The sequence below is a fragment of the Prunus mume genome, linkage group LG8 (genome assembly GCF_029339155.1).
Source record: "Prunus mume cultivar Tortuosa linkage group LG8, ASM2933915v1, whole genome shotgun sequence".
Classification (NCBI taxonomy): domain Eukaryota; kingdom Viridiplantae; phylum Streptophyta; class Magnoliopsida; order Rosales; family Rosaceae; genus Prunus; species Prunus mume.
Genome location: NC_142705.1, coordinates 15,297,758 through 15,418,172, shown reverse-complemented (window position 1 = coordinate 15,418,172; position 120,415 = coordinate 15,297,758). Strand labels below are relative to the sequence as shown.

At 36.5% G+C, this 120,415-nt stretch overlaps 12 protein-coding genes, 1 long non-coding RNA gene and 1 pseudogene across 16 annotated transcripts; 9 read left to right on the top strand and 5 right to left on the bottom strand.

Moving 5' to 3' along the window:
* The first annotated feature begins 8,679 nt into the window (after positions 1-8,679).
* On the top strand, positions 8,680-14,462 carry LOC103339256 (glycosyltransferase-like At2g41451). Its single transcript, XM_008242531.2, has 11 exons — positions 8,680-9,310; positions 9,671-9,820; positions 9,959-10,011; positions 10,942-11,050; positions 11,142-11,276; positions 11,857-11,901; positions 12,280-12,467; positions 12,737-12,878; positions 13,194-13,240; positions 13,534-13,621; positions 13,746-14,462. The coding sequence occupies exons 1-11, from the start codon at positions 8,933-8,935 to the stop codon at positions 14,046-14,048; spliced, it is 1,638 nt and encodes a 545-aa protein (XP_008240753.1). The 5' UTR covers positions 8,680-8,932; the 3' UTR covers positions 14,049-14,462.
* A 2,908-nt stretch (positions 14,463-17,370) lies between these two features.
* LOC107881744 (protein FAR1-RELATED SEQUENCE 5-like) lies at positions 17,371-19,599 on the top strand. Its single transcript, XM_089043312.1, has 3 exons — positions 17,371-17,479; positions 17,618-17,729; positions 18,403-19,599. The coding sequence occupies exon 3, from the start codon at positions 18,439-18,441 to the stop codon at positions 19,597-19,599; it is 1,161 nt and encodes a 386-aa protein (XP_088899438.1). The 5' UTR covers positions 17,371-17,479; positions 17,618-17,729; positions 18,403-18,438.
* LOC148914823 (protein FAR-RED IMPAIRED RESPONSE 1-like) lies at positions 19,534-21,114 on the top strand. Of its 2 annotated transcripts, XR_016122476.1 has the most exons (3): positions 19,534-20,581; positions 20,665-20,808; positions 21,097-21,114. XR_016122476.1 is itself a non-coding variant. In XM_089042217.1 (2 exons), the coding sequence occupies exons 1-2, from the start codon at positions 19,623-19,625 to the stop codon at positions 20,756-20,758; spliced, it is 1,053 nt and encodes a 350-aa protein (XP_088898343.1). In that variant the 5' UTR covers positions 19,534-19,622; the 3' UTR covers positions 20,759-20,916. The 2 variants fall into 2 exon arrangements, 1 of the variants encoding a protein (XP_088898343.1); XM_089042217.1 differs by lacking the exon at positions 21,097-21,114 and having other exon boundaries at positions 20,665-20,916.
* A 6,847-nt stretch (positions 21,115-27,961) lies between these two features.
* On the bottom strand, positions 27,962-29,894 carry LOC148914822 (uncharacterized). The gene is made up of 4 exons (XM_089043311.1): positions 29,193-29,894; positions 29,024-29,108; positions 28,857-28,952; positions 27,962-28,372 (listed from the first exon to the last, which is right to left on the bottom strand). The coding sequence occupies exons 1-4, from the start codon at positions 29,519-29,521 to the stop codon at positions 27,962-27,964; spliced, it is 921 nt and encodes a 306-aa protein (XP_088899437.1). The 5' UTR covers positions 29,522-29,894.
* A 6,417-nt stretch (positions 29,895-36,311) lies between these two features.
* On the top strand, positions 36,312-41,572 carry ARP (apurinic endonuclease-redox protein). The gene is given in 13 exon segments (XM_089042155.1): positions 36,312-36,443; positions 36,577-36,769; positions 36,889-36,989; positions 37,182-37,261; positions 37,403-37,651; positions 37,761-38,068; positions 38,607-38,717; positions 38,902-39,039; positions 39,120-39,167; positions 39,643-39,723; positions 40,756-40,873; positions 40,876-40,914; positions 41,212-41,572. Coding segments are annotated over 13 exon segments (1,617 nt in total). The 5' UTR covers positions 36,312-36,414; the 3' UTR covers positions 41,334-41,572.
* Positions 41,573-42,640: 1,068 nt separating this feature from the next.
* LOC148914821 (uncharacterized) lies at positions 42,641-44,562 on the bottom strand. The gene is made up of 2 exons (XR_016122771.1): positions 42,958-44,562; positions 42,641-42,797 (listed from the first exon to the last, which is right to left on the bottom strand). It is a non-coding gene; the product is annotated as an uncharacterized LOC148914821 (long non-coding RNA).
* Positions 44,563-46,940: 2,378 nt separating this feature from the next.
* LOC103339258 (uncharacterized) lies at positions 46,941-52,905 on the top strand. Its single transcript, XM_008242533.3, has 11 exons — positions 46,941-47,399; positions 48,162-48,249; positions 49,548-49,639; positions 49,754-49,872; positions 49,952-50,067; positions 50,141-50,268; positions 50,363-50,449; positions 51,307-51,367; positions 51,480-51,520; positions 51,611-51,731; positions 52,422-52,905. The coding sequence occupies exons 1-11, from the start codon at positions 47,041-47,043 to the stop codon at positions 52,479-52,481; spliced, it is 1,272 nt and encodes a 423-aa protein (XP_008240755.2). The 5' UTR covers positions 46,941-47,040; the 3' UTR covers positions 52,482-52,905.
* A 1,732-nt stretch (positions 52,906-54,637) lies between these two features.
* On the bottom strand, positions 54,638-58,375 carry LIS (WD-40 repeat family protein / small nuclear ribonucleoprotein Prp4p-like protein). Its single transcript, XM_089042154.1, has 5 exons — positions 57,383-58,375; positions 56,620-57,073; positions 56,324-56,521; positions 56,126-56,207; positions 54,638-55,086 (listed from the first exon to the last, which is right to left on the bottom strand). The coding sequence occupies exons 1-5, from the start codon at positions 58,141-58,143 to the stop codon at positions 54,992-54,994; spliced, it is 1,590 nt and encodes a 529-aa protein (XP_088898280.1). The 5' UTR covers positions 58,144-58,375; the 3' UTR covers positions 54,638-54,991.
* A 1,233-nt stretch (positions 58,376-59,608) lies between these two features.
* Positions 59,609-62,866, bottom strand: LOC103339260 (FK506-binding-like protein). The gene is made up of 2 exons (XM_008242534.3): positions 62,429-62,866; positions 59,609-60,772 (listed from the first exon to the last, which is right to left on the bottom strand). Exons 1-2 carry the CDS (start codon positions 62,514-62,516, stop codon positions 60,003-60,005), a joined length of 858 nt encoding a protein of 285 aa, XP_008240756.2. The 5' UTR covers positions 62,517-62,866; the 3' UTR covers positions 59,609-60,002.
* Positions 62,867-79,705: 16,839 nt separating this feature from the next.
* PAP16 (purple acid phosphatase 16) lies at positions 79,706-84,441 on the top strand. Of its 2 annotated transcripts, XM_008242535.2 has the most exons (5): positions 79,706-80,072; positions 80,754-80,978; positions 81,596-81,872; positions 82,138-82,306; positions 84,126-84,441. In XM_008242535.2, exons 1-5 carry the CDS (start codon positions 79,835-79,837, stop codon positions 84,360-84,362), a joined length of 1,146 nt encoding a protein of 381 aa, XP_008240757.2. In that variant the 5' UTR covers positions 79,706-79,834; the 3' UTR covers positions 84,363-84,441. The 2 variants fall into 2 exon arrangements, with proteins under 2 accessions (XP_008240757.2, XP_088899710.1); XM_089043584.1 differs by lacking the exon at positions 82,138-82,306 and having other exon boundaries at positions 84,126-84,280.
* A 2,172-nt stretch (positions 84,442-86,613) lies between these two features.
* Positions 86,614-89,652, top strand: IQD12 (IQ-domain 12). The gene is made up of 6 exons (XM_008242536.3): positions 86,614-86,761; positions 86,932-87,072; positions 87,172-87,459; positions 88,165-88,395; positions 88,704-88,835; positions 89,018-89,652. Exons 2-6 carry the CDS (start codon positions 86,998-87,000, stop codon positions 89,501-89,503), a joined length of 1,212 nt encoding a protein of 403 aa, XP_008240758.2. The 5' UTR covers positions 86,614-86,761; positions 86,932-86,997; the 3' UTR covers positions 89,504-89,652.
* Positions 89,653-94,613: 4,961 nt separating this feature from the next.
* LOC103339268 (glucan endo-1,3-beta-glucosidase-like) lies at positions 94,614-95,803 on the top strand. Its single transcript, XM_008242541.3, is given in 3 exon segments — positions 94,614-94,725; positions 94,906-95,318; positions 95,321-95,803. Coding segments are annotated over 3 exon segments (744 nt in total). The 5' UTR covers positions 94,614-94,667; the 3' UTR covers positions 95,594-95,803.
* Positions 95,804-102,851: 7,048 nt separating this feature from the next.
* LOC103339265 (glucan endo-1,3-beta-glucosidase-like) lies at positions 102,852-104,850 on the top strand. 2 transcript variants are annotated; one of them, XM_089042378.1, is made up of 3 exons: positions 102,852-102,967; positions 103,572-103,722; positions 103,903-104,850. In XM_089042378.1, exons 2-3 carry the CDS (start codon positions 103,665-103,667, stop codon positions 104,634-104,636), a joined length of 792 nt encoding a protein of 263 aa, XP_088898504.1. In that variant the 5' UTR covers positions 102,852-102,967; positions 103,572-103,664; the 3' UTR covers positions 104,637-104,850. The 2 variants fall into 2 exon arrangements, with proteins under 2 accessions (XP_088898504.1, XP_008240761.2); XM_008242539.3 differs by lacking the exon at positions 102,852-102,967 and having other exon boundaries at positions 103,391-103,722.
* A 7,200-nt stretch (positions 104,851-112,050) lies between these two features.
* Positions 112,051-113,599, bottom strand: LOC148914820 (uncharacterized; annotated as a pseudogene).
* Positions 113,600-120,415: the final 6,816 nt, after the last annotated feature.

Here is a 120,415-nt window from a genome sequence, read left to right as displayed (position 1 = left end):
TCTTTTATAGGCCTTTAATTTTGAGGAGTTTGAGATTAAATGAATAATCACTCCTTGGCTTCAGTGTTTGACACAAACACTTTAACTGAAATATCCTGTAGGCAAAAAAATGTAATTCCATTTGAACACATGCTCCATAGCTGGAATATTGGTGTTATCTTATTTTATAGGAATTTCCATGTGTGCAGCCATCTTCTCTTATTTAATGAAAATTATCATTTAAACAAGTAGTATGTTCAATTTTGTCAGAATGGATCTTGATAACTTATTTATGTTGTTCTTGGAGTTTGAGACTTGATTCAGTTTGATGAGTGATTTATGCATTGTAAGGGGTCTTGATGCCCATTGAAACTTTTGTTAATTGGTGTGGTTTATATATTGTGCTTGCTGAATGGTTGGGAGATTTAATTGTGTTTTCTTTACAGGTGTAAATTTTGGGTTTAGAGCAAATTTCAGGGGAGACTCTGCTAGTTTTTCGGTAGAAATCAAATTATAAGGTTGTTTTAGAATTAGAGCAAGGATATTTTAGTAATTTGGGCACGACACCTACTAGGTGTCGTGCATGTACACGGTTCGTTAAATCACGGATTCGAATGGGGGATTTGGGGCGGTTCCTGTCATTTATGGTGTACCACATTAGTAGTTTAGGGTTAAAATGTAGGATATGATTTAAAATGTTTGTTTGTACCTGTGTTTAGTACACAGGTGTCCAACCATGATTTCCCCAACCACCTGCTTTATTTTTCTACACAAGTGGTTGGCTAATTTCCCCTTCCCTGGTTGCCTTAAGATGTGTGCATGTACATGTGTTTAGTATACAGGCGTCTGCCCAGGATTTCTGCAACCACCTGCCCGATTTGTCTACCCAAGTGGTTGACCAATTTCATATTTTCCTGATTGCATTTAGATGTTTGCATGTACTTGTGTTTAGTATACATGTGTCCGGCTAGTAGAATTGCATGTACTTGCATCGAGAATATTTTGTAGGAGTTCGGCCATGAATGATTTGCATGTACCTGTCTTTAGTATACAAGTGCCTGGCCAAGATTCCCCCAGCCACCTACCTAATTTGTCTACACAGGTAGTTGGCTAGTTTCCCTCTTCACCGATTACCTTCAAATGTTTGCATATACCTGTGTTTAGTATACATGTGTCTGTTCAAGATTTCCCTAGCCACCTGTCTGATTTTTCTACATAGATGTTTACTTGTACTTGTGTTTAGTACACAGTTTTCCAACCAAGATTTCCTCAACAACTTGCCCTCGTTGTCTACACATGACCAAGTTTCTGTCCCATTGCCTTCGGATGTTTGCCTGCACTGTGTTTGGTATAGAGTTGTTCAACCAAGATTTTCCCAGTCACCTGCCTGATTTGTCTACACAGGTGGTTGGCGAGTTCCTCTTTCCCTAGTTGCCTTTGGATGTTTGTATGTATCTTTATTTAGTATACATGAGTTCGCCCCGAATTTCCCCATCCACCTGCTTGGTTTGTTTACACATGTGGTTAGCTAGTTTTCTTTTCCCCGGTTGCCTTTAGATGTTTGCATGTACCTGTGTTTATTATATAGGTGTCCGACCAGGAGAATTGCATGTACCTGCATCGATAAAACTTTGTAGGTGTCCAACCAAGAATGATGTCTTTCTTGGCAGGTGCTAGTGACATGGACCCCACTAAGTCAATGACCCATTGGATGATGGTCACGAGCTATTCTACAGATGGTACATTTCAGCAGGCATGCTAGGAACCGGCTTGTATTGTTGGCATCAATCGCATCTTTTGACGTACTTCGTGGAGTCGTGTCTCATGGTAGGCCAAAAGTATCCTATACTTAGAGCTTTTTAAGTGAGTGATCTGCCCCTAAAATGGTTGCTGCACTCGCTGTCATGGATTTTGCATAGCACTTTGAGAGTTTGCGAATACTTGATGCAGGTGAGATGAAGGCCGGAATATGACCTTCGAACAAGCTTGTTGTCTTTCATGTAGTATCTTGCAACTTTCTGCTTGATTTTTTTCGCTTCGTACTTTTCCCTCGATAAATTTTCGTTTACCAAGTAGTTGATGATGGCTTCTTTGATGCTTTGCTGATCAAGGTGCTCTACTGGAATTGAATGTTAGAACTAGATATCTAGCGCTGATCCTTGACTTGCCAGCGTATTTGCATGTGTGTTTTCTGCGCGGGGAATTTGTTGGGTAGTGAAGGTAGGGAATGTCTTCAAAAGCTCTTGGACTTTGTCTAGGTACTAGATCATCCTTGGGTGTTTTGCCATGTACTCCTTTGACGCTTGATTCGTGATCAGTTGGGAATTTGAGTAAATAGCTAACCTCTTGATAGACACCTCATTTGTCGTGAGCAGGCCAACGAGCAATGCCTTTTACTCTGCTTCGTTTTTGAAGGCTGGAAAGCCCAGTGTGATGGCTTGCTCCAACAATGTTCTATCCTAGGTGATTATAATGACTCCTGCTCTAGCTCTCTTGTGATTTGACGCTCTATCTACACATAACTGCCACATGTCTTTGGGCATGTCAGACCATGGAGAAGGTCTCGTCTGCTCTCAAACTAACCATATTCTTTTCTTTGGCTGATAGAGTGAACTTTGTAATGAAATTTACTAATTCCTAGGCTTTTATAGCAGTCTTTGGCCAGTAAAGGAGGTCGTATCGATTTAATTCAATAACTCACTTCTTGAGTCGTTGAGAAGTGTCATGAGTATGAAGTATTGATCTCAAAGGAAATTATGTCACGACAATGATTTGGTGAGCTTGGTAGTAGGGTCTTAACTTTCTTGCAGAAACTACAAGTGACAAGATAAGCCTATCCATTTTTGGATAACGAGTCTTTGCATCGAGGACAACTTTTGATGTGTAGAATACAGGATGTTGTGCCCCCATCTTTTCTCAGATGAGAGCTAAGTTGATTGCTGAGTTGGACACCGCCATGTAGATGAACATATCTTCACATGGAACTGGTTTTGAGAGTAAGAGAGGTGAAGTGATGTAGGTTTTCAAGTTTTTGAAAGCAAATTAGCACTTTTCATCCTACTTGTCTCTCTGTCCGTTCTTCAAGGCTTGGAAGAACGACCTGCACTTGTCGGTGGATCTTGAAAGGAATCGATTGAGAGTGGCTGCTCTACCCGTTAGACTTTGTATCTCCTTCATTATGGCAGATGACTTCATGTTAAGGATGCCTTGATTTGATTCAGATGTGCTTTGATGCCTCTTTGGGTGACTAAGTAATCTAAAAATTGGCCGGATGAGACGCCAATTGTGCACTTGCTCAGGTTCAACTTCATGTGGTATTTTTGGAGCAGGTTGAATGCTTTGGCAAGATTCTTGATGTGATCTGCTATTGGGGAGCTTTGACTAGCATTTTGTCTACGTAGACCTCCATAGTCTTGCCCATATGCTCCCTCAAAATCTTGTTCACGTGCCTTTGGTATGTTGCTCTGGCGTTCTTCAACCCAAAGGGCATGACTTTGTAACAGTATGCGCCTCTTTCAATTATGAAAGAAGTCTTTGCTTTATCGTTTTCAAGCATCATGATTTGATTGTAGCCGGAGTAAGCATCTATGAAGCTTAGCAGTTGATCGCCGGAAGTTGAATCTACGAGTTAATCAATTCTTGGCATGGGAAAGTTGTCTTTCGAACACACCTTGTTAAGGTCGATATAGTCTGTGCACACTCTCTACTTACCTTGGTCTTTCTTTGCCATTAGAATTACATTGGCCACTCACTCTAAGTAGGAGACTTCTTCAATGAAACCGGCAGCTAGGAGCTTATCAGTATTGATTTCGATGATGGCAACTTCGCTCGGGTGAAGTTGCGTGCATTACTGCGATCTTGGTGCCGAGTTGACATGAAGGCACTGACAAATGATCTGTGAATTGATCCATGACATGTCATATAGTGACAATGCGAACAAATCTTTGTTTTGGAGGAAAGCTGAAAGCTCCGCATTCTCTTCTAGGCTTAGGCGCGAGCCGATCCATGCTTTTCTCTCGGCTTATCAGGATCAAGGGGTACTATTTTGACATCTTCTTTGGGTTTTCATCCTTCTTCGGGGGTGACCTCCGCGCGGATTTCCTCATCTTGGTCCTAACTCTATAATTGCTATTGGGGAATGACTATTCTATTTCCCTTCTAGTCTGCTTGACTGTAGGAGCGGGATTAGCTTCCTTCGCTGCTTGTTCTACTCCCTTAAGATTTGCTTGATTTATAAGGACGAACTACACTTGCTTGCTTTTCTTCAGCCCTTGAGCTGAGCACTTTCTCACCAATTCTTGATTGCTGTTGATCTGGCTGACATCGCCCATAGGGATTGGATAATGGATTTTCTAGTGCTTGGTGGATGTAACGGTGTTGATCATGCCAATCCATGGTCTGCCCATGAGTTCCATGGAAGGCATAGTACTTGTTGGTACTTGTTTTGTTGGGATGTCCCTTCAAAGGTAGTGGTCTTCTCAGCCAGGGCTTATCCTTCACTTGGGTCAAGATTTGATGTATAAGAATAGTGAACTTTGTATAGCTTTCATCTGCTGATACGCCACATTGGGATGATGTCTTGGGCTTTCCTCCATAGTTCTTACTACTGGGCTTATCACCTATCTGACCTGCCTCCTTAGGTGATGGGTCGGCTTGCTTAGTAGACTTCTTTGTGGCGATTTAATTGTCATCCCAGAGTTTAGCTAGGAGCGATAGTTAGCTGGTGATATAGGCCGTGCTCAGCTGGTAGATCATTCTTAAAGGCAGAGGATGTGATTCGGTCATCACATCCCATAATGTTTTCCTTTTCTGTCTTGAATCTCTTGATGTAGTCTCGGAAGGACTCGTCTTGCTTCTCACGCATGTTGAACATAGACTTGTTCCTTGATCTTCTGGTAGGAAGTGGACTCCTTAGTGAAGATGAAAGCTAGCGCCTTGAAGCTGCTAATCGACTTGGATGACAGGGTATGGAACCAATCCTGGATTGCTCCTCATAAGGTCATTGCAAACACCTTGCACATCAGGGCATCTTTGGCCTTGTAGATAATCATAATACTTTTGAAGTGCTTCATATGGCTCTCAGGGTCGAAATCCCCTTTGAAGTGTGAAAGAAGGCGTTGAGAATCTTTTTGGTGGAGCCGCCTGCTTAATCTCGGTGGTGAATGGTATGGAGTTCAATTGGTCTACCTCCTTGAGCAGAGCATCTTCGAAATCTCCTTTGATCTTTAAGTCTCGAAGTCGGTTATTCACGAGCTTCTCGATATCTTCTACTCGCATGGCCTGCGGTTCACGTCAATGTCCTCCATGATTCGGGCACCATTGGTTTACCTTTTCGTTGTCTTTAAGGAGCAAATCTCCTATACTGTCTTGCCTGTGAGGCGTGTTGGTATACTGAGCTTGTCTTCGTGAGTTGGCTCATTGGGACCGAGCAGGTGGACGTCTTTCTTCCCGTACTTCATAGGGTTGATCGTGAGGTTGATCTTCTTGGGGGCCTAGTCTCACGTGAACGTTTCTCTGCGGGCATGAACATTGAATCGTGAGCCCAACCTCTCGTGCACGTTGACCCTCAGACTTAATCTTTATCGGAGACTCGATCTACTTTGAGCGAGGCTCGCGGATGCTTGTGAAATGTTGACATGCTGAGCAGCATGCTCTTGTCTTTCTCCTTGCTCATGTTGAACCTACATGGGACCTCTCGAATTGCCTGGGGGTACGTTCATCCATCATTCTCTCTTCTCCTTATGGTCCAAGATTAGTTGAGGAGATGCCCAACCAAGTTGTTTTGGTTGTCTACTCTTTGAGTTAGCTGGTCAATTCTAAGACTAAGGTTTACTTGACTTCGTGGATCAAGATGAGAGAATTGTGTGGAGCCCAATCGCACACAGGCTAGGGTTTCGTTGGAGGTGTACACGAGAGCGTATGCTGAGCGTGAAGGCAAATGATGGAATGGTTGTACTTGCTCCAAAATCGAACCTTGACTTGCGTCGACAATGGCATCAAGATGGTGCGCCTCAAATCCGGCCATGAAGCCATATGGATGATGGCTAGATTCGGCCGCCTGGTCTGCTGCAAGCTAATCCCGACCAAGGAATTGTGAGGTAGGGCGATGTTCTGCCGTGGAGATGTGTGTGCAGCAAGGTGGCCCTGGTCACTGGGTCATGTAGAGGCACAATGGTTCCCGCAACAAAGCCTTGCGGCTGCTAAGAGTTTTTCGGTGACGCTTGTTTGGTTCCTGCTCTTGGTCGCGAGATCGAGTGGTGGAACGGCAGCGACATCTGGGGTTATAGTAGCAACCGTGGTGCCAGGCAACGGCCTCGACTGCGGCATCATGGAAGCTTGGATCTATCGTGGATTGAGTTGTCGTGGTGGTCTTACTCCTCGTTCACTTGTTTCGAACCATGATTGTTACGAATGGCTTCGGTTGAGCGATGAAAAGAAGGAAACAGAGTCTTCGATTTAAGAGCACGCGTTGAGTATTACTCGCGCTTTCAATGAAAGCCCCAAAATATTTGTGCAAATTTCTCACGAGAGAATATTCGCGATATATGCTAAAGTTAGTTCAATTGGATCTTTGAGAAAAGATGCGGCAATAGGTAAATTGGAAGGAGTTTTCTCTCATGAGGAGAGCTGAGTGGCCGAAGCCGTGTGTGGTGGCATTTAGCTGTGTGAAGTGAGTGGGAGAGAAGGGCGGTGAGAGAGAGAGAGAGAGAGAGAGAGAGAGAGAGAGAGAGAGAGAGAGAGAGAGAAGGTGATTGCGTAGGATTTTTAGAACTAGGTTTAGAATTACCTCTTGTGTTGAACATGGCTATGTATTTATAAGTCTCTAGCCATCTAGGGTTTTTCAAATAATAATTCATATTTGGAAGTAATATATTATTTCCCTTAAATGGAGAGATTGAGCCAATTAGGGATTTCGATTGGAATTGAATCCCTAATTGATGATAATATCTCCAAAGTAAGATAATATCCCAAATTTGTGATATTATCTTTAATTGGTGATTATATTCCCAAATAAAGACAATATCCCGTATTTAAGATAATATCCTTCTTTTTGGTCTCAATTAATTGACCAAATAAATGGGCTCAATTAATGACCTAGGTGATATTCTTCTTTTCCTCGTGTCGTCTTCTTGGCTGATGAAATATATGTTCCCACATGTTGAAAGTACTTATTTTAATGTGTATTTTTCTTGGTTGCCTGCAACTAAATTCATAAAGAATTGGATTTTTTTGGACTTTAATAAGTTAATATATATTGGGCTAATATTTTAAACAAGTTAAATATATATGTTTGATTTTTTTTCCGCTCAAAACCCTCACTGAGCTATAGTGGATGTAGCCCTTAGTGTGGTTCCGCCAGTGTATGGAGGGTTTGATCATCAACATATTGTGATTGGTTCATCAAATTCTCCATACATCTTTCATGAGTTTTATGTCATGAAGATGGACCTCCAACATGAGTGAAAAATACACAATTATTTTCTCCATTAATATTTCCAATTATTGCAAGGGCTTGTAGCTCAAGTGATTATAAGTAGTTACCTCTACATCACAGATCCTGTATTTGAATCCCCCTTTCCCCAATATCGCTTGTATAAATAAACAATTCTAATTAATTCTTTGACTAACCTATACCTTAAAAAAAAAAAGTGCTGCTATTTCCAATCCTCTATTCTATTACCCCATCCACCTTATCTTTCCACCCACCATGTAAATTTGAAAAAACATAATCATATCTTTCCACCCACCATTATTCCTAAAATACCTTTTAATTATTAATGGTTGGAAATTTGATCTTATGCTGGAAAGATGATTTGTTTTCTTAAAGCAGGATTTCGGTAGTATCAAGCTTGCACACCCTGAAAGATTGAAAATCCCAAATGGCCAAATATGAATTGGAATAAGGTGGCATTCACACTGTGACTGGCGAGCATGGGGGGTTCCAGTCGACAGGGTATTTTGATTTAAGTTTTATTATAATAGTATTTTAGGCAAATAATAGTGGCGGGAAGATAAGATGAGCAAGAGGTGAAAATTAGCAATCATGTTTAGTTTTGATTAATAAGGTATTCACACACATTACTAACGTGAGCTTTATAAGTTGATTAATAAGGTTGAATGGGAGCATCAAACTCTTTAGGTTCAACTATTTGATTGAGATATATGATGAGGTGAGTTAGTCGATAGTGCATTATTATCACTAATGTAACATTATAACCTTGCTAGATTCTGATGTGACTTTATAACTTAACAATACGACATACAAAAATAGCAATTTAATTTGTAAAGATAAATTATATATGTACAAGACATTTAAACAATTAGCATACTAAGAATAAATTCGTTCTAACCTTTGTAGTCTGAATCCTTTAAAAATTGCTTAACATGAGCAGAATAATGAAAAATTGCTAATATTTTCGTTTTTTTATTAACTATTTATACAGATATCTTTTGTCAAATAATAGTTTCTTAAATGAGTCTTGCAATTTCGAAATGAAAAATACTTTCGTCCTTATAATGTAAGTAGGAATTCTTACATTCACATGTTAATCGCATGTCACATATATGCATAAGTTTTTCTTTTTATGTTTTTAATGAATTAGTCTTGTATATAAGGTAAGCAGTATCTCCTTAACAAACAGTTTCCTTTCGAAATTCATGAATCATACTGATTAAAATAAAAATAAAAAAGGAAACTTTCTTCATGTAAAGTTCGAAATTCATGAATCATACTGATTGAAAAAAAAGAAAAAAAGGAAACTTTCTTCATGTAAGGGAAAAAACAGGGGGAAAAATCTGAGGACGGCAATAACACCACCAACGACAAAACGTCTCTCGCAGTCTCTCTCTCCTTCAGGTTTCCAACTCCCATTTCCTTCGGTTACAATTCAAAACTCTCTCTATATATGCAACGACCACTGTCTTCATTCTCTTTGTCTGTCATCAACCTCTCATGGCGGGTATCTACTCTTCTTCCAGACCCACCTCGGCTTCTTCTTCTTCTTCCTCGTCATCGTCGTCGTCGTCTGCATCATCTTCTTCCTTTCAGACCTTCGCTTCTCGCCTTCTCTTGCTCCTCACCGTCCTCCCTCTAACTCTCGCCGGCTTCGCCTTCGTTCTCCAATGGCGTGGCGGTCTCAATGACCCCATTACCCGATGGGCACCTGATCATCAAGAGTTCCCTGGGATGGTCGACTTGGGTGGGCCCCCAGTCCAGGCTTCACATTCTTCGGGTTCCGACTGCGTCGATCTTCTGGGTCGGAGCCACTCGCCCTCCTTCCCCTACTATAAGGACTGGAAGTTCGATTACATGTCCGATCTGAGGCCCAAGGTCAGTGTGCTTTCTATTGTGTTCAATTTTATTGAGTTTTTGTGGCTGTGATTTGTGGTCGATAGAGTTGGATTGATGGTTTTTGGGATTTGATTTGAGTTTCTTCTAGTCTTTGGGGGTTGATTATGTTTGGATCTTGGGATCTGGTATCTGGGTTGTGCTTATATAGGTCTCTTGTTGAGCTTGATTAGTGGTGATTGTGATATGAACTGGGGATCATTCATGGGGCATCATTAGATAATTGTTCTATTGTAGATTACTTTTTAGGTTTCTTTAGCATTTTTAAAGTCATTCTGATTAATAATGCATGTGACATCTTCTGAACATCTTATGAACCGTCTGTAATCTTTTACATGTCAGATATGCATTCAAACAAGCACTTCCGCTGGTTTAGAGCAAACGTTGCCATGGATCTTTTATCATAAGGTTATTGGAGTTTCAACCTTTTTCCTTTTTGTGGAAGGCAAGGCTGCATCCCCTAATGTATCTAAAGTCTTTGAAAGCATTCCGGTGAGTTCAAGTCGCATGCTTCACTTAAAATTTTTGCTAGTGAACAACTTTTCAAAATCAAATTATGTATATACAAGTTTAATGCCCTTCTAGTTCTGGCTATCCAAGTTCTTATGGGACACAAAATTCGTATTACAGGGAGTGAAGGTTATATACAGGACAAGGGAATTGGAGGAGCAGCAGGCTAAAAGGTTGGTACCCTTTCATTTTAAATAGGTTATTTTATTTTCTCCAACTCGCCTCTTAAATGGGTAAGTGTGAGATAAAGAAGTTTACTTTCGATGTTAGTGTGCCAAATGTATTGAATGGATCCTTTCCCCAATTATCTGATGAAAAACTAAAGGAGTTATGATTGGAGAACCTTTGAATGTTGTAGATTTTAAATGTGCAAAATACATTTAAGTTCGAGAGTGTTAACTTGAAGGAGATGAATGTTGTTAAAGGAGAAAATAAAAAGAGATAGAGACCTTGTTAAATAAAGTCATGAGATATTGTTAAATAAAGTCATGAGCATAAAAGAACGCTGTCCAGCAGTGGGCAAGAAGGCCACCTGCAAAACAAGACAAAAATAGAAGCTGTCCTGCCCTTTGGATACACTCAATTACACAACGAATCACCAACATATCTGTAAATGCAGTAGAGATTGAAGCCAACAGAGGCCAGAAACATTCTTTTCCACAACCAGTTTTTATTCAAAATTCTGGCATTTCATTCTAACCAAACCACCCAAAAAATAGGCAACATATAGGACTTCCACAAGAATTTTTCCTTTTATCCTTTACTGGGGGCACAATTTTTCTCAACAAATAACTGAACACAAGAACCCGGAATCACCCAATTCAACCTTGCCACAGCAAAGAACTTATTCTACAATGAAACTGCATTTGGGCAATTGAGGAACAGATGATCGATATTCCCTTCTTCCTTGTTGAAGTGCAATTCAATCCCAGGTGTAGGCAGACCTTTAACATGGAAAAATACTAATTGAGATTCTTCATTTGTTGAATATTTGTAATGGACAAAGACAGTTTTGTTGTTCTATCATTTTTCTTACTACTATTGATCTGATAGGTTATTCATACTTTTTGTTTTGTCTCTAAATTTATATGTGCGGTGCTCAGTCGGATTTGGAACGAGACATGGCTGTCAAGCTTCTTCTATAAACCGTGTAATTATGAGTTGTTTGTGAAGCAGTCCCTTAACATGGAGATGGCTATTGTCATGGCAAGGGTATGTAATTTATCTTGCATTGCATAATTCATCACAATTGCTTCTTTGGTCATCTGGATAAAGTTTGTAATAGTTTCTTCTGCCATTGTAGGAGGCTGGCATGGATTGGATCATCCATCTTGATACCGATGAGTTAATATATCCAGCAGGCACTCAGGAGTACTCTTTGAGACGATTGTTGTCCGATGTGCCTAGAAATGTTGATATGGTTGTCTTTCCAAATTATGTAAGTGATTGTTGAGATAGATTCTTTTCATGCATTAGATACCATGTGAGGCCATAGAATATACAGTGAAGAGTGGCTGTCTTCCATTATTTAAACTCCGGTAGCATAAAAGGAAATGGCTCGGCTAAGTGGGATAGCCAAGCCAGAAAGAAAAAAAAATGATTTAGAAGAATCTTCAGTACAGTATTTTATCTTAGTTCTCTAGAGGAATGCTAATTCTATAGTATTAGCTAGATTGCATAATTATAATCTACTTTAATCTAACGTAAACTACGGGAAGGGGGATTCGAACTTGGGTGCAAAGTGGGGAGCACATCTGCTCTAGCCAACTTGGCTAGGCCCATGCCTGCTAAGCTAGACTGCGTCATTGAATGTGGATTTTAGTCTTGTTAATAATGAGGCATTTATATTGTCGTATTAAAAAATAATGATGCATTTATTTTGTCTTATTAAGAAGAATAATGATGCATTTATATTGATGTCAAGAAATTACCCCCACTCATTGCATTTCAAATTTATCACTAATATTAATGTGAGAAAAAAGTTTCAGTTATGCTCACATATGCTTCTGTTTTCTCAGGAAAGTAGTGTAGAGCAAGATGATATCAAGGACCCTTTCAGTGAGGTATAATTTCTTCCAATGCTTTCTGTCTAAGTTTTGTAATACCAGGTAGAACTGATAGTTTGTGAAGGTCAGGAACATGGTCTCCATGGCTTTTTTTCTTCTCTCCTTTAAAATTTATATATATATATATATATATATATTTTTCATGCCCTGAAAAAAATTGATTTGTGTTTGGTCATAGATTATTTTTGGTAATTTTGGAGCAGCATGATTTCTCAAAAATGAAAGAACACAAATAAAAAATTTGCCAAATGCACAACCCGGGAAGCTGCTAAGTTTATTTTGTATGCTATTAAAATCATTACATTTCTTGCCTTTATTAAAACAACACAAAAAATTTCCATCCACTAATATCGTTTATTGTTTATGGTGTTGTAGGTGTCAATGTTCAAAAAGAACTATGACCATCTTCCAAAGGATGTATATTTTGGAAATTATAAAGAAGCAACCCGGGGTAATCCAAACTATTTTCTAACATATGGAAATGGGAAATCAGCTGCTCGAATTCAAGATCACCTCCGCCCTAACGGTGCACACAGATGGCACAATTATATGAAGACACCAAAGTATGGCCATTCTATCTAAATTTTTTTTATCAACTTTCTAAACATGTACCTATATAATAGTTCTGTCCATCTTTTTATAATTGACTAGTCATTGCAACCTTTTCTCAATTTAAAGGACAATGTCCTTTCTTTTAATATAATAGCTCTTTCCTCGTGTAGTTGATTACTGGTGTTCTGTTTATCTACAAAATGTTAAGGTTTCTAAATTATGGTCAAATATGGCAAGTTTATATAAACACTTACTTCTTTATCCTTGTAATGTTTTATAGTGAGATCAAATTGGATGAGGCTGCTGTTCTGCATTATACATATCCGAAATTTTCAGATTTGACCTCTAGACGTGATCGGTGTGGTTGCAAACCTACCAAGGAGGACGTTAAGAGATGCTTCATGTTGGAATTTGATAGAGCTGTGAGTTCTTATCCCTGTGTCATCATTTGTATTTTACTTTTAACCCCCCTTCATGTCAGTCTTATTTTCTTAGGCTCCTTATGTTTTATTCTGATTTGTTCCCTTGACATAATACCAGCTATTTTAGTCTTGATATATGTTTGTCATGTTTGTAAATTTGTTAGGATCATTAATTTTGTGGTATATTTTGAAGATTTGTTGGAGATGTCCCGGAACTGTTCTTTTCTGTATATAGGTTTTTCAGTGTCAATTTCTGTATGTGTTAGTGCAGTTGTCCCTGCTTGCTTACACTTCTTTCCCCTTTATCTTCGACAGGCATTCATAATTGCTTCAACTGCAACAGAGGAGGAAATGCTTAGCTGGTAATAGTTTATGAAAATTACCAAAAGATTTCACTATACTAGATCTTAATAGAGCTTGTGTGGCATCACTTGTCATGTGACAGTGCGGAAACATTTAGGCACTAAGTGACATGAATCATTTCATTGTGGGTTTTCTAGTTTTTTATTAGTAACAGTTGTCATTTAGCCTCCTACAAAGAAAAGTATTTCTTCAAACAAGAAATGGCCAAAACTCCTTGATAATCAGGTTTAAACAGGTCGCAAATTGAAATGTGTTAAGCTTTCTAATGTAGAATTCCCTTCTGTTGATTTAGGTACCGGGAACGCATTGTGTGGACTGACAAAGCGCTCAACTTAAAACTTTTGAGGAAGGGCATCTTGACTCGAATTTTTGCACCGATGGTTAGTTCCATAGCCTGCTTTGTTTTTCTTTCTTGGTTTAAATAATATGGTAACTAATTTTGTATGCCGGTATTATAGTTGTGAGCATATAATCCTCAAGCCTATTGATTTCTTTCTGGTGCAGGTCATCGTACAAGGTTTGAGGGAATCGGGTGTTTTCAGCTCCGTAATTGCATCAGCTGCACAAACAACTTTATCAAAAGATCAGTTCCTGTCATCTGTGGAAAGTAGCAACTCCTCTAGGGAATCCACATCAGGAGCAATTACTTCAAGAAAGATTGGTAAAATAATAGATTCTCAAGCAACTGCCAGAAGGGTCTTGGGATTCACAGACGATGCATCTCACCCCTCGGCAATTCCACCGTTATCTCCTCCTGGCTTGGATAATTTTCCAATTGAAACACAATTGTTTTCCGAATCACAATGACCCAGGCCTCGTTGAAATCCAGCTTCCTGTGTGAACAAGCGTTGAGAAATGAAATTTTTGTAGAAGAGAAAAGTTGAGGGAGTGAGAGAAACAGGTTTGGCTGTTGAGATGAGGTGTTTCAGTTTCTCAGTTTCGAGGGGTTCTTCCCGATCATTACCCAAGCGCTGATGTACATTACATTACAGGCTTAGATTAGAGATTTTGCAGAGTTTTGAAGTTAGAGGGGATTTCGATTGCAGGTTCTTAATTTTCTTACATGGTAGCTCTATGCGGAACCCGTCTGATTTTGCCTGCGGCTGTAATCCATTATTCTTGGCCCCTCATATTTATTTGTTCATACACATTGGATGGGGTTAACAATAGGCATAATAATACTCATAGTGTCATTTCCTATACGGAGATGTTTTATCTCAAGGTTACTTGCGGTTTTTGTACCCTGTGGTTACATCTTTAAGACATGTTAATCCTTACATTCTTAATTTTTACAATAACATACTCCGGTCTTTTTAATTTGTTACAACTTCGCTTTTTTAAATTTTAAATTGATTAAATTTTGAATAAAATATTAAAAACCCAACTACTAAATAAGAAAATAAATTTATAAAAATAAGGGTTAATTATTGTTTAGTATCTTATAGTTACACTCTTAAGACATGTTAGTCCTTATTTTTTCAATTTTTACAATAACATACTCTGGTCTTTTAAATTTGTTACAATGTGGTTTCATTGTTAGGACCTGCTTGATTCACTTGAATGGATTTGAGGGGAAATTATTTCTCATGTCATTTTCCAATGAATGGGAATGAAAGATTCATTTTCCATGTTTGGTAATGTTGAGAAAGTAACTGGATATTTCACTTTGTTTCCTTTCCCATGTTTGTTTTGAGTAGGAATGGAAAACAAAGTTTTTAAAATTTTTCAATTATACCCATATTAAATCAAATAAAAAAAGAATGCATTTAATGATACGTTGTAATTATAAATTGTTCATAGGGACAAAATAGTCATAAAATTGTGCATTGAATGTTGGCTCATTTTCCCAAACTTTCCTATGATAAGAGAAAACAAACCCAAGTTAAGAAGAGGCTTCACTTTCCTCTATTTTCCTAAGAAATTTTCCATGTCCTGACTTACCAAACATGGAAAGAATTGAATTCCCATTTCCAAGCCTCATTTCCCATAAACCAAACGGGGCCTTAGATTTCCATCAGGTTTCTCTCTTAATTGCCTACGTGGCACTATGGGCCCTACATGTGTTTTCTTTTTTTAAAATTTGAATATGAATAACATATTAAAAAACCGAAAATTAAAAATTAAAAATATATCTCTCTCTCTTGGCACCTCATTTCCGTTTGTTTCTTGGTACTCTTTGCATTTTTCTCAGTTTCTTCTGAAAATCCATGGACAAAAATCAGCCCAAAAAGTCCTCAGACCTTCAACAAAAGAACCTCCTTTTCATTCAAAAGTCCCCATGCACCATTAACAGCCCTGTCAACCCAACAGACCCAGCTTAGAAGCCATCTTCATAAACTCAACTCAAGTTATTTACAGAAAAACCAAGAGGAGTAGGATTCATGAGGAAATCTTTTTGGGGGGCGGGGTGGAAGAATCGGGATCGTGAGGAAGGAAGGGGAAGAAATCGGCTCCGGGGAGGGGGAATGAATCTGGGAAGTGAAGAAATCAGGGCTGGGTTTAGGTTCGTGGGGCTGTGGTTGGGGTTGGGGTGGAGGGTGGCTGTGGGATGGGTATGGGGTTGGAGCTTGTAGGTGGTGGTCATGGGGATGAAGAAATCTCGGAGAGAGAGAGAGAGAGAGATTTGTTTTTAAAAATATTTTTATTTATATTTTAATCAATTTAAAATTAAAAAATATGAGACTCTAGTCACATAAGAACTAACAAAGAGATCTAACGAAAACCTAATTATGGCACTACATCAGAATAAATTTAAAAGACCGAGGTAAATTGAAAAGATAGGGAACTAACATGTCTTAAGAGTGTAACCACAATACATCAAATTGCAATAAAACCCATCATCTTTCTCTTTCTCTCTCTTCCTCCTCTACACTCTCCCTCTCCTTTGGGTTCTGCAAGTTTTGGGGCGGGGAGAAGAAATCAGGGGAGAGGAAGGGAGGGGTCCGGTGGTTGTGGGTTGCTGGGCTGGAAAGGGGGGTGGGTGAAAAAACAAAGAGGGGGATGGGGAATGGGAGATGAAATCGAGAGGGTAGATCTGAATGTCAACTAAGAATGAAAATATTGGAAATACATATACTATTGAGCCTTCAATTTACGGATATTTTCGAGAATATATCAATGTCGTTTTAGGTATCAGTGAAAATCAACAAAAAAGACATATATTGTCTTAAATACAAGGAATTTTGAAGTGGAACTTTCATAGATATTAAGCACATTATCAATGAATGTATTGAACAAATAAAATTTAAAATATAATAAGTATAAGATATGCATATGATGAAATATACGTGTATATAATGCGCAATGAAAATCTTGAAAATAAATACAATTAGACTTAACACAACAAAGACAACATTATTCAAACATAACAAACTGAAGACAAATTTCTGGGTTATTTGTTTGGTATCGAAAAATATCGGTAAATATTGAGGATATCGGGGGTTATCGGGGATATATTGCCGATAAGGGGAAAGAAATAGGCTTACCTCCTGTATCTGTATCGACACAAAAAAAAAGGGGATATATCGACCGATATTTTCATCCTTGATGTCAACAAAACCATATTCATCATCATCATAATACTCAAAATTCAAACCAAAAAAAGGAGATATGGTCTTAGCTTTTCATATACCAGATTTGGTGCTATACTTCTCTCTCTCTTACCATAACTCCAACCTCCCTCAACCAACCAACAACTGTTGTCCAAACCCGATATTTGTTCAACCCACCCAACTTATCGATCTAGATACCACAAGCCTAAAACTCCAAATCCATCAACAACTGTTGTCCAAACCCGATATTTGTTCAACCCACCCAACTTATCTATCTAGATACGACAAGCCTAAAACTCCAAATCCATCGAGGAGTTCACAGCCCAACCACAATCAAAGATCCAACTACCACCGAAACCTAAGGTCATGTGGCACTCTTCGTCGAAAGTGCTTCTATAGTGAGTGGAAAGTTATAAGGGGTTTTTTTGAGGGGTATGTAAGAGCCGTTGGATTTCATCCAACGGTGAGTTTTAAAAGAGGGTGCATGTAGAACCGGGTTGAAATCTGACCCGTTTGAAACCCAACTTCAGTTGAAGATTTTTCCCTCTCTGTGAAAAACTCAAGAACACAATCCTCTCTTTTTAATGTAATGCAAATCCACAATTAGAAAGATCCAAAGCTCCCAAACTCTATAATCGCTCCATTGTCATCAGCTCCTTGGGAGGCCTGCGATCTATGGTATCCTCGGTATGATGATTAATGGCTTTTACCTAGCTATTGCCCTGTTTTGATTCTATGATTGAAGTGAAAACCCCTTCTCTTTTTCGTTCAGAGAAGAGATTCCAGATGAAAGCAAAGTAGCATATCTCTTTTCGTCTGCTGCAGTTGTTCCTGGATTTTGGTAGAGATGGAGTCTCCACTACGAAAGAATCCTCTCTAATGTCCACCACATTCTTTGAAGCTGACTGAGTTCGGAACTCCCGATTGACTTTGAGAGGTAAGTTCACTCTTGCTGGATTGATTTTGTTGGGTTTGATTTGTTTTTTGTGAGGGTGAGAAATTTGTCATTTGTGGCATCAATAATGCGTCATTTGCTCTGCTATCAATAATGCGTCATTTGCTATGCTATCAATAATGCGTCATTTGATTTTGAGAGGTAAGTTCACTCTTGCTGGATTGATTTTGCTGGGTTTGATTTGTTTTTTGTGAGGGTGAGAAATTTGTCATTTGTGGCATCAATAATGCGTCATTTGCTCTGCTATCAATAATGCGTCATTTCCTTATGAATATTCAATATACTTAGTTGATTATTTTTGTTTGGAGGGGGATTGGAAATTTATGAAATGTAGGTAAAAGATCCTAAACTTAGGCTTAATGGCATTAGAAGTAAGCATTTGGAGAGGATATTGGGTGAAGTTCTGTAATTGCTGGTTTGAATTACATTTGAGTTCTTAGTTGAACATGTTGGTTCTAATGTTATTTTTTCAGATTATTTCACAAGAGATGACGTAACTATTATTAAATTTTGCTTGTGTTTTGTGTAATCAGAATCCAACAAGCTAGGCTATGCGTGTATTGTGTCAATTTGGGCAATGTTTTGTGTAAGTGGAATGCATTGATAAGTTGTGATGCAGTAATGATTGATTAATGAATTAACATTTGCTATGCAGTAATATAGAAGTAGATCAATAATATACGTGGATAAAATGTCTGGGGGCTCAGAGAGTGATGACTCTGTAACAGCTAATGGGAGGGTTTACATTCCTGAAGTAAGAAATGAGGAAACACCAGCAGTTGGGATGAAGTTCGACTCGCTTGACCTCGTTTATAATTTCTATAATAGATATGCATTCTTGGCTGGCTTTGGTATTCGACTTCATTCCAGCTTTTGGGGGAAAAATAAGAAAGAGATTCTGAGAAAAGAATTTGTATGTTGCAAACAAGGTGCATACCGGAATGATGAAACTCGGGAGAGAAAAAGACAGCGGGGAATAAGTAGATGCAATTGCAAAGCTAAGATTGTGGTTGTGAAGACACATGGGAGCAAGAAGTATACCATCTCTCTTTTTGCAGAGGGACACAATCATAAGATGACACCCTCAGGAAGAATGCATTTACTGAGATCACACCGTCGTATTTCAGATTCTACAAAAGTACTTACAAAACAGTTGGGTTCGGTTAATATTCCCATTAATCAGAAGGTAAGTATTTTCGAGGTGCAATCCGGAGGAATGGATAAAATCGGTTTTATCAAAAAGGATATGTACAATCTTGAATGTAGTGTGAATGGGAAGCTGAGGAACCACGATGTTGAACTAGTGACCGAGTATTTTATGGCTGAACAGAAAAAAAATGAGGCTTTTTATTTCAAGATTGAGGGAGATGGCGATAATAGGTTTAGTCGATGTTTTTGGGCAGATGCAACTTCTAGACGGGCGTACGGGTTTTATGGAGATGTTGTATTCGATACCACATTCAACACGAATAGATACGACTTGACATTTGCACCAATGTTGGGAGTTAATAACCATGGTCAAACAATTGTCCTAGCATGCGCATTTTTGAGCAAGGAAACGACTGAGTCGTTTATTTGGATGTTTGAGGAGTTTAAGAAAGTCATGCCAGGTGGCGAACCTAAAACGATCATCACAGATCAAGATGCGGCAATGAGTAGAGCGATTTCAATAGCCTTCCCGACTACATTTCATCGACTTTGCATATGGCACATCACATCAAAGTTCTCTGTTAAGTTACCACATTCTGCTTATAAGGAGTATTGGGGTGAATTCCAGAAAGCCATATGGGATACGACAATAAGGATGAGTTTGATGCAAAATGGAATATTGTGGTTACAAAGGCTGGTTTGACTGACCATCCATGGCTAAGTTCAATGTTTGATTTAAGGGAATCTTGGGTTCCAGCCTACGCACGACACTTTTTTGCCGCTGGAATGTCAAGCAGCCAAAGAGCTGAATGTTCTCATGGTTTCTTCAAGCAATACATATCAAGGAAAAATTCGTTGATGGATTTCATAATAAGATTTGAGAGGGCACTTTCTCATCAACGTCAAAAAGAGTTAGTTGCTGATCACGTAGATGCATTTGAAGTGGCTCAATGTATTCTACCGATGCCAATGAACAAACAAATGGCTACCTTGTACACAAGGACAATGTTTCAAAAGTTTGAGCAAGAACTAATACAAAGTACAGCATGTTTCCTAGAGCTGAAAACAGAGGATGCTTCTAAAGTTGTCTTTAATGTGAGCGAAAGGAAAAATTGGGAAACAAGAGTGGCAGAAGTCGTATATGTCAAAGATTCTGACCACGCATCGTGTAGCTGCAAAAGATTTGAATTTGTTGGAATTATTTGCAAGCACATCCTAGCATTGTTCAGAAGGGACCAGATTGAATATATGCCCGATAAATACATTTTGAAGAGGTGGAAGAAAACTGCGAAATTTGGATTGGTGTCAGATGCAAATGGCAACGAAATTAAAGACTCTGCAGATCCTGGTCTTTTAATAAAGCGGAGTACAATGTCCCGACTTGCTTCAGATGTGGTTGAGGATGCATTAATGTGTGAAGAAGGATGTGAGCTACTGTCAGAGACTCTAAAAAGTTTGCAGGTGAAGTTGAAGTTGTTGAAGGATGGACCAAGTAATAACGAAGTTGGAGGGTCCAACTCTCAAACACAATATATGAAAGACCCTAAGAGAGTAAGGTGCAATGGAGGGTCGAAACGAGTAACGGGAGCAAAGGAAAAGGCAATGAAGCGAGGGATTAGACACTGTCGGGAGTGTGGACACATTGGTCATGATAGAAGACAATGCCCAAGAAATTTGAACACACCGTAAGATGTTAACACTATTTATAATAAGACCTAAAATTTGAATAGGTAAAGTTCTTATGTGCTTCTGTTTGATGTTTATGCAGGACATCACCGTCGAACAATGACGAATCAACTCCAATAGATCTTAGTGACCCATTATTTGACGAATTTTACAGGATGCACGGACCAACTCAATGATTTAGGTTTCTATTATACGAAGCCCGGTTATTATGAAGACTAATGATCAGGTGAAGTTTTCTAGATGCAGTTTTATTATTATTATTTTTTTGTTCATGTCCACCGATGAGCTCTGACTATGTCCATTGATAATTGAAATGAAAATTTGCTTGGTTTCATTCTTGCATGAAATTTGGACACATGTTAATTTTACGTCTTCTCCCTATTTAGAAATTTTCATAGACATTAGATAAAGCATCAAATTTTGATTTATGTGAAGAAGCAATGACTTTTACCTTGTAAAATGGGTAGTTTATGGTGAATTATGTTTGAATAGAGATTTATTGATTATATGACAGGCTAATGCAGCATTTCCAAGACCAGCTATTGTTTCCATTACGTAATGATTTCCAGACGCATCATTTGTAGCACACCCACTTTTTGCGAATGTTATGTTCTAGTGTTTTACTGGTGATTAAGATCTGAGCTGGACTGGTTATTAGGTGCACGATTTTGCAAACATTCGTAGCTGAAGGATACTTGAAGCACTTTGTTGGAACAGAAAGATTAGAAAGCAACGTGTAAAAAAGTACATTGCAGCTAATCACATTTCGAATGGTTGGGTAATATGAAAGGGTACACTAACATTTGAACTACTCATAATTCCACACACAAAAGAAAATTTGATTGCAAAGCATTTTATGTGCTCCCTCTTAGCAATACCACGATCTCCCCAATAAACTGAACAACGGTAGCCACAATCACTAGGTCGTATTGGTCAGCTTCTTCTTAGCAGGTCTCGCATGCTTATGGTCACTCATGTCCCCAGTGATTTAGACAAAATACATATTCAGCAATATTTGGAATTTTATTATATATACATAAACCATAAACCATTCACTACACAATGTATAGCACATGGCATTTTACTTATGACTCACGTGTCATGATAATGGGGCTTTACTGATTACCAACGTGCTGTGATATTGACTGCTTATTGAATAATATTTCCATAGTTGCAAAATATAATGTTAGACAGAAGGAACACATGATGACTTGCAAGACATAGTCCCAATAATTATATATGAAGCAAATGAAACTGATATTTGTATTATTTTATATTAGATAATGACATTAAGGGAATATAGTTCTAATTTGTGCAATACCACGATCACCCCCAACCAACAGAACAGCTGTAGCCGCAATCACTTAGTCGTATCGGTCGACTTCTTCCGAGCAGCTTTGACGTGCTTATGCTCATTCATGTCACCACCATCGTCTAGTATCTCTCTCACAGCATCAGGGGACACATAGTCCCAATTATAACTTGTATGAGTAGTTGCCGCGAATGCTCGGAATTTTTCGAATCCTTCGTTGAATGCCAACTCCAGTTCACTGTGGTGCTCTTCGCATCGCATATGGTTCATCAAACAACCTTTAATTTCATCATTCATTACTGCATCCAACTCCTCAGCTTTCAGCTTCCTTTTATGACTCAGCTTCAAGTACTTGTTCTTTTGGGAGAACGCTTTGTTCACTCTAATGTTAAGATCAGCCAAAATGGCCTCGTCTTCAACACATTTCTCGTGCCATGAATTGATCAGTCTGGAATTATAATCCAGCTTGGTACTGACTGCATCTATTGCCTCTAATGGATCATCGGAGTCCCCCTCACTCCCAAATGATGTTGAAAATGGAAGGGGTCGGCGAGTACAACGTGGAAACGGAACCTGCGACTCCAATTTTTCATCTTCGATTGTGTTGTTGGCGCCTGAAGAGGTTGACATACTTGAATAATCCTATTTGTTTTGGAGGATGAGGATTGCAGATGCAATTTCGTTTGAGAAATGGAACATAGCTTTATAGACCAACATACCAAAGCTTGCGTGTAGTCAACATATCTACTTTATTTCAATTTTAAAAAAAGAGGTGTCAGGTTTTGCTTTTCAAGCATGTCAACCTCACACTCTCCTTACACCACTGTTAGTGGTTGAAAGAAACTCAATGGAAGTGACATCTAGTTAGTGAACCCAACCAAACTAAACAAACTAGTTAGGATTAAACTTAGATTGTATGAGACCTTTTTTCATTTATACATTGTCAACCAAATGTTTTTTTTGGCGGGAACCCTTTTTTATTGGTATTACTATCACCCCCTTCATAAAAATTCTCCCTCCACAAAAAACTCACTCCTCCACCGAATCTGTCTCCATCTACTGACACTCTCTCCTCCACAGAAACTCTCTCCCCCCATTGAATGGATTTACTAACCAAGTTTGATGTGAGCGTAATAAACACCCCTCCAAACAAAGACCGCCTTCGAAACGCAAGTGAGTCACCAGACAAGCAATGTCACTTTCCTAGACAGAATGACCATTTTGTTGGAAGTTTTGAGTCTGAAAGAGTTCTTGCTTTCTGGAAGGAGAGGCATCTTCAACTTGGTGATGAAATCCAAAGGGCAAGGGTACGTTTGGAATTTGTTGAAGGCCAAATTGAAGATGACAAAAGGCAGGCCAATCTGGATAGGGCGAAGTTGCAGCGCATGAAGCGTGTGATGCAAGCGGATTCGACTACTTCGAGTCCTATGCAAAACTCGTCGTACCGGGTTTGATTGGTCATCTATTACCGTTTCCGACGTTAACAAATATACTCACAAGGGAAGTAACCATTTTGGTTATAATGTTTGAGTAGAGGCAAATCAGAGGAACTGAATTTTCGTTAAGCTCTGCTTCAAACCTATTTTGATGCTTACTACTATAGAAGATTTCAACCTTCATATTTTCATGTCTTTAATTACGATAACACGATGCAAAGTGCGCATCTACTTCAAATCATATGTTCCTGCCATGTCCATTTTTTGTGATCACGTATCAGATTTGGACATGGTTGCATCATATGCAATGTTGCCTTTATGTATTATATGTTAGGGTAAGGTTTATGGAAAAGCATGTGTGACTGGTTTTGTGACAAAGTTATGGCATTATTTTGTACCAGTTATATATTGTTTTTTGTACTGGTTCATCTCCTACTATTGCTTTATTTCTTTATATTATATGTTTATGCGATTGGACATGATAGAAAATATATTACTGATTCCCAATGCGGCGTCAGAAGGACAACTTATTGAATACCGCCGACGTGTTGAAAACTCTAGGTGCAGGTGCATATGGACAACTTATTGACTATCTCGACGTCTTCAAAGCTCTAGGCGCATGCGCAGATTCCAATTATGGCTTCGAAGTAGTGGTGCATTTATTATATATGTACATTATTATAACCAAAACAGATAATTTTACATCCTTATATATGAAAGGAAACTAATTCTTGTATTAGTACAAATTATATAACGAATATTAAGGAAATATACTTGTTAAAGTGAACAACATATATACTTAGGGTTAAGAGGAAAGTGAGTTATGTAAATCATTTTTGAATTTTTAATTGCGAAATGGATGATCTATGGGTTCCCCTCGTTTTATAACGTCACACGGAGGCGGAGTATTTTTCGGGGCATTTTTAGGATTTTTCTACTATTTATTGCATTTTTTCAAAGATTTTTGCACTAAAAAAGCCAAAATAATTGTCAAATGGACACTGGCGCGATCTCAGCCCCTCACCTTTCACCCCTTGACAAGTGTGCGTCAGTCAACATGGCCACATCCTTACCTTTTACCCTAAATTATTATTTTATGACTTTTCTTAGAAAATTCATAACTAAATACACAAAAATCACAATAATGTTCCGAAAAATGCTACGACCTCATTGAGACTTCATCTTCCTCCTGAATTCCCTGTTTCATGGTTACGCTACATTAGTATTTTATTATTATTTATCCAAAATTATTTTTATTATTATTGTTATATTACTTGTTAGCTTGTACGCTTTGTTAATTATATTTACTCCAAATTTTTATTTTTATTTTTATTTTCCGTGTGAATAGACCATTTCTGGTGCTAATCAGTTTCTCTCTTCTTCAATTTGTTAATGTTTTTCCTTTTTAGGTTTAAGGGATGTTTTCAAACATAAAATGGAAATATACAAGCCATCCATTCTACAACATCAGGAAATAATTATTCAAAGTCTTTCACTGTTCAAGTTTTGCTTAAGAAACGTGTAACCCAATCATTTGGGATATGCTAAGTGGGAAAATGTCATTCCCAATAACCGGTGAAAAGACACATACTCACTTCATGCATGCGTTTTCGTTTACCAAATATTAAGATTGCAGTTGTGCAAAATATCTGTGTCAGTAAAATGTCATTCTTAGCCGTCAATTATGTCAGTAATAATTCCACTATATAGCAAATATTATACATTTATATATAAAACGGGCTAGGATAGCACAAACACCAGACAAAATAGATTAAAATATGAAATAGAAAACAACATTTGTAGAACATAGACACGCATAAAAACCGTAGAAACATACTCCAACTAATTATAAGGGTATGGATTCCCTGGCACAACATAGACACGCATCACCTTGAACCAAAAAACACTCTCACGGTGCCATTTGCATCGATTGCAACAAGTCCAGAAGGCAGGATTGATCTTTTCTTCACTAGGCCAGCCTGGAATAACAAAACACCAGTCGTTGTTGTTACAAGCGCTGCACTGATTGAACTTAATCTTCCTATAGTGAAACATATCTACGATATGTCTTCCAACAAGAAAATTCCGCTTAATCGTCGTCTCAAAGCATCCCTGGTTCCTTTCATATCAATGTTGTTACGTTGATTCAAAGAACACAAGAATTCTAATGCATCCTCTTTTGACTGACCAATTCCGGACATGCCAAGTAGTCCAACTATATATGACGCTTCCATATGGCTGCCGTGGCTGCAACGCGCATCCCGACAATGCTTCCACATTACCTGCCGAAAAACATGTGAACGCTTCTCTAAATATCGCCTCAGGGTTCTGGCAAGCCCTGCATTGGTCCACGAAATGCCGGACTTGCGTTGCGGCATAGTACCAGTTAGGATGGTCTTGGTACTTTTCCATTGAAATTGTGTTCCACACTTGTGGAGTGTTTGCCAACGTATTGAACAATGGGCACACACATGCCATACGAAAGAGATCTTCCGAGGAGTTGGTTGCCACGTATAACATCACTTTAAACCAAGCTAATTCCGGGATGAAGGCTTGAGGCACATCCAGATGGAGATGCTTCCTTCTCTTTCCTCCGACTGTAGTGTAATGTTTGGAATTCATTGAAATATTTTTGGAATGGAACGATTTGAGGACTGCAAGAGGGGAGAAATGAGAATATACGGGGTTTTGGGTTTGTTTTAGCCTCTGGTTGCACTGTTCTTAAAAGGTGTTTCCTTGGGGTTTTACCAAGTTGACCCTTTTTAAAGAAACTGAACTCAACACCCAAAACATAAGACAGGCGAAGGGAAAACGTCATCAAAATGCAAAGGGAGTCAGACCGTCCAAAAGTCAATTAATAACCTATTTCCATAGCCATTGTTAGGCTTTTCCCGCCATTAAATTCATTGATACAAATGTGATGGATTACTGACTAGTGACAGAAGGTCCCATCAGATACTTTTTCATTTTCCCACACCACACTACCCCTATTAAATGACGGATTCTTATCCAACTAGTTGCCTTAATGAAATATAAAGAAAATAATATATTTAAAGCAGTGTCCCCTCAATTGTAAGATTAATTGGTAGTGAAATAGTATATAAACGCTTATCGGAGTAAAATGTGTCACAATTCGTGATACAGGTGTCCAGGATCGTGACCAACCCACCCACACACAGAAAAGAAGGATATAATTCGATTTGGGCAGAGAATGAGAGAGAGCTGAGTGAGAAGTTTAGGGTTATGACTTATGAGTGAAGGGGTATAACTGAGAAGGTATGAGTCCGAAGAGGTTTTAGTGAGAAGATCTGAGTGAGAAGAGGTACAAGTGATAAGATTCAACATGTCTTCGTCTTCATCTCCCGCTCAAACAAAGAGGTGTCAGTATTGTGGAGCTGCAATGGTGCTTCGGGTTTCAAAATCAGATAAAAATCGAGGGAAGCCATTTTGGAAGTGTCTAACCTCCTATGTAAGTTCTCATTTCCAGAATATGTATGTGGGTGAAAAAAAAATCCTAGGTCTAACTCTGACAGAATTATTTTGCATATATGATGCCTGCAATTAGGGAGCCACCAGTTGCAATGGATTGAATGGGTTGATGTAACCTCCATTTGAGCGGATCGACAAGCTGACACGTATGATGCTACAGTGCTTAATATGCTGAAGTCCATTAAGGACTTGGTATTAGTTTTATTAGTTGTATCAATTGTCATATTATTTGTTCTTTTAATGACCAATTAAGTGCACGGTTTCAAGGATTGTAAAAGTTCTCCCCAAAAACACATGTTGCACGCACCACCAATGACTTTTCAAACCCAATTTGTAATTTTTGTTATTGAAATAGGTGGATTAGCATTGAGTTTAAATTATTGTTTGAAACAAAAGCATTTACTTGTCAGAAACCCAGTAAAAACTTTCCTAGACTTACTTTACAAAAATAAAGTCATACGAAGACGATAAAATGACAATACAGGGCCAATACGATGCAATAATAAGACAATACCTTTTTTTTAAGATTGCATAATTATTCAGTGTATATAGATTGTTTATTGATTGTTTACTGCATGTAAATCGCATGATATTGACTGTTTATTGAAGGTTCATTAACTGCATGTATTTCGCATGTTATTACTCCGATATTGAGTGTTTATTGAAGGTTTATTGATTGTTTACATGTTTCGTGAAGGTTTCATGATTGTTAACTGCATGTATTTCACATGTTATTGAACCGATATTGAAGGTTTATTGAAAGTTGATTGAGTGTTTACTGCATGTATATCGCATGTTATTGCTCCAATATTGCATGTTTATTGGGGGCAAAAGTAGGACTCCAGTTAGATTTAAGGGGGGAAACGGTCCTTATTCTTTGTTTTCGTAGGAAGAACAACTTAAGTAGAATTTCCTATTCAATACGACTTCCTTATGGTTGATGTAATTGGGGACTGATGTATATTGCATGTCTATTGCGTGTATATTTCATATCTATTGCGTGTATATTGCTTGTCTGTTGCCTGTGTATTGTTATTTATTTCCGTCGTAAGCAATACAAATCAATACAGACGCAATAAATGTAAAGATATGCACGCAATAATTGACAAATTAAAGTAATAAAATTAAATAAAAAGTTGTGCTCACTCATTAGCCTGTTGTGGAACATCCACACGATGTATTGGCCATGGACACCACCAATCTCGGGTGCACTCGTTCGCGTAAACACCTTCTTCATAAAAGTCGAGGGTGTGCAGAAGATTTGGAATCGTAATTGACAGGGGGCCGAGTTCTTCCTTTAAGCTCTGATCTGGAATGAGTGAAACCATTGAATTGTAGACTTTGATTTCACACTGAATCAGATCAATCTCTAGAGCCACCCAATGCTTATATTTTTGCAACATACAAGGTACATATACCTTATACGTGTTCTGCCAATCCAATCCACAAGCCGGAACCTTGCCATTTACAACGTTCACTAAACTGGTTCTAATTTTCCACCCAACTTGCTCTTTTTTCCTTTTATTATCCGCAAAGCAAGTATGGATGTGATTCTGTGAAATAGAAAACAATCAATGGTTAAACAACTCCACAAAGCAAGTATGGATAATTTGTAATTATTAACTGCACTTGGTCAAGGCCTATGCCATACTGATGTAGCACAGCCCTGGGTGTGTTAGTTTAAACACTTAGAGCAATAAGACATAACAGATAAGAAAAGCTGAAGGGAAGAAAAGGTAGAAGGCAGGCAGAAATCAGAGAGTTTAAAGGAATGTTTAATCAATATTCAAATCTGAATTGTAAAGAACTACATAGGGGTATTTATAGCAAACTAAAACCTAGAGAGAATAGAATTAAAATCTCCCAGGTAAAACAGAAATCCTATTCCTAATAAAATAGGAAACTTAGAAATCCTAATAGGATTTGGAAAACTAACTTAGAAATCCTACTAGGATTTGGAAAACTAAAGAATATAGGAACTAACAAATCAATTAGGAAACTAAACAATTTAGGTCCTATGCATCCTGCATCACATACCATAAAAAATACATCGGTCGTTGTCCAATCCGATATTTCTACTTCCTCCAATTGTTGTTGTCGCTTCCGGATGAGATACAAGCCCAAATCAATGTGCTGCACATGTTTTCCTTGTCAATCTCATAATCTATGCACATTCAAACAAATGCATAATCAATTAAACTTACATCTCCTTTCAGCCAACCGTCAGCTTTGACGAGGGAAGCGAAGAATTCAATCTCAGCTTCCACGTTGCCAAATTGCATCACCAAACTATGAATATAAAAAAGTTTTAGAACACAACAATTAAAAAATATATACACTCATGCCTTCTATCTCAAAAAACAAAGGACTTACTTTGGGTTATGGCGCCATTCCGAACAAAGTTTCAGCAATTTCACCATATCATCATGCGGAATCGCCTTCATTGGGTCTAACGTCCGAAGTCCGGTTGTCTTTGGCAAATTTTTTTTAACCACTTCACTAGCTTCAACGATCTTCCACATAGGAATAATCCTCTTCCTCTTCCGTAATTGGACCCCTCGTTCCACACCTTGACCTTCATCATTCAACCAAACGTTCAACTGAGATAACACAGCTGTAGGTTGATCCAAATCAATGTCCCCGAGAGTAACCTCAACCTTTGTCCCCTCCGTGCTCTCGCCAATGTCATCGCCAACCAACATAACTTCATCATCCTCTTCCTCACATTGGTTTCTTTGCACTTCCTTTTCCTCACTTCTCTGTCTTTTCACTTCCTTGCCCTTCCTTTTTTTTTTGGATCCTCTCCCTCACTGCTTTTTCTTTGCAGTTCTTCCTCTCCCTCAATGCTCTTTCTTTGGGCTTCCTCTCCTTTGCTGCTTTTTATTTTCACTTGCTCTCCCTCACTTCTTTTCCTTTGAGCTTCCTCTACCTCCCTTGGTTTTCTTTGCACTTCACCTCCTTCAATCCCCTTCTCTTCCTTTTCCTCTCCCTCATTTCTCTTACTTGGCACTTCACCCCCTTCAATCCCCTCCTCTTCCTTTTCCTCTCCCTCATTTGTCTTACTTGCCCCTTCACCCCTTTCAATCCCTCCTCTTCCTTGTCCTCTCCCTCATTTCAAGTATTTGGCCCTTCACCCCTTCAATGTCCTCCTCTTCATTTTCCTCTCTTTCATTTCTATTACTTGGCCCTTCATCCCATTGCATGCCATCCACTTCCTCATATCCCTTAAATAGATGTAACACGACACAACGATTCGTCATCTCTTTCAGTAAAGCTATGTCCCTTCTCACTTCCTGCTCAAAATGAGGACCTAAACAGTGGCCCAAAATTTTTTCCATCCGTATGACCTTTAACTCAAGGATGTCCTTTTCCCGCTTTACTTGAAACAACTCGGACCTCAACAAGCTTACCGCCTTGTTCAACTCATCAAGGTCAGCACATGAAGAAGGAATTGACTCTGCCGAGACAACAGCAGGGCAACCTGTGGCCAACTCCAATATGGTTGTCTCATTTCCTCTTCACTTGGACATAGCGCCAAATGAACTGTTTCAGAAAACAGACAAGAGTCATATGCAATCATTCTACTTCATAATTTCATTGAATCTTATAAATAGTTCCAAGGGCTACAAACCAAACCTCTTTGCTCTGGAAAAAATAATTGTTCAACTTTCTCATCTCGGGAACAGACGTAGTAGTTCTCCATCGCAAAATACGCGGGAGAGCTGTCGGATCAACAACCTTGCAGTAATTCAGGTCCACCATTCTAGGAATTAATTCATATACCCAAATCTACACAATTCACAGGACACAAGTTATTATTTAAGTTTTAAAGTCAACAAAACATAACGACATGAACATTATTACCATGTACCTGGAAAGCATACATGAAACCTTTAAAACTCCAGCCACCCCTTTGCACTTCACCATGGTTATCCTTCTTGCCCTTCTCATTTCTCCGGCTTGTTCCGGTTACCTTACATTTCCCCTTCCCTCTTCCCTCTTCATTTTCAAAGCTTTTCACATACTTTGTTGGTGCAGAAAACAGACTGTCTTGGGTTTTGTCAAACGACACCAAACCCCATGGAAACCTGTTGAACGCATCCAAGTCCTCTACAAGGGTCAGGTAATTTAGATTGATGTTCAAATGTTTGTCCCTTCCCAAAACCACTAACTCAGCAAAGTAAACAAGAGCTAGCTTGTAGACGTCATCTTCCTCTGTGCACCTCACAAATGCTTCTTCTAAAGCATTACATGTAATTCCTTCGTCTATAAAATATCTTTTCTGAAGTCTAATTTCATCACTTTCTCCACTTTGGAAACTTGGCACTTCCCCAAAACGAAGCCACGAGATCAAACAGAAATCGACGAGTGAACCGAGCAGCCGCACCCTATTAAGAAACTCAGTCCATCCAAGTCTTTCACACCCTGCCCCGCTACTCTACGCAACACAACCCCATGCACAATCTGCCCGCTAAACTGAATCTTATCTATATTCAGAAGATGGCCAAAGCATGATGTCTTGAATTGTTCTAATTGTTCGGCACTCAACTTCGCTCGAATTACAGCTAGGGATGAATTTGCATGTGAGCAGTTGTTCACCCGTGAGGAATATGCCTCTGACTCTGGCCATACCAGCTCAACGTTGGATCCCATTTCCTGAAATACAAGATGAAATAACGTGAACACATATACTACCACGTATTTGCACAATCACATTGGTATTTACACAACTAGTCAACCAGCACATTACAAATTTTACAAAGTACATGCGCATAGGGATTACTGATCACAGGCTTTAACATCATCAAAGCAATATGACATATTTTGTGCAAATACCTGTTAATGCAATGATTCTGTGAATTACAAGCACTAGCATGTGTTTTATTTATGGATCCAAACTCCAATCAATGGTTGATGCATGAGTGAGTGTGAGTGCAATCTAGGCAAGTTCTGCACTTCACACACATGACAATTATTGTCATTTCATACACAACACAAAATAAATAAATAAATAAATGAGAAAGATGGTGGAAGGAAGCAAAGCAAAGCATCTGCTCTGCTATCTGCTCGCTAAGCCATTGCCACATCCTTCTTTCTTTCTAGCTTTTTCTTCAGTCAGCCATAATCGTCATAGATCAACCTTTTTTCAAATGCTTTGCACTTTTATTCATGAGTTTATTATTATATGTTCTCATTTTTAACAGGCAAATTTAGTAACAACGGAAATAATATTTATTTCAAAAATTATATATATTCTAGCTCCAGAGAGATAATCTGCACTCTGCACTGCTTCAAATGTGGAAGGTTTTGAGGGCCTCCTCCAATTCAACACCATTACCTTATTCATATCATTATTGACATGTTATTGACATGTTATTGACTTTATATTCATTCGTTTTTTAACATATACCCAAGCAAAAATTAACATGCAAGTGAAGCACAAAGAAGAGATGCCAAATCTAACAACATTCATGGTACAAATTGGGGAAAACGGTTACTCTAACCCTAAACTCAAATTCCATAAATTACTCACCAAATGCTGGTTATTGAACAATCGCAAGGTGTCTGTGTTGGGTCTTTGTGCGGCTTTGCTCCACAAATGGAACCTATCACTTCCAACGAATACGGCTTCTCTCCTTCCCCTTCCACTTTGCCGTCTTTTCTGCTTCGAATCCACGCCTTTGCTCCTTCCACTCAAAATAAATACTTTTCACGGTTTAGATAGTGGAGTTGCGTTCAACCGTCGTTAACCTTTGCCTTCAACCGTCGTTGCCCGTTGCCTTCAACCGTCGTTGCCCGTTGCCTTCAACCGTTTCTCAGAGCTTAGCGGTTTCTCTCAGCTATGAGTTTGAGATCAATGGGTTTTTTCTGTTCAAACTTCGAACTTGCCTCTTTTTTTTTTTTTTTGTTGGGACCAACTTCATTGCTGGATATTAAATTCGGGTTTGGGTTCCTCACCTACCCGATTGCACAACTTTATCCCAATTCTCCCCAGCCCTTGGATTGATCCAATGACTATAAAGTGAACCCCTTATAACTTACCCCTTATAACTTACCCCTCATTATAGTCTGGCCGCTCTTTGGTCGCCAAGTTCTTAGGCCGCTGCAATGCCAACACAATACCTCGTCAAGTCTAGATCCGAGAAAGAGAAAGATAGAGATATATTATGATAGAGGTGGCGATTGGATTCAACGAAGGAGGGGGGTTGGGCTTTTGGGGTGGGGCTGTCTTGATAAGTTTTGGAAATTTTTACAAATGCTTGTGTTTCTTTGGTTGAGTAAAAATGTTTGAAAAGAAAACATTTTCTGTTGGCAAATATTGTCAGATTGTTTGGAGCAAGGTCTAAAATATCAATGGTTTCAGAAATATAGGTAGTTTAAAAATACAGAAATTTAGATGGAAATATCCGGATATTATCAATATCGATAAAAATTGAATAAGAACCACATAAATTGTAAGAAAAACTTGAAATTTTTTCTAGAAACTTTGGAGGATGTTTATTTAGTCAATTATCTATTATTTTATCACAAAAAATTAGAAGGAAATGCATTGCATGATGAGTTTAACTGATTTAAGTTGATTATATAGTGAGCCGACAAATATTGCGAGTGTAGAAAATATGTAGGAATTAATGAAAGAAGATTAAACATATCATAATTATTTATTTATAATGATTTTCTACAATATTTAACAATTTATACATTACATGGTAAGATACATGAGTGACTTAGTTCCAAATAGAAAGGTTCAAATTTGAGTTATTTACACTACACCACCTCCTGAGGTTTTCGGTTTTTTCACAAAACTCTTTGAGATTTTAGAAATTACAAGAACACCCCTTGATGTTTTAAATTGTTTTCACAAAACTCTTTTATCCAAAGATTTATGATTTTATACAAAAAAAATTCTCCAAATGGCAAAGTTGGTTTTCAAGATTAGATTGCATATACTTCATTGAGTTAATTTTGTCATTTGTATAAGTTTTTTGTTTTTTTTGTTTTAAGATTCGATCAATTTACAGATTATGTTACTTTGAGATTTTAGTCTTCTGTTAAATGGATGACGTGGCAAATGAGGGACCAACTTTTGTGTTGATGTGTAAAAAAAAATTATAAAATAATCCTTAAAATAATAAAACACAAATTTTTTTAAAACATAACTAAAACCCATCCACAAAAAAAAACTCTTCTCTCCCCTAGCCACATTCTTCGACTCACCCTACAGATTCGCAGCTGACCCACCCCAACAGTCCCTTCCCGACCTTGACCCAAGCCCCATAGATACGCACTTCCCGACCTTGAAGTTAGCCTTTTTTTTTTTTCAATGTAATCATAAATTTTTGGACAAACAATCAACGAAAAGAAGTTTTGTGAAAACAAACTGAAACCTCAAGGAGGTGTTCGTGTAATTTTTGAGACTTGAGGAGGTTTTGTGAAAACACAAGAAACCTCAGGAGGTGATAGTGTAAATAACTCTTCAAAGTTTTCATTATCTTCATCATATCGATATAATAGCAATATTTTGGCCAAATATATTGCTAAAGTGTGAAAGAAATTATCGACATCAATATTTTTTGATATTATCAATATTTATACGATATGCGTATTGATACGTTCCAAAATATTATTGAATAAAAAAACGATAACATCCTCGATATTTCGTTGATATTATTGATATTTTAGACTACGGTTGAGAGAGAGAGAGAGAGAGAGAGAGAGAGAGAGAGAGAGAGAGTTGGCTAGAGCTTTGATGGGGGTTGGAGGTTGGGATGTGGGCGATGGACAATGGTCAGTGAGAAGAAATCGACCAGGGCGAAGGCGGGCGCTGGTTTGGATAAGTAGTTCCATGATTTTTTATTGATCTTTCTCTTCAATTTTTTTTATATGTTAATCAATATAAAATTAAAAAAAATGAAAATATGAGACCCATAGTGCCAAGTAGGCAATAAACGACGAGATCTAACGGAAACCCTAATAGTGGAACCACATTATAAAAAATTTAAAAGACCAGGGTATGTTATTATAAACATTGAGAAGGTAAGGATTAACATGTCTTAAAGGTATAACCATAGGGTACTAAACTATCATTAACCCTTATCTCAATGATGAAATTGACATTGTCATTGATGTTTTGCATTAGCCACATTAACTTTTATATTCACCAAAGGAAAACTTTGATGTCATTTAGGGTTCTTAACGTCTTACCTCATCTATGTAGAATTATACAAACCCTAGCTGTTAAGAGAGAGGGAAAGAAAAAGAGAGAGAAACCTTTAGATCCTGGGGTTTTCCCCTGGATCCTGTCAAATCTTCGGTGTTCTCCGGCTTTAGGTGGATCTATGTCTATCAACTCTTCTTCTGGCAGATCTATTGTCCCAAATACGAGTTGGTTTTGGTAGTGCCTCTTCTTGCGAGGCTCCTCTTTGAGGTGTTGCGGCTTGGTCATGGTAGATTCACTATGCATTAGTGCATTGATGCCCTCGAGTAATTAGATGACGCTCCCTTTGTCATGTTCCAAAGGAAGATCAGGCAGTGGGCTTTCCTTTTTTCGGTGTTGTTCTAGGTTTTATTTATTTATTTTAATTTAGTTTGTTAGAGTTTTCTATGTTTGTTTTATTTTATGATTCCAGAAACTTAATTGAGTTTGCTGGGTGTTCTTAGTCTATCTATGAGAGTCATGCCGGTTAGCGGCTAGTTTTGGTTCTTGATGTCATTGGACTAGATTAGGGGAAATTATGGTGGTTGAAAGGGGTTTTAGAAAAGTTAATTTCGAGAGTGATTCTCTCCAGATTGTGTTAGTCTTTCGGCTAGCTCAGGTCATTGGAGAAGTTTTACACATGACTGCCATATTGTTTAGGAATGCCTCCCTTTACAGTTTGTGTCCTTTGTACGCATTATTCATTTTGATCTAATAAAATTCTATCGCCTTCTGTCAAAAAAAAAAAAAAAGAAACTTCTTACCTCATCTTTCCCACTTCTAGTATAATGTCACACGAGTTTACTGCACTCCTTGATAATCCAAGAGGATTACCTAAAGTCTCTGTAGCTTAATGTGCCACATAAATTTTCCACTTTTGGTATAATGTCAAAAACCACCTCTTGATAATGTCCTCAAAATCATATAAAAGTTTGAGCGTCCATCTTCTGTACTGACATGGTTTCTTCCTTAAGTAATACATGAGTATTGAAATTATTCAAAATTTCTTGATATTTATAAACACATTCAGAATGAAAAACAATTCATAATGCAATACCTAAAACGTGAAAATTAATCTAGAATATCTCCCGTCCCTTTACACACGAGTTCAATCCCTTTTCCCGTACCTTGGAATAGTCTAGAATATCAAATTTTATTTTATTTTATAAATGAAAAGTAATTTGTAATGCAATACCTAAAACTTAAGAATCAGATTTGCCAGAGGGGTTTTTTGTTTTGTAATTTTGAACGGAGCCACAGAGGTTATACTCCTGATATCTTAACCGGCCGCACGTGTTTTCACCGCATTGGAGGGTCATATTATTCATCCTCGTACCCGAAAAATGAAAAGAAACAAAACCAAAAAGGTGCAGTGTTCCTCGTTCTTCGTAGTAGGCCATGAATCAAATTCAACCTCTGCAATTAGGGTTCAAAACATTTCTCAGTCTCACCCGGTTTTATATTTTAATTTGTTTTTTTAGGCTGTGTTTTACATACTTTCTGCGTTTCAATTTCTTAGTAATTTCAGCTACAGTTGAAATGACTGACCAACATCGGTAGCTTTGCAGTAGCTCCAAGGAATTTGAGAACTGGAGCATTGGCTTCTCTTACTAGATTACGAGCAACTCAAGGAGTGGCTAGAAGACCCGTTTCCGCTAAAACAACAAAGCCCATGTTTGAGGAAAATAAGAAGGATAAGACATTCAAAGAATCAATGGGTACAAACCCAAGCCCTCATAAACCTATTGTCAAGGTTATAGCTCATGCCTCTATACTGATTTTTGTATTTTTGTATTTTTTGTTTTGTTCTTGTTTTTATGTTGGGTATGGGTAGTTTGCATTAGTTTGATGTTGATTGATTAAATCTTTTAGGATGATGGTGCTGAAAGCAATGTGGTTGAGATTGAGAGTTTTAAGAATGAGCCTGCGAGAATCGAGGCAATGACAGTTCAACAACTCAGAACAACACTGAGGTAACATTCCAAGTGTTAATTCCTTCCTTGTGAGTCCAATAGGAATGTTCCCTCTATAAACATAGTAATTTCTTTTTCTTTCTATGGATAGTGGAATAAGTTAACGATTAGATGGTGTTGATCAATATGGTGTCCTTGAGTTGAACATGTTAAATGTTCTACAATGATTTGGAACTTTAAATTGCCTGTCAGAAATGCTGGGGTTTCTGCCAAAGGCCGTAAATTTGAACTTGTGGCTGCCTTGAAGTGCTTTTTGGAAAAGAAGAAAGATGGTAATATCTATTATTCTCATGTACTTCTCTGAAGATGTAGCAAAAGAAGAAACTTTTTTATAAAATAATGATTCCAAACTCTTTCTTCCGTTTGCCTTATTCTCTGGGCTTGAATGGTTAGGAGTTCCTTTTCATTTTCAGGTGAAGGTTCCCTGGTAATAGAAGAACAAGTAGCCTCCACTTGTGTTGAAAATGCATCAGAGAAAACTGAGGCTGAAACATCATCTGATGGAGACCAAGTTCAGAATGTCCCTGTTTCGGAGGTTGGTGAACTTCAACGTTACAAGAGAAGGTTAAACCATTCGTCAGTTAAGAGTGAAACTGTGATAGGCTATAGCAAGGTTGCAACGAAAAAGGAGAAGTTGTCAATTGAGTCAGAAGACCTTTCAGGTTCTGTAAAATGATTCCACGAATCTTCTTAATTGAGTTTATTTCATATGTTTATCTGGGTTCAGTTCACTTAATGAAGAGGACTGGTGTATCGTTGTTATCTATCCAGGTCACAAGCTCTCAAGGACAAGAAAGAAAACATCTTCAGAAACTATCAATTTTGATGTCAAAACTGATGATAAAGTAGCTGAGCCATGGACAGTTCTTGCGCATAAGAAACCTCAGAAAGATTGGATTCCTTATAATCCTAGAACCATGAAACTTCCACCGCTTGCTAAGGATACTAAATTTTTGAAGCTTATGTCTTGGAATGTCAATGGTTTAAGGGCATTATTGAAGTTAGAGGGATTCTCTGCTTTGCAGCTAGCCCAAAGGGAAGATTTTGATGTACTGTGTTTGCAGGAGACCAAACTGCAGGCAAGTATTTTAGTTCTTATCTTTGCTTCTTAAAGCTTAAACTCTTGTTTGATGATGCTGTTGACACATCATCGTTTTGCAGTTACATTTTTTTGTTTCAACATCATATATTGCTTTGTGATTGGTAAAGAATTGACTGACTCTTTGGCTTCTATACTAAGCCCTCTCACATGTTGAGCATTGGGCGACAATCCTGTTAAGAAATGTCATGAATTGCCTAATATTCTTTTTGTATTAACATTATGGGCCAATTAAGGCTCAAAATTCATTTTCAAGTAGGTTCTCCTGTGAATAGGATTGGATTCTTGTGACTAGTAAAGTTTCAAATATTTATTCCATTAAACCTTATGAGTTATAGTATTGTGCTTCGAGGACATTGTTGGTTAAAAAATCTGAATGGAGTCGGTCAGTTTTTCCTTCAATTATGTAAATGTGGTGTCCATCTTAATGTGCTAATTTCTAGTGTTCATTACAAATATAGCTTTCTTATAGCATTTTTTGTGTTATGTATAATCACATTTATTAAGTTTGGGAACAGGAGAAGGATGTTGAAGATGTGAAAAGGTCTCTGATAGATGGGTATGAGAATAGCTTCTGGACATGTAGTGTTTCCAAGCTTGGTTATTCAGGAACTGCAATTATTTCAAGGGTATACTGTATTCTTTCTTCATGATGACAGTCAATTTCATGTCTTTACAACATGCATTTGATAATACTATCCATTTATGCGTCTTGCTTGCATAGCGTCGTGGCTGTCAGCCTAACTTTTTTCTTCTTCTTTTATCTTGGTTATCTTATTAAACTGCTAGTGAATATTGGCTTTTGTCTGACAGATAAAGCCACTTTCAGTCAGATATGGCATTGGCATATCAGATCATGATAGTGAGGGGCGGATTATAACAGCAGAGTTTGATTCATTTTATCTGGTAACTGGATATGTTCCTAATTCTGGAGATGGTTTGAGAAGACTGGTATTGACCTCGAGTCCTTTGCAGCCTAATTACATGGGGTAGTATTCTGCTTGGCTAACAACTCCATTTTATTTTTTTAGTCATACAGGATTAATGAATGGGATCCATCTCTCAGCAATTACATGAAAGTAAGTGTGGTTTTATTTGTTCTTTCTCAGAAAATTTTCTGCTATCAGGTTTTTGTTTGTTTGTTGGACTTAATTCCTTTTTTCACAATGCCTTTATACTGGCAGAATTTATTGTTATTTATGTTGAATACATCTTACTTGAGTAGTGCGTGACCATCATATTAATATTAATATTCAGGTCAATACTCAGCACAACCAAATTCAATTTGAATATATTCAATTCTAAATTTAGAAAACTGATTTCTCTTCTGGCAGATTAGTGCATGCCTGTCATATCTCCTCAAATTTGAAGAATCCAAAATTGGTCTAGACAGCATGTCTCAGTGCTTATAACCTTAAATAGTTTAATTGGGCACAAATACTGTTTGGTCGAATATGCATTTTCTTAAAATTTTATCTGCTTTTGAAAAAGCATAGTTATGAAAATTTTGTGGTAATTTCTTGATGCTTATGGGTGCTTTCATTGTTGATTCAGGAGCTGGAAAAGTCAAAACCTGTCATTTTAACAGGTGATCTGAATTGTGCTCATCAAGAGATCGATATTTATAACCCAGCTGTAAGTTTTCCTGATTTGTTGTCAAAGAACTTTTATGATTCCCTGATTGATCACTCAACCTTGAAAAACTATATACTCTTTGTAATATATCAACTCACAAAAATCTTTTAAAAATAACATAATGTACGATAATGCCTATGTTTAATGATTCTAAACGTTTTAAATTTTGTAAGACAATGAAATGTTAAGATGAGTCAAGATCTTTGATATTAATAATGGAAAAAATGAAATCTTTAAAACCAACCTAATGAACCAAAATAAAGACTACCAAGCTTCACCCAACAAATTAATCACCAAAAAATGTTTATCTTAGAATTCCATTATGTCCATTGCCAAATTTCTGGTTTCAATCTGCAGTAGAGAAAGTGTATTATTGAACTTGGCCAGTTTAGGATGCCTTTAGGCTTTAGTTAGATAAGTATCTCTTGTTTAGCACCTCAGCTTGAAATGAATTAATAACTGGTAGCACTTGAGATGTTGTTCCCCTAATCCAACTTAAAAGAAAACGCAGCATACATCCTAGGTATGCTTTTTGGGTGACTTTGTATGAATATGAAGGGACTATAAAGAGGCAGGAACAGTTGACATTGGTGTAAAGCTCAGCACCGCTGAATAACGTTTAGAGGATTTGTTTTTCAACAATCCACCTGTTGAATTTAGTGCTCTAATATTACACATATGTTTTATCAAAGACAACCTATCAATCAAGAAGATTTGAGATTTTGGATTGATGTGAAATTTGACTATCATAATGAGCACACTTGAGCAGTAAGTTCAACGGCAAATAAAAATTAAACATCCTATAAGAGTTTTACGAGATGTAAAGGTAGCAATTTTTACAGTGGTGTCACTTCAAAACAAATCCTGTACTTTCGCCATATTCCCTCCAGATATTAACATTTTCTATGGAAAAAATTTAGGTGGTAAATTGAACATGAGTAGGGCAGTGCTATGCCTCTCCAGTCTCTCCAGTGGTTTGTCATATAATCCCAGTTTTATTTATGGGGTTGTTTTTTGTTGATACATCTACAGGGAAACAAAAGAAGTGCTGGGTTTACAGATGAAGAAAGGCAATCCTTTGGTTCAAACTTCTTATCCAGGGGATTTGTGGATAGCTTTAGAAGGCAACACCCTGGTGTTGTTGGCTATACTTATGGGGTTATCGACATGGTGGACGCAAATTTAATAGAGGTATTTCCCACTCCTATATTCATAGTTTTGATAATTCAGATTTGCCATTGCATTTGAAGTAGTTAACGGTATTAATTTAAAACATGTAGTTTTGTTCTGAGTGTTCTTTTCAACCAGACATTCTAAGTGTTCATGATTTGCATACTTTGTTCTGCAATTTTCTGTGTGAGGCCAAAATATTTATATTTTATGCTAGATTTTTTTCTTTGCAATTTGGTTTTATAAATCGAAAGTTTGCTTTCTTTGTTATTATTATTTCTTCTAACAAAACTCCGATTTACTTGGATTTTGAACTAGGCTGGCGGCTTGACTACTTCCTCGTCTCGGAATCCATAGCTGACAAGGTTCATGACTCATACATTCTGCCGGATATAACTGGCAGCGATCATTGTCCTATAGGCCTTGTACTTAAGCTGTAGGTATGGTAAAATCAAAACCAATTTTGTATGTCTACCTAAAATAGGAGCGTGCAAGTTTAGAGGTGGAAATTTTGTAGTGCCTTCACCTGTAAGCTTTTTTTTTGTGTGTTCTAATATAATGACCAGGTTATTTGTGCTCAATTTGGGTCATTATTATATTATGTCTCCTTTATGAAGAAGCAATGATTTTAATTCCCCACGATGGATTTATATATGATAATTTGAATATCTTGGAGCTGTTGTCATGCCTTGGGAAATTTCATGCAGGCAGATGTTGAATATGTGCCTGTAAGTTCATATCTATCTAATATTAATTTCTAGGTCTCCAATCCATCCTCCACCGCATATTTATGTATTTTTTTTGACAATATGATATTTTAAACTACTCTAATGTACGGGAAGGAGAATCAAACTTAGATGCAACGGACAGGCACAGCCTTGGCCAACTTGCCTAACATGCATCTACTGGTTATGTTGGTTGTATGTACTTCGCATTAACTAAAAGATATTTTACTACTCCAATAAGATATATGCTCAATATAAATAACAAAGAATTATGCTTAATTATAATTATATATATATTTTTTTGGACGAAGCTTAATTATAATTATATTGGATACAAAAGATTCTCTTGTATTTTTAATTGGGGAGCATTTTTGCTCACCGCTTTAAACTAAGGTGTACTCTCACCACCCTTTCCAAAAGATGACACATGTCCTACCGATATTGCCAAGCAGACAATGTGGTTCTCTGCAATATTCAGTACTGCAGGGTGGCTCATTATAGCATTTGCAAAGGTTTCTTCTCTTTACGGTCTCCACGTATGCATAGCGAATGCTTTGATGTTGAAATTTATGGTTTAGCAAGAAAGTTCCAACTCCTTTTTCTTTGTGCTTCCCCTCTTACTATTCCTTCTCTAATTACAAGCCATAAAAGCGCCTTAGGAAAGAAAATGGATGTCCATGAATCATTAATATTCTCTTACATTTTCATCATTTAACATAAGGAGGAGGGACTCACAACACTATTTGAGGGGGGACTAGGTTATGATTAATCCTGCCCCAGCTTAATCTAATGATCGAAGGTGAGACTGGACTAAAGTAGTCCAATCCCATGCTTTATCGTGCCCAACAAACAAGAAAAGAATTGCTTTTGGTGCACTATTTATCCAAAGCTTTTTTCACTCCGGTGTGGTGGAATTGCATTGCATTTAATTCAATGAGTTGAAAAGCAAAGCAGCCGAAGATTCTGTGCAAGACATGCTACTATAACAGTTGAAAATCTAAAAATTCCGAACACATGGGAGATGGCCAAAGTAGGATTTACTATCATAGTATCATGACTATGGTACTTACAAGTAATTTTGATTGCATCAGGGAATTTTGGGTGGAAAACACTCAATGTCTGCACAAACTCTGCAAACTCGATGTATCCATCGTTGTTGTCATTGAAAAGATCAAACATCTGCATAAGCATGGCAGAACAAAGAAAAAATTGAGGAATGAGATTCCTAATTAATGAAATTAGAGGAAATGTTCAGTCTATGACTTGCTCTATGCGGAGCTTGATCCAATATGTGGTTTTGCACATGGAAATAAAAAAGATTAGGATGATAGCCACCAACCATGTAAACCTCACACAATTATGCAGATGTCTGGAGGAATTCTTTGAATTTCTTGCATGGATAGGCCGATGCGATGACAGCTTGGAAGCTTCAAAGCATGTGATAGAGTTGGTTGCAAATTTTGGGGGATACTATTAGCAATTGATACAGGTAGTTGTGAACTAGCACCAAAACCAGCTTCCATTGACAGCTTGGAAGCATGTGACTGAATTGATTGCAAACGTTGGGGTATACCATTAGCAACATATACAGGTACTTGTGAACCAGCACTAAAAGCAGTTTGATGGAGAAGATTATGAAAAGGAGCAGCGGCATTTTAGATCACCTGGAGAAGCATTTTTACCAGGCTCCAGGCCCTCATAGGCTGCCCAAGTAGTGTTTACCGCATCAGGCCGCTTCTCAGCCACTATTGGATTGAAAATGATTACTTCATCTTCCTCATCCCCTTCCATGGTTAACTCGGGCTTCAGATATGCAACTCCCAGCTTCATTGTATTCTCTGCCTTATCATTTTCAGCATACTCACGAGTTTTGGAGTCCTCCTCCCCATACAATCCTTTGTAGCATGCAAGATCACCCAAGTAGATCAAACATGGGTGGCATGATCTTCATTTCAGTAAATTTCTTTCCATCCTTGTCCATAACAAATCTATTTTCAGAATCGTCAGAGAAATACCCCAGAGGATCCAGTAACCAATATTTGCTAAGACAATTCCTTGAGGAGCCAGCATGATCTCCTTATGCCCACATGCCCAACTAGTAATATCTACAAATAGAACCTGACTGAATCAAAAGGTACAAAGTAACACACACACACACACAGAGACACATGAGAAAATAATCTGAAACCAAAGCCAGCCAGGAAATTGTTTGTACAAATTTCATCACTAGAATATTCGTCTAAGATTCCTTCGTCTTCTCCACTTCTCTTTCTCCCTGCAAAACAGATCGGGGTAAAAGGACCACACCCGGTGTTGGCCAAAGGCCCTCCGATGCCTAAGTTAGGTATGGTATTTCAAGGAAAACCGGGTGGCCGGAGCCGTGTGTGGTGGCCGGAGCCTTGTGTCAGAGAGAGAAAGAAAGTGGTGGCTAGGGTTTGTGAGAAATAATTTCTGCAGAGTTTCAATAGGAATTTAGACGTACCTTGACCTTTGTGCGTAGCCAAGTATTTATAATGGTCTCGGAGATTAGGGTTTCAGAGGAATAATTCCGTAGTTGGTAAGGAATTATTCCTCCCTGATTTGGCATTGATTTGATTAATTAGGGATTTGATTTATTTGGGTAAATCAAATCCCTAATCGTGGTAGGTATCAGATCAAATCCCAATTTAATTAGGTAACTTCTCATTTAATTGGGAATTGGGGTAGGAATCAAATCAATTCCCAACTTAATTAGGTAATTCTCAATTTAATTGGGTAACTCCCAATTAAATTGAGTAACTCCCAATTAGGTTGAGTAATTCCCAATTAGGTCAAATAATCCCCAAATAGAAGGAATTATTTGACCTAGGGTTTTGATTTAATTGGTTCCCACAGAAATCATATCACAATGACTACAATCAATAGCGAACTGGGTATCACAAAACTGATTTTAGTCATACATATAGGCTATGTTTGTTACATAAGACTGGCTTGGACAGGACTAATTATGAGAACTATCTAGGAAAGGCTTTGCTTCGACTAAATTCTATCCTATGTTTGATGGGGCGCTGGACTAAGGGGGACTAAGGGGTTGGATCCTGAGTTTGGAACAATTCAGGACAGACTATAATTCTAAACTATGAAAATAAACATTTCAAGCATTAATATATATAATTTTTTTTGTTCTCAAATATGCATCAACAAAAGTCATAAACTTAACTAAATATTACTGCCATAAAAACTATATTCAGGCTTAAATGAATATTACAGCCAGTTTTTCAATTAAAAATTTATTAATATTTAAAAGTCCTCACTAGACACTGTAATTCATGTCCTCAATACATCAGACTAATGTAATTTCACACAAGAAAAAAAGAAGAAAAAAGAAGAAGAGCAAACTGAAAATGTAAAATAAAAAGTACAAGTAACATAGGCAAAGTTCTTTGAAAGGGAAACCTAAGTTTGGAATTGACCCACATAATATAGATTACCACTAAGCCGAACTAAACTAGTACGCCAAAACTAAGTGTTAATGGTTCATATCATCATTATAATTCAAGCCTATCATAGAGCACCACGTGGCCAAAAGAGACCAGGCTGTTCCTATACTGACCCAACTAGGTTGACCACCCTAGGTGTCGCTAAAAGGCCTTCTAGCAAAGCTTGTTAGGAGATACCGTGCGACCCCGACCTGACCACTGAGATGCCGTATGACCAGAGACAGAAGTATTGATATTCTGACACGACTAGATCCCTATCAAGTCAAGTCACTTCACGCACCTAGTACCAGCATGGTGATGGAAATGGATCATTTAATGCGCTTCACATCCAAGCCAGGTGTCGCCTTGCTACTTGATCCCTGGTAATCAACATGATGATAGGTGCCCATAATTGCTCTCCAATCCCACCATTGGGAATGACTGAAAGATCTCCCCTTCAGCTAGATTTAAGAAGATGGAGAATAGCTGAAGATCTCATTTCTGGCAAGATTTAAGGAGATATGATCTCTCCTTCTCTCCTTATAAATACTCTTCACCTGCATTAAGACAAAGATAATAAATATTCTCATTTTGAAACTCTCCATTCTTCTCTCCACTCTAAAACCACCTCTAACTTAACTATCAAAGGAGGTTCAACTGGTATCCAACCAGTTTGCCCCTCTTCTGATAGTCGCTTGAAGTGTGCATTTCATCTCGAGAGAACAACTTAATCTCACGATCGGGGACACGTCCTAGTCTTGACCCAAGTCAAGACCACCAGTACAACCAGAGAGACACCTTGTCAACATTATACTAAGAAAAAAAGAAAAGCAGAAACTAGCCAATAGATTTTGAAATTATACACTACAAGCAATTTTGGCAAAAAACCAATCTAAACAAAGAAGAGGGTACCTCATATTTTGGCTGCCGCTCCTCTTCAGAGAAAAAAAAAAAAAAAAAGAAATTGGAAAACATTAAAAGCAAAATCAGTGAAACTCAAGATGTTAATATAAAAAACTTATAATTCCAAGCCAACAGTCAACTACCAACAAATTCATCAATATTAATTACCTGGAGGTTTATTACTCACTTTTCAGAGAGAGAGAGAGAGAGAGAGAGAACTAATATATGAATGATCTTCATCCATTGAAAAATTCATAAAGTTTGAATGAGAGATTTAACTAAAGGGTTAATCATTTTTTTAGTCATTGAACTTAGACTAAATTTGCATTTGAGTCATTTAATTTCTAAAATTATTCATGTGGTCCTTTAACTTCACTTTCGTTAAAACAAATGGTCTTGTCATCAATTCTGATAACTTTTTCTGTTAAATACGGGGCAAAATGATATTTTTATGTTCAAATAAAAAAATCAAATAAAAAATCATATCTTTAAAATAACAATAAAAGAAAATCAAATAAAAAAGACAACTATCAAATATCATACTCATTTAATTAATAATTTCAATTCTTAATGTTTGAATTAACCAATGACATTTTTTGATATTTTAAATGTTTCACCATTCTCTGCCTTTTGCCTTTTCCTAAATAATATGATGTTGGTTTTCCTATCTATTATCAGTTTTCGAGTAGCCCAATATAGGGGCCTCTCTAACATAAACTTTTGTATGCAATTTTTTTCCGAGGAGCCAGTAATTTTTTTTAATTTTTTTAAGGCAAGCTTCAGCCTTCATCCACATCCACAACCACTCAAAGCCCTCTGTAGCATTATTGTATGACTCAGAGAAAATAGTTTTAGCCCAATTTTTCTGATGAGGTGGCAGAATTCTATTGGAGCAATGACGACAACGAGAAACGTAACTGGACAGTCTTGAGTCACGACTCGCCGGGTCAAAACGCAGAGTTTCAATAAAAGAAATAAAATAAGAAATTCAAGAGAAGAAGAGAAGACTACATTGCTCAGATCAGAGACACCAATATTGAGAGAGAGAGAGGGAGAGAGCCATGGCAGCTCGAAAGCGAGCTTCAAAAGACTCGTCCGCACAAACCAAACCAAACGATACCACCACACGACCCAAACCCCAAGAACCTCCATTAACAGACCCGCCAATTGCACCCCCAAAGTCAGGTGTAATTCTCAAGCTCACGCTCTTCTTCTCAGTCCCATACTTTTATCTCATCTTCTATCACTACAAGATCGAATATGAGCTTCGAAAATCGATTCTCATCAATGCGGCTCTCAGCCTTGCCGGGTTCTTCGTTACCGTTAAGATGATCCCCGTGGCTTCCAGATACGTTCTCAGGCGCAACCTCTTTGGTTATGACATTAACAAAAAGGGTACCCTGCAGGGCACTGTCAAAGTGTGAGTCTTTGTTCAAGATATATTAGTTATCTGTATAAAGTTTTTTTTTTTTCATTGAAATTATGATTTTGGTATGTGCTAGGATTGATTTTTGACTGAATTGATGAACTGAGTATGTGTTACATTAAGGATTTGACTATGGTTATGAATCAGGCATGTTCAAGATTTGGTTTTTTTAAATCAAATTTATCAGCTTGGCATGTGTTATACTTTTTTTTGTTAACCAAATTCCTGTACCGGGCATTGTCTTTAGTTCTTATATACTATCCTGGCTGAATATTAAATGACTTACTCTGCTTCATGCATTGGAATTGTCCCTTTAATTAGTTATATAGCTGTGAGCTATGTCAAATTTAAGTTTATCCGTTTCCAATCTCTAAGGGCAGAACCTATGCTGCATGCTAAATTTGCAGCTCAATTGTTTCATCTCTGTTCCCGAGTCTTTGGAGCTCATTGTTTAGACTGTTGTTTATGGAAAGTTTGATGATTTGCAGTATCAGTGATTATGGACAATTAAGGCACTGTGATTATCATCCTTTGGCTTTTCCTTTTGTATTCCCTAGAAATTGATTTTAGTGAGAAATCTTGGTTTCTATTTCAGAATGTTTGTTCTAGAAAATGCAAAATCCGAATACTATGAAGTGTGCAATGGAGAAGATCCTCTTTTTTCTTTTCCAAAATATAAATAGTCTATTATATTAATCTGATGTTTCATACCCCCAACTTATCTTTTATAGTTAATGTTCCATTTGTGTTTTACAGGCCTGAGTCATTGGGTATTGTTGTTGGAATTGTTTTCTTGGTCTTGGGAATCTTATTCCAGTATTTCAACTTCACTGCAGATTCAAATGTAAGTTTGCTCTCTTTCATTGAATACAGGAACATAACTTTACTTCAATTTACAATTTCTGCAATTTATTGTTGCTCAGAGGTGAAACTATTAGCTTTTGGTGAAACATGAGAATTTTTGTTTGTTTGTTATCTGTTTGCCTACTTTTTAAATGTAGTTATTTACATAGTTAAAGGCATTAGGGAAGAAACTGTTCCCACCACTTGAGGGGTAGGGAGATCAAAATGCATAATAAGATCACAGCCAATCTCAATGAGCCATGGTGGTGCGGTGAGTATGCTTGCTGTAGTAGGGGTCCTTAGCTTAATGTGGTTTGTGATGATGGTAGGCTGGAGGGAATGGCACTGGTGGTGATTAAAGTCAACAACTAGAGCCTAAAAGTGCAAGACCCTCTGGTATTTAATATATCAATTGATAATGTTATGTTTCTTGACTATCTAAATCTTTTATTTGAAAAAATAGTCTAAAAGAGGAAAGGATATGTAGATTAAAGGTTTTCTGTAGCGATTTTTCTTATGTGAAAGAATATCTAAAAGAAGAACAATTGTGATAATTTATAAGAGACAAAAAGGATGAAAGGGCTGTTTTTCCTCTTTGTAATATGTATGGAAACTATTGTATAGTGTGGGAAAATTTAAATAGCGCATTAAGGAAAAAAGTAAAATTAAAAAAGAAGAAGAGGAAAGCTAGCTTTTATTAAACAGTAAATAGATGGGGACTTTTAATTTTTGGGCTCCTAAGCCATGGTGTTATGGTCTCAGGGAAGAGCTGGCCCCACTGGTGATGATGTGGTCTGGGGAATACTGAATGGATTACAGTAGAGGATATGGTGGTGAGAACCGGTGTTTATAATTATTATTATTTTGCAACTAATGTTGCCGAGGGCAGTGAATGCTACAACTTTTAATTTGGAGTTTTGTAGGATAAGCATAAAATAACCGTGCTTTGTATTGTTACTATGTAATGAGGACTGCTGGAATGAAAATAATGAACTAGAAGTGGCAAAATAAGAAAGGATAAACTAGAAGTACTGACATTGTGGAATTAGAGTTAGAATGAGTTGACAACTGATATGAGAGCTAAGATGGTTTTGAGGTGTGGATGAAGATTGATGATGGCACTAGTAGGACTGGATGCAAGTTGAGCTGGAGAAACAACTCTTTGATTTTCTGACATGATGAACTTCAATCCTTTTTGTGTCACCTTCTAAGGCTTCTTCTACTGAATTTCATGTTTGTAAATTGTGGCCATATGTTTGGATGGTGGAAGACTAAAGTGTTAACATTTCAATCATGCAGTGGCTAGTCGAGTACAATGCAGCATTAGCATCCATATGCTTTATGGTATTGCTTGGATTTGTAGATGATGTTCTTGATATACCTTGGAGGGTGTGAGTATCCAGTTATTTCTAGATATTTATACCAATTGCAAAATATTTTAGCTTCAAAATGGCTCTCCAAATTAACTGAGTTCCTATGCGTTTTCTTCTAATTGTGGGGAGCAGGAAACTGCTACTGCCATCCTTTGCAGCTCTACCTCTGCTGATGGCCTATGCTGGACATACAACTATCATCATACCAAAGCCTCTTATTCCATATGTTGGGCTAGAGGTTTTGGATCTAGGTATGCTCATAAAAAGAGTTGCATAGCTCAAAGAAAGTGAGAAATGAATTTGTATCGTATGTTCTTTTTATGCATGTAGGATGGATGTACAAGCTATACATGGGACTTTTGGCGGTTTTCTGTACAAACTCCATCAACATTCATGCTGGCTTGAATGGTCTTGAAGTTGGGCAGACAGTCATCATTGCATCTGCTGTAAGTATAAAGACTTGTGAAACACTGGCCCTCCAGCTCTATTATAAAAATGACACATGCTACTGATCTGCAGATTTTAATACACAATATCATGCAAATTGGAGCATCTGCAGATTCTGAGTATAAGATGGCACATGCATTCTCTCTATATCTTGTCCAACCCTTATTAGCCACCTCATTGGCGTTGTTCTCTTACAACTGGTGAGTTGCTTTCTGTATTATTTTACTGAGTTGCTTATGTTTATGGCTCTCCTCTTTCATAAAATATTTACCATTTCCTTTCTCCTTATTTAAGGTATCCTTCTTCAGCTTTTGTTGGAGATACATACACATACTTTGCTGGGATGACGATGGCTGTAGCTGGGATTTTAGGCCATTTTAGGTGTGTTCTCCCTTATCTTTCAATTTCATTTTAATACTAATAATATGTGGGACCTTAATTTGCATATTTTAGTTATTGCTTGCAATTCTGTGCTAAGTTTTTGTTACATACGTAATTTTCTAACTGGAACTCCCAATCTTGCATAAATAAAAGGCATCATGGAGAAAATTCTTGTTTGAGTGGTGATTTCCCCACTCCTTTGTAAGTGGATAAAATAGGAGTGGGGAAATCATTGCCCTCTTGTTTTTGGTACCCTAGAAAATCCATGCCTTTCTTTATTCAGGAACCTAATATTGCTTTCTATTCTTCAAGTCTATGCCATAGATGGAAACTTATAAGATTGTTAGTCGCTCTTGTTTCAATTGATTTCTTTCTCTTTCTTTTTCCATTTCTTTTTCTTTTTCCATTTCTTTTTTCGTTTTGCCAATACCTGGTTGTTTATGCTGTTGCTTAAGATATAATGTCACCCTCAATCACCCTGACATTCCCTGATGTTTCCTCTTACAAGAGAAATATGTTAAAGTGAACCTTGAGATGTACAACTGAACTGCAATTAGTGAGAAAAAATGTGGATCTCATCATGCTGACCTTTTAGTTAAACAAAAAATGAATGAAATGCTAGCATTGATTGAGGGGTCAAAGGTATAATTCTTCTGAGCTAACCCCACAAACAATCTGAGTGCAATAAATTTCTTGCAATGAAATCTGAAGATCAACAATATATATACACCTTTTGGAATGACGCTGCTTCTTTCCTGACATATAACTTTCCGTTATTGTCTACTATACTTTTGTTAACATTCATATACATTACCTGATGGTTGACTCTTGTTTATCCTTTTGAATTTTGGTTTCAGTGAAACACTTCTGATTTTCTTTGTCCCTCAAGTATTGAACTTTCTCTTGTCACTGCCCCAGGTTTGATATAATCCTCTCTCTCTCTCTCTCTCTCTCTCTCTCTCTCTCTCATATATGACATCTAAAATGCATGACATGTACGTCACCTCATCTTTTGTTACCTTCTTTTCAGCTTGCTGGCATTGTTCCGTGTCCACGGCATCGTCTTCCTAAGTAATTTTGTGTGAATTCTAACTTATGATTAGGAACTGCTGGAGGCATCATAGAAATGATCACTATAAATATCTTTCCTTTTACTTTCAGGTTTGATCCTGGCACTGGACTGCTGACTGGGACAAATGATGGGACACTTGTAAACTTTTTTCTAAGACGATTTGGCAGGATGACGGAGAAGTCACTTTGCATCTATCTTCTAGTTTTCCAGGTTATTTATTCATGTATTTTTCCCTATAACCTGCATGTTTATTGCATGTAATCTTGAGTCCACCTCCATCACCACAAGATATTTGTGTGGTATGCAAAAGCCTATGACCTGCATTCTTAGGCTAAATGGGGAAAGATCCAGCTGAACTTGTAAATACTTCCTGCACATATGAGTGTTATTGTTACCATTTGGACAATAAGCTGATACTGTTGGCATGATTATGCCATGTCAGTCATGCTCCAAACCTACTAAGTATAAAACCAACCCAAGTAGATTGGTTACTAAAAATTAAGAAGCCAGCAGCTTAAGGATCCATGTATTTCACCCCAATTTTCTGAGATTAAGTCTTAGTTGATTGTTTTCTTTGTTACATTGGGGTGGGATTGAATCCCATGAGATATTCCAATCCTAACCTCCTCAACTGAGCTATCCCCTGGGGTTTAAATCTTAGTTGATTGTTTTAGGCAAAATATATCAATCTATTAAGAATGGGTTTTAGTGTTTATGTCTCCAGGTGGAAACCTAGTGAACAGTTGGCATATTGTCAAAATATACGGCATTCTTTGGTGTTTTAGTTAAGATGCATGCTAAGGTCCATGCCGGACAATTTATTGATATTCTGTGATCATATTTGTGTTTTAGTTGTGTAATTTGTAAATGTTGCAATTGTTGAATGCCTACATGCAACAGGCCATCGCTTGCTGCTTCTGTTTCGTGTTGAGATTTTTCCTTGCTGGCTGGTACAAGTGATGCGGAAGGGACGCAATACTTTTGGCTAATTTATTAACATTCATGGACTATCCACGCACATTTCTTTTCTGGTGGAGGAAGCATGTTGTACTGTATTATTTCCTGTAAACGGGTCAAAGCCAGGGATGCTAGAGTACATCTTTTAGTTAAAATGCAAATGAGTGATTTGAAGTTTTGACATCCTTAAGATGGTTCCAATTTATATTTGCTTATATTATTTTAAAGAAAGGATCTCACATGTGATAAATTTAGAGTTACGATTTTATTTTGAAGATGAGAAAAATTGGCCAGGTTTGAAATTGTCTTGGAATGCCAACCGATGGCTCAGGGTAATCAATCAGTAGGCAAGACTTCCAAATTATTAATGAATAATATTGTAAATTTGTTTTTTGATGCGGGAATAATATTGTAATGTTTAGCTACATTTACTGATTTACTGATTTACAACTTTATGGCTTTCTATTTTTTGATAAAATCAACATTATGCTTAAATTGATTGACATTATGCTTCTATATATATGAAATGACAAGTTGAAATGTGCTATGTCTTCTATTTGGACAATACCACACTATGCTATGACACCAAATTAATTTTTGGTGCAATCAGTAGGCTTAAAAGAAACAGTATCTTTCTTAAGGTCAGCCTATCAAGAAATTCGTTTGTGCCATGTTGCCAAAGACAGCGACACTTCGATTAACAGGTCTGAAAGCAAAGCAGACAACGTCCATTCACCGTCTTAAGAAGGTGTTCACTGCAGTCAACTTCACATTTGCACCAGTGAAATGTGCAGTATTTAACGGAGCTTTGATAGCACCGGATTTGGTACGGTAGCAAGGGCTTAGGAAGCGACAAGGATCACTTGCACGTCAACATAGTCCCGGAATCGACTATAATATTGCCCTCTGCTGGAGCAAATGAGGAGCTCAATGAACCGTTATATTGCAATCCCTTACGTCCCACACTCATTGCTTCCAACCTTAGATAATAAAAAGATTTTTGGTCTCCTGAAAGTAAGGGGGAAGAAACCACCATGGCACCAGAAAACACAGCTTCACTGCCAAAGCTCATTTTGCTTGAAGAGTTGAGTCCTGAAAAGGCCTGCACAAGGCAGTAGGAGAATTTCCCATCAACTGAAGAACTCATTTGAGAGATAAGAGACACCGATCCACGTGCGAGGCCGATCATGCCTGATCCATTCTTGTTGAAGAGGCCTTCATTGTCTTGTCCACAACCAAAGATCATTTTTGCGAGTGAAACCGGTTGGCCAGTAGTGGAGCCAAAAGTGACTCGTTCTGTGGCTAGAATTCCCTTGCTGTAGGATCCATCTCCATAAGAAACTCTGTAGTGACAAACTTCTTCTGCATTGGGAAGGGAAGAAGTTCCATTCACAGATTGACACTCGCTTGAGCTACAAGAAATTTCTGCCTAAGTTTTGGAATTTTTCGGATCAAAGATCGGTGCTTTCTGCTTGTAACAGTTGGTGCAAGGCATGCATTGCGTCCAGGTAAGATCACTACCTGTATCTGCAACGCCAAAGAATTCCCAAGGTGTACCTACTGATATTTTCATGAGATATTCACCCATGTCTGATATTATTGTAGATTTAGGCATGTTTGAAGGGAATGAAGTTGTGCTCAAGAAATCGACACGGTTAATGGAACACTGCAAAGCATTTCTCACACGTTGTGATGGTGTTTCTGAAGGATTATGGAGAGGAGACATGGGAGAGTCGCGGTGAATAAGCTCCACACTGAAGCCACCATTACGATCAGCTTGTATAAGAGAGAGAGAAAAAATAAGTAGCAGATAACACGAGAGCTATTGCCATGGAGAACGAAGGGTTAGTCGAAATGGCTCCCATGGCTCTTTGAGAAGATTGTATGAAGCTCAGGACCCCAAACTAATATAGGAGCGGAAACAAGACTATAATAAATGTAGGAAGAGTGAAATTTATGGCAAGAAAATCAAATCAAATCTTCATTTAACTTAGATTTGAGGTGCTTCTCTGACTACTGTCCAGATTCTTATTAATTGCTTCTCTCCTTTGTCATCAACTCCTCATCTATCCTTTGCTTTCTTATCGATGATCCAATTCCCATTTATTCAAGCTAATTTAAAACATAATCCAAAGACAAACAAAGAGGATAACAAAGGCTTTCAAGTCAAAAGTTCAGCATTTAACATTACATGATTAAACACTGTTCCACTGGCAGCACAGAGCCTCACAACTTTTATAAAATTAAAAAAAAAAATTGAATACCAATATCTACCAGCCAAGTAAGGGTTCCGTCTGAAGCAGCTAATAAAAGAGGCATTTTAGATGTCTTTCAGGTTGTTAGAGACATTATCTCATGTACCTTACGATGTTACAGCTAGAACCAACTTTCTGATTTTGAACTAGAACCAAGCCTTTAACCCTGAATGAACTGTCCCACTATAATCCATGTATTCCCCAGTAAGATCGACCAACAGTTTCATCTTTTGTAATTTTAAGAGAATTGAGGAGGTCCTAATCTACATCCATTGCCTGATCCTTCTCATTGGTACTGCTGGACCATAGTTTGATGGTTCGGTCATGTGATACAGTAGCAATTTGATGCCCATCTGCCATCAGCAACAACATAAGCAATTAGATAACAAGTAGTCACTCCAAGAAATCCAAGCAGGTTAAGCACTTTTACTTTCAGAATTAATAGAAAACCACAAGCAGGGCAAGAAAAACTTTTAAAAAGTATTTATTCCAAGAAAAACCCAAGAAGGATAGAAAAGAAAAGAGTAAGGGAAATTACTACAGGGTCTATGGGACATAATTAGAAAGGCTAGGCGGCACAGAGATATTCATATATTTTACACATAAAGGGGGAAATGGAGTATTTAGGGTTTTCCCTAAGGATACAACTACAAATTGCACCTAGTCAAAACAATGTAATCTAAGGGAGTTCATTTATTTATTCTTCTCATCAATGAAATATATAATGAGATAATCAATCAAGACCAAGATGACAGCAATAAACCTGCTTCAAGGAAACAATAGAATCAACTACGGTTTCTTTTTTTTGGGTTTTGTAGAGAATGTGGTACCAACCTTCGAACCCAAGATCACTAGGAGTTAGTGCAAGCGCACTTAACCACAAGGGCAGGTAGAAGGCCAGTAATACAGTTTCTCACTTTATACTGACAAAGGTCTATACCCTTAAGTTAACCCGTAATACCGAGATCTAAGTTGATGAAGTCAAAATACGATGACAAGAACATCGGATTGTACACAGAGAAAGCTGGTACAGTGGTTATCTGCACTTACTATATAAGGGAGGAAAAAATGTCTAGATTCTAAAAGTACAGGGTTAGGGAGGGGTGAAAAATTGTAAAAGGAGTGTATATATGTATATACATACATATTGAAAGGTGTGTACAATACATATCATAACTAATTAATAAAAAATTAAAAAAGAGAAGTTCGGGCAGGATGGACGCAGCCCTGCATCACACCCCCCCAAAAAAAAATCATTTCTTATTATTCTTTGGACTATGCCTCTTGATACAGACTATAGTAATACACCAAAAAGTCCATGCATACTTAAATGGGTGAAAACAGGACGTAATAATCAAAAGAATATGCATAACCGTTGATTAGGAAACTTACCTCCTGCAATATCCAAAGAAGTAACTTTTGCTTCATGTCCAGAGAGCGTCCTCACAGGCTTAAAATCTCGGGCTGACCATATCTGGCAAAGATGAGATATTGCATAATCAAGATATGAACCAATAAAATGGTAATCAATATTAATAACTCCAAATTCACTCTCTATTTAGAAATCATGGTTCTCAAAAAGTAGTGTACCTTTGTTGTCAAATCATACGAAGCAGTTACTAAGAAATATCCCTCTTGAGGCTCAAATTTGACCTGTGATATGAGATTGGAATGTGCTGGAATGATGTATATGGATTTCTTTTTTCTTAAATCCCATATCCTGCAAGTGTTGTCTTCACCCCCACTGGCTAAATAATAGCCATTTGCTGAGAAACTGAGTGCTAGAACCTGAAAGATAACCGAATGTTAAAATAATTGAATGAAACGTGTACAAATAATGAAAATTAATTGCATTAAAAATATAAAAGATAAAACTAGAGTCTCACTTTCTTGACATGGCCTTCCAAGGCAAGAATACTTCTACCCGTACGGAGGTCCCAAACACGAGCAAGTGCATCCAGTCCAGAAGATGCCACCAATGATCCATCAGGGTGGAATGCTATCCCGTAGACACTCCTACTGTGACCTTCCTGAAGAAGCAACTCTTCACTAGTTTCTACATCCCATAGCCTCCATGTCTTGTCAAAGCTAGTTGTACCTAAATATTTTCCTGATGGATGGAAGGCAATACGTGCAAGACGGTCCAAATGGCCCTTAAATGTCACCAGCTGAGATCCTTCAGTGTTCCACAACTTTGCAGTCCGGTCAGCAGAAGCAGTTGCTACGAGGTTATGAACAGGAGAAAACTGAACATCAGTCAGGCGCTCTGTGTGTCCCTTCAAGGTGGCAAACTTCTTTGCTTCAGGCATGCTCCACAACTTGGCAACTCCACTTATAGCACTGAGAAAGGTAAAGCAACATAAGCAAATCAGTCCAACCTCTTCTACATACAATAAGTCTCACAAAATCTATAGTACTAGCAAAGCAATAAATCTTGGCTAGCCATCCTAAAAATACCTAGTTAGCATAATAATATTAAAAGGTTGAAACTTATTTTTTTTCACTTATATTCATATGTTTACCTTACAACCCAAGATGGCTATAGCAATCAAAAATCAAATAGCAGGAAATAAACCATGAATTATCATATTTAGCAATTAACTAAATTTACAATTCAGACACCAAAAAAGAGAGGTAAAGAGACCATACCAAGTGGCAAGCAGTTTTCCATCATGTGAGAAAGAACAACCAGAAAGTGGCCTATCATCCCCAATCTCACTACAATCAAGTTCCAAACTTGATGCCTGCCTCAAAGCCCAGTCCAACTCTGCATCCATATCCTCATCTGGGTCATCCTTCTTCCTTCGAGCCCGTTCAAGCCGCGAAGCTGCCCTCTTAATGGAGTACTTTGCAATGTCAATTCTCGCATTCATCAAAGCTTTGGATCCTTCAGTGTAAAAAGGGTACTGAACCATTTGATCATCACCATCTTCCAATGCAGCAGAAGCGGCAGCCTCCTCCTCCTCGTGAACTTTCAACAACTTCTCCAACTCGCCTTGCGAATCAAGCCTTGCCATGATCATCCTCAACCTGTCTCGCCTCTCCATCTCTCTTTCTCCAAAAAGAGTAATGGGTTCGCCGAGCCGCCGAAGACGAGCCCTCACAGCCATGTCGTTAGTGGGAACAGCAAGAGCAGAAGCACGGCGCTTCATCAACAGTTCTTGAATTGCTTTCTCCTGTCGCTCTCTCACCACTCTGCTCTCTTCCGATATTTCGTATTCGGCACCCGAAACGCCGGTGGCTCGGGGAGGGCCCGCCGAATCGGAATCAGAGTCGCTCGTACTCGCCCTCGCTTCACCATTTTGTGTCGCCGGCGGCCTAGGTACGGGAGGTCGAACTGGAGCAATTGGGACTGCTGCAACAGATGGCTCTGCTACAGTTGTTGAAGGTTTATCCTCCTCCATAGTCATGGCACTTTACTGAAAAACAAAACTACCTAGCGCAGTTTTCCCCCTTTTTCTCAGTGAGACATATAAACGAACAGTTTATGTGCAATGTGTGAACGAGACGGTACAGAAATTTCAGAAACCCTTTACCCTCCTCGAGCTTCCCTCTCTCCTCCTCCGGCCTCTTCAGTCTTCAGATTTCACAAACCTTATTCTGGGACTTGGTTTGGGTTGGGGAGTTTTGACAATGGACCTCTTGTGGATTCTGTACTAATGGGTTCTGCTAGAAAGAGGCCTGATGCCTGCCCAAAAAGCCTTTCCGGAAAAAGAAACCCTGTAAATGGGCTAAAAGCCTAAAACTCTAACTCAAGGCGATTTGGTAACCACCAATTTTCAAATTTTAATTATAATTAAATTATACTTGGTATTTTAGTACGGCCAACTAGGTCTGTCTGAGCATAGATCGATTTGATTTAGTCAATTACGAAACTTTTACGTGTCCATTTTTTTAAAATTTCTTTCCGGGTGGAACCAGGGCAAGTCTGATTCTTTATCAATAGTTTTCAAAACCAACATTGAGGTTAACTTAACATTGTGTTCAAAGTATTATTATATGGATGCATTTCCAATTACTTACACATGCTCATTGCCAAACATAACCTTATTAATATGACTTATTTATCAAAATTTAAAAAAATACTAAGGAATTGGAATTGAATCAACTATTCTTCCTAGTTGATCTGATTATGGATTTTACCATGGAACTCTCATTTTTTTATTTTGTGTGTGTAAGTAAACATAGAAAAAGTGGAATTGAAATCATTCCAATACCCATGTGTCAGCAAACACTCGGGGAAAATGGATTGGAATAATTATGATACCCATTACTGATTAAAAATAATAATTTAATTAAACCAAACCATCAGCTCGATACGATCGGCGTGCAAATTTTTCGAATCAAATGCCCACCCCCAACACCACTATAGTACTGTAAGAAAGTGAGAGAACCATCAGTAGGGCTAAAATGTTTCCTCCCAAAATGATGAATGAGGGAAGATGGCATTCCCCAATTCTTTATATATATATATATATTGTTACATTGGGAGGAAAGAAACCTCATTCGAACCTGGAGTGTCAATCAGGGGAAAGGGGGAGGCCACCACTGTGCTACCTGCTCTCAGCTTATAATATGAATAATGACTAGGCACTAATATTCAATATACCTTCCGACAAAGTATGAATAAAGGAAGGCGTTCGAACAAGAGAACGAAGACAACGACAACTTCCAGAGAACACATAAAACGTGTAAATAAAAACACTCGTCAACCCATACGTTGCCATTCTCATCAAATTCCTTCTTCCCATTCCAACTAAAATCTTCCTAATTACAAGAAAATAAAAGAAAACTTTGGCTTTTTCGTGTTTTCTTTGTGTTTTTTTTTTTTTTTTCTGTCAGCAAAGAATAAAAGAAAATTATGGCTGAAGGCACTTAGAACAAGAGAAGTATTACATTTACTTACACTGCAGAGATTTCATGAGAAAGTATCACATTCTGATCAGATTATACATTTTTTGTTGACAATCAACGAACATATCACCTAAGACATGCACAGTGACCTAATTTCAGAGGCGACCTACAAAATCTCAGGCGAGTTCTCATCAATATATGACCAAAATGCAACACATACAAACTGAATTAATAGAATTTGCTGAACTTTTGCCCCAGTTCATAGTACCACCTATTATATACCCTGCCCTATAAACAGCCCAATAAAACAAAAGAAAAAAAGAAGCTACAATACGTACGGCATACTCTCACAAAACTGGTTTCTCCAAACTACATTGCAATCTTAAATTTGCTGACATTGCCAAGTTCCACTGCCTCAAGTCAGGTTTTCATAGCCAGCATGAACCCTGTTGTTCCTTCTCCCTCCGTTCCTCCACCCTCGATCTTTCTGATAGTGATCGCTGTTAAATCTTGAGGTCTTGTATCTTGAGTTGCACCAACTGCCACCCTCTTTCTTCCTGCTATTTGCATCCGACTTTCCCCAGAAAGCTCCATCAGTTCGTCTATAATACATGTTGTTTGGACCACCAGTATTGTTCTTCCATTCACTAGCATTGTTCTCCCAATTGTTATCCCATCCTCCTACGCCTGCTTTACTCTGAGCAGAAACAGGTTCCCAAGGATTTTCTTTATTATCCTCATTCCATCCACGATTCCAATTGTCAGGATTTTCTTTATTTTTGAATTCCTCTTCTTCATCACCCCATCCAGTGCACGAAAATGACTGATTTAAAAGGAGGGGATTGCCGAGAATAACAGCCTCTTCCTGGGCTTTATCATTGGAGGGTTTAGGTTCCCTTTCCAAATCCAAAACCAGTTCAGGATCAATGGTGGAGTTCCAATCAATATCATCGATATAAATGTCAGGATCTGGCAACGATATGCTACAGGGTAGACCATTAATCTCCGCCCAAAACCGGCTTTTTGCATTGTTGAATGCCTCTTCACCAGCAGAATCATTCCACCGAACGATGTTTTCATAAAGATACATATACTTCTTTGTTTCTATGAGTTTTCCCCATGGAACTGAGCCAACAATCGAACAGAATTTCCTTTCCCAGTGTGGCACAGTGAACTGCCAACTATCTGTTAAGAGAAAACAAATAAAACTGTCAATTCAATCATCATAAAACTACAGAACATGCTACATTTGGTTAACAAGTAAACAAAAATTCAAGAAAGAGCCACAATTTCCTTGAAAGGGAAAAAGATGCAATGAATGATCAGAGAGATGGAAATATGATGCAACCTGGGAAACAGATGCAATAAAGGATCACGGTGACGGAAATATGATACAAACTCGAAAAGTAATGCTATAATATATATAGAGGACAACCTGACAGAAAAACGACAAAGGAAATCTAACCAAAAAATTCAGGAACATGACAAAGGAAATCTAACCGAAAAAGGCAACGGAAATCTAACCGAAAAAAACAAATTTGTTTGCGATTTCATCAATGGCTAAACTAACCAAATCAGCAAGAAACTTATTTCCAAACGAAAAATGTCGTCACCCTTCTTTAAAACCAAACATATCACTGTAACATTTACAGGAAAATCCAACAGAAAAACAACAATGGGAATCTAACCGAAGAGACAACTGTCATGCTTTTCCCCATTTCAACAGCATTTTCACACTTTTTTTTTTCCAGTTACAAAATTGAAAATCCATATCAAGTTAAGATTAACAGCTAAACTAACCAAATCAGCAAGAACCTTATTTCCAAAACCAAACATGCCACTGCAAGTCTGCAACATAGCTTCAACTAGAAATTGTGAATTTTACAAAAATAAAACAATACTCTGCAAATTAAAACTCTCGCAGTTCAAACATTAGAAGCCACACTTCCCAGGTACAGAAGCAACTGAACACAGTAACAAAAATATATAAAGCCCTGCCAAAAACCATATTCGTTGCAATAAAATCTACACATATACAAATATCAACTAATTCGAACACCGCTCTGTTTTAGTGACAAAATCAAACAGGGTAATCATTCAAAACAAAGAACTTCTACCATCATAACAGCCTAGCTCACCTCATAGTGTAAAACTTCTGTACAAAATGAAGACATCTTTACAGAACCACACATGCTCCAGCTCGGGAAAAGAAACTAAAAGGTTAACTACAGTTGGGCGAAGGATTTACCAAAACCAGTACTGCTCCTCCTGATATGGAAAAAAGCAGAAATTTTTTCTTTGGGAAATCTTCTGCTGTCTGGTAGATTTCAGAAAAACTCCTGGTTATAGGTTTTATTAAGACTTATAAGAGTAACCACCTTATTTTATTTCCAAAAGTGGAGAGATTTAGAGAGAAAATAAGATTTGTTTGCTAATGAACTTCTAAAACCTCAATCAATGATATATCTCCATTAGTCTCCTACTCAATTAAGATTTTTTTTTTCTTAATTAAAAAAATTCTCCCCATTGGTAAAACTTCTTGTCATGAAACTTTGTTCTGTAGGGACAAAAGAAGCCGGTAGATAGATATACAAAGCAAATAGAAAAATCAGGTAGAACCCAATGCATAATTCCAAAAACAAACAAACTTCAACCCATTCAGCGGCTCAAGAAACAGAACAAAATTCATAAACAACACAAACAGAGAGAACCATAAGAAAATCAAAGAAGAACCCAATTTCCCAAACTAAAAACCCACCTCAAAGAAACAATCTTCAACAAACTTACAAACCAGTGTTCATGAAAAAACCTTCAAATTATAAATTATAAATATATATATACCTTGTGGCGGCTTTCTGTTCTGTGGTTTAGTCCAGGGAATGTGCTGTTGAGAATAAATGTAACCTTGTTGCCCTCTCCAACTCCCCATGATTAAAAACCAGCGCACGTCACTGAGTTCAAGCAGAAATAAAAAATAAAAAAATGAAAAATCAAGAGCAAGAGCAAGAATTTGGAAATTCTGATGCCTTGAGCAGATGGGTATCTGAATTTTTTGCTGAGACAGGTCGCAGATCGGATGAGAAGCTAGAGAGAGGCGTGAGAAAGTTGTGTTTGTGCCCCCGAGAATTAAAAGGGAAGCGAGGACCCTCTTTTTTTTTCTTTTCTTCTCTCTCTCTCTCTCTACAATATCATGAAAGAAAGAAAGTAACTCCGAGGTTTTAGAACTGTTTTTGTTTCCTTAAAAAGACCCTGGTTTTGGTTTGTTGTTTGCAGCCCTTGGTTTTGTAAACAATTACCAAATTCGTATAAATAGACAGAAAGAGAGTTTTTGATGACGATGGGGTGGGTGACTCGGTGGCGGTCTAAGAGGGTTTCACTGCCCCACACGTCTACAACATAGCTATGGAAACTCATACTGCAAGTTTTGTGCGTTACAAGTCTTTCTTTTTTTCTTTTTGGTTTGGTTGGGTTGAAATTGTGCGTTGCAAGTTAGTGTAGTGACTTCATCAGTCGAAATTGTGGTAGGAAATGCCGGAAGTTATAAATTGGGATTTAATTTTTATTCCCAAATGGAAAATGACGATTGAAAAACAATTGAATTTCCAAAACTGATAATGTTTTTTCTTCGTAAATAAAGAATTCAATTTTGGTTTATATCGTTTTTTAAGACTTTTCTTTTCGCCCAAAAAAAAAAAAAAAAAAAACTTTAACTTGATACCATGGCAAAACCATGCACTACAATTCTTTTAGAATGTAAATTCTTAACCAGTCCCTCAAAATCCATCATATCATAGTTATTATTCTCCATGGAGGAACCAAAACCCCTTCTGCAATCCTTGAATAGATGCTCAATGGATTCCAATGAAGAAACACTTCTCGAACAAGTAGCTTTTTATGACACATAACCCAAAGAAAAGTCTTCACCTTAGGTGGACTAGCAAGCTGCCAAATAAAACTCTATTTCCACTTCAAAGTATCCCCCTCATGGTCCAAGGTGCTATAACAAGGCAATAGAAAACTTGTCATTGGAAGTGAGGTACCAAATGCATTGATCAGAAATCACTACCAGAAAACTGAGCATGAGTACTGACAATCAAATTCACAATATCATTAAGCAAATTGATATCCCAAACAGTCATCCAAAAAATCACTCACATTCAACTACAACATTTCCTGAAATAAATCAGTAAGAGCATAATGTCAACTCTCCACTTAATGTCATCAGGGAGAATCTGAGCACCATAAAGAACACCTCTCCAAACACTAGAATTGCAAATATACTGAAGATCTTTAGCATTAATAACATCACACTGATGCAAGTATTTAACATTTTTTTTTCCTCAAACAAGAGTTTTCCCTGCCCTATTCTCTGCTTGAATTTAATCTAAGGATTTTTTAAAAAAAATTTGGTTTTCAATATTGATATGTCATAATTTAGTGCACCAAAATACTATTTGGTTATTAGAAGTAGTATATATATATATATATATATATATATATATATATATACCCTTCTATTGAGGGATCCCTCAAATAATTTTATTTGAGGGATGCCCTTTAGGGTACCTTACAATTTTTTTTCCAATGATCAAAACCATCTATTTTTTAGGTCTTCATTCATAGATCATCCTTACAAAAAATTAGATAAATCGGAAACCGTTTCGACATCCAATTGTGTCCTACAAAATCAATGAACACGGTGCTTCAAGAAAATACTAAAATTTCAATAACTCAATTGCATGGTCAAAAGATATCGGATTCAAGTGATTTTTTGTAGAGATGATCTTTGAATGTGTATCTACAAAATAGACGGTTTGGATTAGTAAAATACAATCCGAAGTGGGCCCTACAAGGGGTGTCCCTCAAATAAGCTTATTTGAGGGATCCCTCAATGGAAGCTCTCTGTATATATATATATATATATATATATATATATAATATCAAAGTAATTTACATGGACCTTCAGTTGAGGGACCCGAAATTGTATTTCAATGATCCGAACGTCGAAGTTTTATTTATTCATTCAAAGATCATCTTCACCAAAAATCTCTTGAATCCAAATCTATTTGACTAGTCAATTGAATGTGATTGTTGTTTTAGTTTCTTGAAGCATGTTCATCGATTTTGTTAAGCACAATTAGATAACTTAATGATTTATGAATTTTTTTTTTTTGGCATGGATAATCTATGAATGAAGACTTAAAAAATAGACGGTTCGGATCATTCAAAAAAAATTCTTAGTGGACCCCAATGGGTGTTCCTTAAATAAAATTAATTGAAGGATCCCTCACCCATCCATATCTAAGAACACCTTCCAAAGACCATCCTCACTGTTCTGCTTCACTTCATCCCTTCATAGTTTAACGCAATCAAACTTCAAAGCATCCACAACCAAGGTCAATCTCTTGTGATTCTTCAACTTTGCATTCAGTATCATGATTCGTAATCCTAGATCTGAATTATTTATGAACCCATATTTGTGAAAACTTCAAAAAATAAATAAATTAAAGTTTGGTCACTTTTGATTTTCCAGTTTGTACCATTGTTCTTTCTTATCTTTTACTAGTTACATGCTTTCCATGAATCTTAGTCTTGTGCTTATGTAACTATGTCATATTTTTTAAAAAATTTATGAATAACATGTGAACAAATAGCACACTCGAGTGGAAAAAGAATAAACCCTTTGATTTTTACATGTGAACAAATTGCTACAGACTCTTAATCACCTTTACTATTTTTCTGTAACCTCCACTTCTCCAAATAACTTCAAAATATTTTCGAAATATTTTTCCAACACTTCTACAAATTTAAAATAACCTCTAAAAGAATCCAACTTAATTTCTAAAAATTCTGAAAATTTAAAAAACTCATACTTTCATTATTTTAAGCCCCAAAAATTTTCCTTTCTCACCAACTAAAAATACAAATTTTTTAGGTTCTCATACTTCACCCCCCTTAAAATAAATCTTGTCTTCGAGATTTACTCGACACCTTATCCACTAGAAAGGTGCAGGTTATCTTCTTCATGTGTCAAACTTTGGTTTACAAATCGTTTGTTGAACTCAATGACATTCTTACTATGTTGCATGAAGTGAAACATGTTAGTCTCGAAGTCGCTTCATCTCATATACAAGTCGTCTAATAGTCAATCCTTGAAAGTATGAAGTCATCAACACAAACTTGATAAATGGTGTGTCAGATTCAGCTGTATCCTCAACTTGTGATACTTGCAAGTTCACGAGCTGTTCAGTAGTATAGGATATGTAAGTGCGAGATCGATCCCACGAGGATTGATGATAGATTGATTCAATTCAATTCCAGGCACAAAACAAAAAACAAGAACGAAAGAAAAGAACTAACTCAAGCAAATAAGTTAGCAAGTTCAATTCAAATTCACAGATTGATTCTAGCTAAAATATGATTAAGTCATGGTGTCTGGTCATGACCTTATATTCTAATTCCTTAATTTGATCATTTGTTGTCGAACCTAAATTAAGCATTAGAAATTCATTAAACATAAAAGAATGTTTTAAACAACCAAGCATGTGTCTAATACCTGTTGTCGAATGTCCATACATACTCTTCCTATTCATAGTTTAATTTGAATTAAGGCATATGGTATCTACTCTTGATTCCAACCAAGATAGCTAATATACAAGTTTTAATAGTGATCAATCATTCAAACAAGCATATTATCTTGTAAGCATAATGAATAAGAACAAGAACCATAATTGAAACTTGAAAACTAATCAAACTTGAAAACTTAAAATAAGAAATTACATGATAATGAAAAATAAAGTACAACTACGAAAAACATAAAGGAAAATTTAGCAAAAGAGTTTTGTTACAACAATTGAGAACTTGAAAGAAAAACTAAGAGAATTTGAGGGAGAGAAGAGAGATGAGCTCTGGAGAGATGTTTGAGAGCTTCCTCCTTGGGGTATGTTTGTAAGCTTGGAGAACCTCACTATTTATAGGCCTAGGGGAAGTAAAAATCGGATTTGAGTATTGCCTCTACTTATAGCACTTACTTCACCAACTTTACCTAACTTCCCCACTAAAAAACAATTAACTCATGCATCTGTCATGCATGACAATGCACTGTAGTATTCTTATAGGCATATTTTGGAAAAATATGGACCTTCAAGCTATTTGTCTTATCTTTCCAACCATATGTAGCCCATCGGAAAGGCCTTCAAATGTCTTTTTTTGTACAATAATGTAGATGCTTTTGAAATTGACCTTAAGCTAGCCAAACTTTCATAACTTCTTCTAGAAGACTCAGAATTATGAACTGTAAAATGTTTCATAAACTAGACTCCCACATATTTCCAATGGTATATGGCTCATTAGCTAGTTCTTCATGAGCACGTACAGTCCAACCAGTGAAGTTGACTGATCTGCAGACAGTTTTGAGCTATCTTGACTCCAAAATGCATTAAATGAGTCCTAAATCTTAATACATTGAAACAAACACAAAAGAGATTAAAAGCACAAGTTTAACTAAAAAAACATAATGAAATCATAAGCTAGAAGGGTGCAAAATTATATACAATTATGCACTGATCAATAAATTATCTCCTCGAAGATGCATAAAACTTTTACCATCTCTAGTGATTCACAGTTGATCCTCAACGACTCAGATACTCTTAACTAATTCTGAAGTGACTTCCAAGCCTAAGACAAGTCGTGTCTCAATGTTTACTTACTATGATGATCAACGTTATAGTCATACGTCAAGAGTTGTATCTAATCATACACTTATGCATTTCCTTATTTATCATTCACTTAGTTGGCGACTATGACAAAACCTCTTCCTCTCGTTCAGCCTTATGCTTGATATCCATGTCTCATCCCTGATTCTCCTTGATTCCCATTGGTGACACTTGTTGTACTTGTTAAGGACGAGCAACTGGGTTTGCATGTTCATGCCTTGGTTGTTTCGACTATCTTGACATCACGACATCACATAGGTCAAACCTTCTTGGGCACATCGTCTCTATGTAGCACACGCCACATCCAAAGCATGTAACTGGTTTTTGCTTTTTATGGGCTTGGCCATTATTACTGGAACCTTCGTAAACCCTTATTTCCAAATTCCTTTTTTTAATATGCCTCCTTTGATCATTGATCTCCCAAATTCAACATTTCTCTATGCACTTGTTAAATAGTATTGCTCAAGTGCATAAGCAGACTCCACGATCTCTTCATACATTTTGGATCATTGGCATACAATATATCTCTCAATTCTATCTTTCAGGCCATGTAGAAACTTCGTGGTCATTATCTTTCCATATGAAACCAAAGCTTTAGCAAATTGACTCAATTCAATAAACTTGGACACGTATTCCGCCACAGAGATATTCCCATGCTCAAGTTTAACACACTATTTGTCTATTGCATAATGTTAGGAAAGTAACGATCCTTGAGATCTAATAATGATCAAAGGAAGAATTCAAAAATAAAGGATGACAAGGATTCTAGTGACAGTGGTCAAGCCTAGAAAAAGCAGAAGTTAGTTATGTGTTTTGGATGGCGAGGTGGGCCACATAAAGACTATGTGCCCAAGAATGTTTAACCTAGGCAATGCAATGATGTCAAGACAACCACAACAACTGAGACTTGAGAATGCAAACATGATTGCTCGTCTTCAACAAGCACAACAAGTGCAACACATGCCACAGAGAGAAAACCAAAGACTAAGCATGAGACATATTTCATTGAAATCATTTGGCTTGCAAATGTTTCACCTTTTTTTTTCTTTTTCCTTTCCTACCCTGTACATGGATTCCTATTAATCACACTTTCTTTAACCTCATTTAGAGAATCTGGTTTTGTGTCCAAGTGATTTTCCATGTTTGCAACTTTTTTTTTTTTTGCCTTACTTCATTCCGATATTATTATTATTATTATTATTATTATTATTATTATTATTATTAAGTGGAGAAGAACATGAATTGAATGTCGATTTCAATTCGAAGATAAGGGTAACTTGTATGGTAACATATCACCTTCACATTTTGCATTATGATTTATTCACATGGCATACCATATTAAATCCTTGTTGTAATGTACATAGCCTTTTTTTTTTCTTCTTCTAGATGATATAAACCCTGATTTCTTGCATATTAATCATTCCTCTTTTTTTTGGTTGTTCATTCCTCTAATTGTGTACCTACAAATTATTTGATCATGCACCTACACATTTACCTATTATGTTTTATTGATAATAGGTACATTATATATATATATATATATATAAGTGGTACATTGTTTTTATTGATAATGTCAATTTAGCTATTATCTCTTGTTGATAATAATTTATATATTTTGTTTTTGCTCGGGTTTGATCCCTTTGAAACTTTGACCCGGCCCGAGCTAAAAAAATTTAGGATCTAAATAGTATAATAAATTAGATTTTAAGCTTGATTAAGTAACTTGTTGAGTTTGACCCTAGTCATCGAGTTTTACTTATAAAAATAGGGTTTTATTTATAGATTAATAAAGTGATGGGTTATTAAATAATAAATAAATAAATAAATAACCCATCAAGTTAAACCTCAAGAATCATCGTGAATCTTCAACCAAAAGAAAAAGAAAAAATTGTGAATCAATCATCCATCAACAAATAAAGACATTTGACTTTTAGTTCCTCATTAGAATCCTAGGCAGATATAAACCAGGAGAAACATGCTGAAACCAAATGATATATTACATGGTTCAAAACTCAAAAAAAAAAAAAAATTACAAAAAATATCGCTTTTTTCAAATGTAGTGTAGGCCCTTGATTTTTCAAACCCTGTTGGCTTTTGTCATATAGATATTATAGATTCATTATTCTCTTTCTCATATCATCACACAATTGAAAGGTTAGTTGGACGCTCCAACTCCAAAAGGATAAGTGTGAGAGGCATAGAGATGGAGGGACATCTGCAAAAATATAATTAAAAACGACTAGACCAATGGAGGATTCTCATACAATAAGTTTTGGCTAAAATATAGAAGAAAACTTCAACATTGCTCATTGCATCATGTCATCAACAGCAACCTGATAGAAAATAAGCACATTATGGTTAAAATGTTGAGAAAACCAAACCAAATTGTGAATAAACAAGTTTAGAAAATAAGTTGGATCTAAACCTAAACCTTGATTACAATGAGCATGCATGCATGAGAGGTTGAAGTTAGCAAAAGTTGGATGGGTCTCCAGAGCACAGTGAAAGAAAGAAGCCATTTATCATAATTATTGAAGATATGGAAAGATTCATAGCAATAAAGTTTATTTTGTTACATTGTTTAGATAGTCAACACTTTCAAGGATTAGCTCTAGGCAATTTGGTACACGAGAAAAAATAAATTTGAGAATGATATGTTTTACCTAAAGACAACTTACTAGGACCATCATTGAGCAGAATAAACGACTTAAATACAGGAGTTGACACGAGAAATAGACAATCTTTAATTTTTTGAGGAAGTTGAGTCTTGAGTAATTCTTGTGTTGGCTTACCTAATAAAATAAGAGATGCACCTAATCCATAAATTAGAACCAACGATAGAGCTTGAACTTCACAAGGCATAGTATGATAAACAAGATGTCACTATTGCGATTGAGGAGCTTGAACAAAACTTCATTAACACTTTTCACTTCCTCATATAATCCATCAACATAGCATTTAAAATGCACAAGTCACACAATGAATTTTCTATTTAGTCATACGATAACAATATGACTATACCTTGAAAATTGTCTTCTAAATATTTTGTATGCTCTCTCGTTAAGCTCATCATGTGTATATTTGGGATCACAATTGTATTATAGAGAGAAAATTGAATAGAAAAGATGAATAGCAAAAGCATCATAATGATGAAAAAGAGCCTATAAAACCGATTGGTATCCATTTCCTCCTATTCAACTGTAAGAGCATACACATTAAATTTCTTTTCAGCATTGCTCAAAATTGATTACCATACTTCGATATTCATTCGGGCTTTTTCTGCTGCAAGATGGATCCCTAGTGTCCCATCTATTTTCATTGAATTTTCTATATTTTTCTTAACATAAGTTAACATTTTGGTATATTGAATGTCATCTCCCGTCATGGTTGCAAGTATGTTATAATCATTGATTCTAAATAATTTCTTTGCTTTTTCATTCAATATAAATGTTTTCCTTTCACTATATGTAGCCCTCATATGGACACAAACAAAGATTATGTGATCACATATAACAACGAGGTTTGTTATGCCCCATCCCTTTACCTATATAAACAGTTGAATTTTATTGAGTATTAATGTCTTTCCTAAAGTGAACAATTTAGACAAGTAGAATGTGTTATAAAACTAAAAGAAATCTTAGAGAGAAGTGGCATGGTAAAGAGAAAGCTTCACAACTCATTAATTTCTTGATTCCATCTATTTATAGGCTTACAAGCACTAATTACAAATATTTAGTACATAGGTTACATATACATAAAAGAGTGGAATGTTAAGAGATATGGTGGTCATCCACCAACTAATGCATTTACATCACTTCCCCTTGTATGTCCTCATTATAACCTAGTTTGGAAACCCAATGATACAAAATCGAAGTGAAGGAAAAAAGAGTGCAACATTCTTCTAAATCATTGATACGGTGTTGAACATGCTTATTATGTCTCATTAAAAGTTTGTTAGGAAAAACTCAGTGGGACAAAAACCTAGTAGAAGGGAAATAGTACTTTGTGCATATGTCTGATGTAGTACATTGTGCAATTGTCAATATTGGAGTGGTAATACAATACATTTCTATTGTAAAACAAAATTAACTAATAATTCAACATAAATAAAATGAAATATAATATTAAAAAAATGAATTGGTATAAACAGGAAATAACAAACTGCAAAAGAACATCGATCTTCAAGTAAAATATACCTAAGAACAATGTAAAGCAAGCCAAGGTGCCAGGGATCAAAGATTCATAAAGAAAAGATACAAATCACTGCTGAAAAAAACTCACTTGGAAGGAATCGACTTGACTGAGGAGCGGAGTGGGTTGTTGCTGCTCGCTTGGATAAGAAGGAATCATATGTATTAGTATTAATTTATATATGAAGTATAATTGGTTAGGGTTAGAGTTATGCTTATTTCAATGGCCTATCAAGAGGTTTTGTTTTGTTTTTTTTCTTAAAGTGCGTATGTTTTTTTGGTCTGAAAGTCCAAAGGTTTTAGTCGGTCATTTAAAAAAAGATGAAAAATGAAGCGGGAATCGCCAAAAGTGCAGCTAGATTTCCATATTCACGTTGGCGCACCCTACGGGCCATTGAAAGCTTCCACTGTTCAATGGTAAAAGCAAATGGAGGAAAAACAATCAATATATTGATGATTGTTATAAAATTAAACGAAATCATAAAGAGAATTGACATGGTATAAAGAGAATTGACATGGTACAGAGAAAACTTCTCAACTCGCTAATTTCTTGATTCCATCTATTTATAGGCTTACAAGATAGAGATTAAATACAACATTTACAACATACATATAAGTTACAAGCACTAACTACAAATATTTAGTGTATAGATTACATAGACTTAAAATAGTGGAATGCTAAGAGGCATGGTGGTCATCCACCAACTAATGCATTTACAACATAATGAAGTATTTCAAAAGACATTAAAAAAAAAAATAATGCTAGGGATACCAAATTTATGCACCAAATTTGGATCCCAAATGATGTGGCACATGCCAAGTTTAATTAAATAGCCACATGGCTGCCACCTGTTTTTAAATAAAATAAAATAAAGCCCCTGCATTTAATACTTTTAATTGGAAGAGAAAAATAGTTTTGCACCATTCCTTTCTCACACTCCCTCCTTCCCTTTTTTCAAGATCTCCAACCGCCATAGAACCTACCTCCAAACACTAGCTGTGAGCACATATCAAATCCATTTTCCTTTTCCTTTTTTTTTCCTAGTATCCTCTCCATAGTGAAATTCATTGGGTTGCATTTGATTTTTTAAATTTTGATTTACAATACAAGCTTTGGTTCATTAAGGAGATATAATATATGTTATTTGGACTATATATATATATATATATTAAAGCTTTAATATGATTCTAAGTATGATTTTTGAGTTTAAGAAAACATATATAATTTGATTTTTTTGTTAAAAGTTCGGCAGTGTATTGATGTAGAACTTATTATATGTTGTGATTTTGCATTGTCGATGGAACAAAGTCAAATATAGGTGGTGGTGAGATATATTGTTTACGATGGTGATTTTTGTTAATTAACATTTCATTTTAAAAAATTTTATTATTATTAAATGAAATACTCTAAAGATGTCACTATGTTATTAGTTTAGTATGAATGATATAGAATATGTCACATCATTAGTTTGGTGCACACATTTGGTGTCCCTAACAGCACCGTAAAAATAATTATAAAAAAAGAAAGAAAGAAAGATGATATGTATAAGGTTGTTCATAAAAGAAATAAGGGAAAATAAGACGGCAAAAAATGTTATGCAATATTACCAAAATATACAAAATTAAAGAATTAGTAAACTAAGCATACATTCCCCCTCATGATATAAATATCTTTATTTTATTTTTGTCAACGATATAAGTATATATCATAGAAGAAAACAAAACAGTATATCTTTATAAGTAGTGGTAATGTCATAAACTTCAACTTGTCGCTGGTTTTCTCCAAGTATGCCTATTTTGAAACTAAGTAATGCAATTTTTGGTTTTACCTTAGACATTCTCATGTTCCACTATATATGTCAACAAGTGTATTCGATGGAACAAATAGTATATTGCAAAACACAAGTTCAAGCTGACTACAAAAATATGTGCAGTTTCTTACCCACATGTGATTCAGTTTTGTTACAAATCAAGGTGCAACAAATAAAGAAAGAAAACTTGCTATGATCTGTTGTAGAAAGTAAAAAGATAGTACCCAAGTTTAAAAAAAATAAAAAAGAAGAAAGAATGACGTCTATGAGTGGACACAAGGGTATTACTTCTTCTCCTGGTGAACAAGAATGATTTCTACGAGTGACCCAATCTTGCAGGTCCAATCTTTCAGCTCTCCATGTGCCTTGGTTGGGGTTATAGCATCTCATGCAAGTTGGCATCTTTATCTTCTAAAGAATTTGTTTGGCATTTTTATCTTCCAAAGATTTTGTCTACAAAGTTCTCCATCATGTTCTTTGTACTCAATCTTTATCCACATCATCTTTATCTGCCAAAGATTTCGTTTGTGATTTATGTTATTGTAATAAAATCCATAAAGGTGCTTCTAGTCTTCATAGTTGCATAACTCTTGAATTAATTTATACTAGGGTTTGGGGTCCTGCTCATATCACTTCTTTTGATGACTTTCAATATTATATTATCTTTGTTGATTATTTCACTAAATACATATGGCTTTATCCTATCCAAAAGAAATCTGATGTGTTTTCTGCATTCACCAAATTCAAGTCAGTAATAGAAAAATTCTTCAACACACCTTTTGTCATCTTACACTTTGATGGTGAAGGCAAATTCATTGGACTGAAATCTTTTCTTGAATCCAATGACATCTAACATCTCACTAGGGGTAGGCATCGAGACAGGAAAATCAAAAATCGAGTCGAACAGAATTATAAAAAATCGTAAATTGAATTGACAAAAAATTCAAAAAACCAAAATTGACTAGGCTCACCTCAACATAATGGATATGCTAGCATCGCGATCGTCATGTTGTCGAGACTAGGCTCATTTTCTTGCACAAAGCTTCCTTACCTTTCTTACCTACTAAATTATTGCATTTCAAACTGCAATCTATCTCGTTAATCTTTTCCTCACACCTATTCTCTAATATACTTCTCCATTTGAATCCTTGTTTCACCAATCACTGAATTACACTAAAGTCCGTACCTTTGGTTGCCTATACTACCCATGCTTACATCCTTATTCTATCTACAAACTCAAACCTCGCTCTCGCCCATGTATTTTCCAAGGTTATTCCACATCCCAAACTGCGTATTGCGACCTTTATCCTTTCACCTCCAAAATATTTCTCTCCTACCATGTTCAATTTGTCAAACACATCTTTCCCTATCTCTTCATTTCCTATTCCCTCAGTCTCTTCTCAACACTTAGTATGCTTGTGGTCTTTCTCTTGTTATTTTTGAACCCCTCCACTTGACAATCTCGTCACTCTCTTTAAACACCCACTCTGTTACGCATGACACTGATACCTCTAATATTGACACCAACCAAGTGAACGCTAACACCACTGTTGTTGTTGGTCCCTCGTCAGATCTGTCATGTTTCCTTACTCAAGCGGCTATGTGCGATTCTTCTTCCTATCACTCCACTCCCATCGTGTCCCTTATTACATCACCTTCCCCGTCCCCTCCACCACCTCCAGTTCGTAGACATACTATGGTCTCACTGTCAAAAAATAATATTTTCAAACCCAAACAATTTAAGCATGTCTCCATCCATCCTATAATTTCACCTATTGAACTCACATGTCTTAAGCCATTTGTGATCTAAATTGGAGAGCTACAATGTTTGTCGAAATTAATACTCTTATTCAAAATAGGACTTGGAATTTGGTCTCTTGTCACCCTAGTCAAAATGTTGTGGGGGGAGGGGGCAAATGGGTGTTTCGGTTGAAAAGCAATCCAAATAGACCTTTTGCCCACTACAAAGCCTCCATTGTTGTCAAAAGGTTTCATCAACGACCCAGAGTTGATTATTATGATACTTTTTGCCCTATTATTAAATCTACTACCATTCAACTTGTACTATATATTACCCTAAATTAAGGATGAGTTGTTTGCCAATTGGATGTCAACAATGCTTTCTTACATGAAACTCTGACTGAGGAAGTATTTTTGTAGCAATCACTTATATTCATTGATGATGCAAAACCCTCCCATGTTTGTCGTCTTCTTAAGGCCATTTATGATCTCAAGCAAGCACCTTATGCTTGGTATAAATAATTTAAAATGTTTCTTCTCCTATAAGGGTTTAAGCACTCCAAGTACGATATCTTTTATTATTTATTTACAATGCTACTAACATTACAATATAGTTTTTTTTATGTGTATGTGGATGATCTTATTGTAGTAAGTAATAGCTCTTCCTTGATTGCCAAGTTCGTTCAAGCAATGTCCAGTAAGTTCTCCATCAAAGATTTGGGTCCCTTCACCACTTTCTCGGTGTCGAGGTTGTTTATACCAAATCATGCATGTTTTAGACACAACATAAGTACATCGGGACCTCCTTGACTGAACCAACATGTTAGGTGCTAAGAAGACTTATGCACCCATGTCAACTTGTCAAAGCCTTAGCCTTGTTGATGGATCATCTCCCACTGATGCCACTCTTTATCGTCAAGTCATTGGTGCCTTATAATACCTATATCGTACATGACCAGATATCTCATTCTCAAATAAACTATAGAAGTTCATGCCTTGCCCATCCCAATTGCATTGAGGTATGCTATCAAACGCCTGCAGTGCTATCTCAAAAATACTTTGCACTATAGTCTATATATTCGGTGTCATCAACTATTACATCTTCATGCATTCTCTAATGCAAATTGGGCGAGCAATCGTTATGATAGAACCTCCACTACTGCTATTGAACTTTCTTGGGTGTCCACTCTTCTTCATGAGCTTGGTATCTCTTCTCCTATGTTGTCCACCATCTACTGTGACAACATGTGAGCTACCTATCTTTGTGTAAATCATTTTATTGATTTTTCAATTTAAAAAATATATAAGTGCACTTCCTTCTCATATGGACCTTCTTCCTTTTCTTCACGACATGTGTCACTTTCCTTACACTTAACACAATCTCATTAATGCATCCCACAATCTAATAATTTTTTTTTTCTTCCAAGTCTTATCCTTATTAAATTTATTGATGATTTTTTTACAACTTTGTTACCACCTTATTAAAAAAAATGTCATTAATGTCAAAGATTGTCTTCTAGATTAACACCTGTAGTTCAAGTTCATCCATATTGTGAAGTTCTGTCCAAATGTTTGTTAGATTTCTCATGTGACATTCCATGTGTATTAAATAAAGGAAAATGCTAGCAACCTCCTGTTTAACCTTCTCTATTTTTTTTCACGACATGTGTCACTTTTCTTACACTTAAAACAATGTTATTAATGCATCCCACAAGCTAATTTTTGTTTTCCAAGTCTTATCCTTATTAAATATATATAATTTTTTTTTTTGCACCTTTGTTTACAAACTTTTTTTTTAAAAAAAAAGAAAAAAATGCCGTTTTTATTATTTATTTTTTCAAAGAGAAATTTTTTTTTTTTCCACAACAAAAATGATGTCACTTCCATGATAACAAAAAGATATGTTGTAGCTATTATTTTTAGATATTCAAATGTTAAGATAAGCCCAAAAACAAAAACCACAACAGTAAGAGATAAATATCAATAATGCCAATATCCATTGAAAAATAAAAATACATTTTTAAAATAGAAAGTGATAGAATCTTTTATTAGCAACAACAGATTCACAGTAATTTTCACAATACTTAATCAAAAAACTAGTTGTTATATAAAAAAAATTAAACTAGTTTATTAGCAACGTCTATTTTCTCCAGAAAAAAAAGGGACATTTTTTTCAAAAAAAGAAAAAAGAAAAAACCTAACGTTTAGAGTAAAAAGGTGGTAAGAAAGTTGTAAGAAAAGGTGACATTTTTTTTTCTTACTCTAAATTTAAAATTGGATTTTTTTAACAAGGTGGTAAGAAAGTTTGAAAAAGACTACCCTTGTAAAAAAAAAAGTCAATATATTTAATAAGGGTAAATTTGGAAAACAAAATTTAGCTTGTGTGTAAAGAAAGTCACACATGTCAAGAGAAGAAGGGAGAAGGTTGCTAGCATTAAAGAGTGCTGCTATTTTCACCCACCTACTATTATATTTCTCCACTCACCTTATCTTCAAAATTTTAAAGACAAATTTATCCTTTTATAAAATAACTTATGAGGACATAAATTTTAAAAAAATAATAAAAACTAATAATGGAAGAAATTCAAAAGACCCAACAACTTCTTCGTGGGTAACAGAGAGGCAAAAACTAGGGTGACTAGAAACGACACAAAGATGACCAGTCGCCATGGGGCCAGTGGACGTACCCATTAGCACGCTTAATCTGGGCTAAAGCCCAGGTAACTTGTTTTTTTTTTAAGCTAAATTAATACTCTAGCCTAGGTCATCCAAATAAGTATTATTAACTATTCCCATTAGGACTAGGCTGACCATCCAAATAAAATATTATTAGTTAATCCCACTAGAACTAGGCTAAGCAACAAATAAATAAAAAGAACTAAACCCCACACCCCACGTGGAAAAACATTAGACTCCCACTAGGCATAAACATTCCCTCTCTCCTTTACCAAAAAAAAAAAAAAGGAAAGAAAAAGAATTCACTCTATTGAATCCGCTAGTGGCTAACTCTTGCAGAAAAAGAATTCACTCTATTGCATCCACTAGTGGCTAACTCTTGCTCTTCGACAAAAAGGAAAATTATGCATGTCCTCGGACTTAATTAAAGCAATCTAAGGTAATCTTCCATTCTTCATCTTCTTTTCTTATGAAATTTTTGGGATTATTTAGGGTTTATGAAGTATTAATTAGGGATTTACAATTAAGGTTTATCAATTAGTTTTTTCGATTTTGGTGTTCTTGCTTGAGGGGTAAGGCTCATTATGTCCCACCGTGCATTTTTTTGTTATAAATGAAATTTACTCGTACCATTGAGTTTTCAATAGGTTTGTACGTAAAGTAAATTTAGCTCACGCCATTCTAAAATCTTGGGTTCGTTCCTGCATGGGGCATATGCACAACAGAGGTAATAGTATTGAGCTCTTCCATACAAGAGGACCCCCCCGAGCTACTGAAGATCTCTACTCAAGATGTTGAGGAGAATATATGCAAGTTTGCCAAGAAGGGTCTAACACCCTCTCAAATTGGTGTTATTCTACGTGATTCTCATGGGATTGCTTAAGTGAAGAGTATTATCGGAAGCAAGATATTGCGTATACTCAAGGCGCATGGCCTTGCCCTTGAAATACCTTAGGATTTATACCACCTCATCAAGAAAACTGTCTCAATTAAAAAACATTTGGACTGATTCATAAGCACTGGCTGGTGTAGAAGTTTCTTAGGATTCTAATATAGGTTAAGTGGCTTTGAGGCGATTAAATTGTCTAGGAGACATCCAATTGCATCTATTTTGCCAAGACGATTTGATATTCTTTGAATCTATTGCTTTGTCGGTCGTGGGAAGGAGAGGGGGTCGCCGCCAGAGGGTGGGGTGGTTGACGGGATTGGTTGGGTGAGAGTTTTGGTGGGTTGTGGGTGTTTTGATTTTCTTTTTATTTTTTCATTAATTATTGGTTTTTATTATTTTTTTAATGAAATTAAAATCTAACACTATTATGCTTAGGATTAAGTGAAAAGAGATGTGTCAAAATGTTTATATTTTAAAAGGCTATTTTGGGAATAATAATAGTGAAAAGATAAAATTGTATTTTTAAAAAATTTATACGGTGGATGGTGGTAATATTATATAGGGAGTTTCACTAAAACACCCAAAATAGGGGTTGAAATTATAAAAAAACTCAAACACTATTTAAACATATAAACACACCAAAAACCCATCATTACACACACTCAAAACCCATTTATAAACACACGCAAAAAGTTAACTTTGGAGTTGATTTTGGGTGTGTTTCTATATTTAAATAGTGCTTGAGGTTTTTTATAAATACATGTCTAGAATTGGGTTTATTTATAAATTTATATATAATATAAGTGAAAAATAAAAAGGGCGTGTAAATAACAACATTCTTATTTAATACGCGTAGCATGACACATAAGAAATTTAACATACATTTCGACAGAACTTCACGCTACGGGGATGAGCTTGAACTACGGGTGTTAATCTAGAAGACAATCTTTGACAAATAGAAAGAAACCTTAACAACGAAACGAAAATTGATAGTTTCATTTCATGGATGTCGAGTAATTTGGTGATAATTTTTTTTAATTTTGTATTAATATTTTATTTGCTTAAAAGAAAGGGAAAAACAAAGAATTGTCCACATCTGCAAGCACAAAGTCGGGGAATATTCCGACATTTCTTCCTCTTTCCCACCAAAAGGCCACAGCCTTCGGTATAAGCAATGCTGTCGTTAACACCAACGCAACTGTGGACTGTCCCTCCTCTGCCTGGTGATGATGGGCAGGCTCTTGTTGCTCTTGATATCTCCGTATCTATACTCTCTGCTCATCTCCACCGTCGCTCTACCAACCAAGCCGGAAGGTTACCATCAGCTACGGCCGGGTGCACCGTTCAAGATCGCTCTGTTTGCTGACCTGCATTTTGGAGAGGCGGAGTCCACAGATTGGGGCCCACTCCAGGACGTGAACTCTACCAGGGTCATGTCCTCTGTACTCGATGATGAAAACCCAGGTGAGTTTATCAAAGATTGTTCCCTTTTTTATAATTAAAATAGAACCTGAACTTTGACCACATTTAGTTGCTTCCGCAGAAGTTTCAACCATTGAAAGGTTTAGTAACCACGTTTGATAGCTTTGGAAGAAACCCAAAAGACTGATATTTGACTTCTCTCACTAGCTACCATATTAAATTAATGCATTTTGTTATTAAGATTTTTGGGCTTCCTCCATACCATTTAATAAAAAAATCATTAGGTTAAGTTGAGGTTAGTCAATTTGCAAAGGGCTGGCTGTTACTGTTGGTCTTAGATATCTTTATAGAGTTGAATTTGATGTTATATACAATGTTATGACCACAACTGTCATCAATTGTTGCGATGAATATAAGAGCTTGGTGTCTTTGTTTTTTTTTCCTAATTTTAGGCTTCCTTTACACATAGAAAGGGGGAAAAGTTTAAAATGATATCTATACACAAATATATGTTCATTTTTCACATTTCTGGTTGTTTTGAAGCTAATAAGAATCGAAATTCTTATTTAGTCTAGCCTGTATGCTTGCCTGTTTCAAGGGAAGATGGAAACAAAAGTATTGAACTACCAATTTTTTATTTTTACTAGGTATTAGCATTCCAGTACCCAAAACTTTTATCTGTTGTATTGTTATAAATTCTGATGAGTTGAAAGTATATGACAGATTTTGTTATCTATCTTGGAGATGTGATCACAGCCAACAATATAGCAATTAGAAATGCAAGCTTGTACTGGGATCAGGCAGTTTCTCCAACAAGAGCCAAGGGTATTCCTTGGGCCAGTGTGTTCGGAAACCATGATGATGCAGCATTTGAGTGGCCAATAGAGTGGTTTTCAGCCCCTGGAATTCCTAAAATTCATTGCCCTGTAGCCAATTCATCATGCTCAGGTGAATTGGAAGTTTGATCTATTTGGTGTCCATGATTTTAATAAACTTTGTTTTTCCTTTTGCTTAGTACTTATGACTAGTCATGAGTTGCTTGACTTTTAGCATTGATAACCTCTTTCATGCTGGCCTACTATAATATGTGGAATGTAAACATAATAATATAAAAAATATAAAAAATCATGCAAATAAATTCTTTCGTCAACGAGCATTACCATTGATTATGATTGCATCCTTATTTTTGTTCTACACTGCAAGTTTAATGCTCTAAAATTTGAATGTAGGCATTCAAATCTGTGTTTGATGAATTGAAAAGCAGGAGACTCTTGACAGGTTCTGATCTGTTACTTTAGGAGTATCAAATTCTGTTCAGTTAATTCAATCCTATTGAATTGAATTGCCCTCAATCATAATCATATATATATATATATATATATATTGTTTTTTTTCGGTTTTGAAACATTGAGTTGGATCAATGTAAAATATTTGTCAATGCTGTGATAACGTATGATTCTCTTCTTCCAAATGATTTAGGTACTTGATAGTTTTTAGGAGAATAATTGGCAAGGCCATCTGATTTGGATGCTAGTTGGTCTCTGACAAGGCCATCTGATTTGTAGGGGAAGAAGACTGTAGCTTCAAAGGCACACAACGTCTGGAGCTAATGAAAAATGAAATTGAGCTTAATGCGCTGTCATATTCTCAATTTGGCCCTAAAGAACTTTGGCCTAGTGTATCCAACTATGTCCTCCAAATTTTTTCATCAGAAAATCCCAAGTCACCTGTGGCATTTTTGTACTTCCTAGACTCTGGTGGTGGTTCCTACCCAGAAGTTATATCCAGTGCCCAAGCAGAATGGTTCCGGAAGAAAGCTTTAGAGATTAACCCTGATTCAAGGTACAAAATTATGGAAGAATGACCTGATATTGTCTTTCTGTCACCTTATTAACTAGTGTTAGCTTGGTATCTGATTTTCTGGCGGGCACTTCCAGAAAATTTGGACTTTATTATCTTGTGTGTGTGTGTGCTGAAAGATATTTACATGAATTTCCGAGATTTACTTTCATTCTCAAAATAAGACAAAATTGATTTAAAGTAATGAATCTTCTTTTTATTCTTACTCTTGTATTTCTTGTCAATCAAAGAAAGCCTTATTTGACAGGGTTCCGGAGATAATCTTTTGGCATATACCAAGTTGTGCTTATAAGAAAGTTGCTCCATTGTTCGGCATACACAAGCCTTGTGTGGGTTCGATTAACAAAGAGAAGGTAGCAACCCAAGAAGCTGAAATGGGTATCATGAAACTTTTGATTGAAAGGGTTTCTGCCAAGGTGAGGTCAAATGTTTTTCCCTCCCATAAAAATTTACCCTGCATGGGTGTGGTCAAAGATGAGCATGATTACCCTATATACATGCTCCTGAATAGGACACATCCAGTAAAATTTAAAAAGGGTACAGTGTTCCGGTAATGATAAACAAACATGTGTATAAAGCACAGGCACACACACCCTCTGACCAACTTTAACATCCTACTACACCTGCTCTGAGTTAGAATACTGCTTTGGAAATTTGGAAAAGCTTTCATGAAAATCTTCAACAATGGTGAATTTTTGTGGATGTAACCAATCATGAAGTGTTTTCATTGTTAGTCTATGAACCTGGAATTGCAAATTCCTTGAACTTGAACTTAGCTAGAACAATTGAAGACTTGAAGACCTCAAGAAACCAAGAGATGTAAAGATCAACTCATGTGCAGACTTGCTTCAGCCAAAGGATGCAATCATCAACTCTAGGAGGCGTTAGGCTGTGTATAGGATTTACTAATTTTGTTTTTTAGGTTTTATCTTCTACTCCAGGGTCACTTTGGACTCAAATGGAGGCATAGTTGGAAAAGAAAAGACCAAAAAAAACGGAACCTTCTCTCAGCTATTCGAGGTAATTCCATGCCCCATTTGTGCATTGTTAGGCACAAAGAAAATACCTAAATCACTCACATTAGATATTGCGAAACTTGATAGGGATATCCAAGTTACGCTGACTGAGTGTGCCCTGGTTGTGAAAACCAGTGGCTAGCCACCTGTGCCTTTGGGTGTTGATGTTTAGGTTTTTGGTTTTCTGTTTCAAGCTCTAGTTAGTTAAGGTTCTTGTTAATCCTAGAGTTAATAAAACCCAGATCTGAGTTGTGTTTTGTTGAAGTTTTTTGTTGATCCAGCGTGAACAAAACTAAATTTAGTTTCAGATTGTAAGCATCTCTGGCTTAACTTGTAAAACCCATTATTTAGTGAATTAGGATTCAGATAATCCAGCTGTGTGGCCAGTGGACTGTGGACATAGGCAGTTGGTCAAACCTTTTGCTACTTTTTGGCCATGGTGTTTGTTAAAACACTATTGTGTACTTTAAATATTGCTTTTTGCATGCTGTCAAAAATTGATATTCGTTTGTTCTTGAGACTTTGTTGATTTGTCTCTCACACTGTATGATAGGTAAATGATAATTGCCTTCTGCTTTCTTGTATAAAATCTGTCAATGCAATCATCATTGTACCATTTGTTTGTGCCAATAGAAATTAAAAAACCAGATATTGATACTTCTTAAAGTTAATGTTCTAATCTATTCTAAATTCTTGACAAAATTTCTCATTCTTGATCCATGTAATTGACAACAGTCCATGGGGAAATAATGAAACTTGCAATCTTCTTACATGCTTGGACTAGAATTCCTGTGAAATGTTATAATCTTGCGCCCTTCTTTACTCTATTTTTTTTCTCATCAACTGAAGAGTTGTCGACTCTGTCATCTCCAAACTGTTTGATTACTTTTGGTCTCAAGTTTTGATTCTTTCTACATCTTGTTTTATCTCGCGGCTGGATTTGGTTTATATGCTAATCTTAGTGGTTTTTCTTCTTCTCCCACCTTGAAGTACCCTATCTCAATCCGTCACCAGCCACACAAAACTTATAGAATGGTGAAACTACAGGACAGTCAGATGATTTTAACTTGATATTTAAATTAACACTCTACTTAAATGATTAAAAAAATGTCAATAAGTTATTGGGTTTTCTGAAGCTGTAATAAGTTTATGAAGCTTCATATGAAGCTATGGATTTGCTTACTGGGATTCTCATTTTTTTTCCTTGGTGTTGTGGCAGGCGGTATTTGTAGGACACAACCATGGATTGGACTGGTGCTGCCCTTATGAAAAACTGTGGCTATGCTTTGCAAGGCATACTGGTTATGGTGGCTATGGAAACTGGGATAGAGGAGCTAGAATTGTGGAAATCACCCAGCAGCCTCTCTCTATTAAATCTTGGATAAGAATGGAGGATGGTAGTGTACATAGTGAAGTTGTCTTGAGCCCATTCATCAACAGAGACAAGAGTATGTAAACTTTCAAACAATACAATTAAAGAACATTAAATAAGTGAAAAAATAATAATAATAAACCCCATTCATCTTTTTTCCTTTTTTCCGTCTTTTGCAGTCTAAACAAGTTGTATTATTTTCATCAAAAAGAAAAAAAGAGTGGCTGTATTATCATCTTCAAGACAGCTTTGTATTAAAGCAAAGAATTAGTGGACCACCAAAGCATGCAAGAGGGTCATACCACCACACAATAATTGGTTCACATGTACAAACATTTTCAAACTAATTAACCTAATAAAAATCATTAATATAAAATAAAAGAGAAATAAAAGGTTTTTTTTTTTTTACTTGGCCCTTGGAACATAAATCAATCCTCCGCCGTTCCCAATGCATGGTTGATGTTAATGTTAGGTGTCACATAAAATTTTAAATATTGAGGAAATGAAGCAATGCATGCATCAATGTTGTTGGCAAATGCAGGCTGTGCATGGAACTATAATGACAGTGATGTTATGCTATTATGACATGTTTCTTTTCCTCTTTAGATAACTGATTCAGAGATGCATTCTCAATTCAATAATGTCATGCTTTCTTACATGGTCAACTTCTTTATCCTAAAACTGATGATTAGTTGACCCATGGTTTCAGATATTTTCATGTTCTTTATAGAAAACATAAACAAATATATCTATCTTTAATAGCAGTTGGATTTTAATATGGGCTAGTTGTCTTCTAACTAAATCAACAATGCATCTAGTTATACAAGAATAAAATGTATAATATTACTATTAATTTTTTTTTTTTTATTACAAGTGAGAGTTTAAATTATAAGAGGGAGGGGGATGAGGTTTCTCACACACACATTATCAAGGTGTCCTGTGTATTTGAACTTAAGACCATTGGTATTGCCGTGAATAGATAAGATCTAGAGTAGACTCAAAATGAAAACAAACAATAAACATATGGCAAACTAGATAAATGAAAATAACAATTATGAGAACTTTGGTGGATTTTATTGGTACAATTTTTTATCAATCAGTTGAGGGAACTAATAATCTGATAAATTACGTTACTTAAAATTGAATTATCAGTTTTCGAGGAAAGCAAAACTTTATTCAAATTCATCTCAGAAAAAGGGCCATTCTATTTTATTTAGGACAACTCATTGATAAAGTCCAATCTAAGCAAAGCAAAAGTTGCACAAAATTCTGCATTTGATAAAGTCTTGAATCATGGACGTTGAACAGCTCAAAAGCTACTTTGGTCTCACTTTGGGAGGATTAGGGATGAAGGCGAAAGTTCTAATTTGACAAGTCAAAACTCGTTCACATAGTCACAACATGTGGTGGTGCCTCAAGAATTAAAAGTAAGGGGACCAATCTTTTTAATTATAGAATAGAGGTCCCATTTGCATTTCATTGTTGTCAAATACTTAATCCATTCTCAGACCAAGAAACTTTAATCCTTGAAGTTCTCTAATCACTTGTTGTCAAGTGCTTAATCTAATTTGTATGTCCTTTCTTATTAATTGAGATTACGAAGCTCTTTTTGGAGGCTCGAAATTGATATGAAAAATGGTACACGTGAAGACAATAAGTTTACCCCTTAAGTCGATGCGTGGGAAACCAACACAACCTTAATCACGCATTGATTAGGAGCATACAACATCGTTCACACGAGTAAGCAGAGCATCATGTCTCTACCATCAAATTTGTTGAGTCTAAGAACCCTAATTCTTGTTTTTGTTTGTTTAACCTAAGCATTGGAGGCCAAGTCGTCAAAGTTACCTCAAATGGTGAGGAAGGATGAGGTAACGAGTTATCTTCTAAACAAAAGGACTTATCGTGCCATGCATGCTTTTGACATAACTGCCACTCAAGCTTGACAAAAGATTAATTCTAAGACTTGCCCTATTTTTGAGCTTCCATTGCACTTGTGAGTGCGCACGAAAGTACAAAATATTTCTTTAGAAATGCATGCAAGAGATGGAATGTGGAGAGCAGTATTAGTGTTACCCAATTATTATAGCCATTTAACTATAATCATTATTTTCCATAGATTTTTGGCCTTGCACATGTTAGACTTTCATAAATCATTATAATTAATGCTATGTTATAGACGTCGCATCAGTAATTTCAAGAATAACGACATTTAGACTCGTCAATAGAAGTTGTTGTGGAATTGACAGGTGAGAGAGAGAGAGAGAAAGAGAGGGCCCTAGTGAAGCTAAGCCACCATTAGAAAAGAGTCATAGGTGTGCAAAGTTTCTATTAATAGTGCTTGTTTTCATATTCTCTCTCTCTCTCTCTGTGCCCCTCTCCCCCTGTATGCTATTGATTTTTATGTTTGAAAGCCAAAACCATGGAACACCTACTGATATATCAAAACCAAGAAAATCCCATTTGGAGTATCATAAGTAATGGTAATAGTTTTATACTTTTAAGAGGTTTTGAGTGTTTTTGGTATCACCAACTGAGGAAAACTATGAGTCTATAAGCTTTCAAGTATATATCATGATTCATGAGATAGTATTTGTTCATGTTGTTATGTATTTTTGGCATATAAATATATATATCTTTTCCTAAATTGCAGGAAATGCCTGAAGAATATAGGATGATGTTTGACATATTGGATTAACATGGTCTTAATAGTAGATCAATGGCGAAGAAAAAGGGCTGGTTTGGTTGGGTCAAGAGGTTCTTTACTTCTGAAGCAAAGACAAGGACACAAAAGGTTGGTGAATTTAAACTCTTCCTTCATTGCCTTAACATGCTTAACCGCTTATCTATGGCCCTCTTTTGGGTAATGTTAATTAGTCCTGTTAATCTCCAGAAATCAAACAACTGGAGATGGATTTTTCGAAGACTTGAAGTACTTCATCAACCTGCACAGGCTGCACTGACAGCACCAGAGAGGACGCTACGTGAAGCTATGGAAGAGCAGAAAAAACATGCTTTCAATGTTGCAATGGCGACAGCAGCTGCAGCTGAGGCAGCAGTGGCTGCTGCCCATGCTGCAGCTGAGGTTGTGCGCCTTACTTCACAACCTTACCGCTATTTCACAAAGTTTGACAAGAACTTGGCTGCCATTAAAATTCAAAGCGCTTATCGGGCGCATCTTGTGAGCTTCTTGGAAACTTTCTCTTACATAAATACTCTGTTCATAGTCAGGCAGCTCAAAGAGTTGAATATATATTAACCATTTGTAAGTGAGAAAAATACATATAAATACGTGTGCATATATATTTAGTGTAATTTAAAGCAAGACCAAATAGATATATTTTTTAACCTTCAATTTGATCATCTGCATCTCCTAAACATAGGATGGTAACAGAGCTTTTCCGAATTCTTTCCTGATTTGAATGTAAATTTCTCAAGTCATTGGCACTGAATTTAAGTATTTCGAATGGCCGCCACTTCTAATGCAGCTGTATATACACCATTACTTAAATCAAGCTGACCTTATATATAGCTTAAAGATGGTTCTCTAAATTTTCATTGTGAAAAACTCATTTGATATTTTTCTGACTTTGCATCCAATTTTATTGGCTGAATTCATAAGCACTTAGCTGAATGGGATAAGCAGTCGCATTTAATTGATTCTTTGTTTTGTTTTTGGGGTTCACCTTTCTAAGTTCTGACAAGATAGCCGGAAGCTCTATGAGTCTTAGATCACAAAAGTTGGGCCCTTGGTTTGAACTTCCAAAATATAACTCAGTCAAATTGATTTATGTTCTTGAAATGTGAAAGCTGAATTTGACATTTATCGGCAATGAGGAAATCACCACTCCTCTGTAGCATGGTCTAAAACTTTTAAGTGAAACAGGCAAGGAAAGCATTGCGAGCCTTGAAGGGACTGGTGAGACTTCAAGCCATAGTTCGTGGCAGAGCTGTGAGACGCCAGGCAGCTACCACTTTGAAGCGTTCCCCATCCAACAGAAGAGGTCAGGCAGAGATTTGGAAAAGGAGCGTTCCAGCTGCAGAAGAGGGATGCAATGAAGGCGAAAAGAAACAGCTCAGCAGCCCACAAAGGGAGTTAGAAGAAAAAGAAGCGACAGTAAGTGAGATGATTCATATGGACATAGAATTGCTAATTTTCATTGGTATATATAATAGGGGAGAAAATGTTAGTTTAATGTCATTGTTTATTAAAGTTGGAACCATTTCTGTGAAGAACAGTTTTGGTGGTAAAACCTGCATTCATTGCCTGATAGATCCTCATTCTGTTTCTTTTTTTCTTTTCAATGGGAGAGTTCTCCATTCTTAATTGTACTTCTGAATGGATCCTAATAAACTTTGATTTCATAAAAGCCACATAATTCCTGAGTCCTCATTTGATTTACTGAAGATCTTTGTTATGGGCAGCTTGAATGCAGCAGCCAGAGAGGGTGGGATTGCAGTATAATTTCAAAGGAAGACATGGAAGCCATTCGGCTAAGAAAGCAAGAGGCCATGATCAAAAGAGAGCGGATGAAGAAATACTCATTTTCTATGCGGGTACTTTAATCTGAAATCATCTGAATTTTTTGTTTCAGATGAATTCAAATAAAAAGACAGGAAAACTTATGACAAATCCAAAATGCTGTCAAAGTTCAAGCAATTCTTTTTCTTTTTATTGTCTACCATTTCCTCTTCTAACATCTATCTACCTTGTGCCACATAATTATTGTCTTTTTCAGGAAAGCAGAAATGTTCAAATGCTAGACGATTCAATGATCGACAATGCAACTGAAACGCTAACCGTTCATTCAAATCTAAGTGGTTGTACTGATGGAAAGTTTGGAGGATCACAAGTTCAACTGAGACATTTGAGAAATGAAGATTCAAGGGAAGGATTGAGTCCACAATTTCAATTATTACCAAGGAGATCATTTTGCAATGCAGAAGAGAACAATTCTGCTCAACATCAGCATGACAGATTGATGGCATCTTCTGCAGTTCTTCCAACTTACAAGGCCGTGACAGCATCTGCCAAGGCGAAGACGAGGTCGCTAAGCACCCCGAAGCAACGCCTAGAATTCCAGGATCGAAAGTACTCCAATCATAGGTTTTCACACAACAATAGGCTTTCTCTTTGTTCTTCATATGATGCTGAATCTATTGGGAAGTACAGTAAGAATGGATGGGGTTCATTGGCAGATATATTCAAGCAATATCACCATTAACAAGCCTGTGAAGTGAAGAAGTCAACTTTTGTTGTGGAGATCAAAGGGAAGTTCAGTATTAACAGTGATTTGAAAACATCTATCAGACAATTTTCACAATGAAAAAGAAAAAATCTTCTAAAACTTTGCTCTGAGTACTGGTTTTACAAGTGGCTGAAGTTCATATTCGGCGAAATTTTCAAAGGTGAAGATGCTTTTATTGACCCCTAAATACTTCATTAGCAAGAAAGATTTCAACAAGTTGTTCGAAAAGGCATTTGCAATATCTCTCATTGCTGGTAATGCTCATTTTATACTTGTCAATGATGGACTTCATTTCTTATTCATTTTTGAAGGATTTGGTGTTAGGCGTTTCCTGTAAGATGACAATGCAATGAAAAAGCAATGGTTTGTGTTGGAGTGCAATTAACATCTCCCATCTCCCATCTCCCTTTACTTTTTCATATTTATAAACATGGCATTTAATTTTAGTGTGAGCTAGAATGGGATTGATGCTAGAAGGAAACAGAATTAAAGAGCCGATCTGTTGCTGCCCACTCCTCATATGATAGAGCATATATCAATTACATTTCACCAATGTCAACCCAAGAGTTACGGGTTAAAATAGATCATAGGTCCATTATAAACCTTCATTGTATCGTAAGCAAAGTAGAAGGCCTAATAAGGCAAGGATTAGAGAGGTTGATGAGATCCCAAAGGGTGCAAATAAACTTAGATATGGTATATTATAATACATTGCTCAGAGTTGTGGAGAGGAATAGGACATAATTCAACTGACTGTGGAAGAAAGCAGTTCAATGGGAAGAGGAAGATGAAGTGCAAGAGCAAGAAGTTCAATGGGAAGAGGAAGGGAAGTTGCAAACAGCTCAACCCAGCAATCTCTTAAGAAAGGCTAAGCTATAGGCAAAGGCTGCTTTCTTTATTATGATTTGGTTGATTACTTTGAATTCCTTGCTTCACTAATTCAGATTTTCTTGGTTTCTCTGAATTGTAGGCAATTAGAGGACGTTTGGCAAGAAATGGAGGGACTCAACCTGCTGCAAGTAATGTGGGATCAAATCCCACTCTGTTTTTGCAAGAATACACTTATGTTGTCTGTTTTGTGAAGATATTTTGAACTCAAAAGTTGTATGAAACTATCTTTGAGCTCCATGTTTTTGTGCTCAGTCTATTTGATGGTTTTGAGCTTGGTGATTTTGTGCTCAGTCATGTTTTGGGTCTAAGCTTGGTGATTTTGTGCTTAGTCTAGTTTAGGGGTTTGAGCTCTGTGATATGACGATATCATTCAAGTGGAACAAATTGAGGTCTGTTAATGGATCAGTTGGTGCATATTATTTGCAACCAAATTCATGTAATGCAGCCCCACGTTGATACCACAACCAATAGTCCCTTTGGTGAGGATATTATGAAAGAAGCAATAGGTTGGTTAAAAAGTTACAAGAAAATTTGATTGGGGACTAATTTGATATTTTACTAATAGAAAGCAAATTATTAGCAAGAGATAATACAAGTAAAGGCAATTTCAGAGACAATTAGGGAGTACGTTGTGGATCTAGATCTGAAGAGTGCTTGGAATTTGGTACACAATTGCTAGATCGCTCGTCGCCTTGTCAACAGCCACAGTCGCTACAGACGACGCTGACGACGACGACGCCATTATCATCTCTCTTTCTCTCTCTCTCCCTCTCTTTCTAAGATTTTTTGAGGCAATAGAAACTTCCCATCGGTCTATAAATTAAATGGAATCACACCTAAAAAGATAACCCACAACAACTCACCTTCCCGGAAAATTCCCCGCCATGTTTTTCATGTTTGGATAGGTTAATAATTTTGAAAACCCATCATGATCCCTTTTTTAAAAGATTTCAACAAGGAAAGGCAGTTGGGTTTTGATTCTAAATATTATAGTATTTCATATTTACAAGAACAGTATAGTTAGATTTCTGAGAGCGTCCATGAAGATATAAAGTTTTTATCGGATTAGTTGCTTTTTCCACCACATTTTAGCGACTTTTTTTTTTCTTCTGCGAAATTGACCATTAGTTGCAGGCCGTAAGAGCATTTTCAGCAGTGCAGGCGGAGCCCGGGCAAGAGGTGGGGGCCAGCAGTCTGGATTACTTAAGAAATGTCTTTACTTTTTATTTATTTTTATATTACTTAATTTACTTAAGTTTACAATGTAAATAAGACTTCCATTTGGATTCAAATAAAAATACAGAAAATCAAATTCCCACCAAATCAAAATATGAAAAATCGGTTTTAGTGCAAAATATGATTTAGGCTAAAAATGATGGCTCATTAAGTCAATATATACTTCATATTAAAATCCTATAAAATCAAGTTTTCTTATTTGATGTGTAAGGAATAAAAGCCGCCAAAAATTTTCTTGAGAAAATGATTATTTCGAAAAACCATTTTTCATACTTAGTCAATATTGCACCTCCGCTAAAAATCTTGAGAAAATGATTTTTCATATGTAGGAACCCAAAAATCTTATCCGAAAATATTATTCAAATTAATTGTTTAAGTAAACAAAGTTGTGAAAAAAACAAAAAAAATGAATAGTATTTGCCATGGCAAGCCTAAACTGCTGGAAACACACTTTGCTAAAGGAGGGTAGGGCAGCCACTATTCACGTGAATAGTAGCTGCTAGGGCTCCTTGTCATGGCAAGGGGCTAACTGTGGAAGTGCTCTAAGAGAAAGGACGAAAAAATGGCAGCCAACATGAGGAAAGGGGTTGATACTGTGTGAGCAAGCATCACCAAGACTTGTGAGCAGTGACGTGGTCATGAAATAACTACTTGTCGAATTGGCCTTGGACCTGGGCGGCTTGACTTGATTGCCGACTAGGAGACAAGTGCACGTCATTCATCATGCATGCTCAATGGATGCTACTCGGAAAAGATACATTGATAGATGCTAAACTGACCAAAAAGAACAGTTCTTAGTTTGTGTTTATACCAAAATGAACAGCCAATGAATACCAAACACGTGGACCAAACCAGGGCTACGTGTGCCTTCGGCACTCACCTTCGGTACCAAACCTACCGATCGCAACATTAGGGCAACCTCGCCCCTCTGGACGCGTGGCAGTCTCACAATTGACGCCCAGAGTCCCACATCGAAACTCTAAACAAATTGCACACCTCCCAAGGCCTATAAAAGAGGACATCTATCCCAGCTTGAAGGTAATCAATCAGAACTTACGGCATACTGCCTATTGATCTGTAGTTCAAACTTACTTAATCCGTACTTACTTAAGCATCGGAGAGCCTTCGGCCGGTACCACACCGGTGCCCTAGGATTACCGTGTGTTTGCTATCTTACAGATCGCACACCCTACCGAGGACATCAGATACCGAAGAGACCTAATCACTAAGTTACGCGGGAAAGTATTTAACCATTTTTCTGCGTCAACAGTTTGCATTCAATTAAAAGTAAAAAATACTTGACTCTTTACATATAAGGAGTTATTTCTCCTTACAAACAAAATTTGTTTGATTTTTGTAATTTTAATGAGTTATTTTTGCCTATATATAAAACTGTAATTTGTCTATAAGGAGGAATGTTCAAACCCTATCCATTTATGTTATTCTTTGTTTGTTATTTGAAGTATTAAAATTTCAATGGATTTTCTTGTACTGTTTCCGATTTTCAGTAGCAATGATTCTTGAAAAAACAACAATTTGGAAGTCAAAAAAGAAAATGATTTGTGTATGTGCCTTCATATAATCCATCAACAACAAGGTCTTAGAATGTTTTCGCACAACACTTGGGAGCACACCAAAGTCTTGGGTCAATCCAACTAACACACCATTGATAATTAGACTCGAATAAATCAACAATACAAGAAGATAATGAATCTCTTAATTACAACATGCGCCAACAATGAATTATTTTCGCTGAGCCGCACTAAGCACTAAAACATGGACACCAGCTTTCCGTTTACACAACAAAATCAATTATTTCTGCTCAGCGAATGGAAAACGAATGATAATTTACCAGTAATAATGAAAAGCAATTTTATTTAAAGAAAAAGGAAACAAACTATGTAGTAATTTTGCTAGTCTTACCACTAGTCTCTCCTCTTGGCCCTTCTTCAAGAGAAAGACTTTTAGAAAATGGAGATAGCACTATTTTGCTATTTCCAACCAATAACGCTATGACACACGTGTTAATACTTCAACATGACATAATATTATTGATTGGGAATAAAAAAAATAATATTATCCCCGCTGCAACTAAATTTTTCTTATTCTTCACGGGTCAAGGCAGACACATTAAATTTCTTCACCGCCTATAGAAAAGAAGATGTGTCCTGAGTGTTGAAAATTCTAGCTCTGCTTGTTTTGGCAATTTAGGGGGGATTAATAATACACATTTCAATTGCCCTACAGTTTAGTACAGTTGCACATTTAGACTTTAGTGGCATATCCTGTGCTGTAAATTCTACCTCTGTTTGTTCGTGGCAGTTTCTTCTCCTAGAGTGGCACTTTCTACATTGGCGAAGGATGTGAATGTTGATCTTTAAAATAATTAAAAAAACGATTTGACAGAAAGCAAGAAATAAACAAATACATAGAATTGAAAAGAAAAAAAGTATCTACATACAAAAAAAAAATTAAGTAATTTTATTTTGTTTGTTTTTTTTATTAACAGAAAGAAGTATGCAAATTCGGAACCTCTTAAGTTGAAATCAATGTCGATCCTGGACGAGAGCAGTCAATGCGACTATTCTTGGTCCATTGTCTAGGAGGCCAAATTTTTTTTAATTTTTAATTTTATAAAGAGATATATTATATTTATTATATATTCTTTTAATATATTATTTTTAAAAGTAACATGGTGTCTCTATCAACTCTTTTAAGCTCTAACTAATTGAAAATTTGGAAGTTTTAAGTTTTAAGATTATATGACATGACATATATCACATTTGAAGATTACATGACATGCGATGAGTTTTTTTTTTTTTTTTTGGCCAAGCAACTTGATAAGTTACGTACTCAAATTCCCCAAAAAAAATTCATAAGACTAGTTGTCTTGTGACTTGTCATCGCAGCAGCCATGGTCCTGCAAAAGGACAAAAAGTTAGGCCCGCACCATGCCTATATAACTAAAGCCCAAGCTCATCAAATTCGAAGCAAAGCAAACAAAGATATTCCCATGATGAAGACCCTAGTAGTATTCCTCAGCCTCAGCTTAACCATCCTTTCCTTCGGAGGTAAACAAGCTTCTTATTTTCTTTAAGCTTTTCATTTTGGCCAAACGATAGAAATACTCATTGATCTTTTCTTAAAGTCGAAGCTTCTTATTTTCTTTAATTTTAATTTAATATTTGGTCACAATAAGTGTGGTTTGTGATTACTGCATCAAATTAAGTGTGGTTTACTTTGCATGGCAGGTGCACATGCAGCGACAATGTCTTTCAAAAACAATTGCCCCTACACGGTCTGGCCAGGAACCCTAACCTCCGATCAAAAACCTCAATTATCAACCACAGGGTTCGAGTTAGCATCCCAAGCTAGCTTCAGCCTAGACACTCCGGTGCCATGGAACGGCCGCTTCTGGGGCCGAACTGGATGCTCCACGGACGCCTCTGGAAAGTTCGTCTGTGCCACCGCAGACTGTGCCTCTGGTCAGGTCACGTGCAATGGTGCCGGTGCCATTCCGCCGGCAACTTTAGCGGAATTCAATATTCCAGCAGGCGGAGGACAAGATTTCTACGACGTTAGTCTTGTTGATGGCTTCAACTTGCCCTTGTCTGTGACTCCACAAGGCGGTACCGGTGACTGCAAGACGGCTACCTGCCCGGCGAGGACGTGAACGCAGTTTGTCCGAGTGAGCTGCAAAAGATAGGGTCCGATGGGAGCGTGGTTGCCTGCTTGAGCGCATGTGTTAAATTCAATCAGCCACAGTACTGTTGCACTCCGCCTCAAAACACTCCAGAGACATGCCCACCGACAAATTACTCTCAGATATTCAGTAAAGCATGCCCCAACGCTTACAGCTATGCTTTTGATGACAACAAGGGTACATTTACATGCAACGGTGGACCTAACTACGCCATTACTTTCTGCCCCCCATTATGAGCATCCATATATATGAACTATAGAAAGGACAAGATCTTTAATAAAGATAGGACTCTCGACATGTAATGTGTCGATAATTAGTCCGGCTCTATAATAAACGTTTGATCTTTAATAAAGGTAAGACTCTCGACATGTAATTGGTAACGTGTCGATTATTATAGTCTGGCTATGTATCAAGCATTTGATCTTCAATAAAGATAGAATTGTCCATATGTAATTGATAATATGTCGATATCGATATCATTATCATCAATAATAGACATAACGATATATTTTTGCCAACTTCAATAAAATATTCATATGAATATCGATAGTCTAGTATTTAATTAAAGATAGAATTAACGTCATGCATAAAGAATTTTTGGAAAATATATTGCACACAGAATTTGTGTGAAATATATATTGCCCCTCTTTCTTTAATTATGTTACAATAACAGAAAATTACGAATGATTTTATGTGAACGAATGGTGTCCACATGATGCAATGAGGTTCAGCAGCAAATGATAAGTACAATAACATGTCAAAATGGATAAAAACATCAACTTCAAATAAATCTACATTTTAAATCACATGTCGTGTCATGTAATCTTCAAATGTGATTCAAAAATTTGATCTCCTTAAAATTAATGAGAATAAATTGCAATTAATGCATTGAAAAAGCCATGCCCATGAAAATGGACATCCATATCTTAATGGAAAAAGCATGGCTCCTTAAAATTGAGGAGGAACTCCTTACTATAAATGTGGTTTTGACACGTGTCAATTTTTTTAAATATTCTTTTTTTTTTTGGGTTAAAAATGTTGCTGGAATTTGACAAATGTCAAAGTCCATTCATTTTAAGGAGGATCCCTTAATTTTAAGTAGCCAAATCATGCTTTTTAAGGGTGTCTCTATGGTGCTCATCATGCACTACGAACAAACAAACTATTTTGAGAGATATACTTGTATTTTATGGACTAATAATTTCGTTAATTTCTTCACAGGTTATCCTTATACTTTTCCGCGACATTGTACAGAGGACAAGAGTCGAATGGAGTGAAGAAAGTCAATAACGCTTTGTGTGCCCTACACAAAATTGTCTCAAAAATTTCCACACATAGGCCTCCGTCAAGGATCGTACGCCATCTATATTGACATTATTAACATCATTTAATTCTCAAGTCATGCATATATAATAGTAGCTAGGTCGCTCAATTATTTTGTCTACCGACAGTTTAACCTGCTTCCTTTGCCAGCAGGGTATGACTTAATTGGTTGAGCTCTTCTACCTCCACTTATGTGGGTTGAGGTTCAAAGTTTTTAGGCACCCAATGAATATTTGTATAAACCCCACTCCCCCAAATGCTTGTACTAAAGAAAACTAGTTCCTTCAAATCTTTGAGTTGAGGGACAATATACACCTTGAGCTTAACTCTTAATACTACTTTCTGTACCCATAACGATACACATAGAAACTAGAAATGAAAACTCTCAGGCCAAAAAACGGAAATACATCGTTGAGAGAGCAGATGCTGGGGAGGGGCGGGGGAAAAGTCGCCCAATCCGGTGGCAAGTGGTACATGGAATGGGTGCATCGGTGAAGTTTTCAGCCGACCCTAGCTAGGGTGGGTGTTTAGTACAAGTGTTATTTTAGTAAAAGAGATTGGCAGATTGGGGTTACACAAATATTCATTGGGTGCTTGGGGGTTTTGATGCTCTGCCCACGAGTATTTTTTTTTTCCTCAGTTTAAATATTTTTTTCAAAGCAAAAAATTGATTGGTAAAAAGTAAAACAATGAATAAGGGAAAAATGGACAAAATCCAAGAGGGCATGCAGAGTAACTATAAGGCCCGCTTGCAGCTATTTCGCTTCTATTTTTTCTTTTCTAGAGATAAATGGGAAATATATGGTATAAAAGAAAGATGAAAAAGGGGGAGAATGTAGAAGAAATGTGTGTGACGTGGTGCATCACATGAAAAATAAAAATTGAAAACAATTTTGAGGTGTTTTCGTATTCAAGTTTTTCATTCCTAAGTTCTGCTTTATTCCTCCATCCTCTCTTCCACCACCTTCCTCTATGTGCAAACACGAATATGGCATGATCACACATACAATAATATGAAGAAGAAAAGATTTCCCGAGTATCCCGATTATGACGAGATAAAGACATACAATAATAATACATACAACTTGATAATGTATTGTGCATATGAGTGGTTTTGTGACTATATTTCTTTATGAGTTTTGAAGTATTCATGATTTTCTTTAACAATTTTGTAAGTATTCATGCGTAACATACGACCCCAAATGAATCCATCTAGAAACCCGACGAGTGTTTTGACCATTTGCTAAATGACAGCAATCATAGCCAAAGTGGTGGTCATGAAGTGATACTTCTGGACTTGGACCTGGGCGGCTTGACTTAATTGCTGAGAACCGCATGTCATGCAAGAAAAGATGCATTGATCGACGTTTCTTTTTCTATCTTGCTAGAGGACAAAAGCATATGCATGTTGGGCAATCTATAATTATAATTTCTTGGATTTGTTAGGCTTATTAGTATTCAAATATCAAAACAAGAGGGCAATCGTTTGTGTTAGGCTTCTTTAGAGTTTTTTAAGGCAATGTTTTAACGATGTCACATTATGACTCCTCCGCCATTTGTGATTCTTGCTTACTAGAAGTTGATGTATTGCTTTGCTCGTTTTCTGAATCAAGTCCTACCCTTTTGATAAATTTAAAAAGAAAAAAGAAAAAATAGAGAACAACCGTGTTGTACACAGAAATTAAACTTCAATTTCGAATTGTCTATTCAAACGTAAATTGAACTGATATAAAGACTTCAAATAATACTATTGTTCACATGATATTCAAAAGGACAGGAAAATTTCACCTCAATAATCATTATTTTAGTTGAAAGGGAAAAAGGGAACAATTGTTCAAGAGTAGTAAAGTTTAGTTTTGGAATGTGAATTCAAGAACTTAAGTTATACATAAATTAAATACCGTATAAAACACGTTCTTTGTAATGTGAAGCTTACAAAGAACCAAATTTCATAAGATGGAAGAAGACTAAAAAATACTAGTCAACTTGAATGTGTTTGACTAGTCATTTTTTGTGCATCATGAAGTTTGTCAGCTCATTTCGTTTTTCAGCTGGTCCTAATAAATTTTATCTTATTCTCTGATATTCTTCTGCTGCCATCTGTTTATTTCAGACCTAGGAATTTTGGGTAAATGGTCCCTTTATTCCTTTTGAGTCGTCACTTCAGAAAATGTGATTTGAGAGGTTGTAAGGTACTCCTCCTTTGCTCTTCTTTTCTTTGGAACTGATTTCTCCATCTTTTCGTAAATGAGTTTTCCACATTGATTTTGAAACTGCTTTGAAAATGAAATCTGCATGTAATTAAATCAAACACATACACATATAGATCTATGTCAGATTCTAGATTGATTTCTTAAGGAGTATGGTCTCTTGAAGAAATTGGTCATTTCATTTTGAATCCAAATTTGGTGTTCCTGTTCTGATTGGAGTTGAGTTGCCAGTGCCATGGGATGAAGGAGCTGAGGAGGAAGCTGCCATTGCCATGAAGAACTAGCTGCAAGCTTTACTAAATTTGGAAAAAAAGATTGTATGGAGGAGGTATAGCTCATTCCCTAAATAGATCTAGGTTTCCTTGAGCTTGCTTGTGATTTCTCTGTAAGAATCTTCTTTGCTTAGTGGATTGCATGGTCGGATGATGATTCCCAGTTTTTCCCAATGATGAGTTTATGGGTGAACAATTTTATGAGTTGTTGCTCATGTTTATCTGGGTTTGTGTTTTTGCTGTTGACTAGTCATCATCTGAATGATGCTATATACTTGTTCTTGATGTATTCACACACACATCTCACCTTATTTGTTGCTAGCACAGGGAATGCCTAGATTGATGTGTCTTTCTGAGTGCCTAGGTTGCCACTATTGATTTTCTATGTTTGCAGGTATTGATTGTTTACTCTATGTGTGTGATTGTTACTAGTCTATGACTCTTTTTTGACTAGTCAAATTGATCTCAGGTTAAGCTAAAATTTGTGTAATTGGTAAGTCTTTAAAGTAGCTTTTAATTTACCCCCTTTATTTAAGTACCAATTTAAGAAGCCCCTACGTGTTTCCCATGAAATGAAAAATGAGATGCTAAAGATTTGTGGGTAGAGAAAGACTTCCATGAAATGAGCAGGGATGGACTGTAAGTTTGGCTAACTTGGGCTATAGCCCAGGTGGACTTTTTTTTTTTTTCAGCCAAATTTTTTTTTTCCTACCTCACTCAATTTAAACAACCTAGCCTCCTTTAAGTCTCCTCCTTGAACAACATGTTGTCAATAAAAAGAAAAGAAAAAGAAAAAAAACTCACACACATCACAACACGTAGAAAAAAAAAATGAGAAAAAGAACTCGCACAGAGCACGTAGACAAAAAATTAAAGAAAAGAAGAAGCACCCTACGCTTGCACGTAGAGAAAAAGAAAGAGCAACAAATTCAAGTGAACCAAGTTCATATATTTGTCAGGCAAGCTTCTCTCAATTTGCTGATGTTTTAATTTAAGGATTTTTTTTTGGAGTTTATGAAGTATCAATTAAGATATGCAATTGAAACTTAAGAATTATAAATTAGGGATTGCAATTGGGGCTTATCAGTTTAAGTTTATGAATTATGAATTATCAAATAGGATTTGTAAATGATTTTATTGTTCTTGCTTATTAAATAGGTGTTTTTTTTTCATTATCAATGAAATAACATGGTATTTTTGAGTTTTCTATCTACTAAATACCTTTGTATGTAAGGTAAATTTAGTCCACCCTATTTTGAAATCTTGAGTCCATCCCTGGAAATGGAGATAATACTATTTTGCTATCCCTGGCCAATAATACTATGACATGCGTGATAATACTTCGACGTAGCATAACAACAATGGTAGAAAGATTGCAAAATATTAATATCTTCGTTGCAACTAAGTTTTTCTTTTATGGGTGATTTCAAGCCAGTCAAATTAATTATAGATTCCATTTGTATTAGAGATATTCGATGAATTATACAAGCCCAAATAGGCACATCCATGTATGCTTGAATGCATTGGATTGGATGAGACTTTAGGAAGACCCGAGATATCGTATGCAGCTTCCATTCTTAATAAATTAATTAGCTTCATAATCTAAAATATATTATCCTTAAATTATTAAATGATCGTACAATATGCTGCTACTCTAATCCTAAACTAATCATCGACTTCCAATATTCGGACAAAGAATTTCATTATTTATTGTGAACTTGGATATGTTCACCACTAACTAAATTACTAATAGTTATAGAAGTATTTTAACAAGCAATAAAAAATTAATTACTTTCCATTAACCTTTATTTTTAGCAGTGCCCGCTTCCAATACACCGCCTTCCTACAAACCCTCTTTAGTTTTTCGTCTCCTCTAAAATATTACAAGATCCAGTCTAAAAGAAAAGGTCTATTTTAGGGCTTTCAAAAGCTTTTCACTAATCCATACAAGACTCGAGTAGGCTGGGTCCGATGATGTGATCTGCCATATTTTTGCTCTACATATTTGAAAAAAGAAAAATTGAAACTCAACTGGATGGAGCAGATGTGAAGAACCAAGGGCAGAACCAAGAATTTTAAATCTTACCCTTGCAGTTTGAATCCATTAAAATATCCGAATAAGCTTCTGAAATGCAAATTTTTGGCATATTTTAAAGTGCAAAAATATAAATAATTAAGTTTTACGTATATATTAGTTGTAAAGACAAGAACAATATATTTAGATTAACGCACTGTTCTATTATTTTTTTTGGTCTGAGTTCTGTTCTTGAAACGAATACAAATAAACTTGAGATAATATTTCCCTAATGTTGTAGTTGATGGTAGGCTATATAAGTTTTTTTCTTCTTCAAAAGCCTTTTGCCAGAGGCAGTAGATAATTTCACCAAAAAAAAAAAAAAAGGCAGATAAAGAAAAGAAGATGGCAGTTTGAGAAAAAACAAAACCAAAGGCAGCAGATTTTGCAAAGGAAAAAATAAAAACGCAGCAACTTCTTGTGGTTTATCAATAGTTTTTGTTCAAAAGTTACTGGTTGTGGTTCCGCCCCTGTGGAGGACAGTAAATAACTAGCAGAAAACAATTCTTGAGTTTACTCAGCATACAACATTATAATAGATGAGAGAGAAATCACATGGGAGAGTATGAAGTCAAGAAATTTGGAAACGATAAAAAGGATGTATCAAATCTTGTTAATCTTGGATGTGGAGCTTAGAGAGAGAGAGAGAGACCACGCGGAGACAGATGAAGAAAATCGTGATGTTTCTCTTGGAAAGGAAAAGTAAATTTATGTATTTAATATATAATATTAACAAAATGTTGGTCAGTCATCCATATTCAATATCCATTGAAGTGTTCCAGGAATTTTGCTTAGAGGCTAGTTTAATATTGTAAAAAATTCAGATTAAAATAAAACCAAATCTTTTATAGCTGGTTCTAAGAGGTTTCAAGTTCAACTCATATAGTAGTTGCATAGTCCCTTCCGTGTTTGGTTAGGAAATAAGGCTTTGGTCTGCCGTCACAACATTCTCTGTGGAGTTGGCTCTAGTTTGGTCGTCGAGGTTTCTCATCGTCTCTGTGGTGTGCTGGAGTTCAAAACTGGAAACCAATTTATAAAATAAATCAATCTTTCTTAAAATAAGAAGTCTTCTTAATCATAATGTTAATTAGATTGTGAGTTTGAAATAATGCTTTAAATATCACAATCAAGATGCATGATTGAATGAAGAATTTACCTCAGTGATCGTCGGTTGACACATGAGCCTTCAGAGCATATCTTGAAATTTAGACAGTCACCATCACAACTAATTTATCATCTATACTTAGTCTATTTGGTATCTAGAGAATGCCAATTACAAAATCAATACTAACAAGTTCTACGCTTTTGATAAATTAAAATACATAAATAAATATAAACAAGAGGACAACCTTGAAATAATACTATCGTTCACATGATATTGAAAAGGACAGGAAATTAGACTTCAATTTTGAATTGTCTATTCAAACGTAAATTGAACTGATATAAAGACTTCAAATAATACTATTGTTGACATGATATTGGAAAGGACAGGAAAATTTCACTTCAATAATCATTATTTTAGTTGAAAGGGGAAAAGGGAAAAATTGCACTATTAATGTGCGTGCTAGAAGCTCCAAATACCGTATAAAAGACGTTAACTTCTTTGTAATGTGAAGCTTACAAAGATCTTGACCAAAACATGTTCAATTAATGTGCGTGCTAGAAGCTCCAAATTATGGAATTAATCTCAACTAGAGAAAGGTGGAAGAAGACTCCAAGTAAATTAACAAGGTGGAAGAAGACCTTGACCAGTTATGGCTTCATCTACTTATTGCATCTGCTTCCCTCTTCTAAATTAGTTTTGTTTACACCATAATCAACCGAGCATATCCAGCATCAAAGCAACTAGCACCAAGAGCATCAACATCATGACACGTGTCACCACCACAACGACTTGCACAAAGTCCTACATTCTACACAAACCTCCCACTTTCATCTCCCTATAAATAAGCTTCTCTCCACTTAGAAGAGGGACTTCTTCTCTCCACTTGGAAGAGGATCCGGGTCTCAGAGCTAGACCCTAGGGCTGGGGACTCTCTCCTAGATCCCTAGCCTGGGCATCTCACTTGTCATCTTTATATTCGGGTCCAACCTCATGTATAAATGTAATCATATACTATTATAATGAGAACATACTTCTCCGTGGACGTAAGCCACGTATATCTTGTCTTCTTTACATTTATCGCTTGCCCAAGTCTTTACATACATGCTTAAGGTTTTCACCTTTATCCCCCATCCATCATACCTCATCACTAAGTTGGGCTCACTTGACCATTTTGAGCATCAACAAGTTTATTTCCTTTAATTTTCTTCCCTTTTTCTGCTTTCCACCTAGTTGGCAAAAGTCCTTCCACGGTTTCCGATGAAAGCCTATATAACTAAATCCCAAGCTCATCAAATTCGAGGCAAAGCAAACTGAGACATTCCGATGATGAAGACCCTAGTAGTAGTCCTCAGCCTCAGCTTAACCATCCTTTCCTTCGGAGGTAAACAAGCTTCTTATTTTCTTCAAGTTTTTCATTTTGGCCAAACGATAGAAATACTCATTGATCTTTTCTTAAAGTCGAAGCTTCTTATTTTATTTAATTTTAATTTAATATTTGGTCACAATAAGTGTGGTTTGTGATTACTGCATCAAATTAAGTGTGGTTTACTTTGCATGGCAGGTGCACATGCAGCGACAATTTCTTTCAAAAACAATTGCCCCTACACGGTCTGGCCAGCAACCCTAACCGGCTATTTGGGAATACCTCTACTATCAACCACAGGGTTCGAGTTAGCATCCCAAGCTAGCTTCCAGCTAGACACTCCGGTGCCATGGACCGGCCGTTTCTGGGCCCGAACTGGATGCTCCACGGACGCCTCTGGAAAGTTCGTCTGCGCCACCGCAGACTGTGCCTCTGGTCAGGTCAAGTGCAATGGTAACGGTGCCATTCCGCCGGCAACTTTAGCGGAATTCAGTATTCCAGCCGGCGGAGGACAAGATTTCTACGACGTTAGTCTTGTTGATGGCTTCAACTTGCCCATGTCTGTGACTCCACAAGGCGGTACCGGCACTTGCAAGACGGGTAGTTGCCCGGTGGACGTGAACGCAGTTTGTCCGAGTGAGCTGCAAAAGAAAGGGTCCGATGGGAGCGTGGTTGCCTGCTTGAGCGCATGTTTTGCATTCAATCAGTCACAGTACTGTTGCACTCCGCCTCATGGCACTCCAGAGAAATGCCCACCGACAAAATACTCCGAGATATTCCGTGAACAATGCCCCGACGCTTACAGCTATGTTTATGATGACAAAAGAGGTACATTTGCATGCAATAGTGGACATAACTACGTCATTACTTTCTGCCCTTCAGGTCCCTGTTGTGGTGACATTTACATACATATAGGGACTATCGACATGTAATTGATAATGGGCCGATAATTAGTCTGGCTATGTATCAAGCATTTGAAGGAGCCAAGCCATGCTCTTTGAGGGTGTCTCTATGGTGCTCATCGTGTACTACGAACAAACAATGAATATTTGAAGGCACCCAATGAATATTTTGATATAAATCCCCCTCCCCCAAATGCTTGTACTGAAAAAAAAAAATAATAAATAAAAACCTAGTTCCTTCAAATCTTTGAGTTGAGGGACAATATATACCTCAAGCTTAACTCTTAATACTACTTTCTGTACCCATAAGGATGGATACACATAGAAAGTAGAAGGGAAAACGTCTCAGGCGAGAAAACGGAATTACATCTTCTATGTTTCAATGATACAGTGTTATATATTGCTGCTGTGAAGAATAAAATACATCGCAATAAATAATCAATTAATTTTGTAAGTATTCATGAGTAACATGAGACCCCAAATGAATCCATCTAGAAAGCCGAAAGAGTGTTCTAACCATTCGCTAAATGACAGCAATCATAGCCAAATTGGTGGTCATGAAGTAAGTGATACTTCTGGACTTGAACCTGGGCGGCTTGACTTAATTGCTGAGAACCGCAAGTCACGCATGAAAAGATGCATTGATCGAAAGGCTAGGCGTTTCTTTTTCTCTCCTGGCTAGAGGGCAAAAGCATATGCATGTTGGGCATTCTATAATTATAATTTCTTGGATTTGTTAGGCTTATTAGTATTGAAATATCAAAACAAGAGGGCAACCGTTTGTGTTAGGCTTCTTTAGAGTTTTTTTAAAGCAAGTTTTAACGATGTCACATTATGGCTCCTCCTCTGTTTGTGATTCTTGCTTAATAGGAAATATGAATTTGAAGATAATAATAATTCTCAACAGACAGACTTAATGTAAATCAACAAATACAAGTAGAAATACTGACAACTTTAGTGATTGAGGCTTGCAAGAATTGCAATGTCCTAAAGACAGATTTCACCCCTGCCCTTGTGCTCGCAGTTCTATAAGCGCCATCTTCCAAGATTCAACAATCGATAATCCTAAATTGAAGCACTTCAATTTAAGAATCTGGCAAACCAATTATATATTTGTACTCTCAAGACAAACATCAGAAGTATTTAACAAAGAGATAAAATAGAGTATTGGGGAATACTCTATTTTTCATGAAAAGAACTCTATCCATCCTTTGGAGATGTCCAGGTTGATGAATGGTGCTTGATTTATATAAAACTCAATCTACCCATGATAAAACAACGTATCTATGAATTAGTATAAGTTCAAGAGATACCTTTGCATCATTATGCTTTGAATAGCAATAGGCACAAATTTGAGGAAACTGACCAGTTGGAGAAACTAAGACACACGTCTCTTAGAGAAACTTATTTCTTTTTGTAAGCTCCAAGTAAAAGCTCCTTTGCTCAAGCTGCAGCGAGCAGGGCTGCTTGGTTTTTTTTTTTTTTTTTTTTTTTTGGTGTTTTAAAGTGATATGTTAAAAATGCATAGTTTTGTTCCAAGTGAAACCAAATAATAATAATAATTATTATAAAATGAAAAGAAAGGGCCAACAGCTACACAAAGGTTGACACCCCTTCCTCAAATGAGTTTCAATCGAAATTGGACACCCCAAATAAACCCTCCCCAACTCTTAACCCTATCCTTCCACACCTGAATCACCACTACCCACACCGGCCAACTCCCCAACCGCATTCCTTTTTTCCCAATCCTCCTTTGCCTCCATCATCCATTAGCTTTTCTCTTTGTGCTTTTTTCATTATCATTGACTATCTCTCACTCTCTCAATTGGTACAAGCAACTTCCATTACATTCATTAAGCAACAAAACTCTTGAAAGGATCTCTCTCCATCTTGTATTCTTTGATTCATTTGGTAGAAACCCATTTGTTTTTAGAGGCAAAAGAAGCATTGTGAAGTGGGCATAAGCCATGGCAGCTCCTAAACCACAAGAGATAAGTCATCCACCAATGGACCAACCCTCCACGGTTTGTTTGGAAAATTAATTTAGATTTTTTCTATTTAAACCCCACACTTCTCTTAGTTCAAATACTTAAATCATTAAGCTGTAAATTTTATTATTGTGTAAAAAGACAAAAAAAGTTATCCAACTTAATACTTAACCCTAATATATCTATACACACACCCCACACACCCCACAACTCTTCAAATTAAGTTTAAAAAAATACAAACTCTTCTACATCCTATGCCAGATTAATTTTCTCTTTTAAAGACGTAGAACATTGACGAGCCTACCTCTTTGAAATCTGCGCGGAAGTTGATGGAAAGACTTGTTGATTGTTTCGCTATAATGATCTTATTCTCTTCCCTTCGTTGATTGCTTTTTTTTTTTGGGTACTCTTGGCTATTGATTGCTTGATTGTTTTGATTTTTGATTTTTGATTTAAATTTATACCTGATGTTTTGGTAAAACTGTTCTCTTTCTCTAGAAAGTATGGGGTAACTTGAATTTTTGTACAACGCTTGTGCACCTCATTCTTAGATACCTGCAGTTCCAAAGATAAACTCTTTATATTTGGAAAAACTGCAAATCTTTGGAGATGCTTTTAATTCAAAGAAATTGGGAGGCACACCGTAGTTGGAGTTCTTAGAGGAGTCATGCTGTCTTTTGATGTCTTGGAAGAACTAGCACCAACTCTTGAATTTTCAATCTTCCTGATGACTGTTGATTGACGACCACTCTTCGACCCCCTTTTCCTCTTCCTTTTCTACTTGTTCATTGACAACCACTTTAGAGGTTGGAATCAATGCACTGCAAAACTCAAGGAATAATAGGAAGCAACAACAATTTATATCAGTTTGAAACTTGAAGGGGTTTAAATAGAAAATCTCTTTTATTTCTTATTTTTTCAGTTTGGGGTGTATTTAAGGGTAGTTTGGGAAGATAGTGGGGTTTACTTAGAAATTGTGAAAATTTAAATTAAAAGTTGGGGTGAACTTAGAACATGGGGTGAACTAAGAGAAGTGTGGGGTTTAAATAGAAAACCTCTTAATTTATCTCTCAAATTTTAAAGTAATTTCTCTTTATGCTTTAATTAATAAGATGGACTGTTGGGTTTTGGTTAATTGATTGAGTTTTTGTTTTGGTTATTTTGTATAGATTTTTTCAATTTATTTATTTGTATATATTTTTAGTTTTTAATTAATTAATAAAGATTGCTGTGGTTTGATTAAAGCTTCTTAGTTTGTATATAATTAACATGGTGAATTTGTTAATATGGTGCTTTTAGCCTTTGAAATATTGCCCTTTTCTTGTAAAATTTATGGGTCCACCGCTGTCTACACCACTTGTCTTTGAGGAAGAAAAGTCCAATGAGAAGGTTGCATACTTATGCAAGATGACCAATAAAATGTGTCATCTGAGTTATGTATAATTTTTTTTTTTTTTAAAATAATTGATATTAGTATATTGAGAATCTGAACATGTAATCTCAAGTATAAGGATAACTGCTCTCAACTGCTCAAATTACAAACTCCTTACAAGATTTATACAGAAAGTTCATAAAAACCATCCTCCTACAAATAATTAAGACCTCATATAGGAAGCTGTAAATATTTTGATCAATCATTTAGTAGAAAAGGCAGCACGCATCACTAAGACGTGTGAGCAGTGTCGTGGTCATGAAATAACTACTTGTCGAATTGGACTTGGACCTGGGCGGCTTGACTTGATTGCCGACTAGGAGACAAGTGCACGTCGTTCATCATGCATGCTCAGTGGATGCTACTCAGAAAAATACATTGATAGATGCTAAACTGACCAAAAAGAACAGTTCTTAGTTTGCATTCAATTAAAAGTAAAAAATACTTGACTCTTTACATTTAAGGAGTTATTTCTCCTTACAAACAAATTATAGTTTGTAAGATTTTTGTAATTTTAATGAGTTTTTATTTTTTTTGCCTATATATAAAACTTGTAATTTGTCTATGAGGAGGAATATCCAAACACTATCCATTTATGTTGTTCTTCGTTTATTATTTGAAGTATTAAAATTTCATTGGATTTTCTTCTACTGTTTCTAATTTCAAGTAGCAATAATTCCTGGAAAAACAACAATTTGGAAGTCAAAAAAGAAAAATAAATGATTGAATTGTCACAATTATTTATCTTGTTTATGCATTAAATTTGAATGTATCAAACGTAGCCTTTTATTTTAGACTTTTATATATTGAAGTTTGAATTCATATAATTTATTTGTCTTGAATGTTAAATTTTCAGTTAATTCGAATAAGTTAAATCTTGATTTTAAAATGAGACTGAGTCTAGCACTTTAGTGAAAAAGAAAAAATTATATATATATAAGGGCCTAATTTTACATTAGCCATGGACCCTAAAAATTTAGGACCGACTTGAAATATACTTTTGGAATATAGAAGTATAAGGCATTTGAGTGATTTATTTAGTTCTTCTGATCTGAGTATGTGGTTTGCGTATCAAGGCATATTAAAAATTCAAGGTTCCAAGAAGCGCGAGGAGCAAGGAGTTCGGCATGCGGGATCTCTTTTCTACACAACATATCTGGATGGCCCAAGTTTAACATTGAGTGGAGCACCTTCTCACTTAAGGTGCGTTGAGGTAGGAGGCTTCTTGACATGGTGGAGCTCTTAGGAATTACTAGAACGGTTTCCAAGACGTTGAATATGTTCTAGGGGTCAACAATGGTTCATAGGTGATTAATGGTTCGCCAAGGTAGAGATTGTTGAAGTTGGCTCACCATAGATGCAAAAAGACGAAAATGAAACGGTAGAAAAAGGAGTTTCAGAACAGTGCTCTGGGTTTTAGTTCTCAAGCAGTAGATAGATGATTTTTCACCCAGGCCCAGGCACTCGAGCAAAAGCGGAAGTGCAAGTGCTCAAGAGATGTTATGAATCCTTGGCGTTTTAGGATAGTTTTTCCTACTATTTTGGGGTTTTCTAGCCTAATTTAATAGGTTTTAGTTTCCTATTCCTTGTATCAAAAGTCCTATGTATTATAAATAGGACTTTTAGGGCTAGGTTAAATAAAATAGGAAAATTCAAGAGAGAGTTTTCAAGAGAGAAACATAAGAGAATTCAAAGGGGAATTCTAGGGTGTTTTTTCAAGTGCATCAAGGTTTGAGCAAAAGTGAGAGAAAAAAGAGCTAGGTTCTTGTGAGAGCTAAGGGGGTTCTTGATTGTAACCAAAGTTGTTCTTACATATCAGTGAATTTCTCGGGTGGCTCACCAAGAGCACGTAGGCAGGAGATCGAACCTCAATAAATCTTTGCGTTCTTGTGTGTGTTTGCTTTCTCTCTTCAGTGTGTGTGTTTTATTCTAAAGTGATTTGTGTATGTTCCATCGTATAGTCCATCAACGACAAGGTCTTGGAGTGTTTTCACACAATACTTGGGAGCACACCAAAGTCTTGGGTCAATCCAACTAACACACCTTTGATAATTAGTCTCGAATAAATTAACAGTACAAGAAGATATTGACTCTGTTAATTACAACATGCACCAACAATGAATTCTCACTACTATAAAAATCGAAATAGATGATGGGAAACCACCGTCGTCTAGAAGGTTTTCAAACCGTCGTGAAATTGACCACCATCTTTTGTACATAAAACAATGACGGCTATCAACCGACATCGTCGGTTAATTTAATTACACAAACAAGACAAAACAACACAGCAATCTTCAACGTACACATATGACCAAAGTCACAATATCAAGAGAACACACAGATATGCCACAATGTAGCAAAGATTACTAGTGACGACTCAGTATCAATCTAGGCATAATTAGTCAACCACCAAGAACACAAACAGAAAAATTACAGATATGCAAAACAGATTTTGTTCTATATATTTCACCTAGGTCTATTTAGGAATATGAGCAATAGCCCAAAATGAAGTTCCATATTTCGACCAATTTCTTCAAGAAACCATACTCTTGAAGAAATCAGAATCGACCTAGATATAAATGAGAGATGATTTGAATAGCTAGATGCAGATTCGGGTTTTCAAAAGCAACTCATAGATGAAAATATATGAGAGGAAGAAGAGAAAGAAAGCAAAACGATCTTTCCCAAAAATTCCACGAGCCTGACTAGTCATATGACGGATGACTAGTCATCATCTCAAAATACCTTTGTCAACTTGCTTGAACCATAGAGCAAAGATTAGAGAAGGGCACCAATAAAAGTTTTCCCTAATCTAGACTTGAGCTTGATAAATTACATTACACATCCTATTACAAAGTTATCAATAGTAAAAACCATAGATTAACAGTTAATACATTCAACGTCCAAAACTATTACAAACTAATGTGTAATTACTATATATTTAGCCTAAAATGAAATTTTCGACAACATTAGAAGACGGTTGTATGAAAACTGAGACGTCTAAAGACTGTTACATGTCAAGATCAAAAGAAGAACCGATGTACATAATTATCCACGTCCTTAATTGAAAGAAAAAAACTTGGATAACCTTGTCATGGTTAACTTATACTACATTAAACAAACAAAGACACCGACAGTCTAAAAAATAAAAGACCATGTCCCGTATATGGCGAACCGTCGCTTATGTGATAATCCACATCGCAGAGTAGGAGAACAATGACGTTTTAACATTATTCTACACGTCTGTTTCTTGCGAGAATCGTAGTTTAAATTATACAAAGAAGCCCTTTCAGAGTTAGATGTTGCTTTTTCTGAATCACCGATGTCTAATAGATTTAAAATGACACAATATTACTTAATACCGATGTAACAAATCGTACCCATGACAGTTGTTGTCAAAGACTGACGTTATAAATAGTATTGGAGGTGTGGATAGGAAAAGAACCAACGCGGATTAAATATTCAACGTCGGTTGGGTTAAAATAAAGGACGTGGTTAATTTTTTCACTACGTCATGAGATCCAACTGCGTGACGTTGTAATTACTTACCACGTCGGTTTTGAATATATGATGACTTGGTTGTCCTTTTAAAAGTCACTTGTTTAACCTTCCTTGACGTGTGTATTCTCTGAGATGTCAGTTGTTTTAGACTAGCCGACGTGCAGAACATTTGTCACGGCAGTTAATGGAATGAATGCCTCTATTTCCAGCTTTAGACGATGGTTTCTTTTAAGCGTGGAAGTAGTGTTTAACAAACCGAAGTGATTTTAGTTTCAAATGGCCCTTTTTTAGGTTTACGGTCTTTTGCATTTTTAAAACCCGACGTTGGTTTTATTTTAGATGTTTGTTTTTCGAATTTTTTTTACTAGACCGTCATACTTTATACCTTTTAACCCAATTTTTATAATTTTTCATTTGTCGTACCCAAAGCCTGCATAGTGAAAATGTGATCCGAATTAAAATGATGTACAGAGTTATTAATTAATGTCATACAATGAATAACTAATGCCATACATTACAACAATCAATCAATCCATTTATCTTCACAACCATCTCTAATATTTTCATTCCTGAACTCACCCACTAGGTCATCAAATATGTCAACATTTGGTATACCTTTAGTAAATGGCTCACACTGAATTCTAATATCACATAGCACATCATCACCAATAACATGATTATATTCTCTATTAGGCATTGATAACACTACTGACCAACCACGATGCATTAGGTCGTCAACATAAAATACTTGTTTGACTTGAGAAGCCATAACAAATTGGTCATTCCTATGTCCAATTTTACTCAGATCTACAAGGGTAAATCCAAGTTTGTCGACTACAAAGGCCCGAAGTGTTATCTATCCAATCACACTTCAAAACTGGGATTCTAAACTTTTGGTAGTCAAGGTCCCAAATTTCTTGAATAACACCATAAAAACCCATATTAGAGACAATAGGGTTTTTATCCTTGGCACTAGCAACTTGCATAGTATGTGCAAGTAAATAAACTCCACTATTTTGGACAATTCGCACATCATCTTGTGCCTTGGTTGGACCAGCTGCTTGCCACCTCAAATTTTCTGATACGCCATTATGCTCTTCCCCATTAAGTTCACTTTGAACCTGCAAATTAATCATATATATCTTAATTCAATCTAACATATAGAAAGGAAGAAAATTAAAAGTTGAATATGTCATTCAATAACATATATATACCTTAACGTGTAGCCATTGAATGAAAGTGCTTTTGTGCTTATTTTGTAGCCACTTTGTTCTCTTTCTAAATTTTGGATAAGTGGTCTTGATGTGTATCATATGTTCCCTACATTGACACAAAAAAATCAAGCATTACGGTCCCTTGTATATAAGATAAACATAAAGAATAATAATATTTAAAATGACTCCATATGAAAAATAAAACTCATACGTACTCGATATAATGTAGGACTTCCTCCGTATTCTCCAAGACATATAGATGTTTCTGGTTCAACAAGTCTCGATCAACTAAGCTTACTGTGCAACCTGATAATGGCTTCGAAACTCCCATCTTCTAGCTTGAAAGCACTCCAACTGTACTAACATCAAATAAATGCTCGGTGCAAAACTCTACAGCTTCTTCAGCTATATACCGCTCAATAATGCAACATTCCAAACGAGTACGGTTTTGAACATTCCTCTTTAGCACTTTCTATATCTTTCAAACGGATTCATCCATCTAAACTATACTGGGCCACATAGATGAACTTTTCTGACAATATGTACTACTAGGTGAACCATTATATCAAAGAATGAAGGGGGAAAGTACTTCTTAAGCAAACACAAAGTAACTACTACATCTTCTTCTAACTTATCTAGCTTGGAAACATCTACCGTCTTTGCACATATAGCATTGAAGAAGAAGCACAATCGAGTTATTGCATACCTTGCATGCTTCTCCAAAACAGAACGAATTGCCACAGGGAGCAATTGTTGCATCAAGGTATGACAATCATGAGATTTAAGTCCAAGAAGTCTTGAATCTTTTAAAGATACAAGATTTTTTATATTTGAAGAATAACCTTCAGGGACCTTCATACCATAGAAAGAATTGCAAACCACTCTTTTCTCAGCTCTTGACAAATTCCAAGGCCTTAGAGGCAAGCGAGTACGTTTTTCTCCATACTCGGGTTACAAATCAGTTTTAACCCCCATGTTTAATAAATATAACTGAGCAACAATCCCATCTTTATTTTTTCCAAGGAACTCCGACAATGTACCAATCATACGCAAACATTCTTCTCAATATGTATAACATCTAGGACATGCCTCACAGGAAGGTATTTACAATACTCGAGATCAAAGAATTTTGATTTCTTCTTCCAACAAACTCTATCACCATCATTCTCACCAACACTTCCCCATTTTTCGAGCCCCATATGTAATTAATATGTTCAACCATGTACAGAACTTCTTCACCATTTAATGGCTTGGGAGATGTGCCATATTCAGGTTTCCCATTAAAAGTTTCAAGCTGTCTCCGATATGGATGATTGATTGGTAACTATTTTCTATGTCCAATGTAACAAATTTTGTGGCCATATTTCAACCTATGACTAGGTGTATCATCGCTGCATATTGGACAAGCTTTATATCTTTTAATCGACATAACCAAATAAATTCGTATAGGCAGGAAAATCATTAATTGTCCACAGTAATACACTTATGAGTGTAAAGTATTCTCCTACATGTGCATCATACACTCCTGTAATTCCATCCCATAGAGATTTTAAATCATCAATCAAAGACTCTAAGTAGACGTCTATATCATTTTCGGGCTGTTTAGGATTGAAAATCAATAAGGTCAACATTATGAACTTTTGTTTCATGCATAGCCATGGTGGAAGATTATATGTAATTAAGATAACTGGCCAACAACTGTATCTGCTACTTAAAGAACTGCGGGGATTGAATCCATCAGATGAGAGAGCCAATCTCAAGTTTCTTGGCTCTTTACCAAACTCGGGCCATTTATCATCAACAAGTTTCCAAGACGGGGAATCTGCTGGATGAGACATATGACCGTCAATTGATTTTCTATTAGCATGCCAAGTCAAAGTTTTAGCTGTCTTGCGTGATTGAAACATCTTTTTAAACCTTGGAATTAGAGAAAAATACCACACCACCTTCGTTGGCACACTCTCTTTCAAGATTATCTTTGCCTTCCTTCCACCTTGAGATACCGCAAGTAGGACAATTAGTTGAATCTTCATAATCCTTCCTATACAAAATGCAGTTATTGGGGCATACCTGAATTTTCTCATAACTCATCTCCAAAGCAGACAAAGCCTTTTTTGCCTCGTACATAGAGGAAGATAGTGTATTTCATTCTAAAAGCAAATCTCCTTGAAGTATCAACAAAACTGAACCTACTTTGCGCATCTTCTTCCACATTTCTACTAGCATTAGTAGTCCATTCCCAAGATTCTTCGTGCCATGTCAAATCTTATAGCTTTGGTCAATTCTATTAAAGGATAACTGGTCCCTTATAATTCCAACCCCAAACAATGGAATATTCCTACTTTTAACACATGGACAATGAATATGAGTTGTTTTCCCAAGATTTTCTACAACAAAATTCGAAAATCCTTCCACCCCTAACTCATATGCCTTTGATCTTCTATCCGCATGCATCCATGAACTTATCCATCTCACACACTATAAAATCATATATATAATAAAGTGAAAATATCAGCAATAAAACACTATTATATTCACATAGTAGAGAATAAATAGAAAAACAAAAACAAAAACAAAGGATCATAAGGATCAGATCCAATATTGCCTAAATCATTATCATCCATCCCTAATTGTTCAGAAACAAAACTAAACCTACTTTTCTCATCTTCTTCCACATTTCTACTAGCATTGGTAGTCCATTCCCAAGGTTCTCCTTGTCATATCCAAATCTTATAGCTTTGGTCAATTCCATTAAAGGATAACTGATTCCTTATAATTCAAACCCCAAACAATCGAAGATTCCCACTTAAAAAACATGGACAATGAATATGACTTGTATTTCCAAGATTTTCTACAACAAAATTCAAAAATCCTTCCACCCCTAACTCATATGCCTTCGATCTTCTATCCGCATGAATCCATGACTTATCCATCTCACACACTATAAAATCATATATATAATAAAGTGAAAATATCATCTATAAAACACCATTATATTCATATAGTAGAGAATAAATTGAAAAAAAAATAAAAACAAAGGATCATAAAGATCATATCTAATATCGCCTAAATCATTATCATCCATCCCTAATTGTTCAGAAACAAAACTGAACCTACTTTGCTCATCTTATTCCATATTTCTACTAGCATTAGTAGTTCATTCCCTAGGTTCTTCCGTGTGATGTCCAAATCTTATAGCTTTGGCCAATTCCATTAAAGGATAACTGGTCCCTTATATTTCCAACCCCAAACAATCGAATATTCCCACATTTAACACATGGACAATGAATATGAGTTGTATTTCCAAGATTTTCTACAACAAAATTCAAAAATCCTTCCACCCCTAATTCATATGCCTTCGATCTTCTATCCGCATGCATCCATGACTTATCCATCTTACACACTATAAAATCATATATATAATAAAGTGAAAATACCATCAATAAAACACCATTATATTCACATAGCAGAGAATAAATTGAAAAACAAAAACAAAAACAAAGGATCATAAGGATCATATCCAATATCGCCTAAATCATTATCATCCATCCCTAATTGTTCAGAAACAAAACTAAACCTACTTTGCTCATCTTCTTCCATATTTCTACTAGCATTTGTAGTTCATTCCCAAGGTTCTTCGTGTGATGTCCAAATCTTATAGCTTTGGTCAATTCCATTAAAGGATAGCTGGTCCCGTATAATTCCAATCCCAAACAATCGAATCTTCCCACATTTAATACATGGACAATGAATATGAGTTGTATTTCCAATATTTTCTACAACAAAATTCAAAAATCCTTCCACCCCTAATTCATATGCCTTCGATCTTCTATCCGCATGCATCCATGACTTATCCATCTCACACACTATAAAATCATATATATAATAAAGTGAAAATCCCAGCAATAAAACTCCATTATATTCACATAGTAGAGAATAAATTGAAAAAAATTAAAAACAAAAACAAAACAAGAATCAGACGATGGTATTTATAAAATAATCGTTGTGTTACATCAGACGACGACGTCTCGAATTACCGTCGTCTTTAGGCTCTCCAAACCCAAAAATTTGTATTGCTTTTTGAACAACAATGTTCTGGGTTCATGTAGACTAAAGACGACGGTTATTGAAGATACCTTCGTGTTTGTCATGTCGCGAATCTCACACCTGGTGCTCCGGGCCAGGGGATGTGTCAACATGTGACGTCCTTCTTTTGGATGCGGTGGGGTTGTGCGCGGCATGCTAGCCACGGTTTACCGTGCGTCGAGATGATGATGAGGTTCGGGTAGAAGATGGTTTAAATGTTGCGCTGTTTTATGTTTGACTCCTAATTAAATGCGATTGTGGCGAGAGAGAACCGATCTCGGCCGTCGAGTTCACGGCTTGAGCTACAAGGCCGTTCGGTGGTGGTGTTGGTGGCGGGTTTTAGGCGGTGCTCCGGCGTTGCTCGAGCGGCGGTCGTTATGATATATGGGGTGAGTGAGGCGATAACAGGGATGGTGCTCCGGCGCTTGAAAATCAAGGGTCGTATGATATATTTATGAATGGATTTTCCTTACAATCTACCATTACTCCTAAGACAACAAATAAAGGTATTGAAAGTGCATTACAAGGAAAATATAATTTGCTCCGTGGGAGGCTTTTGGTTTGGTGTTTGAACCCTTTTAATGTGGTCCTGATCTTAGTATTTATAGGAGTCCTGAGGGATATTCGAGGCTGACAAGACCTACGCGGTGGAGTCTGACCGGGGCAAGTGGGAAGTGAAATCGGCATTTGGGATCGTGAAGCATGACAGGTTTGGGGTTGAGAAGCATGGTGGTGTGACTCCTATAAATCCAAATCTCGGCCACCGCCCTGATCGTGGGTTCTGCCCCCTTGGCCGTGGGAACGCATTTAATGCCCTGGTCTGGTGGTTGGTGATCCGACCCTAAGTCGTAAGATTACTTGTAAGAATGTCTGCGCCCAACCACCCTGATTTCCATCACAAAATCCTGACTTTAGTCACCTCCCTTGTGCATTTAATGCTTCTTGTGACTAGTGGGCTTACTGCGAAGTCAGAGGCATTACTTCATTAAATGAAGCGTGGGGCCCTGAGGCCACGTGGTGATTTAACCACATCCTTTTTAAGCCGTGTCTTTTACGGACTTCGGCCTCGGCCTTCAATACTGTGGTTGCGAGGCCGAGAGGATTCTTCTTTTGCAACTCTTCTTTTGTTTTTAGGAAGGCGAAATGCTTGATGAAACGGTAGACTCTAGGGCCGAAGGGAAGTCCCTTCAATTAGTTCATGGCGCGATTTATTAAGCACAAACACTTCGTCTTTAGGCTACCTAAACCCAGAATTTAATGAACAAGTTCTAGTTAGGTAGCCTAAAGATGACGAAACAGTCGTCTTTAGGCTACCAAATACAAAAAAATTCAATCGACAAGAGTAAATGAACAACAGACGTATAATGAAAATTTAGACGACGGTTTGGTCTATCAACCGTCATCATAGGTTACAAAAACCTGCAGCCTAAATCTCCCATTCCCAATCATTTTTCCAAGAACCCATGGCTAAAAAAACATATAAGAACCCATAACAAAGAGTTATTATAACAAGCATGCAAACACCAAAACATATAAGAACCCATAGCTCCCAAAACATATATTAAGAACCCATAGCTCCCAAAACATATATTAAGAACCTATAACTCCCCAAACATATATTAATAACCCACAGATCCCAAAACATATATTAAGAAAACCATATATAGCTCTCAATTAAGAACCCATAGCTCCCAAAACATATATTAAGAACCCATAGCTACCAAAACCAACAAAATTATTTGTACTTACATGGATATTGAGAGAGAGCTTAGAAAATATAACCAATGCTTGAGAGAGAGCATATAGAATATAACCAATGCTTTGAGAGAGAGTGAAAACTCTAAGACAAATTTATGTTGTAGAGAGAAAACGAAATATTTTAGGGTTAAGGGGAATTCTGAAAATTTAGATTGCGGTGAAAAATTTCAAGGACCGCGTTTTTTGAAAGACGATGGAAAATACATACCTGATGACGTTTAATATAGGCCTACGAAGACGGTTTATTAAATATAACGACGTTGTAAATATTTACTATGTAGGTATCTTAAAGGAAATGTCCGTAGTAAATTTCATATTGCTTCTTGACAAAACCGACGTCTTAAATATTAAATAATTAGGTGTGCTTTGGGTTTCCTAGGATTTGAACGAGCATAATTGACCAAAAACAATGGAGAAAAACCGTTTCAATATACCTAAACTAAACCTAAACCCCAAAGCCTAAACCCTATATTTTACAATAATTATTAAAAAAATACACAAGTATTGATTCACTTTGAAATCGGGCGAATCACATTTAAAGCGATGCAGTAGCTGTAGTCGTAAGTGACCAAAATTAACATAAACCTAACTGCCTAAAACAACCAAGCCACACGTCTTATCAGGGACTCCGTTTATGATCCGTCAAAATACTATACAATCCAGAAAGTCTATATTAACATACTTGGAATTAACTACGATCCAACGGTTCAAACTTATTGAACGGAAATCGCACGATGGCGAGATCAGTAGTTCAAGCGATATCCGAAATAAGATCTGCGAAATCCTCGTGCTCGTGAGGACTAGGAGATCATTCTAGGACTAACTGTGGTCCCCACCCTACTGCCCACGCGCCGCGGCTGTGGTACCTAAGCGATGCATCGAAAAACTCAACATCTAAGCTCAAGACTCCTATCCTAGGTATAACACCCCATTTGGAGCCACTTTTGTTCTTGGACCTACCCCAAAAGTGGCCAGAAATATAGAAAAATCTGTCAAAACCTAGGTTTGAAATCGTTCTCCTACACGTGAAATCAACCAATTCCTATCATAGAACTCGAGACATAGGTGAGAAACCATACCTCACTCATCGAAATGGTGGCGGATTTTTCTCCCGAAACCAATTTCTGAGTGGCACCTTTCCAAAATTACCTTTTTGCCCTTGAGTGTATTTTGACCGTATTTTCTTCATTATAATTCCGATTCAAGTCCACTACATGTCTACGGACTCATTTCGTCGCGCTCTACGCAACGGTATAATTGAAATCCCCAATTTCCTTCTAGGTCAAAAAGTGAACCTTTGACCTAATAAAAATTCTAAGGGCATTTTAGTCTTTTCCTCCAATAAATTAATAATTAAATATTAATTTTAGGTTTGGGTTATTACAAGTATGATAAAAATAAACTGAAAATTTCTACAGACTCCTTACAACAATGCCTTCTATATTAGTAGGCTAAAACATTTCACATATTTGTATTTATGGCCACCAATGGATCACCTAAACCTTAGGGTTATGTTATGAAAGTATAAAGACTATTGTGCTTTGTCTCTAAACTTTTTTTAATTTTGTTATCACTTGTAATTTTGAAAACTAAAATTACATTTTTCAAACCCTTAGGGGGAAGACATTCTCTCAATGAGTGCATAGTATTTGTCGGTTTATTTTTTGGAATTTTTTTTTACTTTATTATGAATATTAGGAACTAAATACAATAAAAAAATATTTTTAAAATTACATTTTTAAAAGCTCTAGGGGGAAGAAAATCTTTCAATGAGTGCATGGTAGTTGTCGGTTTATTTTTTGAAATTTTTTATGAATATTAGGAATTAAA

Bases quoted from the DNA above. Each gene is read 5' to 3' on its own strand.
- LOC148914823 (XM_089042217.1), top strand. From the start codon at position 19,623: ATGTTTGATTTAAGGGAATCTTGGGTTCCAGCCTACGCACGACACTTT. The intron at 20,582-20,664 runs GTAAGATGTTAA...ATGTTTATGCAG, and splicing joins CCAAGAAATTTGAACACACC to GACATCACCGTCGAACAATG.
- IQD12 (XM_008242536.3), top strand. From the start codon at position 86,998: ATGGCGAAGAAAAAGGGCTGGTTTGGTTGGGTCAAGAGGTTCTTTACT. The intron at 87,073-87,171 runs GTTGGTGAATTT...GTTAATCTCCAG, and splicing joins CAAAGACAAGGACACAAAAG to AAATCAAACAACTGGAGATG. The intron at 88,396-88,703 runs GTAAGTGAGATG...TGTTATGGGCAG, and splicing joins TAGAAGAAAAAGAAGCGACA to CTTGAATGCAGCAGCCAGAG.
- LOC148914822 (XM_089043311.1), bottom strand. From the start codon at position 29,521: ATGTTGGTTGGCGATGACATTGGCGAGAGCACGGAGGGGACAAAGGTT. The intron at 29,109-29,192 runs GTAAGTCCTTTG...TTATATTCATAG, and splicing joins GAATGGCGCCATAACCCAAA to TTTGGTGATGCAATTTGGCA. The intron at 28,373-28,856 runs GTATGTGATGCA...TCTATTTCACAG, and splicing joins CGACCGATGTATTTTTTATG to AATCACATCCATACTTGCTT.
- LOC103339256 (XM_008242531.2), top strand. From the start codon at position 8,933: ATGGCGGGTATCTACTCTTCTTCCAGACCCACCTCGGCTTCTTCTTCT. The intron at 9,821-9,958 runs GTGAGTTCAAGT...TTCGTATTACAG, and splicing joins AAGTCTTTGAAAGCATTCCG to GGAGTGAAGGTTATATACAG. The intron at 12,468-12,736 runs GTATGGCCATTC...AATGTTTTATAG, and splicing joins AATTATATGAAGACACCAAA to TGAGATCAAATTGGATGAGG.
- LOC103339260 (XM_008242534.3), bottom strand. From the start codon at position 62,516: ATGGGGAGTTGGAGAGGGCAACAAGGTTACATTTATTCTCAACAGCAC. The intron at 60,773-62,428 runs GTATATATATAT...TTCTCTTAACAG, and splicing joins GAACAGAAAGCCGCCACAAG to ATAGTTGGCAGTTCACTGTG.
- LOC103339258 (XM_008242533.3), top strand. From the start codon at position 47,041: ATGGCAGCTCGAAAGCGAGCTTCAAAAGACTCGTCCGCACAAACCAAA. The intron at 47,400-48,161 runs GTGAGTCTTTGT...TGTGTTTTACAG, and splicing joins CTGCAGGGCACTGTCAAAGT to GCCTGAGTCATTGGGTATTG. The intron at 50,068-50,140 runs GTAAGTATAAAG...ACTGATCTGCAG, and splicing joins CAGTCATCATTGCATCTGCT to ATTTTAATACACAATATCAT.
- LIS (XM_089042154.1), bottom strand. From the start codon at position 58,143: ATGACTATGGAGGAGGATAAACCTTCAACAACTGTAGCAGAGCCATCT. The intron at 56,208-56,323 runs GTACACTACTTT...CATCTTTGCCAG, and splicing joins CGTATGATTTGACAACAAAG to ATATGGTCAGCCCGAGATTT. The intron at 55,087-56,125 runs GTAAGTTTCCTA...TGCTGATGGCAG, and splicing joins TTCTTTGGATATTGCAGGAG to ATGGGCATCAAATTGCTACT.
- PAP16 (XM_008242535.2), top strand. From the start codon at position 79,835: ATGATGGGCAGGCTCTTGTTGCTCTTGATATCTCCGTATCTATACTCT. The intron at 80,073-80,753 runs GTGAGTTTATCA...AGTATATGACAG, and splicing joins ACTCGATGATGAAAACCCAG to ATTTTGTTATCTATCTTGGA. The intron at 80,979-81,595 runs GTGAATTGGAAG...TCTGATTTGTAG, and splicing joins AGCCAATTCATCATGCTCAG to GGGAAGAAGACTGTAGCTTC.
- LOC103339265 (XM_089042378.1), top strand. From the start codon at position 103,665: ATGATGAAGACCCTAGTAGTAGTCCTCAGCCTCAGCTTAACCATCCTT. The intron at 103,723-103,902 runs GTAAACAAGCTT...TTTGCATGGCAG, and splicing joins AACCATCCTTTCCTTCGGAG to GTGCACATGCAGCGACAATT.
- LOC107881744 (XM_089043312.1), top strand. From the start codon at position 18,439: ATGTCTGGGGGCTCAGAGAGTGATGACTCTGTAACAGCTAATGGGAGG.